The sequence below is a fragment of the Gobio gobio genome (genome assembly GCF_949357685.1).
Source record: "Gobio gobio genome assembly, chromosome: 18".
NCBI classification, from domain to species: domain Eukaryota; kingdom Metazoa; phylum Chordata; class Actinopteri; order Cypriniformes; family Gobionidae; genus Gobio; species Gobio gobio.
In genome coordinates, this window is record NC_137111.1 from 32,272,308 (window position 1) to 32,410,809 (window position 138,502).

The window sequence follows — 138,502 nt, forward strand, 5'->3', positions numbered from 1 at the left end:
AAGCCACAACACGCACAACCTTGAGGCGGATGGGCTACAACAGCAGAAGACCCTACCGGGTACCACTCATCTCCACTACAAATAGGAAAAAGAGGCTACAATTTGCACAAGCTCACCAAAATTGGACAGCTGAAGACTGGAAAAATTTTGCCTGGTCTGATGAGTCTCGATTTCTGTTGAGACATTCAGATGGTAGAGTCAGAATTTGGCGTAAACAGAATGAGAACATGGATCCATCATCCCTTGTTACCACTGTGCAGGCTGGTGGTGGTGGTGTAATGGTGTGGGGGATGTTTTCTTGGCACACTTTAGGCCCCTTAGTGCCAATTGGGTATCGTTTAAATGCCACGGCCTACCTGAGCATTGTTTCTGACCATGTCCATCCCTTTATGACCACCATGTACCCATCCTCTGATGGCTACTTCCAGCAGGATAATGCACCATGTCACAAAGCTCGAATAATTTCAAATTGGTTTCTTGAACATGACAATTTCACTGTACTAAAATGGCCCCCACACACACCAGATCTCAACCCAATAGAGCATCTTTGGGATGTGGTGGAACGGGAGCTTTGTGCCCTGGATGTGCATCCCACAAATCTCCATCAACTGCAAGATGCTATCCTATCAATATGGGCCAATATTTCTAAAGAATGCTTTCAGCACCTTGTTGAATCAATGCCATGTAGAATTAAGGCAGTTCTGAAGGCGAAAGGGGGTCAAACACAGTATTAGTATGGTGTTCCTAATAATCCTTTAGGTGAGTGAATGTTAGGCCTATATCGAGCAGAACATGTACGAGTGGTGGGCACACAGTTGTTCGGTGGTGTTCATTTAAAGATTATGATTCATGAAGTCCAGCATTCAGGCAAAATGTGTTAAGGCAATGTTAGGACAGCGTATCTAAATTAGGGTTATGATGATGAAGGCCAGAGCAGATAATAGCTGGCACTGCCCCTAGCAATAAGAGTCCACGTGGCCAGCAGGGTTAAATAGTGAGTCTGCAGTATCCTGACAAGCCCAAACCCTTTGTCATCCACAATAATTTCCACTGTGAGCTCCCTTGTAAAGGAAAGTTTAATAAGAGCCTCTGGGCAAAAAAAAGAAGGGAAAAAAAGGATATAAAAGACCATACATTACTAATTGAAATAGCTTTTTTGACCCACAGGGCATCCTAATATCAGCAGTTATTACAGTTTGCCTATTCTACTGAGGGCGCTCTCCATGATCAATTAAGATTAAGTCATTTTATTGCTCCTCAGGCTACTTGCAAACAATGCTGGACGTGTCTTGTCTTATGAGGACCACTACTAAGAAAAACAGTACTCCAATAGCTGAGAGTTTTCTGTGTATGAAACAATGTCTATTTTTTTTTTTTACAGTTTGCAACCTAAATTAATCATCTGTCATGGGAAAAAAAAGATATACACTACCAATCAAATATTTGGTGCTGGTTAGATTTTTCACTGTTTATGATAGAAGTCTCTTATGCTCTCCAAGGCTAAATTTATTTGATCAAAGACACAGTAAAAACAGTAGTACATAAAATATTGTTACAATTTAAAATAAGTTTTCTATGTTAATATATTTTAAAATGTAATTTATTCCTGTGATGGCAAAGCTGAAATATCAGCATCATTACTCCAGTCTTCAGCCACATGATCTTTCAGAAATCATTCTATGATGATGAGTTGGTGCTCAAGAAACATAATTTTATCATTAATGTTAAAAACAGCTGCTTTTTTATATTATATATATATATATATATCATTTTTTATTTATTTTTTATCAGGATTCTTTGATGAATATAAGGCTTTTATTTGAAATAGAAATCTTTTTTAAGATTATAAATGCCTTTACTGTCACTCTTGATCAATTTAATCCATCTTGATGTATTTGTTAAAAAAAATCTTACTGACCCCAAGTTTCAAAATGCAAACTTACTATATTAAAAATATTAAAAGATAAAAAGACTGATTTAGCGTCATGAGTACATTTTTAAAATTATATAGAAAAGTGCTGCCTAATAATATTAGATGTTGTAATAATTGTAAGAAATGTAAAAATGTTGTAGAAAACGGATAAGCACATGTGTTTAGTGTGAACACCTGGTAAGATCAATACTAGAATTAATGATAAAAGTGATTATAAAATGTAGCTGAACTCCATTAGACCCTTTATCCTCCAGCTCAGGCTTCAGGCTTCATCATCACACTAGTCATATGTACAGTTTGTGACATATTTTGGGTGCTACACACGGAATACTGCCCAGGGAAAATGACGAATGGACTATACTGTAAAATCACAGTGAAATTTACTGCACGAAGAGGTCGAAAAAATGATGAATGGACATAATCAATGCAACGACATTACAAGAATCACAGCAGCTTAAACCAATGGAGTCAAGCAGTGGTACAGTCAGCCATTTTTCTCATTCACTTGTGGTGGGGGAATCTAATACATTTAATTGCCACAAATGCACAACATACAGAATGTTTGTAGAAATATGTGGCATTGATTTTAAGAAACAAATGGTTCTACGGTGCAAATGAATGTGTAAGTGGAGGAGAGCAATGCATCACACAGTATATACCTCCCCATACATCATAGTGCAAGTCATTGGGAGTGTTTGGCATTAGTTTTGCAGCGTGGCAGGAAAGGAAATGAGCTTGCTAGCATTCTCAGGGACAAACAACAGCTAGTATTTCCCTACTCATTAGTCGCAAACCACATCTAAATAAAGAATCCATAACTTAAGTGTTTGATCTCCCAGTTGTCTTCTTAAATGCATGAGCAATGCTCAGATCAATATGCAAGGCCCACCAGGAGAAATATGATGCGTTAATTCATCATTAACCCAATGAGATTGGGTTAATACGTGCCCTTTGGCTCTAAAATGCACTTTCTTTCATTTCTCTCATTTTTTTCTTCACTCGAGAAACCTGTCAAGCTCAATCTGAAAGACGTGAATTGCCTGATGATTCACTTCTAGACATGAAACATAGATCACAATAATCTTTTAGTTTTCCTCATGCCACCGCTTGTAATGAACACATCTGTTCAACTCAGTCACCATTTGTTATCATACAGAATAATCTCTTGAAGAATTTTCAGTCGGCTAAGTTATGAGTTATGGTGTATATTGTATTGGTTGAGAGATTAAAACATTGTATTGAGTTATATTTAGTAAAATACTAAGACCTGGTGTCAAAGATGAAGTCTTAGATTAAGCCAGGATTAGGCCTTAGTTAAATTAGGACATTTAAGTAGCTTTTAAAAATGTGCCTTAGAAAGAAAAAAAAAAACATTCTCACAGAATCACAGAAAAGATCACAGTCTTTAATCCACAAAACTCACAGGAAAACTCAGGGAAACAGCGATAACGCACCTTAACATTGACAGGTCAAAGACGGCAGGAACACAAGGGCTGAATCCGAAATCGCCTCCTAAAACCTCAATCCCTATTCCCTATGTTAGTCCACTAATACAGTTCACTTGAAGGAGTGAACGACAACTAGTCAGTGAATTCGGACAGCCATTGAGTGTACATCGGCTGTACACTCATTAATGCGGTGAAATGTGGGATAGAATGAGTGTACACTACGGTGTGGGACACCACTACAAATGGCTGTCCCCTCAAATAGTATATGTAAGGGTATAGGGGGGCCAAGGAGTATAAGTACTAAACCAAATGAGGAACTAATGAGTTAATTAATGAACACAGGTGGAACCAAATGAACTAATCCACAACCGGGAAATAGGGCCCCGTCCACACGGAGACAGGTTTAGCTGTATACATAAAAATGTTGTATGGTATCAGCGTTTCATCCACACGGATCAGATGTTTTGGGAGCCTGAAACCGATATTTTTGGAAACCGGGTCCCCGAGTGGATAAATCTGAAACCCGACACCCTTGCGTTTTCATGTGTACAGCCAATCCGTATATTTTGTGAAACGGTGATGTCATCACACCACGTCCCGCATGCTAAAGTACGGGCACTGGGCTTGCGCACATCAATATTGCGTCATTTAATTACTGTATTTGCATTATTGTAAGGGTCGGTTTAGGGTTGGGGTAGGTGTAGGCATTAATAAAACACAATCTGGTAAGTAGCAAATTCATTTTAATGTTATTTTATCGTGAGATTTTGCCTCACTTCCTACCATTGCTGTACCCCTTCTAGCTACAACTCTTCTTCTCCGTTTTTAGTGTATTTCTGTGGCAGAATTACAGCGTCATGCTGGCCTGGCATGTATACTACATAGTTTTGAGTCGGTTTCAGTGGTTTCGAGTGTACGCAGATATTTCTTGAGACGAGGGGAAAAAAAGATTGGATAGGGAAAGCTCTGGCTTCGCGTGACTCGCCTAGGGGTGCGTCTCAATCAGCTCCCTAGTTCCGTAGTCAGGGCACTGATCAGGGAATCTGCCATTTTAAGGGCTGTCTCAATCGCAGAATCCTGACACCTTCGCTCCCTAAAAAGTCTCACAATGCACCGCAAAACCCAGGGTGCATCGATGCTCACTATGTACCCTTAATTGAAGTTCTGAAGCGCAAAACTTAAATCACGTGAGCCAACTCACTACACATAACGACCGATAACGACACGCGATATGTGTTTTTAAAAATAAAATCAATTATTTGATTATATTTCAGCAAAAACATACTGTACATCGTTAGACAGGTAATGAACACAATCTAGCTAACATTTATAATTTTATATAATTTACGTCTGAAATGTTGCATGTATAAGTAACAAACAAAGTATTTCATAATGTACTTTAAGTAACATTACAAGTTGCTTTGTATATTTTTTCATAAATACCAGTAATGATGTTGTACAAGAGGACGCTGCCACGTCTCCGGAAATAGAGTCATCAGTGTCCCACTCTGTAGTGAGCCAGCGTCCTTTCAGCGTGTTACCCCAGACTTCCTTCCACACTGTTCTTGCACAAACAGTTTTCATTGTTTTAATCACTGTTTTGTTTTTTATCTGATCTCTGGGTTGTTTCCTGCCTCCTTGCAATATGTTAACAACTTTAAAATGTGTCCCAAAGTTCCAACTTTCCAAACTGATGTGCTTGTCTGCAACAATTATGGTATGCGGAATGGAAACTCATGAATTAACAGTATTAAGTAGATAATTAATTTACATCAGCCCTTCAATGAATGTCCCAGACAAGACTTGGCTTTTGTCCATATTATATAACACAACAGCACAATAAAAGGCAAGCAAATCTGCTTGGTCATTCTAAGAACAGATAATACAAAAGACTTGCAGCAAACGAAGACCCAAATAGTGAGTAGCCTATATGTTTACTTTAATTTTTAATTTTGTGTTTGTAGTGCTGCACAATTAAATAAGATTAGCCATGTAGCCTATTTGAATTGAAACTGCCCAGAACCAGTCTATTGTTATATAACGATTAAACGGTAGCCTGCATTTATTTCGTCTATATTTTAAAGACAACGATTGTTGAACTTTAAAGTTATGGCAATAATAAACAATTATAAATCAGTTTTGTTAGTTTGGTCTAGTTGAAAGAGCTAGATTTGATTGATTTACAGTCACATTAAATGAATTGAATGGATCCTTTGTTTGTGTAAAAGCTTTTATTAAAATACAGCACAGTATAATACAAAGATATAAGTAGCCTACATTTATACTGCCGAAGGCAAAAACACAGTGCCTACTGTTAAAATGAAAAAGTTTTATGAAAATTTTAATTCTTTAGGTTAAATGTGTCATGGTTGAGAAAAACCAGTGTGTCACAACTGCGAAAGAAACCTCATTTTAAAGGATTAGTTCAACTGGGAGATCAAAAACTTAAGCTATGGATTCTTTATGTAGTGAACTAAATGAAAATTACCCCATGATTTACTCACCCTCAAGCCACCCTAGGTGTAGTATATGACTTTCTTCTTTCTGATGAACACAATCGGAGTTATATTAATAAATATCCTGACGCTTCCAAGCTTCCCTGGAGAGAAAAAAAATATTATATTGTATTTCAAATATATTCCCTTTACATTGCAAATGTACTAACAAAAAATTGTAGCTTCATACCTTTACCTATTTTCACAATACAACTTTTAACACATTTTAAAATTATTTATTTTTTGAAAAATATACTTGAAATGAAAGTGTCATTTTTTAAAGTGAACATAACATTGCTCAAAATTGTCATTGTAACAATGCACTGAAAGTAAATTTTAAAATTCATTATTTATTATCCTGAAGTAGTAGTATTTTTAAAGTTTAAAGTTTATTTATAAGTTACAAGGCCTTTATTATCCCCGGAGACACGTGGAGTATGTTTATGATGGATAGATACACTTTTTGGAGCTTCAAACTCAATGGAAGCATCAGGATATTTATTAATTTAACTCTGATTGTGTTCATCAGAAATAAGAAATTGATATGTGAGATAGTGTTCAAGTTCAAGTGTTCAAGTGGGTTAAACCATGGAACTGATACACAGAAGGTTGCTGGTTTGATCCCAGGTCACCACCAGTGTGTCCTTGAGCAATTACTCCATGTTGCTCCAGGGAGATTGTCCCTGTACGAAGTAAGTCCCTGTAAGTCGCTTTAGATAAAAGCGTCTGCCATGCGTAAATGTAAATATCCACCTATGATGGCTTGAGGGTAAATCATGGGGTAATTTTCATTTTCAAATAAAATAGGCTAATCCTTTTACAAACTCTTTTGAACATATTGTGTACAGTAAGCAGGTGCACAGTTATTGACAATAAGCTGATATTCCACATAAACGGAGCACATTACAGATAGTACCAATGTCCACTGGTATTTTCTTTCATTATTCTTTTCTCTCTTTTTTATAATCGAGAGACGCTGAGTAGCACTCAGATCAGGCACGCAGTAAATGAAGATAGAAACAAACACTCAGATTTAAGATTCCTGTGCTCTTCACTTAACCCTGGTTTAATATTTTATTAAAGAGATGGCCAATCGAGTCAAAGAAGGCGGGTCTTGTTCACACAGAAAGACACGTGCGAAAGAGTGCGGTGGTAAGATAAACCATTTTAATCATATTTGACAGCTGTTTTATGATAGAAATGTTCAGCGACCTATTACAGATATGCAGTGATGCAAACTACTCAACTTTTATGAAATTTTGCCGTTTTAAATTGAACATTTCATAACTGAATTTTGCGTTTTTGACGTAGACACAAATAAGAGTGAATGTGAGCAATATTTATATTATTTGCAAATAGTTTAAATTGATTAACTTACTTGACTACAATTAGACCTATAAGGTCTCATCCTCTATCCCCGTCTGACGGTAGGGTTAGTTTAAAAAATAGTGTTAAATAAATTCTTTAATACATGAGGCGCTAGATAAGTTATTCCTTCATTGGACAATCTTCATAGAAACTCATTCGACCTCCTACATGGAGAGAAAGGTTGCAGAACGACTAAAAACTAGCGTTGGTAGTAGTAGCTCACGTTATCTAACTATTCTTAACTATTTATTATCTAACGATAAACGTTAACTATAACACATAAAATACCGCTCCTGGCAAGATTCATGAGAAGTTAACTGTGTTAAAATATCATCAGCTTACCAGCGAGTGTGTTTGAGAAACACATGAATGGCATTTGCCCCACGAGGACCATGACAGTGACAACACGCGTTACTTCCGCATTCCTCAATTTCTATGGACGTATGGGACTGGGGTCTGGGGGTGCATTCCATTCGACAGGGTCCCTACGCACTGTTCACTGCTCCCTACTCCCTGAGCACGGTATATCAGTTGAAGTGGGCTTCGCTGACAATAATCGCTCATTTGGAACGCCCTGCAACGTCATCAAAGAAAGGCAACGACGGGTGCAGATTATGACATACATTAATATTGTAATTTACTTTACTTTCAAATGTAAAACCATATAATAAGCATATACATTTACAAAACACACAGTAGGCTATAGGCTAATAGTAGGCTAATAGGCTAAAACATATAATCAAAACATTGTCCATTAGTTTTATTAGTTTACTTATAACCTGTATTGACTATGAACAGATTTGAAGCTGCACCTGTCATTCAATATGAAAATACTTTGATTTGGTTAACTATGTTTGTAGGCTATTCTTAATGGGCTTTGTAGCGTCTCATCTCATGCACTTTCTTTCCCAAGTGCAGCTGCACAGTAAACATTTGTTTTATATTTTACTTTATTTACCTCAGGAATGTTTACTGTGCAGCTGCACTTGGGAAAGACAGCCCTCAGGTGCTTCTCAACACTTTTAATTGGTTTACATATTCATAAAATATAATATACAAATGTAACAGTTATTGCCATAACCATTCATAAATACTCTAGTTTGTATAATAACTATGAATATTCAAATGTATATGTAAACTCCTTAATCGCAGAGCTGTTTAAAAACTATTCCAACCAACGGCTCTGCTCCATCATTAGTTCAGACAGGTGATGCATGCGACGCGCAAAGACATTTGGGTGATTTTCACTCTCTACTGCCTGTGAAATGATGAATCGATGTTCCCTTCTTCCCTGCGCCGTTCGCAGTACCCTTCGGACTGAACATGTTCGCTCCCTTTGGATTGGAATCTCACTTAAGATGGCGGAATACCCTCTGAAGTCCACTTCGCAGTCCACTTACGAGTGTCGAACGGAACGCACCCTCGGAATGTTGTTTTTCAGCAGCTCTTGGCTAGGCTAGCATAGTTTCCATAACAACAAAAAACAAACTTATGAATATTTTATTTTGTAAGTTGTTTCATTTTCGTTATTGTACCAGCATTTATCGCCAAAATTGCAAACAACACAAAACATTTTTTTGACAATTTTTAATGGGTTATAAATACAGTGTACTAGAATTTTTTCTGTTATAATAAGTGAAAAATAGATTAGAAAAGTATTAGCATTCAGAATCTTCATGCATTTTCCCATTCTTTTTTGATGACAGTGATTGTTGCCACAGCTTTATTGTATAAAGGCAGTGGCATTTTGGCAAAGACACTGGTTACCATGGTACATTTTTGTAGTAGTGTTCATTTAGACATGGCGTGGTTTTGGTTAGTAAAACATATGAAAGTTGTATCAGGTAAACCAAATGGAATTGCTCCTTTCATCTCTCAGAGCCCTCACTTTAATAGAGCTTGAGTAAACATGACAGGATCCTGAGAACCTGCTTCCTGTAAACAACCCCAGACACCCTTCTCATGGAGATGAGCTGTGAAAGTTGCATTTACCCACTCTGTCAGTGTTCATCGGAATAAATTACACAGCTCAGTAAAGTCCAAGGGCAATATATTAAAATGTGCTAGCTCTCAGTAATATCCTCTCTCCTGAAAGCACACACATGTTTTTTTCCTTGTTTCCTCTGGGTTAGAGGAAGGCTGAGGATGAAGACTGTGATTGTGGTGCATGGTGGCGCATGGGCCATCCCGGATGCATTTGCCGAAGCATCTGTGGCTGGAGTCAAGAATGCTGTGCGGGCAGGGGATACTGTTCTGAAGAATGGGGGGAGTGCAATTGATGCTGTGGAAAAAGCTGTGAGGTTGTTGGAAGATAACCCAACATTTGATGCAGGTATAATATATATGCACTGTTTCGATTTAAATAGGCAAATGCTTAAAGGGTTAGTTCACCCAAAAATGAAAATTCTGTCATTAATTACTTACCCTCATGTCGTTCGACACCCGTCAGACCTCCGTTCATCTTCGGAACAGAAATTAAGATATTTTAGTTGAAATCTGATGCCTCTGAAAGTCCTCCATTGGCTCAATGGTACTCTACACTCTCAAGACCCTTAAAGGTCCCATGGCATGGCATTTTTCTATTATTTTATAGTGTTTCCTGAGGTGTACTTATATTGTTAGTATGATTTTTACATCATAAAATGTCATAATTTAGAAATAAAAGGCATTTTGTCTATACTGCTGTTTGCCCTGTGGCTGAATGCCCTGTTTCAAGAGGCGTGTCTGCTGTGAGACTTCAGTAAAAACGCCCACTGTTGTGATTGGCTGACATCTTTGCATTTGAAATGAGCGGAGGGGGCGTGGTTTAACGAGGTCTACGACGCACGAGCTGCTGCCAGAGAGACGGATGGACCTGAGTTCACTTCTCATCAGTTCTCTCAGCATGTCTCAGTTCAGGGTGAACTGTTGTAGTTACTAGAATATACTTCAGGTTATTAGTTTATTTCTAGTCGGAGGGGCTGTCACTCATGTCAGAAAGTTAGTAACTTTAGTAAATTATGGATCAGCGCTGACTCGAGACGCGAACCGTTTAGAACGATTCAGTCCGATTTGGTGAACTGGTTCGGTTCACTAAAAAGAACCGATTCAAAATAATGATTCGTTCGCAAACCGGACATCACGGAGACGGAGCGATTGCTAACAAAGTTATTTATAGTAACTACTGAGTTATGAGAGCGCTGTCTGTCAGCGCGAGTTTATTGTGTTTGTATCTGAGAGTTCTGAATAAACACGAGTCCCAGTCACGCCGAGTCCATCTTCATCATTATTCTACCAACTTTGTAACACATGCAATGTACCATTACAGCGAGATGAACGAGTTAGTAAGTTTGATTAAAGCATTATTTCTAGATATGTTCCAATCATATGAAAAGCGTCAGTGACGCGCATTGAGTAACTTACACAGCGCAAACAAAGACACAACAGCAGTAATCGAATGTAATCCAGTTTATTGTGGGGAAAGCTGGCTAGCCTAGCCGGATACCCTCACGCTTACCCCCCTTCTGCTTAATCTCTCGCTGCGTTTGGTGCCTCCGCTGTGGGCCAGATGCAGTACTGGGGGTCGGGGATGTTGAAGGCAGAGCTTCGGCGTGCGTGAGGTTTATCTCTAAAGATGTGGCTCTGCCGATGTTAAGCAGAAACTCCCGACTGTATGCACATTTAAGAACAGATAGACGCGACGAGGACGTACAAAAACACTGACTCACAAGATAGAAAACACGAAAACACCGTTCTGTCGGGAGAGAGAGAAGCCGCAGTGTGTGCACGAATAATAAATAATTAGCTACACATAAGAAATCACTGATCACAGATCAGAAGGAACTGAAAAAAGACTTCTGTTTTCATTTGTTCATTCATTCTGTTTCACACTGAGAAACTGCCAGCATTCACTCGTTCACAAGCCATGATCTCTCGAGCGTTTGCATGGGCGTGCCAGATTCTCTGGGTGGAGGAAAGGGAGGTAACCGTTCCTGCTTGGACGTCAAACCAGGAGACTTCAGGATTGGCTCGTCTGGCCTGTCATTTTCTCAAAGGCAGAGAAAGACAGCCAGAACTCGGTTTTACACCGATCAACATTTCTATCCACTTGGGGACAATATTCAGGATAGGGGAACTCATATTAATGTTGAAATACCTCATAAAATGAAAATTTCTTGCCATGGGACCTTTAAAAGGTACTAAAGACGTCGTTAAAAAGTCCATCTCACTACAGTGGTTCTAAAATAACTTTATGAATCGGCGACAATAGTTTTTGTGCGCAAAAAAACCCTAAATAACGACTTGCATAGTGATGACGATTTCAAAACAAAGCATCATGAAGCTTCGAAGCGTTATGAATCACTGAGTCGATTCAGTGGTTTGAATCGCCAAATTTCAGCAGTTTGGCGTCATAGACTGTAAAAAAATATGGACGTAGTGTCCGTGACGTCACCCATAGGATTCTAATGAGCCGTTCTGAAGCGCAAAGTAGGGACGAGCCATCTTGGCAGCGCGTCATCGCGCGTCACTCCCGGATAACAGAAAATGGGCAAAAAGGCGGGACGTGGGCGGAGCTTAAGTGACGCGTGGCTAACAGACAGCAGATAAATGGCTATCCACCTGTCACTCGAAATGGCCACGCCCTTAATTATGCAGAATTTTAAGGCTTTATATAATGTAAACGAATGAGTTATAAAAAAATTCACCCCCCTCACAGTTGTCATGAAGGGCAAAATGAGCCGTATAGACCAAAAGCACAATTTGTACCAGGCTGTAAACATGTTTTATTCTGCTCTAAAGTTGGCCATTTTAACATGGGGCTCAATGAGATTCTGCTCCCTTCTGGATCCTGTCCCTAGCGGCCAGTCGATGAATTGCAGTTTGAGGCACTTCCGTATTGGCTTCAAGAGAAACTGCGGGAGGTTGCCGCTTGGGTTTGACACGCGATCCGAATCATCATTCGGCTCAGTGATTCATAACGCTTCAAAGCTTCATGATGCTTTGTTTTGAAATCGTCATCACTATGGAAGTCGTTATTTAGGGTTTTTTTGCGCACAAAAACTATTGTCGCCGATTCATAAAGTTATTTTAGAACCGCTGTAGTGAGATGGACTTTGTAACGACGTCTTTTGTACCTTTTAAGGGTCTTGAGAGTGTAGAGTACCATTTTGAGCCAATGGAGGACTTTCAGAGGCATCAGATTTCAACTAAAATATCTTAATTTCTGTTCCGAAGATGAACGGAGGTCTGACGGGTGTTGAACGACATGAGGGTAAGTAATTAATGACAGAATTTTCATTTTTGGGTGAACTAACCCTTTAAGAGTCAAGAGTTGGATCATTATTGCCCTGACTATTATGTTTTTAACATGTTATATGTTTGGCAACAGTTCTTCTAACAGTTCACTAAACAAGAGGTAAATACATTTTTGGTCACACACACACACACACACACACACACACACACACACACACACACACACACACACACACACATATTTGTTTATTAAGATTTTTTTTATGTTGAAAGAATTCTCTTCTACTCACCAAGGCTGCATTTATTTGATTAAAAAAAATACAGTACAAAAGTAATATTGTGAAATATGATTACAATTTAAAATATGTGTATTCTATTTTATGAAAATGCATTAATTCCTGTGATGGCAAAGCTGAATTTTAATCAGCCATTCTCAGTGTCACATGATCCTTCAGAAATAATTCTAATATGCTGATTTGGTTATTTACTACCATTAAAATGTGTGGGCTAAGTAAGATTTTAAAAAAGAGATTTAATATAAATAAATACATTTAAAAAAAAATATTCAGCAAGGATGCATTAAATTGATCAAAAATGTTAATTTTACACAAGATTTCTATTTCATATAAAAGCTGTTTCAATTTTCAATTCATCAAAAAATATATCACGATGAATTGAAATGTATTAAGTAGCAACAACAACAACAACAACAGTGTTTTCAACATTGATAATAATAAGAAATGTTTCTTGGGCATCAAATCAACATATTAGATTTCTGAATGATCATGTGACACTGAAGACTGGAGTAATGGTGCTGAAAATAAAGTAATAGAGTAAATTACTTTAAAATATATTCAAATAGAACACATTTTAAATTGTAAAATATTTCACAATATTATTTATTGTTTTTGTAATTAAATAAATGCAGCATTTATGAACATAAGAGACTTCTTTCAAAAACATTTAAAACACTCTTCATTATTCCAAACTTTTGACCAGTGGTGTTTTTTTTTACTTCAAGCAGAAGAAGTGCAGATTCAGTAGTTTGTGAGAGACTTCATCTAGGCTCTGAATGGGACAGTATTTCAGCACATACCCTTGACACTTTGTTAATGATCATCTTGAGAGTAAGGTGAGAGGTTCTCCGATAATTATCAGATTACAAGGAGGAAAGTAGGGTAAAACAAGACACTTCATTAACACACCCGGCCTGTCGGTGCCAATCTCACTCGTGATGGCTAACTGCCACAGTGAAATGGCTAATCCTCCTCATATCAGAGCTGCACATTCAGCGGCTCGTCAGGATCATTTTATACACTGGGGTAGCCAGAGGCACAGACTGATCAATAGATGACTAATGCAATCCTGTTTAGAGTAGACATAAGAGTGGATAACAGTCTAGAGTATGTCAGGGAGCCATGACAGAGATAAGAATGTGAGAATGATATCATGTTGTATTACTCTAGAACAGGGGTATCCAATCTTGCTCAATGTCCTGCATTTCAGCTCCAACCAGCTCCTTCTTATAAGAAGTTTCACAGCAATCTACAGTGCCACATACTGACGAAAATCTATCTATCTATCTATCTATCTATCTATCTATCTATCTATCTATCTATCTATCTATCTATCTATCTATCTATCTATCTATCTATCTATCTATCTATCTATCTATCTATCTGTCTGTCTGTCTGTCTGTCTGTCTGTCTGTCTGTCTGTCTGTCTGTCTGTCTGTCTGTCTGTCTGTCTGTCTGTCTGTCTGTCTGTCTGTCTGTCTGTCTGTCTGTCTGTCTGTCTGTCTGTCTGTCTGTCTGTCTGTCTGTCTGTCTGTCTGTCTGTCTGTCTGTGTCTGTCTGTCTGTACAGGAAATGTGGTCTTAAGTAGTCATGGTCATAACTGGACTGTAAAATCTTTCATGTGCAGGTCATGGTGCAGTGCTGAATATTGATGGAGAGGTGGAGCTGGACAGTATCATCATGGATGGGGAAACACTTGCAGCTGGAGCTGTGGCCTCTGTTAGAAACATTGCTAACCCTGTTAGTCTGGCTCGTGCTGTGATGGAAAAGGTATATTTTGTTCCCAAATTGCTTCAAATCGCAAATTCAAATAAATTAGTTGACTTCATTTTTTGGATCACTTAATTTGGGTACAATGTCTTCTCTGGTAAACCTCCAACCCATTTAATTCAAGCCATTTTTCTGTATACAAAAGTGAATTATTTATTTATGTGCACTAAAAGTATAGGGGATGTGATGCAAAAACTGAATTTATGACATACGATTTACATACATTATACGATGCTGCAATACATAAATTCAAATTCAACAACCATTTATCAATCATAAAGGCTTATTTCATTTAATTTTCCATTATAAACTCACTAATTTTTCAGTGTAAGAGAATATCACATGGTTGCTGTAAAATATGTCCGGTATATGTCTAAAATTTGCATTCACACAGGGTTAAGGAAGATAATCTGAGAGCTATTCCTAATGCCTGCCCTTATCAAGGAGGTCTATATGTGGATCACTTTGAAGATTATTATAAAATCCTGGATTGGGTGATATACCCACATTTTTATATTCTTGTACCAGATTAAATGACCAAAAATAAAGCCATGGTGTTGACTTCAAAGGTGAAATTATAGGACACTGTAGATTCAGGATTTTCAATGACTGCAAAGCTTTAACTTGTCATTTCATCAGCAGCTTTGTAATGACAGGCTCAAAGGGAAATAAATGCGAGCTGATTTTCTGATTGATTTCAATCAGTGCTCTTTGTAATGACATAGATAGCAGTCTTATACAATTATTTATTTCCACATGTCTAAAAGACAAAAGCCTTGCCAGAATTTTCTACTTATTTCTCAGGGTAGGTTCATTTCCATGTAGGCACAAACCTTAAAATCTTAGCTACAAAAAAATATATATCCTATGAATTGAACATTTCAAAGCAAGGTATAGGTTATTGAACATGTTAACCTACAATATACAGGGTTAGTTATCACAGTGAAATGTACCATTCTTATTTGTTTTTTGGAATATTGCAGTTTATTTTGAATTATTTATCCACGCACATTTTTTTTAAAATTTGCGTGCCCTCATAATCTTTAATCAAAATAACTTTCCCTCCGACCTGCAATGACATCTCGTACCTTCTCTGATGACATGTTCACTGGTAGCAGGGTGGAAAGAGGGGCCCATGTAGGCCCCCATGTAATGCCGGGCCTACTCACATAAGATCACAGCACTAGCAAACGACAATGATCCAACAATCCAATCAATTTCTGATGGACAAAATCAAGTCCCGGCATAATTTTTTTCTTGAAATACCCCACTAAGTGGAGCAGTAAAATCTACAGTAAAAACTGGCTGTGAACATCCAAATATTTTACAAAAATCACACAAAATTACTCTGATTGACTAAACAATAACCAAAACATTTTTAAATGTTTTTAATTTAACAGAGTATGAGGCAGTCACTGAGATCGGCCGGATATTTTAGGATAGTTATTACAGAGAAGTTGGATTGATTTCTGCGTACCATAAAGAAATCTCTTACAGCACCTTTAAATAACAGCATCAGGTTTAAATAATGATCCACACACATAAAAAATATTAATAAACACATATCTTTGGTCATAATCTCTCAGATTATAGACAGCTGCTGATATACAAATGATAGGCGATAGGCATTAAATAATTATCATGTCAATGAGATTACAATTTTCCCTTTCACTGAGTTCACCTTGCAAGGCGTTGGACATGGAGGAAACAAAACCCAAAGAATACATGGTAATTGATTAGCTGAAGCACCTGTCTTGACTGCCCCAAAAGACCTTGGTCATACAGTGGATTGGCAGATCTCCTTAATAGCCATTATTAAAAATTCATCAGGTCTTGATCAATGCTGCGATCAAGCTTCACTGACCTCATGCTCTTGCTTTGCAATCTAAAATGCACAGTATTTGACAAAGAAAAATGACATTAATAACTGCGTTAATATTTAAAAGTTTCCTAAGTCAGAGTTATGGTTTAATCCATTGTGATGTTGTACAGAAAGTTTCACAGAGAAATAAAATTGTATTATTAGAGACAGCAGGGTATTGTCTCAATAAATAATAGCAGTTCCACATGGAGATGTGCACGGTAAATATGGAAATAATGTGAAAGTGTACATAAGTTGCAGTGTAGTTGTGTTATTCTATCCTATAAACGTGTCATCATATTTATCATTTTTGTTGTGTTTATGCAGGAGATTTTTTAAATATAACACAGCACACCCAAGAAAATCAGAATGCAACAGAAAAACTAGTACTGATTTAGTCAGCACAAAGAACTTACCATGGCAAACAAGGCTAAACGCAATTTGTATCATCTGCATTAAAGGATTAGTTCACTTTAAAATTTAAATTATCCCATGATTTACTCACCCTCAAGCCATCCTAGGTGTAAATGACTTTCTTCTTTCTGATGAAATATCCTGATGTCTCCAAGCTTCATAATGGCAGTGAATGGGGTCATGAGTTTGAAAAAGTGCATCCATCCATCATAAATGTACTCCACACGGCTCCGGGGGTTAATGAAGGACTTCTGAAGTGAAACTATGCGTTTGTGTAAGAAAAATATCCATATTTAACATGTTATAAAGTAGAATACCTAGCTTCCGCCAGACCGACTTCCATATTTAACTTACGAAAAAAGTGTAACTGATGCGACGGATGACATAGTGTAAGCGTTTTGAACTGCGAGAGGCGTTACATTTTTCACTTTCAACTTTAAGTTGAATACAGAAGGCAGTATGGCGGAAGCTAGATATTTAACTTTATTATGTTTTAAAAATGGATATTTTTCTTACAAAACCCCATTGTTTCGCTTCAGAAGGCCTTTATTAAAGGGGTCATCGGATGCAAAATGCACTTTTATAAGGTGTTTGCATATAAATGTGTCAAGTCAAGTCAACTTTATTTATATAGCGCTTTTAACAATGCATATTGTTTCAAAGCAGCTTTACAGTGTTAAACAGGAAAATAATGCAGCATAATTTTATTCAGCCGTCCAGCCATTCTGGAGAAAACGGTTATGTCATCAGTTAATTTCAATTATCATACAGTGACAGTGTGGACTTAAGATCAGTAATTAGATCAGTAATTTAGTTTATATGGTTAATTTAGTTTAATAATTAGATTTATTTGGATATTTAGTTGAAAAATTTAGTGTCTTTGTCCACACAACCAACCTACAATAATAAAAATCCATTCACTCCTTTTTTTAATCCTCAAACACTCTCAATAATCAAGCCGTTTTAATTTTCTGAGCAATACGACATAATATTGCTCATGCTCCGCCCACGACCGATAACGGACTGTCCCATATTAGCATATTTCCACCCTCAGCCAGTTGTACACCGTCCGCCAAGGCAGCACTTTACAGTTGTGTTCGACATTGGCTGGGGCTGGATGTAACCGACCTGCGAGAGTTGCCACGTGCAACATTGCGACTACATGAAAAGAGGTTTTACTGTTAAGAAAAAAACAGATTTGCGAGCATTAGTGGAACTGAAGGAGTCTGAATAAACATAAAACACACCTGCTTTTTGTGGCCAATCGTGGAACAGCCGTGTCGTCATCAGCGCTCGTGCAGTAGCTCTGGAGAAGCTGCGCAGAATGCACCAGTCGGCTGCTCTCAAATCGCTCTTGTGGCACTTTGATAGCATACGTCACACTCACGTGGCGTCGGCGCTGTCTCAAGTCGGATAAAATTTCTAACCGGAATGCACTGCTTCAAGTCAGCCGCCGATCGGTCTGCACATCGCTGCATGAAGTTGAACAAGCCTATCGTGTCTTGTGTCTACACGCCCCACAGAAGAGAAGGGTGGGGAGAGCAGTAGCTCATTATCATTTAAAGAGACTTCTCTTCCTCCGCATCGTCCGGTTTTCCAAGCACTCGTCAATGATGTGTTGAGAGACATGGTGGACCAGTTCATATATGTTTACCTGGATGACATATTGATTTTTTGTCTCTCCAGGAACATATTCAACACGTAAGACGAGTGCTTCAGAGGTTGCAAGAGAATGGGCTTTTTGTCAAGGCGGAGAAATGCGCGTTTCATGCACAGTCTGTTCCTTTCCTAGGGTACATCGTTTCATCTGAGGGAGTGCATATGGATCCTGACAGGGTTAAGGCTGTGGTAGAGTGGCCAAGTCCAGATTCCCGTAAGGCCCTACAGAGGTTTCTGGGATTCGCCAACTTCTATCTGCGTTTTATTCGCAACTTCAGCCAACTAGCCGTGCCTCTGACTGCCTTGACCTCTCCCACAATGACGTTCAGGTGGTCCGATACAGCTGAGGCTGTATTCGCCAACCTCAAAAGCCGCTTTGTTTCAGCTCCCATCTTAGTCGCCCCTGATCCAGCACGTCAGTTCGTGGTAGAGGTCGATGCGTCAGAGGTGGGGTTAGGTGCGGTTCTTTCCCAAAGCTCTGCTTCAGATGATAAGTTGCATCCTTACGCGTTTTTGTCCCACCGCTTGACACCTGCCGAACGTAACTATGACATTGGTAACAGAGAATTGTTGGCAGTCAAGTTGGCTTTGGAAGAGTGGCGTCATTGGTTAGAAGGGTCGGGGGTACCTTTTATAGTATGAAAGGACCATAAGAACCTTGAATATATTAGATCTGCTAAAAGACTCAACTCCATACAGGCTCGGTGGGCACTTTTTTTCGGACGTTTTGACTTTTCTCTCTCGTACCGCCCCGGGTCCAAAAACATCAAACCCGATTCTTTATCTCGCATTTTTGATCCTTCCGAACGCCCGGTTACTCCAGAGTGCATTTTGCCAGAGAAGATAGTTATCTCTACACTCACATGGGAGGTCGAATCGAAGGTCACGTTGGCCTTAGAAGAGGTAATGCCTCCGCCCGGCTGCCCACCGAGTCGATTATTTGTACCGGAGAAGTTAAGGTCCGAAGTCATTCAATGGGGTCACTGTTCCAATATCGCTTGCCATCCAGGAGTAAACCGCACTTGCAGTTTAATAAAGCATCGATTCTGGTGGCCATGTATGGCTCGCGACATTCGCAGTTTTGTCTTGGCTTGCTCAATTTGTGCTGTTGGTAAGACGTCTAACCGACCTCCTGATGGGTTACTTCAGCCGCTGGTGGTTCCTTCGAGACCCTGGTCCCACATAGCGCTAGATTTTGTCACCGCCCTCCCGCCCTCTAATGGCATGACGGTTGTTTTAACTGTAGTGGACCGGTTCTCGAAGGCAGCGCATTTTATTCCCTTGCCCAAATTACCCTCAGCCAAGGAGACAGCGGTGTCTGTTATAGACCACGTCTTTGGTCTCCGACAGAGGTTCCCAATTTGTGTCCAAATTTTGGAGAGAGTTTTGTAAGTTACTAGGGGCGACAGTCAGTCTGTCTTCGGGTTACCACCCCCAGAGCAATGGTCAAACTGAGCGAGCCAATCAGGATCTGGAGAGAGTGTTGCGATGTTTGGTGTCCAAGAATCCTTCATCCTGGAGCCAACAACTCTCTATGGTGGAGTACGCTCATAACACGTTACCAGTGTCATCCACGGGCCTTTCCCCTTTTGAGTGTAGTCTAGGTTACCAGCCACCAATTTTTCCGAGTCTGGATTCCGAAGTCGCGGTCCCCTCCGCTTACGCCTTTGTCCAGAGGTGCCATCGCAAATGGACCAGAGCCCGTGAGACTTTGCTCCAGGTGGGGGCGCGCACTAAGGCTAAAGCCGATCGCCACCGGTCGAAGCCTCCCGTATACGTCGTTGGTCAAAAAGTGTGGCTTTCTACCAAGAACATTCCACTCCGCTCCGTGTCTAATAAACTTGCTCCCAAATTTATCGGCCCGTTCACTGTCACCAAGATTATTAGTCCAGTGACAGTCCGCCTCAAACTTCCTCCGGCGTACAGGAAGATTCATCCCGCCTTTCATGTATCCAAATTAAAGCCCGTTTTTCGTTCCCACCTTAATCCGCCAGTTCCGGTTCCCCCACCGCTGCGACTCATAGATGGGGAACCAACGTATTCGGTTAATCGTATTCTGGACTCGAGACGGAGGGGGCACGGATTCCAGTATCTGGTGGACTGGGAAGGTTACGGTCCGAAGGAGAGAAGTTGGGTTCCTGCTAGAGACATTCTGGACCACTCCCTTATTGATGATTACAATCAACAGGTAGGTTCTCCTGGGAGCGTCAGGAGGCGCTCCTAGGGGGTGGGGTACTGTCACGGTTCATGAATTCACCGTCTCATTCTTGTGCGTGTGTGTATGTGTGTTTTTATGGGGCGGAGCCGCTGGATTGCTGATGATCGGTACACTTGTTGCAGCCTGCGATCTTCTGCCACCTCATCGCGCTGGGTCCAGCTGCCTTCTGGTTTCTGCCTGCGATCTTCTGTCTAATAAAATACCTTTTTACTTGCTATTGTATCCTGCCTCGTTTATCCGTTACAGAGACATGCACTGAAATGGGTCGCTGTGAACAGAGCGTTTTTCAGGAGGTAAAAGGGTTGTTTTACACAAACATTGAGGAATTGTAACCAAAGTATGTTACAGATTTTACATGAAGACCCTAAAAAATCATACCAACTTGTAGAAAATGGCCATCTGATGACCCCTTTAGCCCCCTGGAGCTGTGTAGAGTACAATTATGATGGATGGATGCACTTTTTTTTAGCTTCAAACTCATGGCCCCTGTTCACTGCCATTATTAAGCTAGAAGCGTCAGGATATTTATTTATATAACTCTGATTCATAAGAAAGAAGAAAGTCGTATACACCTAGGATGGCTTGAGGGTGAATAAATCATGGGTAATTTTCATTTTAAAGTGAACTAATCCTTTAAGGCACTGCTGTACACTTGCTATAGAGATGTTTTGTAGGCCAACCCTAAGGGTAATTTGCCTTGGGTTTCCTCTGGAATGCTGAATTGACTCAATAAGGCCTTCTAAGCACAAAATGTTTGTTTTATGAGTAAAATAAGGTGTGTGGTTACATTATACCACAGGACTTTAACAATAAAGTTGCATTATATGACAATGTTACTTCTTATATGACAAGAAGTCCTGATCTGTCATTACAACTTTCGCAGAGATTGGCATGGTAATGGACATGGCAATGTTATTGTACCGGTATTTGGTATTGGCGGAATAGATCTGCTTTGCTGCTACTTGCAGAGCAAGTACCGAGACTTGCCACTGCCAATACATTCACATACATGACATGTAACATATATTAAGTAACCCCCTGTAGCAGATCTACAGGTGGAGCTGGGGAAGGTGCAGGGTTTCTGGAAGCGTGCTGCAAACTGCTTACAGCAACACTACCTGTATTGGAATGTTGAGCTGCTTCTTATTGGCCGCTGATGCCACAGCAACCAATCAGCTGTGCTACATAGATAATGATATGATCGCTGCCAAATTAATAAAGGACCTATCAGCCTGTGCCATCTAGAGTTTCATGCCAGATCTAGGTAATTCTATGACAGTCATACGTCAAACATAAATTTTTAAAGAGAACCCATAAATAAATTAAAAAGCTAGTATGTAAGCTGCTTTCTAAGTTATGACTTTTCGATTTATCAAATACTCTTTCAAGGTCCAAGCCTCTATTCCAGGGGTTCTCAACTCTGGCCCTCGAGGTCCACTTTCCTGCTGAGTTTACCTTTAACCCTACTCAAACACACATGCTTATCAAAGTCTTCAGGATTACTAGATAGCTACATGTAGATGAGTTCAATCAAGGTTGGATCTAAACTCTGCAGGAAAGTGGATCTCGAGAACCTCTGCTCTACTCTATTCACCAGATCTTTTGAGATCTGACGCAACATTTGGACCTGGAAACAGTGACAAGTGATGTCAGACTTGACTGGATTGGTTAAAGTAAACATAATACTAATGACCTTTTTTGTGCTTACTCAGACAGATCATGTAATTTTAACAGACAGAGGGGCGAACATGTTTGCAGAGCGCATTGGTACTGCAGTAGCTCATGATTTGGTGACTGAGCCAGAGCGTAAAGAGTGGGAACACAGCAAAAGCTATCGTGCCGGAGTCGAAAAGTTCTTCAACACACAATGGTGGGTAATTTCATGTTTGTTGTCAAATTGACTGTAGTTTTCTCCGTAAATTCTCAAAGATGTCTTTAATTTCCTGATTTCTTTACATACTTGATTTCAGAGACTGATTTTGATTACCACACAGTCACGGAGCAGTCATGTTAGTGAAATTTCAGTGAGATTGCACAGACAAAAAAGGTCTGTTGTTCATTGTCAGTAATGTAGCAATGAATGAAGCACAGCTCACACAGCAGTCACTTTCAAAGCAAGGCAGCTTTCTGTTGGTGAATGAGGCAAATTCGTGACACCAACTAGAACACGAGCAAAATCTGCGCAGGGAACTTGTGTGACCACATTTTTAGAGTTGCAGTTACAGTTATACCACTGCAGCTGCACGCACATTGTAGTGGCAGAAAAACACAACTGGTACTCACCGCAGAACCAAATGCCGTCCAGCTCCCTTTCTCTGGATGTAATGGGTGGAGCTTTACCTAGTCCAGGTCCACCTCTGTGGACTTAATGGGTGGAGTTTTGTTTAACGATAGAGGGGGGTGGTTAGGGTGTGTTTGGACTGTCTAGCTCCCCCCATTATGTCCAGTGAGGGGGAGCTGGACGTCAAGGTCCACCCAATTGCTCTGCAGTGCGCAGCCTCTCAAAAACAGTGGTAACAAGTGAAGGAAAACACGGAAACCCATGGAATAAGGGGAAAATTCAGAATTGCGGGATATAGGCTCCACCAACAAAACACGTCATCGCTGTTTGCAAACACCAAAATGGTCTATTGTCAACCGCATCTTTAGAAAGAAGTGTTTTGCGTGCTCATTACTCATCTACCCTCTTCATTCTTTTACCTTTTTTTGATTATACTGATTCTAATGATGTCTTTATCTAACGTTCTTAATCGTTTAGTTTTAAAAGGGACAGTGGTTCTCCTTGGCACTGAGGTCATGAGCTGAGAATGGCAGCATTCGCATGCTGGCCTGCGCAGAGCTCCGGTCATTCCCTGAGGCCTTCAGGCAGTGCAGATAGAGCTGTGTGGGCTCCAGCAAAGCAGCCTTACCTGCCACCTCCACTTCCCCAGGCTGAGTGTTGAGTAGTAGTGGAGTCAGGGCCATGGCGGGGTGTAACCTCAGCCCCCGAGGGAGTCTGTAAAAATAGTACTGTGGAGGTGCTAAGTGACAGTTGGCTGAGCTACTTCCCGCTGTGGCTTCATTATTGATAGCCTCCCTCTGCTCGCCCTGTACCACCATCACTGGGCTTTTTAACACACAGGCCCTAGAACTCAATTACCCTCCACCTTTATTTAGGTGATTACATGGCATACCTCTGCCCCGCTGGTTTGACCAGGCTTTTATAAAACCACAGATGCGCCACTATTTCCTATTCACACCATGGTGATCGCATCAGATTAAAGCACTGGATAAGTGATGTAAAAAATAAGGGTTCTACTATTCTGGCCCAGAACTGATCAAATACATTATTCTAACACAAAAATACAGTTTGGAATTATGTATGAAAAAATGTGTAACTTCTACACAAACAGAATTGCAAAGATTCTGATTCAAACGCCCCAAACTCACAATATTGGCTGAGCCAGTGTTGCTGTGGGTGGTTAGTATTCTATTATTATAATATTATAGTATTAAACAGCATATCATAGTGCCACAGTGTTTACATTTTTTTGGTCAGAATCAACCTATGACTGGTTTAATGTTGTCTCTGAATATTAGGATGGGATAGGTGAAAGAATTTGAATACTTAAAAACTGACACAAATTTATGAACATTTCGACTTGCGAATTTGTTCCTCATCGTTTTAAGTTTATAATTTGCAATGTGATTTTATGTTTTGCAAAAGGAATTCTCGGTTCTTGAAATGGTAATTTTATAACTCACAATATGACTTTTTATATCACATTGTGACTATTTTTCAACAGTGTGACTTTGTCATCTCACAGTTACCTTTATTTTTTACACTCATGCAGAAACAAGCTTCAATATACATCCCCTTTAAATGTACACCGTCATTTAGTTTTAGTGTTTGGCGTGTAGAAAATACATTTGCTACAAAAAGTTAAGACAACCACTTGTTCTTCATAATGAGAACCCTACCAACTTCTGTTGCAATAACTGCACACTTCATTAGGCTGTTTATGGATGTGTGAAGATTTACCGCAGAACTCTGTGATCACTTTGAAGTGTGAAATACAGTCCACCGTCAAGCTGCTTTTAAAAGCCGTTTTCACCTGAACCGATGAGCAAGATCCAGCCATCGCCGGTGATTTAAAAGAGCAATCAAGCGCCTGCCAAAAATGATTGATGCCCCGAATCTGGAGCCTGACAAGTGATTCTTCGCCAGCTGCTTCAGACAAATATTCTCCACGAGGACCATGTTTGCTCTCCCATTTCTGGGGAGAACGACATGGAGGCTGTTTTCTTTAATTTCACCTTGAAGCCTTGTCCTCCATATGACTTCAAACTCATAACACACGCTTGTTTTCCACAGCACTGCTGCCTTAATCAGAGTTTCATGGGATATGAAGCCTGTGAAATACAAGGCTCTCTGTTCATCCCACTTTCTGCTCTCTATTCTATTTCTTTTAGAGTGAACTCGCAGGGAAGACTGATGTGCACATCATAAGAATTGTGTTTCGTTTTTTCGTTTTTTTTTTAAGAAGAAGAATGCATACTTCCTCATGTGTGTCTACAGGAATATCACAACTGATATAACACTTTCCCAGCAATCTCTCTGAGTGTACTTTGCTAGACTAGCGGCTGTGATTCAGAGTGGCGAAGGGCACTTATTCTCGCTCTCTTCCTTTGTTGACAGGCAGATGATGATGAGTCATTTTCAGGTATACTGGCACTCTTAAAAGCATGTGTGAGGTTGTCACGCTCCCTTTCAGACATCCCTCACATCACCAGAACAGAGCTACATGCATTTTTTTGGACTGAAGTTCACATAGGAAACAATAGTAATTGCGCAGAGGCAAAATTTAAAAGGGAGGGAGGCTTATGAATGTAGCTTATTAAGTTGAATTCCGGGACAAAAGTCTGTCTGATGAAGAGGAACTAAGCTAGAGGCACATCTCTGAGTGTTATGAATAATAATACTTTCTCTTCAAAGCACCTTTTGAAAATACCATGTCTGAGACCATAAAATTAAAGATCCGAGGGAAAAAAATCTCATAGCTAATCTTTATTATCCAAGGCAAGTTTATTTACATAGCACACTTCATACACAGTGGCTTTACACAGAAATTAAATTTAAATATTTCCTAAGAAAATAAATTTAAAAAATATTCAAGGTTATAGAACTTTTTTTTATAATTGTAGGGGCCATGATACTGTTGGAGCGGTCGCTCTGGACTCTTTCGGTAATGTGGCGTGCGCCACATCCACTGGAGGAATCAGAAACAAAATGGTGGGAAGAGTTGGTGATTCTCCTATTATAGGTGAGTCCCATCAGAGATAGAGGACAGAGATAATCTCAGTGTCACACCGACATTAATTTTGAAGCAGTTCCTCGATTGAATGAGCCATTTCGGTTTGAAGGTGTCAGCTCTGATCAATACTCAATTGTCAGAGTGTTTTCTCCTGAGGTAACACATATTAACGTCCGACTCTCTCTGTGCTGCTGTCTTTTCCTGTGCGATAAGGATCTGGTGGATATGCAGACAATAGAAGCGGCGCGGTCTCCTGTACTGGTCATGGAGAGTCTATTCTCAAAGTCACCTTAGCCAGATTAATCCTCTTTCATATGGAGCAAGGTATGAGACTTTTACACTAATCCTGATGATTGTGTGAGTGTGCACGAATGCTCGTTTACCTTTAAGGGGTACAAAGTGTCCGTATTTGCTTCATTAATTAATTTAGCACCTAATCCATTTGGCAAACGAGCAAATTCAATATGCACTACTACCTTACAGAAGCTTGAGGTCAGTATGATTTTTTTCGTAGCAAAATTAAAACTTTTATTCAGTGAGGATGAATTACAATGCAAAGGGACAGTACGAATTTAGAATGTTGCAGAAAAGAGCACTAAATCAGCATATTTTGATCATTTAGGAAGGATCATGTGACTGATGCTGAAAATTCAGCTTTGCCATCACTGGAATACATTACATTTTAGAAAGTGTTCAAATAGACAGTTATTTGAAATTGTAATATTACTGTTTTACTGTATTTTTCAAATAAAGGTAGTCTTGGTGTGCATAAGAGACTTCTTTCAAAACATGAACAAATCTTACAGGCCTCAAACTTTTTCTCAACAGTACTGTATAATTTAATTATTTTACATGGGTGCTAGCATGTCTGTTTTCTACCAATTTAAATGTATAAGGGATCGTGTATATTAAGGTCTTGTAACTAGTCACTGTTATTTTACAAGTACAGTATGTCAGCATTCGTAATCTTCACCTTTTTTCTATTTCTGACTATTTATACTTTAATTTATCGTATTTACAATATAATTATACATCTTATCAAGACAGAGATCATAGAATCTGTGTGCAAAACAATTGTAAAATAATTATAGCTATTAACATTAAAATAGGCGTAGATGGAATGTATCGTCACACTGATGTCAATTATAATACTTATTTGTCAATTGTCTTATTTGGTTCAGTCAGATGCCAGGTTAATCAATATCAATTATTATTACATAAAATTACATTCTTATTACACACAAATATCATTATACAACGATGGCTAAATAAGTATTAATTTACAATATTTTTTACTCATAAATTCTCGTTTTACCTCTGCTATATGCCATTCCCTTTTTTTTCTGTAATGCAATTTGTTCATATTGTTTTGTCTTGCAAGGTCTCGATCATCTCTACCTCTTTACCCTCACCCACATGTTGCTATTATTATCATCAGATTTTGTATAACCAAGCAGAATGAATGTCAAACCAAAACAAAAACTGGATGCTGCTGTTGCCAGTCATTTTAATTGGTTGGTGTGTGTGTGTGTGTGTGTGTGTGTGTGTGTGTGTGTGTGTGTGTGTGTGTGTGTGTGTGTGTGTGTGTGTGTGTGTGTGTGTGTGTGTGTGTGTGTGTGTGTGTGTGTGTGTGTGTGTGAGAGAGAGAGAGAGAGAGAGAGAGAGAGAGAGAGAGAGAGAGAGAGAGAGAGAGAGAGAGAGAGAGAGAGAGAGAGAGAGAGAGAGAGAGAGAGAGAGAGAGAGAGAGAGAGGAAGGATCGGATGCGCTGCCACAGTAGGCAGATGATAATGAGGTGTGTGTTTGTCTGTGGAAAGAGTGTGAAGGGGTCAACAGGCTATAGTTCGCTTCGGCATTCTACGGTAATGATACTGCAAGTATAGCCACTCTGTTTATATATACCATTTTTATATTCATTATTTTATCAATTATTAGGGTCTTGACTTGTTGTCCAACATTTCTGTAGTTGATTGAGGTCGATTAATTTATTCAGATTTTTTTTTTCCATATAACTTTTTTTTTTGTTAATATAAATGCAAGTTAGAATAAATGATTGGTACACTGGCACTCATTACCACTTCAATGTTAATAAATATAGTGAGTATAAATGCTTTAATAGGTGGCTAGAAGCCCATGCATCCCCATATACTGATGCTTTTTATGTTAGACATTTTTACCGCATAGTTGCAACACTAAGACTGATGGAATGAGCAAACCATGAGAGCTACATATTTTGTTCACAGTGTGACCTGGACAGGGTCACCAAGAACACATCCACTGTGGGTGCAGTGTTTCATCATACGGCACACAGAGATCAAATGCTCTTGATTTTGTTTTTTCCTGTTCTGCTGGAAAATACCAGGAAAATAAGAGCAATATGTACACTACCTTTTAAAAGATTGGGGGTTTTATGTTTTTGAAAGAAGTCCCTTTTGCTAACCAATGCTACATTTATATGATCAATACAGTAAAAACAGTAATATTGTGAAATATTATTACAATAAAAAAATTCTGTTGGAATATATTAATAAAAAATGTATTCGTGTGATTGTAAAGCTGAATTTTCAGCAGCCATTACTCAAAAATCATTCTATGATGTGATGCTCAAAAACATTTCTTATTATTATAAATATTGAAAGCAGTTATTATTTTGGTGGAAATCCTGATATATTTTATTTTAGGATTCCTTTGATGAATAGAAAGCTCAAACACTACAAAAAAACATTAGTATTTTTGTTTCCAGTCTAAATATAAAAAAATCGTAAATCAAGATGCATTTACTAGATAAGTAAAAGATATTTTTTCTTGCTTTCCGGAAAATAACATAATTAAGTGAGTTTTTGCTTAAAACAAGCACAATTATCTGCCAATTCAGATAGATCTGGCCCACATCTGGCACATGTGGAATGATGGCACTTGGGTGGACCGCTCCTGTTTGCCAGATCTGGGCCACAAGCAGGCCATAGCAATGCCACATGTCAGCCAAGAGCAAAGAAATAAACCAGAACTGGACCTTATCTGAGCCACAAAATCAGTGTATATTAAATACAGAGTCATCTGTATATGTGTATATCATATGTGTTCATGCTTCGTTTAAAAAAAAAATCATTATTTTTCATATATTTGACCTTTATTCTTCACTGATCTGTCCCTCCTTGTAAAAACGGTCTGATGGTTTCCGGGTTGTATGAAGCCAGTCCCTCAAAAATACGCGATGGGCTCTGATTGGTTAGCTGGCCCAGTGTGTTGTGATTCGCTAACCGCCTAGTGCACGTTTGTCAAAAATGTCACCTTACCTTTACCGGTAGACTGTGCTTTGGCAGTATTAGAAACAAAGGTGTCAATAAAACCATACCAATCTGAGCCCGAATCAGACCCAGAACATTTTAGTGAAGATGATCAAGCAGAACCTGTTCATTCCTCAAGAGTAAAGACTGCGGAACTATAGTGATCGCTACTGAATGGCACTTTTACTTTTGTATTTTTGGAACGATTATAGCCAAATATCTGTCGCAAGAACTAACCCAAAACGAACACTAAACACTGACTTTACTAGTAAGTTAGCCAAATCACACACAGAACCATGTTTAGCATGCCTGTAGATAAACAATACATAAAAGCTCTAATCAAAGAATCATTTACACTAATGCCAAGTTCGCTGTTGAGATTTTAACGTTAGTGTTTGTAACGTTATGTTCGTCGGATAACGTTAAGTATGAATGAGCATTTAACAGACTGGTTTGCAGAACAGCGTTGTCATCTGTTTACTTCCTTGCTACAACCTATTACAGGAAAACACATCGATGAAAAATAAATCAGACTTACAGGTTGTGGCCCATAAACAGCTTCTGTTTGTAAATCCAGCTTTCAGGACAAACCGTTGTGCATATCCTGCATTGAACTCGCAAAGTTTGTGGAAGTTTTCCTCCGTGAAATGTGCAGCGCGCGCGTCGTGCATTCACACACTGGCAGTGTTTGTCTCACGCAGCTGACGTTGTTCAAATCCGGCATTGAACTTGCGAAGTTTGTGGAAGTTTTCCTCCGTGAGATGTGCTGCGGGAGCCCTGCGCGCGCCTGTTTCCCTCTGTCTCATACACACGTGCATATAACATGTTGTATGTTAAACGCTCTGCAACGCACCCCCGTCCCACAAGGAAGGCTGAACAAAGCAAGTACCCCAGACCTGCAATCCGGATGAAAATAACAGCGTTTCGTCGGCATTGCAGCAACACCACTCCAGCCTAACTATACCACAACAGCGCCGCGATACAAAATGGCCTCACCCCCCCTTATTTAATATTCTCGGAGGAGGGGTTTATGTAAATATTGAGCCTGTTGATGTCACCAACCCTGGAGGAATGTGTGTAGTCACCTACTGGCCGTTTGCTGTAGTCCTTAGAAACTGATTTCTTCAAAAGCAAATATCTCCCTTTGCTTTAAACTTTGAACGTTGTAACTTTGCAGATGTTGTTTATGCTCAAGCAGCAACATTACACGCTAGCTAGAGTTAGAATAGTGAAATCGTGGTTTACCACCCCTTTAAGCAAAAACTCACTTCATTTAGACACCCCCGTTACCCGCCCCCCAAGTCAAAAATACTAAGAAAAGCATTTTTTGCAGTGAATGAACAAATAGAATGTTTTATAACCATGTGAAAGTCTTGTCTTTTTTTGAGCAATTTAATGTGTTCTTGCTGAATAAAAGTATTGATCCTTTTTTCCCCAAAAAAATATTACTTACCCCAAACTTTAGAACGGAAGTGTAAGTGTCAGAGAATATAGTCAAACTTTACAAGGATGGACAATAATACATTGTGTATGATAGTATCAGGTGTTACCGGAATTCTATTATTAATGCAGTTCACATTGTACAACAACATTGACAGAAAATGCTTCAGAGGAAATAAAGCGAAAAAAATAAATGGTCAGCTAATGCCAGCTATATAAACTTGTGCTGCTTACTTGGCTGATACTGTCACATACTTGAGTGTTGTCTTTGTGTAACGCAGGGAAATCAGCCACAGCAGCCGCCGCCGCCTCACTCCAGTACATGGGTGAGAGAGTGAAGGGATGTGGAGGCGCCATTGTTCTGTCCTCAACGGGGGACTGGGCCGCCAGCTTCACCACACCACGCATGGCTTGGGCCTCCATTAAAGAGGACGTCCTGCACTACGGGTTGAATCCGAAAGAAGAGTTTACAGAGATGCTGAAATGATAACGTTTTATTAATAATATTTTTAATTTACCTTATTTTGAATTTCTTGAGACGTTCAGCTAGTTTGTATTGTTAGCTTCTATCAGTTTGTCCTGTTTAATTTCATTTAGCCTTTATTTAAACCTAAAAGTTACTTTACATCGGTAGTATTGAGCTCTTTTCACATCAAGAAGGAAACAAATACTCCTAAAAAAGTGTACTAAAAAAAAAAGTTATCTTTGACTATTGACATATAGTTAGATGTTTAACAGATTACAAAACATTTGACGTTTTAGTTAAAAAAAATTTTTTTTAAAAACCTCATATTTTGTTGTAAATGTAAAAGTAATGTGTTACTACTCATTACTTGAAAAACCTAATCTGATTACATAACTCGCGTTACTTTATGTAATAATGCAATACCCCTAACATAGCTGTATTTGGTTAACCCGGGACGTCATTCACTATACTCATCCTCACTCAATTTTTAAAGTTAGACATCAACCTTATTAGTATTCCTCAATCAATCATTATAAACAATATAACTAGAAAAAAATACCAAAAAAATTAATTAAAAAAAAGCCTGTATTCCCATTCATTTTTTGTAAAAATTGTATACGTTTACTAACAACCCGAGAGGTGTAACAGTGTAAGTATATTTTTTCGGCACAACTGTAATTTAATCTTTGATGACTGAATAAGTGCAATTCACATTTATTCCACAAGGAGACAATGTCTGAAGTGACGTTTCACTCATAGTTACTGCAGGCAGAAAACAAAAGTATAGGAAGAATCATCAGCAAAACTCAAAATGGCTCAGTGATTTACTGCAGAGCAAGTACTGAACTTGAAAGTTCAAGAAAGTCACTTCATGGTGGATCTGGGGAAGAATCTGTCAGCGATTGATAGTGTTGAGAATATGTTTGAGATAGTGAATATGAGCCAGATGCTGAATGTAATGGGAAATGAGTTCTGACGAGGACAGTGATGATGGTATCAAACATCTGCTCAAACTGAACCCTTCCAAGCTCTAGAAGGTAACAAAATATGCTTTTTTTTGTAATTGTTACTCTAATATCAGGAGAGTTTTATATTATCACGACAGGTTGAGATCCATCCATGTTAGATATATAGATCCAGGTCGCTAAAGACCCGAATATGTAATGATTAGGGAAACATTCATGCATTTAAGGGTTAATTGGGCTGTTCTTCTTAATTAAAGATGAATATTACCCCTTCATGTCTTCAGTCGCTTCATTTCAGATTTTTATAAGCAGGGTAATTGGTGGGTCTTGAAAATAAAAAAAAAATTATATTTACGTTTATTTTTTTATTATTATTTTTTAAAGATCACCATGTTCCCATTACATTTGTGAAAAATATCCTTGGATTTTTGTTTGCTTCTCTTTTGTTTCTGAATAGAGTAGCAATGATATTATGAAATGGAAATGAGGGAAAGCTGTTAAATTATTCCAGCCATGGGAATTGATGCATGAGTAATAAAATTAGAAAAGTTTTTGGCAACTGCTCCTAGTTAGTGTCTCCTCAGTTGCCCTGCTCTTATTTATTTATTTATTTATTTTCCCATTTTGTTTCGAATTAAGGTCTGGCTGTCTACTGTATATAAAGACATAATGATGCTATACAGAGTAGAAATTTGCACACTTTTAAACATCAAAATCTTCCAAGATTTATGTAGGCTAGTTCTTCTGCATGATTAAACAGTAGAAACCCATAGTAACAGAGCAAAGGCATAGAGGAATCTCAGAGACCGAGTTTTCTGCCTCTCCAAAAAGACAAAAGTTTCTCTCCTCTTTTTATCGTAGAGGGAACTGATTAGGCTACTCCATAGTGATTCCCGAACCCCCGCTGAGCGCAGCACCTCTACACCAATTAACATTTTGACATGTTTGATCAATCATTCAGACTACAAAAGAAAAAATAAATAATTAAGTAAAAATTATTAGCCTGGATGCATTCACTGTATTTGATCAGTGCAGTGCTGTAGATCAAAGCATCGCGCAAAGTATGGAAAGTCGACATTACAACATCTACCCAGCACCATGAAACAAAAGTGCACTTCCTCAACTGAAAAAGATAAACATTATGCAGAGAACAAACCCTCTGGGGTTTAAATGAACAATTCTGACTCCAGCGGAGCTGAAGTAGGTCAGTATTTGGGATTCCTTAATTGTTCAAATAAGTCAACATTTTTCCATGACGCCGAGACTCCGTTAACTAACTTGAGATAAGCTTTAGATGTAGCCTATTTATTACATTATTTATTTAGCTATTTTATTAGTATGTTTTTAATAAATAGTTTGAATATGCAATTATGTATACGGAGTAAAACACCAGTCAAAAAAAAGTATTTTTCAACAACACCTCTGTCTTTCTGTGGTAGGCTAAGTATGTTGAAAAAAGAGAAGTCGCCATGTTGTTAGTTAGGCTACTTTTAAACATTTAGCTAGCCTACATTTAGTAACAATTCGCTAGTTTATACATAATACAGATTTATACAGGTTGCCAGGCACGTGCAGAGGGGGGGGCGGAGGGTGCTTGAGCACCTGCCTCTTTGCCCCTTGATGCCCAAAGTGCCCTTTTTGTCAAGGCAAAAAAATTTTTTTTTAATATATATATATATATATATATATGTAATTAAAGGCCCTTTTGTGAAGGCCTGCCCAATCTAACTATTAGTAAAATTAATGAATAATAATTTATCCGTGAATAAAATGAATCACATGATGATGACCTTTCACCCGACGACCTCATCTCTCACGCGCCGCTCACGCGCGCGCCAGTGCCTAGTGGACTGACAGGAGAGGATTCTTCAATACCGCGGCTGCTGGTAAGTGTTGTTCTCAGCGAACGAAGTGTTTGTTTACTTATTATTTTGTATTATTTCACAAGAACGACGTGGAGAGAGCATGGAGCTGTTGTTTATATTGCTGTTTCCTGTATGTGTAGCCTGTAGAAGTAACGTTAACATTAGTTTGCTGTGAGGGAGAAAAGTTTCACGGGCGTAGAGTTACACAGTTTTGTCTTTTTATGTTATTTTACTAAAAACTGTTTATACTTTAAACTATTAGTTTTATTCCAGTATTTATTTTAAAAACGTATTCCAACACTGGTAATATACTGATTTTTCGTCCTCTGAATTAGCCTATATCTGTTTTTATTATCATTAAAAAATATATATAAATTCAGAACAGGATTCAATTATGTTCATGTCAATAATGTTCATCACAGAGAAAAGTGTAGCTTTAATGATAATTCATCTGTATTTAGTTTATTATTTGTGCAGTTCAGAAAGGTGTTATGTTAACGTTTACGTTTTCTGTATATGTCTAACAGGGAAGGCCACAGGCAAATATAACATTTATTATAATGGGATTATATAAAGATTGTTTTAAGTTCACTTAAATTAAGTGTTTTTTTTAAAGCCTAATAAATGTTGAAATTGGTAGCTTTCATTTATACTGTAATGCAATGTCATAATGTTTCATAGAGACATTCATTCATAAAAAGATGCCAATACAACACATATTTACAATATGCTGTCTTTAAATTGTTTCTACATTAATTTGGAGAGTAACTGAAATTATTACAATATCAAAATATTAAAAGCGTCCATGTTTTTTAATAGTGATTAATTACAGAAAAAATTTGATTAATTATAGAATTTGTTTAAATCGATTCCCAGCACTAATTTTAATATGACAAACCTATGTTTTTCTGTAACAGTAGTGTTTACAACAGCAAAATCACTATAGCCTGTAAACTCAATAATATATCTCTGGAAATAATACATTTAAAAATATCAATGTCAATATAAAATGAACCTGACCTAACATCAAAGTGCAGAGTAAATGAGATATGGCCCTAGTAGATTTCAGGAAAAGGTGTGCAATGTCCCTTTGTTTGTGTGTTCTGCAGTGCAAAGATGCCTCGCAAAGAGAGGAGAATAAAACAAAAAAAAAAGGAGCTCCTTGAGGCAGCAAAAGGCAGTGGATCCCTATCTAGCTGGTTTACGAACAGCACAACAGGTAAGCATAACGCATGTAGCCTACCATTTGTTTACACTGCAAAGGTATTTTAGACATCAAGTACATCAGAAATAATAATTACTTTATTGCAGTGTATCAGTTCTTTAATGTTTTGTATCAATACTGAAGGTATTATTGATTAGGTGCAAGGGTAGTAGTGATGGTTGAGAATATATTAATGCTGAAATTATGCCTTGTTCCTAGATGGGCAGAGAGTGGAAAGTAATAGATCAGATGATGAGATGGAGTTAGAGACTGGAGAGAAAGAGGGAAATGTAGAGACACAAGCGACAGAAACAGTGCAGGGAACAGCAAACAAGGAGACAGAGGCTGAAGAGAACGAGGGAAATGTAGAGACACAAGCGACAGAAACAGTGCAGGGAACAGCAAACCAGGAGACAGAGGCTGAAGAGAACGAGGGAAATGTAGAGACACAAGCGACAGAAACAGTGCAGGGAACAGCAAACCAGGAGACAGAGGCTGAAGAGAACGAGGGAAATGTAGAGACACAAGCGACAGAAACAGTGCAGGGAACAGCAAACAAGGAGACCGAGGCTGAAGCCAGAGACCCCTCTATATTCTCAAACCTACATGGACTACAACACCCAACTGACCCTGCCCACGTCCTACAATTCAACTTAAAGTATGATGAGGCCTTTATCCAAATGTGTGACAATATTGGACCCTGCCAACCAACACTGTCATTTCCAAAGAATGTAGAGGGACGGTCATTTCAGAAGAAGTGGTATGAGAATAACCCATGGCTAGAATATTCTCCTAGCACTGATGCCATGTTTTGTTTCAGCTGCCGTCTTTTTTTAAATGATGAAAGATACAAGAGTCACACTAACTGGAAAACTGTAGGGTTCAATCGCTGGAGGAAGGCTTTGGAAAAAATTAGAGAGCACAGTGCCTCAGAGGCTCACATGTGTGGTATGGTGAGGTGGAACTCCTTCAAGAAAAAATTACTGGAGGCAGCTTTTGAAGTGGGTGACCTTGAGTCACAAGCTGCAAAAGACAAAGAGAGGGAGAGCAACAGAGAAGTGTTGTCTCGTTTGATTGCCATTGTTCTTTTCCTGGCTAGACAGGGCATGTCTTTCAGGGGAGATGATGAGACTTCATCAAGCCAAAATCAAGGGAATTTCTTAGAGTTAGTGGAGTTGTTCAGCAAATATGACAGTGTAATTAAATTACACCTTGATGGAGTAAAAGAGAAGCAGGCAACCCAAAAAAGACCTCTTGTCTCGCTCCTCTCGAACAGAACCCAGAATGACTTGATCAAAGCTTTGGCTATATCGGTAAAACGTGTCATCAGAGAAGAAATTCAAGAGAGCGAAATCTTTTCCATACTTCTGGATGAAACGACAGATGTGTCCCACACTGAACAGGTTTCCTTTGTTGTGAGATATGTACACAACATGAAAATAAAGGAGCGATTCATTCAGGTGTGCAATGTGCAGTCAACAAGCGGAGATGCTCTTGAAAATCTTGTCATGGCTCTATTGGAAGAAAATCACCTGAAAATAGAAAACATCCGGGGTCAAGGTTATGATGGGGCTGCAAACATGAGTGGACACTATAAGGGACTGCAGTCCAGAATCCTAAGGCAAAATCCAAAGGCCTTGTATGTGCACTGTCAGGCACACTGCCTTAATCTGGTATTGGTAGAAAGCGCAAAGTCAAATATCTGTTTTGTCAACTTTTTCAATCTAGTTGAAAAGCTTTACACTTTTATGGCCAACTCATCAAAACGACACTCTGCATTTATTGAAATGCAGAAGAGGGAGCACCCCGATCAGCGTCCTCTTGAGCTGAAGAAACTGTCAGATACTCGGTGGGCCTGTAGAGAGAGTGCACTTAAAACTCTGGTGAAGGTCCTCCCATCTGTCATGCAGTTCCTTGAGGAAATGACACAGCAAGATCCCCCAGATTCTTCAGCTGGTGATGCAATGATCCTTCTAAAAAGCATTAATTTTGAGTTCTTCTTGTGTCTGGAGATCACCTGTCCAATCTTCCAGGTGACTGCAGTTGCATCTGATGCATTGCAGCAGAAAGACATGGACCTGGCTGCAGCATACAGCATTGTTGATGGAGTTTTAAAGAGGCTGGCCTACAGCAGAACAGAAGAAGAGTTTGAGAACATTTATAAACAGGCTACAGAGAAGGCTGCATCAGTGGGCCTGGATCCTCCATCTGAGGTCCCTGGACAAGCAAGGAGGAGGAAAGTGCCAGAGAAGTTCAAGTTTTCTGCCACATCAGCTACGACTGACCATGCTTTCCCAACTTTGCAGGAGTACTACCGTGTTAAAGTGTATTACGTTTTTGTGGACACAATGATACAAGAGCTTCAGAGACGCTTTAAAGGAGGAGATAATTTCATATGGGAAATCTTGCATGCCTTCCATTGCCTAGCAGTCCCAGAAAACTGGAAAACCGCAAGCATTCCAACTGCAGCACTCCAAGCTGTAAAGAAACTGTGCCAGTTCTATAACATTGAAGAGGAAGACAAATTGCAGACAGAACTGAAGGTCTTCCATACTTCATACTCATGCCCACCACCAGTCAATGTGTCATCTATTCTTTCAGTGGTCAAGGAAAACAATGCACATCTAGTTTTCCCGAACATGACTGAGCTGCTGAAGACATATGGCACACTTCCGGTATCGACAGCAACTGTGGAACGTTCCTTCTCAAAACTGAAGCTGGTGAAAACCAAACTTCGCAGCCTTTGCAAAGAGGATAGATTGTCCGACCTTCTGCTTTTGGCAATTGAGAAGGACATTCCAATAAATCACAATGATGTCATTGACATTTTTAGGGACATGGCCAACAGGAAATTGCTGTTATAAATGCCTACAACTCATCCTCCACTTATTGGTAAGATTATTGCTACTAGTACTCTAGTATACTAGTGATTTTTAGTAGGTGCCGACAGAATGAACACACACATTTTAGTTTCTTTATTTATATTTTTGATTAGACATAATCAAAATCCAACTACATCTCAGAGTCACAATGCAATATATGAAATCATGATCACTGTCTATATAGATTTTTCTGTTTCACTCTTACCCCTGCCATGGCCCTCATCCGTTCCCCCTATTGTTTCTTTCTCAGATGCTTTTCTGAATCTGATATCTTATTTTCTCTCCACAGCTCTTGGTGTGCAGCAGCCTATATGAACATCTCCCTCTTCTTGTAGCAGTCAGCCTTGGCAGCAGTTGCAGCACAGTGAGCGAGTTACAAACACTTTCAGCAATCTTTACATCTTGTCATGGTCACATAACAATTGTTTAATCAGCTAATATATCTCATATGCTTGTTTTAATTTCTATAGTCTCAGATATACTCCAGCAGCATCAGCAGCAACAACAACAGCAAAGGCAGCAAACCCACTAAAGGATTTATTTAGGAATTTAAGATTTTAAGATTTTACCAGAAATTTTTTAGACGTTAATGTTAAAAATCTTGTATAAGATTGCTGTGATTTTTTTGTTTGTTTGCTTGGTTTTTATTTTTATTGGATAAATGTAACTCTTGTATATTTGTAATTCAGTTTTTGCCATGAAAATAGCCACAGATACTGACATGGCATTAAATAAAACTATTCTGTACTGTACGAAACGGGCCACGTTGATTTTGAATAATGACCATGTCCTACACAGTTTACTATAACAGCTGTTCTTTACTATTCTGTATAACTGAATCATAAGTATAACAGTTTCTAATCCCAGAGTTATTAATAGGTGCCAATAATTTTTTTTTTTTTACTTTTAACCTTTAAATGGTCTTTTTTATTCTCTTTCTTTTTCAAAACTGCATCAAAGCATTTGCTACCATATCAATACAGAAACATCCGTATCGGAACGCGTATCAGAAAGGAATGCGTCACAATATATTGCTGTATTGATATTTTGAGCACAGCCCGATTAAAAGCCTTGTTCCATGTGCCCCTTTTATACTTTGAGCACCTGCCCCTCCAACGGTCTCTGCACGGCCCTGCAGGTTGCCTCCTACTGTTTCAACAGAATCATTCGTTAACAAACAATAGAAACTCTATTGGAGTTAAATGACTAAATTAGACAAACAGAATTTACCGCCCGTGGTTTGAAAAAATTAGTTGCTAGTGTTTCAGTGTCACATAATCAGCGTCCTACTGAGTGTTTTTTCCCTCGTTTCAATTTACTTTTTCAAGTAGACCTATAATTGCAAACATCTCAGACTGAAGGTGCTTTTACTGTAGCACTTCCCTCGTGTTTATGGTTTATTTGGATGGAATTGCACCTTATTGTGTAATTGGTAGCCTAATGCATTATTGGTTTTTGATGGTGTTGTTGTGTTTCTCATTAGAATGTTTTCACTATATGACAGGTTGTCAGATGAGGTTGTTTTTGCACTGCTGTGCATTTAACTCTGGAAAAAGTCTATTCCCGTATATGTGCTGCCCCTTAGTGCTAATACGTGGTATTGCAATATATGTATAATTAGGTGGCGTGGAGCAGGCTGGACTTTGCATAGCCTATATTTCTACAGCGGAGTTTAGAAATCGATATTGAAGACCTGGCGTTCAAAACAATTGATTTTTTTTGTATTATTATTTTGGAAAAACGTTCACATAGGCTATATTATAAGAAACTTTGTGATACCTTGTTAAGTAAAATATTAGAATTTCTTGATAGATAGGCTGTTGCAACACTTTCAGGTTCCAAATGTTAACGTTAGTTACATTAATTAACATAACTACCGATAAAAAACTTATATATTTCTATTTAAGCATTTATGAATCTTAGAATTTCAACTTTTACTACATTATTAAAGTGCCCATTTGGTTTTTCAAATATTCCCTTTCATGCAGTGTGTAATATAGCTGTGAATGTAAATGTTCTGCAAAGTCGAAAGTGCACAGTGAATAAAGTTATTGTCTCCTAAAAGAAAGAATCAACTCTGAACCGTCTATATGAGTCGTTTGTATTTCGAATCCCACCGCATGACGTTTCCACGTCACTAGAAAATACATTTGTATAATGCCCGCCTATGTCGTACATAAGCACAACCGGCGCTACGTCATAGAATGTCTCTGAACAGATTCACGCCCACTTTTAGGGGAAAATAAACTAGACTTCCCATAGACTTCAATACGAAATAGCGGCACAAAACAACGTCCGTACACAGCCGGCGGGCTTGAATAACTTAAGAAATCACCAAGATTAAACATGTCAAGTAATTATATGTCCAGCCTGCCTGCCATAGAGTGTGAAAGATACATACACAAACTTAATTTGGTCAATTTAAAAAACATGTCCCTTCATTCTCCCACCGTCAAATTGGTGTAACAACCCCACCCAGTGGCCAGAGGACATTTACTCATACCTGATCGAGTCACCAGGTAAGCCAGTGAATGATTTAACCATAGACAGTAAAAGAAATGGACACAGCGACCCCATAGACTTCCACGGAGAAAAGTGAAGTCAATTAGAAGCACTCACTTCCTGATGGCTGAGTGTACTGCGCAGCCTCAGACAGAGCTTGACCACGTAGATGTGACGTGTGAGCAACCTGTCTGACAGTGGCAAGTCTTCTAGTAGTTGTGCAAAGTGAAATCTGAATCACCGAATCTTGCAGAAACAGAGAGTGTGAGCAGGAGCAACTTTTGGTAAGTATTCCTATTAATTGTTTTGTCATTTTGCATAGTATTTATTTATTTTAATAAATTGCCTCATAGACAGCAAAAGATTGCCTGCGAGCTTCTCCTCCTGTCTATACGGTAATTTCTCTACTGTGCGACGGTTGTCACGTGGTTATGACGCAATCGTTAGCCTATTTTTACAAAGACGGCTTCTACGGGGCGATAGTGTAAGAAGAAATAAACAATGGATGAATGGAGTCTTTAAACGCCTCAGATGTAAAGTTATTCGCTGTCAAAGTGACGCCAAAATGAATGGGAGTCAATGGGATGCTAACAGCAGGTGATGGCTTGGTTAGCAATGGCTGCCCCTATGGAAGGTACGGTTTCCGGGTGCTGGATTACCCCCTTGGATTTAACTTTTTTTTTTGAATCATGAAGTACGGATGATGCTATCGGAAGCTAAATCAGGCTAGTTGTATGGCTGGACAGAAAAGTGCAGTCAGTACTCTAAATATAAAGACATAATATATACATTTAAAAAAATTTTACTTGCAAAAAGAAGTAAAATCTTTCACTTGTTACCAATTTGACGCTGAGAGAATGAAGGGACATGTTTTTAAATTGACCAAATTAAGTGTGTGGATGTATCTTTTCATGGCAGGCAGGCTGGACATATAATTACTTGACATGTTTAATCTTAGTGATTTCTTAAGTTATTCAAGCCTGCCGGCTGTGTACGGACGTTGTTTTGTGCTGCTATTTTGTACTGAAGTCTATGGGAACTGGGAAGTCTAGTTTATTTTCCCCTAATAAGGGGAGTAAATGAAATTGACAGTTATGTTGTCCACCGCAAACAACATGACCAGCCCTCAAACGTCATTTTACTGACGACTGCTTCTCAAATCTCAGAGTTCATAATGCGGGATTCGCAAAACGCTTGCTCTTCAAAGATGGGTCAGTACCAGTGTATTTGGACCAGCTTGCTCCTCAGAATCACAACTTGTAAGTTTGACTAATTATTGATGTATATATTTTCTACCTCGTGTTTAAAATACGTAGTTTTGTGTTTTATATTGTGTACGTTTCCGGGTACGTTAACTTGCGTTATTACTGTCTTTCTGAAATACTACTGCAAATCAGCTGTGTGCCACTACTACCTAAAACTGTGTCTATTAATGCAGAGTGTCTGTTGTTCTTACTACTTTGAGTAAAGATAAAGGATGGAGCAAGATTTGTTTTACAAACGTTTTTGTTACATCAGTCATTTTACCTCTTATCAGACGAACGTGATCATCTCTGAGCTCAGCCATTACTTCCGCTAAGTGAGGTCAAAATACGACAAATTCCGCTAAGCCTGGTCATAGAAAAATTGATCGTAGATGCCTCATTCTAATGAGGCATCTACGTATACATCTATGACCAGGCTCGTATTTTGACCTCACTTAGCAGAAGTTATGGCGGAGCTCAGAGATGATCGCGTTCGTCTGATAAGAGGTAAAATAATAGCATAAATACTGCTCGGTTTCTCGCAGAAACGGATCGTTTCTCTAGATAAGACCCTAATTCATTGTTTGGTATCGCTTAAAGTCCTTTGAAGCTGTACTGAAACTGTCATTTAGACCTTGAACCGTTTGGAGCCCATTGAAGTCCATTATATGGAGAACAATCCTGGAATGTTTTCATAAAAAAACTTAATTTCTTTTCAACTTTAGAAAGAAAGACATGGACATCTTGGATGACATGGGGGTGAGTAAATTATCAGCAAAAGTTTATTTAAAAGTGAACTAATCCTTTAATTAACGGGAAACGTATGCACCATTATTGACACAGTTCCCGCATGCGCATCGCAATAGATTAGAAATATACACATCGGTTTGTTGATGGACATACTCTTGTTAATGCTGATGGTGAGGAATTACAGTTGCAACATCTCATAATGTATCTCAAAATGAATAGCGTGTCACTGAGAAACGTCCTGCTCAAGTCGTCCTTGCGATGGAGGTTCGGGTTGAATAACCCGGACGGAGCTGAAGCACAGTTATGGTAATGGGCGTTTAGCTTCCGAGACACGTGGTAGACCAATCACTGGGCTATCTGGCCAATCAGAGCAGAGCAGGCTTGCGGAAAGGAGGGATTTAGGCCCTGTCCACATGAACACGGGTATTTTCAAAACCGCTTTCTTTGTGGTTTGGCCTTTCGTCCACACGCAAATGCAGTATCCGGACACTAAAACAGAACTTTTTTTGAAAACTCCTGCCAGGGTGAAGATTTTTAGAAACTCCGGTTACAGTGTTGTCGTGTGGACAGTGAAACCAGATATTTTACAGACAATAAAATCGTCAATAACCTTTTTTCCTGGCTTCTGATTGGCCAACATGGCTAAATGGTTAGGGTTATATTGCCACCTGTTGGTTTGGCATACTCTTGACAGTGCTTAGCGTGTTTTTGCGTTTTCATGTGGACGCGACGCAATTTATACATTTTTTTCATCCGTTGAGTTGTTTGAGACTGTCATTGACAAATGTGGTGATGTGCAATGTATATTATGAGAAAATTAAACCTCTTTGATGCATGTAAACCTGTTGTAGGAGAAATAACACTAAATTAGGAGCCTGTAAAATATCATAATAGGGGCACTTTCAAATCAAAAGTTGTATCAGTTAGTATTATTTAGTGGACTTGAGCTATCATTGAACGTATTAACTAACATTAACAAAGATTAATAAATACTGTAACAAATGTATTGCTAATTTTTAGTTACACCATTTAAGTTAAACCATTGTAAAGTGTTACCTATATTGTTTTGAACTAATGAGAAGATGTAGGGTTAGGTATAACTGAAATGTATCACTATTATTTCATTAATAAATAACAGTGTATATACATTAAATGATCATCAACAGGCAGTGCGCATCATGACAATAAACAAACAGGGTCGGTAAAAAGCTGTAATATTGTTTATTAAATATTGCATAATGAGGCAATCACAGCAGTAAATAGTGTTTTAAATTCATTGTAATTGTAACAGCACTGCAAATAAACAAAAACAAACCCCAAAAAAATGCAAAATTCGCCTCTGCATACAGACCACAAAGTAATAATTAAACATTAAACATTTCAGGTGTCATCTCACACTCTTCAATAACTCATGTGATTGCGGTAAAGAACTCAGTAATTGTCTCGTGTGACACACTTGGGCCAAAATGGTACTCTTTAAACATCCTTAAAAAGTAACATGTTTACCTCAAGGCAAAATAATAATTATAATAATAATAATAATAATAATAATAATAATAAAATGAGGCACAGTTCAATGAAGCCATGAGACAGAAAGGCATTTCAATCCCAACACAGTGTCAGAATCACTCGTTCATTCATATGAGACGGCCTGTGTTACGCAAATCTCTGTGCTTTCCTAATATTCTTCATTTAATATAAACTGTAATATTTATAGAGGTCGCTGTAACTTCAATCGCTTTCATTCATTTATACTTTACATATTTACAACTCTGACAGAATAGGAAAACCGTGAATTTCAACTGTTCACATCCAAGTTAAAAGTTTCTCAGAGCACTACATTCAGATATGCTACGCTATCTTATAACGGTTCAAAAGGCCAAAACACATATTTTCAAGTTCATATTCCACATAGAGATCGGATCTGTTTTAATTCTTCTTCGATCTTATATGCGATTACTTCTTGACAAAAGTTTTAGCACTGGTTTAAAAAATGAAAAATACGTCATCTAGATACTTATAATAATTCTTTTCTGTCTCATTTTCTTGTTTTGAACAGAACGGAAGGCTGGTAAAGCGAGTCGCAGACGAGACGACCCTCATGCTCTCTAGCAGCACGTTCTCTGGCATTACATGGAATGGACCGTATAAAACTAAAGGGGACGCAATTTCATCAAAAGAAGAAATTCAACTATATATCTTCAAATTTTCAGTTCTACTTCTCAAACGGAAGCAAAAGCTAGTCTACAACCTGGAGTGGATGTGAACTACATTCAGTTAAGGAAGACCACAAGCTAATCAAAGGAAACTACCGAATGAAATGACCACAACGGCCCACATGTAGCATCCTCTACTGTGAATGGCACTTTGAAAATGAGGTACGGCAATCTTATACATGGATCGTCGATTCCCAACACTCGACTATATTAGCAGTCATAACACTACGTAAATGTCACTGTCAAATGGTACCTGGGTTAAGATGTTATCGAGGCTCATGTTAACGGAGGTAAATACTGCGCCCCAGACTCACAATACACTCTTCAGAACAACCAATTCAAAAATGGATGACTGAAAGAGAAAAATATGCATCACTCAAGCAAATAAATAGTACATTTTGAGTCAAAGCGTCAAAATATGTTCGGATCTGTTTAGTGGTGTTTAGCTGTAGCCCTTCGCCTCACTAAGGTAGCGTTCAAACAAAGCTTGTTTCTTTTTCGCTACCAGTTAAAAAGCTTTGTTAGATCTGGAGATTCTTGAGTTGGTCACTCAATCGTAATCGTATCACTTTACAATAAGGTTTCATTTGTTAACACTAGTTAACAAATGATACGATAAACAATACTTCATTTCTGCATTTACTAATGCATCATTAAAACCAAAAGTTGTATCTGTTAACATTAGTTAATGCAATACGAATTAACATGAACAAAGAACATTAATAAATACTGAAAAAATACATTGCTCATGTTAACTAGTGCATTAACTAATGTTAACAAATGAGAGCTTATTGTAAAATGTAAAAAATCTGAGAGTACAGTAAGTGCTGTGAAGTTATCCTCCCTAACATGACTAACACTAACCTCAACATTTACATCATTTTGATGTCTACAAATGGCTTTGCAAATACTAATGTTGCTGACTCGTCCTTTAAGCCCTCATTGGAATAGACACTGAAATCATACTCTTTATAAGAGTGCTCCATAAATCAGCGTTTCTTTTTAAACATAATGGGAGTGTAAATAGTAATATAAACACTTGACCTGTACCCTGTCCTTTAACCCTTAATACAGACACCTTCTGGTGCTTTCAATAAACTGTCGTCTCTTACGCCACACTGAAAGTCCATCAAACATTTATAGCAAAAATAAATTGTAGAATTTCATTTAGTTTTTCAGTAATGTCAGGTATGTGATGAAGTTAAAGTATTTTGGCCTGTACTTCAGTACAAGTCGCAGCTGTAAACTTAAACACCTTTTCCCAGTCTGATATTTTATATTAATGGCTTTTAGCATTTTCAAAAAGTGGAAGTGAAAAGTGAAAAGAAAAAAAAACTGGTAAAGACCATCATTCTTCCTTTAAATCCTTCAGTGATTCAACAAATGCTGCCACTGTAGTACAGTTGAACTGCATGTTCTTCTTCACTAACATGCCGCACACCTTACTGATCACATACCTGGACATTCATCTGGGAAAGACCTAATTTTGGAGGGGAGGAAAAGTCTTCATTTGACGTCGACAGGTAGAGTGTCCCAAACAGATCAGGCTGCTTAAGCATAGTGCTAGTATCTCTTCATACAAACCATCACTTCATTAAATAGTATCATGTCACAAATTAACAGCTTTCACATAATTTCCTGGGAACGTGCCGAACTGTTTCGTCCTCTTAGATGTACCTGCACAGAGAAACCAACACATGCATAAGAGTCTGGATGCAAATAAAAGAAAAACTCTAGTTGAGAATCGACTGATTTAGTAGCCGCTGTAGTTTTGTATATATGGATTTAGAATGAGAGAGATGACTTTATGGAGAATCAATAACACATACCCACAAACCAGCCATCATCGCATTTCTCCATGACGTTGACCAGGTCTCCTTCCAGTAGCTCCAGCTCATCCTCATTCTGAGGCATATAATTGTACAGAGCCTGAAATCTACAGCAGAACACAAAACATCATTACACGTGGAAGAGGAAGCGACAGCACAAATCACATTGTATTGACTAAATGTACAAATGTTTTTCAGTTCAGTTTAAATAGAAATAAAGTTAATGGTTGTAAAGTAAAAGCACTGCACGAAGTTTTGTCTGTCTGACACAATGATACATATCTCAATTTACATATCTCAAATACACATCTTAATTTAACTAAAGGGGAATCTGTATACACTGCACATCTGGCAGAGCACCCTGGTTAGAAGGGTTCAGTGTGCCAGCAGTCAGTGTGTGTGTGTGTGAGAGAGAGAACTTTCTATTCATTAAAGAATCCTGAAAAAAGTTGTACAACTGTTTTCAACATTAATAATAATAAGACATTTTTCTTGAGCAGAAAGTCATCATATTATAATGATTTCTGAAGGATCATGTGACTGAAGACTGGAGTAATGATGCTGAAAATTCTGCTTCCCATCACAGGAATAAATATTCCACAATATTACTGTTTTTGCTTTATTCGGGATCAAATAATTGCAGCCTTAGTGAGCAGAAGAGACTTACCGATCTAAAACAACTTTAAAGTAAAAATGTACTTTAACGGTAGTTTATATAAATGTACTAATATATATATATATATATATATATATATATATATATATATATATATATAGGTCCCACTTTATATTAGGTGGCCTTAACTACTATGTACTTACATCAAAAAGTAAGTACGATGTACTTATTGTGTTCAAGGTGTGGTGGCATGGGTAAGTTAAGGGTAGGCTTATGTGTGTAATTACAGTGTAATTGTATGTAACTACAGAAATTAATTACAGATGTAATTACATGCAGGGATTTTTAAAATACAAGTACAATGTAAAAAACATGTATGTACACAATAAGTGCATTGTATCAAATGATTAATTTAAATGTTAATACATTATAGTGTTGTCAAAAATATCGATATTTCGATATGTATCGATAGTCTGAAACGATAGCAATACTCCTTTCTACAGTATCAATACACCGATACCAGCTGCGCTTTCTTGCACTCCTCTCCTCTCTGAGTTGACACCAAGCGGCAACCTCCCCCAGTTTCTCTTGAAGCCAGTACGGAAGTGACTTAAACTGCAATTCATCGACTGGCTGACAGGCTCCAAAAGGGAGCAGAATCTCATTGAGCTCCATGTTAAAATGCCCAACTTTACAGCAGAAAAAAAAACATGTTTACAGCCTGGTACAAATTGTGGTTTTGGTCTATATATTAAAGGTCCCCTTCTTCGCGGTTCCATTGTTCAAACTTTAGTTAGTGTGTAATGTTGCTGTTAGAGCATAAATAATACCTGTAAAATTATAAAGCTCAAAGTTCAATGCCAAGCGAGATATTTTATTTAACAGAAGTTCCCGTTCAAAGCCTACAGCGAACGGCTGGCTTGGACTACATCCTGGTACTTCCTTCTTTAATTACGTCAGTAGAGCAGTAGAACAGACTAACCTCCGCCCACAAAGAAACGCGAAAAAGGGGGCGCGGTCTTGTTGCTGTCCCACGTGGAGAAGCGGACGGTCGCGTGGAGAAAAGGAACTGTTGCGTTGAGTGTGTTTATCGCCATGTCATCGAGACGCTGTTATTTTCATCCAGGAGTCAAATCACCTTTGTTTGGCTTTCCCAGGGACGCTGTAGAGATTATTGAACGCATACATCTCTCCGTTAAGAGGCGTGACCTTTCCAACGTGCGCTAAGCTGCTGTCAAATTACAACACAGGAACCGCTTTCACATGCGCTAAGCTGTGGTCGAATCACAGCACAGGAACCGCTTGCACAATCAGAACTCGTTACGTGTTTCTGAAGGAGGGACTTCATAGCACAAGGAAATCACCAGCCGTTTTTAGGACAGTGAAAACAGCGGTATACAGATAAGTAAATAGTGTGAAAAATACTGTGTTTTTTTACACGCGAAACATGAACACATGTTATATTGCACACTGTAAACACAATCAAAGCTTCAAAAAAACACGAAGAACGGGACCTTTAAAGTTTTCCCTTCATGACAACTGTGAGGGGGGTGAATTTTTTTTATAACTCATTCATTTACATTATATAAAGCCTTAAAGTTCTGCATAATTAAGTGGGCGTGGCCACTTTGAGTGACAGGTGGATAGCCGTTTGTCTGCTGTCTGTTAGTCATTTCAGTTAGACACGTGGTGACGCGCTACCAAGATGGCAACGGCCGACTTTACACTTCAAAACTGCTCTTCATAATCCTATGGTTGACGTCACGGACACTACGTCCATATTTTTTTTACAGTCTATGGTTGACACACAGCCGCCTCCTCTCATTCACTCCGGTTAAATAGTGTTGGTGTGACGAGCCTGAATTTTGCGTGGGATTGGACCTAATAACATACTCATTCCCGCAGATTTTGGCTCACATCTGATGCGCACAAACATACAGTAATAAAGCCGCCTCTGACATACAAGTGCAAAAATTAGCTCCTTTTCCCAGCTTATTAATGGTCAAATACACTCAAAAATAATGTCACAATACCCATCTTGGTGAGTATTAACGTAAACACAGTCGTAAGCAGTTCAGGAAGAATGTGTAACAGGACCAGTGTTTGGGATCCATGTGTGCGTCAGGTCTTAAAGGGACAGCAGCCGAATAAACGTACCACTCTCTATGTTAATGTTATTCAAACTACAAAAAGACAAACGATCACTTACTGCTCTTGACTTATTAACTTTAATGGATTAATCTGTATGAAATTTTTTACAATGAAGATTATCCAATGTTATTTTAAATTTGATTACTTTTTATTCAGTTTCTTACCTGAATACTACTGTTAGACCTACCGGAAAAAATAAAGCAGTCTATTTCATTTGTATCTTTATTCTATTGCATTTATTTGTGCTATTGTTAGTCATTTGTTTATTTCTTATCATTTTATTGCAGTTTACTTGTTTTTTTTTAATTAAATTTACCATTTGAAATCCTTTTGCTATACAATTATCTCACAAATATTTGATATTTGATATACATTGATAACTCAATGTATTTTTTACAATGGGGTGATTTTGACTATTAATTGTAATGGTAATTGATCAACGTGTATAAGCTTTATCATATAATTTATCATATTTTTGATTGCCTAGACTTTCAATAGATAGACAAAAAAAGAAATAATATAAAAAAATTGCTATTTGACAGTATATGCAGCGTATTTTCCCTGTGGTATCGGAAATGGTATCGAATATCGATACTTTTCCAGGTATCGTATCGAAGTTAGACAACAAAAGTGCATAGTAGTTAAGGCCATCTAATATAAAGTGGGTCCAAAAAGTTAAAATAGATGAACTCTCCATTCATCAAATAATCCAGGAAAAATATCCTGAAGACATGAGTAATAACTGCTGAAAATTTAGCTTTGCCATCACAGGAATAAATTACATGTTAAATATATTAAAATAGAAAACTCAGCTTTATGTATATGGTTTCATAGTGCTGTGATGTATGGGATGTCCTCCCCTTTTTTAAGGTGCAGGTCAGTGAAAAGCACAGGTGCATCCACACAGAAATACACTGAGGTAGTAATCATACTTACATCCCACAGCTCATGCGTCCAGGCTCAGGACTGCTGCTCTGGGACAGGGGTTGCTGGGAAATGATGAGAGAGTGTTTACTGGGAGGAGGCAGGAGTCGGTGGGCGGAGTCTATAGGGCGTGACAAAGTGCTGCAGTACCTCACTGAGGTCTCTGCAATATTCATAATCTCATTACACACTGCCTCCTATTGGTGGAAGAGGGTCGGCACACGAGGTGGCCACAAACCAGGAAGTAGGGTCAGTCATTCAGATGGAAAATTGAGTTTGAGGAAGGGGCAGTGTGGTTAGACAAGATAGTAACAGGGCAGAAAGGAGGGAATGTCCATTAATACCAGGAAAGCCGGAAGGGATGGTAGTGTCCAGAGGATAAGCATGGAAGAGTGAGACAACAGAGTGAGTGCATGGAAGGAGTGAAACATACGCCACAATCATATAGGACAGATTTACTTGCAGGGAACAGAGATGTCATGCATTATGTGGGTGAGTTTCAGGATTAGATATCACATAAAATAAAACATTGAGGTGAGTCTAATGATTGACCGGGATGTGCCTCATACAGGTCTCATAATCAGTACAGAATATGAAACTGCTCATATTCACCATTCATAATCAATATAAATGACATCAAGAAAGATTTATGAAGCAGTATGTGCATTTAAGAGTAATTATAATGTCATGAAAATTAATTTACCGTAAATGAATTGGCATTCATGTTGTTGTCTTGGATGTCAAACAGCATAACAGGGCTTCTTGAAGATCGCCCGTAATATTCTACATCATTTCTTAATGGCTGTGAAAAAAAAGAACATGGATGAAATCATCTGCCTCTGTCCATGCACAACGGTTCATGTTCATCCTTGAGGTCTGGGTTCAAGTTTGAAATAAGTATGCACAAACAACAGTACGCTTGGCATTTGATCAGTCCATTTCTATGTTCCTCTGTGCAGAGGACGCTAGTACAACCTTACAGTACATCAAACACATAATGAACTGGAATAAGACTGAGTTAGTAGCAGTCTCCACATTTCCTAAAAAAATTCAAACAATCATTAAAATCAGTCACATCATGCTGGGATGCTCCTTCTAGTGGAAACACTACAGTCTTTAGCATAGCTATTCATCATTACTCCGGTCTTCAGTGTCAAATGATCCTTCAGAAATCATTCTATTATGGTGATATAGTGCTCAGAAGTATGAATTATTCTTTTTATTATTAATGTTAAAAACAGCTGTGCTGATGGTGACATTTTTTTCATAGAAAATAAAATGAAATCTTTCGTAACCATGTAAAAGTATTTTTTTGGTCAATTTAATGTGCCCTTGCTCAATAAAAGTGTTTATTTAAAAAAAGAAAAAATTCTTACTGACCCCAAACTTTTGAATGGTACTTTAAACATAACTAAAGTTGACAGATAAAATACTGGAATTCTTCAGTTACAAAGAATTAACCAACTACTATTCATATAAACAATATATATTTTTGTCTGATTAATTACATACATCAACATATATCAATATTTGCTAAGAAAAGCCTCCTCCTTAAAAGTCAAATTATCTTTTTTATTATCATTGAATATAACCCTTTCACTGTCCTATAGTCCAAAATAATGCATCCATCTAAGAGTACTTTGGCAAGGTCTGACACCGGTTGTTGCAGCATTTATTACCGAATTTATGTTTGGTTCAGGAGGCACGATTCAATTAAAATTTAACTTCTTTTTATTTAATTAATTTGACTAAATTAACATGTTGTATTGACTGTCTTAATAAATCTGTTATTATTAGATTTCTCTCTTAAATTTTAATTCATTTCAACGTGCCATTTGAGTTTGACACAGTAGTCAAGTCAGTATAAGCACTCACTGTTATCTTTAGATTGGTATCAGACATGCATCATTTCACAATAAACAACAGAAAAAAAATCAACATCCAAGCTTCATGCTAATCATGTTAGAGGTTCATGCAGCAGTTTCTTTTTTCACTGTGTTTCTCTCAACAGTGTGAAAGCCATAAAAGTGTGATTGAATTGAATAACTCAATAGCATAACCAGATGGGTCAGATATTGTTCCCTATTGCAGCCTGTTAGATCTACAACTTGTGCCTCGGTGATCTCCCTTGAGCTTAGTCACCTTATGATGGGCACCTTGAAAAAACACACCACACCATGCAGAAGATACCTCTGCTGGGCTATTGTTCCTGCTGTAAGGAGCCTTGCGGCGGCTGCCAGCCCTGTCTATTTCAGCCCCATCCCCTTCCTGAAACTCCTGATCCAGCCTGTTGCCCCGAGTAAGCCAACCCTCAAGCCCAGCACCCCCACAGGGACTCAGGCTGCGGGAGAGGCGGGGAGATGGTGGAGAAAGAAGGAAGTCCTCGCCTTGAGGTGGAGTGAAGGTGAGGAACGGGGTGGCCGAGCAGGGACGGGGTGGATAGGGCGGGGGTAAAGGAGATGTGGAGGGAGAAGCCATGGGGGAGATACAGTAGGGGCTGCCGCTGATGGGAGGCACAGGACTGGCTGACATGGAAGGGGGCAGATATTCGCCCAAACGGTATGAAGTGCTTGGCAGAGGGGGGAGGGGTGGAGTGGGTGCAGCTGGGGGGCTGCTTCTGACTCCGCCCACAGTGAGCGAAATCCACTCGTTGGAGATGGCATGGACCTCGGGGGAGATGGAGCGGCGGGGAGACCGGGGGAGAGGGAGAGGGGAGGTGGTGAGCCGATTACGAATGGGCTTTTCGGAGGGCAAGGCCGGAGTCAGGAGGTATAATTGAAAACAATAAAAAGGAAGGGGGAAAGGGAGAGGTGAAATGGTGAAAACAACTGTACGAGATAATCAATAAATCAAAAATAATGGGAAAATGAAAGCAATTCACATAAGTTGAATAAAAATGATCCATGGGCCATGGATTTTGTCAGGTCTTTACCTGTGGAGAGGCATTAGTGCTTCGATGAGGTGACTGGCTGATAGGGGGATCAGGGTAGTCAACTCCATTTTTCACTCGGGGTCTCTTGTGCACCTCTATGTAGGTAACCGGAAAGATGCCCTGCCGGTTAGTCCCAGAAACCTTGCCTTCATACCAGTTCTCATCTACTCTGCGAATTAGTGTTATTCGCTCCCCCTACAGGCAGACAAAAGATTTTGAATTAGCTCCTGCAGTTATAACATAGACAAACACATATTTAAGTCCCCCAGAAGTCAATCATTTTATCCATTGAAACTCACCAAAATGAGATTTAAAAGTTTTTCCTGTGAAATGTTTTTTTTTTATTCATTCCTTAAAATAGCTTGAATGTAAATCTACACCCTTGCTTCATTTAGCATACGTGGATTCATGAATATGCAAATTAGCCGCCTCCACTCACTCACACCAGCTCAGAGATCCACTCGCTCAACTTCACTGTAGTAAACGCTGCACAATGTTATATTGCTCTTTATAACGTCGGACACATAATGGTAATTAATATGATTAGCCTTTCGCTTTAGGTTACCAAACAGCTAATAATGTGTTGCTAATGTTAATAATGTGTAGTAATGTTCTGCCTTCTAAAAATCAGTATCTTTAGAAACGCTTTGAACAACTCAGAATGTCAGTGAAGAAAGACATATAGTTCATCATAACATCGTAATATACATCATATACAAAATTAAAAACTTGATTTTCACCACAGGGGGTCTTTAAATATATATATATATATATATATATATATATATATATATATATATATATATATATATATATATATATATATATATATATATATATATATATATATATTTTTTTTTTTTTTTTTTTTTTTTTTTTTTTTCTGACATTCACATAATCTCATTTATTAATTTACATGTAACAAAATCTGCAAAGCAAAGTCTGCTGCTATAATCATTTTGTTGATTAATTATATTCAGTGCAGTCTTTAGCATATTTTATTCAACTGGCTGATAAAAAAAAAAAATGTATATGCAGTTAAAAAAACCTTTTCGGCAAACTATATATTTTAATTTTTTTCTGAAAGCTTTCTACTTGGCTTGTTTCATCACACTTTTAAGATTGATGAAGAAATACTCCATATTTCTGTTTCATATTTCTAAAATATAAAACATACAGTAATACGAATTTCTCTATCTCTTGTTGTTTGCATATCAACAGTGGTACGTGTTGACCGCTGGACTAAAGCATACGCTTCATTAAATTGCTGGAACAGTGTGAATTACCTTTCTGAAAGACATTTCAACAGCAGTGTCACCAGTGAAATTAAATCGTGCAATAGCCTCTCCATATTCCAACACCTGGACCGGTGCACTTTTTTGGGGCTGAGCCTTTTCTGTTGGCGGCAAGAGCTGGAAAAACAGAATAACAGAAATAAGACAGGTTACTGCACATCTGAAAACTATTTTAGATTTAAAAAAAAAGTAATACTAAAGAATAAACAGAATGTACCTCAACGTAGCTGCGTGGAAAAATCCCAACTCTCCCATGATGCTCTCCCTCAAACCAGTTCTGATCAACTTGCCGGTAGATGTATACAATATCTCCCTTTTGAAATGGTAGCTCCCTGATAAAGGGGAAACAAAATGATTTGTATAATGTAGAACTCTTTAATTTAATAAATGTCGACATGCTGATATTTACATCCTTAGAACTGAATTGTGAGGCACTTACTTTAAACTTTCTGCTCTGAAGTCAAATCGCGCCAGAGCAGGAGTTCTCTGCTGACAATAAGAGGCCATTAGCATCCTTTTTACAGTACTCAATCCATTATATCACAGCAACTCTCTTTGTCATATAAAAAGTCAGTCAGCATCAAACAAGATCGTCTGAAGCATAACAAGGGAGAAAATATTTCACCTCTATGGTTTTTCTCTTCTCTTTCTCATTAACAACCAGCAGGTCGCCGAAGCGGTCATTAGTAATGAACTGCTGATGAGTCACAACCAGCCCAGCGTGTCTCCGAGCGGCTGTATCTGCCTCTTCCTGCTCTCGCTTTAACCGTCTCTGCTCTTCCAGAATTTTCTTTAAAAAGAAACAGGCTTTTAATTCACTCATTATGCCTATATCCAATTTACCACATTGTACAGCAGCAAAATAAGTCTCCATAAAACATGCTTTAAAATCCACCATATGTGTCTGTTAAATGACCCGTGACCTGACCAGAGGATCCATAGATCAGCACTTGTATGTATATTCAGAATATATTATATACAAATGAATATATATATATATATTATATATATATATATATATATATATATATATATATATATATATATATATATATATATATATACAGTCATGGCCAAAAGTGTTGGCGCCCCTGGTAAATATGATCAAAGATGGCTGTAAAAATAAATCTGCATTGTTTATCCTTTTGATCTATCAATCAAAAAATTAGCAAAAACCTAACCTTTCATTGAAGTAAAAGAATTGGAAGGGGGGGGGGGGGTAAATCACATAGTAAAATAAATGCTTTTCTCCAAAACACGTCGGCCATAATTATTGGCACCCATTTATGAAATACTTTTTGCAACCTCCTTTTCCCAACTGAGTCTTCTTCTATAATCCCTGATGAGTTTGGAAAACACCTGACAAGATATCAGAGACCATTCCTTCATACAGAATCTCTCCAGATCCTTCAGATTCCCAGCTCTTCTCTTCAGTTCAGCCCACTCATTTGCTATAGGGTTCAGGTCAGGGGACTGGGACGACTATGGCAGAAGCTTAATTTTGTGCTTAGTGACACATTTGTGTGTTGATTTTGATGTTTGTTTTGGATCATTGTCCTGATAGAATATCCAACCACGGCCCATTATACGATTTCTAGCAAAGCCCGTCAGGTTTAGATTTTTTATTTGTTGGTATTTGCTAGAATCCACAAAACCATGTATCTGAAAAAGATGTCCAGGACCTCCAGCAAAAAATAGGCCCACAACATTAAAGATCCAGCTGTATTTTTAACCGTGGGCATGGGGTACTTTTTATCCCTGTTTGCACCAAACCCCTCTGGTGTGTTTGCTGCTAAAAAGCTCTTTTTATAGTTTCATCTGACCACAGAACCAGGTCCCGTTTTAATTTCCAGTCGTGTCTGACAACTGAAAATTCTGAAATTTGTTTTTGGATGAGCGAGGAGGATTTTTCTTGAATCTCTCCCAAACAACATGTGGTGATGTAGGGGTTGTTTGATTTTTTTAAGGCTTTCTGACCCCAAGACTCAACTAAACTCTGCGATTCTCCATCTGTGATCCTTGGAGAGTCTTTGGCCACTGAAACTCTCCTCCTCACCATGCATTAGGACAATATAGATACACGTCCTATTCCAGGCAGATTTAGTTGATTGGAACTCCTTAATTATTGCCCTGATGGTAGAAATGGGGATTTTCAATGCTTTAGCTATTTTCTTACAGCCACTTTCTATTTTGTAAAGCTCAACAATCTTTTGCTGCACATCAGAACTATATTCTTTGGTTTTACTCATTCTGATGGATGATTAAAGGGGTGGTAAACCACGATTTCACTATTCTAACTTTAGCTAGCGTGTAATGTTGCTGCTTGAGCATAAACACCATCTGCAAAGTTACAACGTTCAAAGTTTAAAGCAAAGGGAGATATTTGCTTTTAAAGAAATCCATTTCTAAGGACTACAGCAAACGGCCAGCAGGCGACAACACACATTCCTCCAGGGTTGGTGACATCAACAGGCTCAATATTTACATAAACCCCTCTTCCGAGAATATTAAATATGGGGGGTGAGGCCATTTTGTATCGCGCCGCTGTTGTGGTATAGTTAGGCTGGAGTGTTGTTGCCGCAATGCCGACGAAACGCTGTTATTTTCATCCGGATTGCAGGTCTGGGGTACTTGCTTTGTTCAGCCTTCATAGGGATGGGGGTGCGTTGCAGAGCGTTTAACATACAACATGTTATATGCACATTTGTGTTTGAGACTGAGGGGAACAGGCGCGTGCGGGGCTCCCGCAGCAGATTTCACGGAGGAAAACTTCCACAAACTTCGCGAGTTCAATACAGGATATGCACAACGTCAGCTGCGTGAGAGAAACACGGCCAGTGTGAATCATGCACGACGCGTGCGGGGCTCCCGCAGCAGATTTCACGGAGGAAAACTTCCACAAACTTCGCGAGTTCAATACAGGATATGCACAACGGCTTGTCCTGAAAGCTGGATTTACAAACAGAAGCTGTTTACGGGCCACAACCTGTAAGTCTGATTTATTTTTCATCGATGTGTTTTCCTGTAATACATTGTACGTTGTAGCAAGGAAGATGACAACGCTGTTCTGCAAACCAGTCTGTTAAATGCTCATTCATACTTAACGTTATCCGACGAACACCTAACGTTACAAACACTAACGTTAAAATCTCAACAGCGAACTTGGCATTAGTGTAAATTATTCTTTGATTAGAGCTTTTATGTATTGTTTATCTACAGGCATGCTAAACATGGTTCTGTGTGTGATTTGGCTACTAGCAAAGCCAATGTGTTGAGTTAATAGTTCTTGCGACATATATTTGGCTATAATCGTTCTAAAAATACAAAAGTAAAAGTGCCATTCAGTAGCGATCACTATAGACCCGCAGTCTTTACTCTTGAGGAATGAACAGGTTCTGCTCGATCATCTTCACTAAAATGTTCTGGGTCTGATTCGGCTCAGATTGGTATGGTTTTGACACCATTGTTTCTAATACTGACCAAAGCACAGTCTACCGGTAAGGTAAGGGGCGTGACGTTTCCGATAAACGTGCACTAGGCGGTTAGCGAATCAGAACACACTGGGCCAGCTAACCAATCTGAGCCCATCGCGTATTTTTGAGGGACTGGCTTCATACAACCCGGAAAGCATCAGACCGTTTTACAAGGAGGGACAGAGCAGTGTAGAATAAAGGTCAAATATATGAAAAATAATGCAATTTTTTTTTAAACGAAGCATGAACTCATGTTACAGTGCACCCCACAAACACAATCAAGCCTTCAAAAGAATGTGTTTTACCACCCCTTTAAGGGAATTTGGCCTTTGTGTGTCCTCATATTGATACTCCTGTGAAACAAGACGTCATAGCTAGACAATTTCATGTTCCTGGTTACCCTAGTGTGCTAAAAAATGTAAATGTTAATGGGAATATACTTCAGAGTATACATATTTTACTCAAACAATTCTAGGGGTGCCAATAATTGTGGCCAATGTGTTTTGGAGAAAAACATTTATTTCGTAATGTGAGTTTCCCCCCACTTTCAATTCAATGAAAGGTTAGGTTTTTGCAAATTTTTTGAATGATAGATCGAAAGGATAAACAATGCCGATTTATTTTTACAGCCATCTTTGATCATATTTACCAGGGGTGCCAACACTTTTGGCCATGACTGTATACACACACACACACACACATTTATTTTTCTCTTATTCTCCAGTAAAAATATCTAATCAAAAATTGCGTAAAATAATAAGACTTGTTTTCATAGAAGATATTATGAATTAAATATATAGAATATTTTGAATTGTTTAATGAACAAACCTCAATAATTTTGTGTAAGATGTACGCCCAGTCAGTGGGGCAGAAAATTAAACATAATTCAAGATATACTTTCAGCAAAACAAGTCATATTGTAAATTTTTCCTTCTCAAGTAAGTTTTATCTTGTTTTAAGGATGTTTATATGTTATTCCTGGAAAACAACATAAACATAGCAATTAAGAAAATGATTTGTTTGCAGTGTGAAGAAAATGTCAAAACAAATATGGCACCTCTTTATCTCCATAGCGTTTCCGGACAGCCTCCTCTGGGTTCTCTCCATGGTCTCCCTGGCTTAATGGATGTGAGGAATCGGAGTCTGTTTGAAGAAACACAGGATTCACTTTCTGTTGCCAAAATTACATAAAGTAAAAGTAAGTGCAAAGATTCAAATCAGTCTTGGCTCAAGCATTGCACAACACTTCATATCTGAAATTTCCATTTATAGAGCATGTCAATGGGAATGACATTTTGGAGAGAACACAGATACAACAAAATATGTTAAATCAAATTTAACATAAAATAAAATTGCATGAACATACAATGGCTTACACATCTTACAGTTTAACATTACAATAGCTTATGCATAAAGCAAGTATTTTGAAATCTGCAGGATAAGCATAAGCCATGGTCAGTCACAATAAAAAGTTGCATGCATCAAAACTTAACATCATGAAAAGGTATGGTAAAAATACACAACATTCTGACATTCCTTTCAAAAATGTCTAGATTAACATGTATAATGTAGATTTGAAAATAGAAAATTAAGTGACAAACACATAATAATAATAATAATAATAAACAAACAAAAAAAAAAACATAATAGCCATTTGAATGCACTGGCCTTGAACCTTAAACAGAGTGAAAACCAACTCATATTAGGTTTACACTATTCTATGGAATTTGTCTTTTAATTTCAGATCAAATCTGTGAACGGCTTTGCAGTTTGATGCAAGTTGTATGTGCATGAAACAATGTTAAATGTTTAATGTACAAAATGCATCCGTTGACCTGAAATATTTTCTCAAGCTGACAAGAAGCTAATGATAAGTGGGTGAAGTCTGAGCCAAAGTTCCTCTCAGTTTCCAACTCTTATCATTATTCTATGGTAGGATGAAAACAGAATTTCTGGTATGCAGTAATACTTGATAATGGATTAATGGAATCTGGCTGGGATCCTAGATTGCAACAGTCATATTACAAAAGTAACATTATAGGGAACATTTAAGCATTCCTCACCCTCATGTCATTCCAAACCTATATGACTTTCTTTCTTCTGTGGAACACAAAATATTTTAAAAAGTGTTGGTAACCAAACAGTTGTCCATTGTATGGACAAAAAAACAACAGCATATTTCTCCAAATCATCTTCTTTTATACTCCACAGAGGAAAGTAAGTCATATAAGTTAAGGAACGACATGAGGGTTAATAATTGAATACATTTGTTTATATACAGTATATAAACTTGTCTTATATATAATTTATTATATATGTATATAATCTATTACTGTAAGTCAATAGTTTTATAGTATATCACTGTTTATGATTCAATTACATAATTCTCAATGTTTCATGGAATGTATAGATCATTCCCTCACAAAACAACTTAAGGTACCTTTGTTGTTTTGTCTTGAATTTCAAACACATTTTTGCTTAAAATTAAAGATAAAAAAATAAAAAGTGCTTATAGTTGACTGAAGAATGCTTTGAAATCCCTTTGGAACAACAATTCCAGAATCAAGGCAGCTGAAAGGGTCAGCCACTGTTGCACTCTATGGGTGGTACTTTTTAACAAGACTTTGATCTGCTTTATGTCTGGTCATAGTTTCTGACTAATTCTGGACAATGTATTACAAAGGCAATGAAAAATATTATAATTGAAATAATAATAAATGGCTGAAGTGGAAGTCTGAGAATAACAAAAAGTGAAATAACACATTTGAAATGGTTACAAACCACACAAAGTCGGCCACACAGTGCACACGACAGAAATGGAAAAAGTAAAGTCACTCGGTGATGACAGAAGAGCAAACAGGAGAGAAAGGCTGGAGGAAGATGAGTGATCACAGACATAGTCATGCCCGAACATGAGTGTGGACAATCTGACACTCATGACACTCTCAATATAGCCACCTTCAGAGTGATCTTTACTGGCTTCTGAGCCCTCCACATCCATGAGGTCATCCGTGTTGCACCCCTCACAGGGAGCGCTCTCTCCATTACTGAGCCTCTCCAGCACCTCCAAAGAGGACAGGCGTTGGGGAATCACAGGCTTCGGTCTGGCCGAGAAGAGGTCTCCGCCCATGGGCTTCATGGCGGAGAGAGCACAAGTCTTTTTGGCCTGTTGACTGTGTAGGGACCTCCGTAAGGAGAAAGGGGCTGGTCCCATCAGAAGCAAGTTTCTTGGGGCAGCGCATCTCTTCTCCTGCAGGGTGTTGGCCTGTTGCCGCTCGTGCCTGAGGATTGTGGTGAAACGTGTGTAGGAAGCCGGGCAGGTCCCTTTACACTTGCTTTGTTTGGTGTGGAAGGGGAAGTGATCGTGGTGATGGTGACCTGTGGGTTCTGAGGTACCGCTGGAGGGCGTCTCTTTGGCAGCATCCTGAATGCAACTATTTTTCTCCTCTGATTTGCCCTCATTTTCCAAAGGAAAGTCAATTCTTGAGGTGTTCAGGCACTCGTCTGACACAAAAGCTTCCTCTTTGGGTGTTTGGGCCTCTGTATTCATGGTTGGACAGTCCTCAGTATGTGCAGGCTCTGGCATGACTAGAGTCTCAGCTGATAGAGCGGACTGGAGAAAGCAGGCCGGCGCAGGGCTGTGGCAAGGGCTTGGGTTACTAGGGAGAATGGGCATCGAGGCGGAGCGAGTGGGCACACAGTTTGAACGCTGAATAATACGCTCAAACTCCATCACCCGATAAGTGACAGAATCCCGGGGGATGATCTCAGTCCTCTCCAGGGTAATGTCGTCCCCCGGCTTCTCGAAAAAGGAAGCCAGGCAGCGGACACTACCGTTTGGGCTAGAGCCCAAGGAGCTCGGCCTCTGAATGTTGTGCATGTTTCGATACAGGGCAGAGAACTCAGCTGTGCTCCTCACAGATCCCACAACAGGTCCATTTTTATGAAGGTTCCTGCCCTCAGGTGAACCATTGCCCTTGCAAGCTGAATTTAACCTGTGATCGGCATCCTGCGTATCTCCATTCTGTGAGCCACAGGACTCCGGATGCAGATCCTCACAGCTGTGCGCTTTGGGCCGGTGTTGTGTCGGCTCGGTCCGTCTTTCCAGGCTCTCATCAGTAGAGGGCGATAGCTTGGGCTTAAACTTGGAGGGAAGGATTTGAGGGATGCAGGCTTTGGCGGCTGACAAGGACTTTTTAGTCTTATATTGAGAAGCTAGTGCATTAGTGGCAAGAACTGAGTGAGTATTTACAGAAGAGCAGGGTGAAATCATACAGCCATTCCCACCTTTATAATCCACTGGCAGGCATGCAGGGTAACAGAACAAACAGGGCATTAGATTACACTCGCAACAAGCACGAACACAACAGTATCACACAACTGGCAAATAAAGCAAGAAATGTTACATTAATTGCTACATAAATATTCCAACTTAAGTCAATTTTATCTAGAGCATTCAAGCAGGTTCAACTGTTTAACTGTGTAAATCTTGAGAGCAATACATTGCATACATTTTTCCCAAACTAGTTAAGTGCAAACCTCATCCCGCAGCCGCTGCTAAAGATTTCATTGGTCATGTCAATCACAGTGCTGATTACCTTCACAACTTTGTAACAAATACTAACACCTTAACACTCCACCCTAATCTTAAAGGAACACGCCGACTTTTTGGGACTTTAGCTTATTCACCGTATCCCCCAGAGTTAGATAAGTCCATACATACCATTCTCATCTCCATGCATAACTCTGACGCACCCACCGCTAGCCTATCTTAGCACAAAGACTGGAGGTAAACGGCTCCATCTAGCCTACTGCTCAATAAGTGACAAAATAACGCCAACATTTTCCTAATTACATTTTGTAATGTGTATAGTTACATTGTGTACTAAGACCGACGTAAAATGAAAAGTTGCGAATTTCTAGAACGATATGGCTAGGAACTATACTCTCATTCCTGCGTAATGATCAAGGAACTTTGCTGCCGTGCCAAGGGTGCAGCGGCGCAGTGATATTACGCAGCGCCTGACAACAAGTAAATAGGAAAATGTTGGCGTTATTTTGTCACTTATTGAGCAGTAGGCTAGCTGGAGCCATTTACCTCCAATCTTTGTGCTAAGCTAGGCTAGTGGTGGGTGCGTCAGACAGAGTTATGGCACGCACGGAGATGAGAATAGTATGTATGGACTTATCTAACTCTGGGGGATACAGTGAATAAGCTAAAGTCCCAAAAAGTCGGCGTTCTTTTAACCTTAGTATAGCATTGATAGCACATTCTGATAGACAGCAGAATTACTCATCGTCATGATGGCATCCATCCATGATTTTTCTGAATACTGAACTGAATGCATGAAGTCTGAACTTGACAGGAGACTACATGATGGAGTTGGCCAACGGAATTGGCTGCTGGCCGGGGTTTGCACTTTGGAGCAAGAAAGGTTGGGGGGGAATCACGGCAGTACATCAAGTAAATTAAGTAAATGATCAAGTAAAAAAAAAAAAAATAACGTAAACATTACTTATACTAAAAAGAATAGCATATAAAAGAAGAGCATGTTTGGAATTATTTTACTGTGCTGATTCAAATCCATCCATTTTAATGGTGCATTTTTTAAAATAATATAATTCTGGGAAATTGTTAAAGTCATTAATAAATCATATAACGACAAGAGATTTTACTTCTGGCAAAACAAAACCAAAATATTCAATGAATCCTGTGTAAGCAGAGTTTCAAATTCATAAATAAGTGCTAGTATAGTTAAAAAAAACTTTAACTTACAACTGACAATTAATCAAAATACCACTAAACTGCCAATTGGAACATCTCTTCCAACATGCATGTGACTCCCATGGTAATTCATGTCACCTGCTCAGTTACTCTTTTATGTTTATGTTTTAAAGAGACATATGCACAAAAAATGTACTTTGCATTTACTATACTTGACTTGGTTCAACTAAATTCACCTATTGTGAAGGTTTGTCCAAATGTGCCGATATGCTTTTTTCTTTGACCTATCACAGACTCCCCCAAACCACTCCAAGACAGGCACTTACTCCCATTGTGGTCATAAACTTATGAAAGCACTACTTGAGTGCTCCACAAGTCTTGGGATTTCTCACCAAAGAAACCTCTAGTGTGCTGTGATGTTACCAGCTGCTATCCACAGGAATTACAGGCAGAATGTTAATAGATATTTAAATTATATTGCCAAAAAAAATGAGCAGGAACATTATATAGATAGTAATGATTACTTAAAAGCAGGGAGGAATAGGGAAACTTACATCATTTGAATTAACACCTCAGCTCAAAATTTTGTAATGTGCTTTAATTCATATTTTTGTCTTTAATGATTTCTTTATACTCAATTATGCATTTAGAAGCACAACTTTATGAAGTCATAACAAGATACACTGCATTGTATGTTCTGCATGCAAAACATGTTATCTTGGACATTCAAAGCAGACAGAAACAAGAGTTAAAAAAAGATCTTCACACAGTGGTCAACAAAGCCTCTGTCTAAACATGGGTCATGTTAACTATTAACGGATACAGTCATCATCCCTTGTTCGTTCCGCTTTACGCCCCCCTGCTGACCCAAGCCATCCTCTGGGTCAAATATACTAGCATTCCATTCATGACCTCACACTGACAGCTGACCCCTCATACCTGACCACCCCTGAACATGCTGCATGTTTATCTTCTCTGCAGAGTGAGTGTCTACCATCAGATCCCCCTATTAATCTCTACGTCCACCCCCTTTCCTCACCGTCCACACTGTGGCCCACTTCTAAAGCAGTCGGACACCCAACTGAGCCAAACCTCATGTGCCTATTCTGTCTAACAGGCCGGCGTCGAGTGAATGACTAAAGGTCAAACCGGACATCTGTTATGTGTCAACTGTGAAAAATGGCCAGCTTTAACGAAACACAGAAAGACAAATGAGCTGTGTTATTTGTGTGGTATTGTGAAGCAAGGAATGTGGAAAATGCTGATGAAGAGGGCTCAACGGGCAACAAATGGATCGCCTTTACAATAATGTGGCATGATTTTAATCATATTTCGATTATAAATCATTAAATCAAAATCATTTCAAACCTGAATTGCACTTACTGAATTAAACTGGACTGGAAGCCTACCTTTAGAAGAAGTGCTGGGGTGGCGCTTGTTAAGCGCTCTCAGGCCCTGCAGTGGGATGTCGCCGCCCTCCAGGACACTCTTGTAAATGTGCCGTTCACATTCTGGAGCTGCCTGCCCGCTGGCAGACAAGCTGTCCTTCTCTGCCTCACTGTCGCCTGCTTTACAGGTTGAGCTGGGCACAAATAGAGATATGAGGCTGTGACTTACATAAATCATCATATTCACGCGACATGTCTGAACACAATGCTAGTGTCATGTTTAAATGAAAATACATGTATTTTTATTAAAAGCAGATATTGAAAACAGAAAATACTATACTACTGAAATAAAAATACTATAGAAAATATTTTTGAACACTGCAAATTGAAGATTTATTTGAGCACACAAACTAAGCCTGCCTATACTTTTGAAATATTTGGGAAACATTTTTTTTTTAATTATTGTTATTATTATATGCTTTAAAGTGATTCATATTTACATGATTTTACTCATTTTAAAAAAGAATGATGACATGATTGGAAAAATATGAATTTTTAATTGACTTGTAATGTTGCCAAACCATTTAAAACTTTTTTAGTCAGCCTGTGTTTGCTCTTTGATATAGATGAGACAGCACCAGCTGCTCTGGCCCTTATCAGAACATTCCTCAGAGGCCTGTGCTGTGTGGCATCCTTTCAAAAAAAAAAAAACATGTGTGAAGTTTTCCACATGTAGAAGTTAGTCATATAAACCTATAGTATGTGCTTACAGGAAAGTAAGAAGTTATTTAGCGATGCACACCTTTAATAAGTTGTCTTGTGTCAGGTCTTCCTATATAATGAGATGTGGTCTATGTTGGTTTAGGGGAATTGAAAGTATATCATGCTTACTTATCAATCTTAGTCTCTTTGCTGTATGCAATAAATCAACAATATGGAGTCTAGTAAGGCCATGCTATGTTTTTAGCAGACTATTCTCTGCTGAAAAACAAAAACGCATGATGGTCTTAGTCATTTTAGATTGGTCTAGCTAGTCTCACAGCCTGACCAACTTACAAGTGCCCAAACCCCCAAACCAGACTTCCTGAAGAGAATGAGACTCCAAATGTTTTTCCATCAGGGTTAACATAACAGACTCACATGGGCTATGTGCTAAGTGATTTGGGAGGGAATTTATCCATGACAAGGATTTTAAATGCACGGACAATGGTCCTATACATCGGCAGCTCTTTTCAGAGGGAATCATATTAACAGTTACTAGCCAACATGCCAATAAAATCCTAAGGGCCCTAGCATACTTTCCTACTTTTTCATAGTTGGAAACAATAAAATACCCGTTATTCAACAGAATTGATGTGTGCGTACAATACACCGTTCTTGTGACTCCAGCTTTATGAATTATTCCATTATACTGTACACCTAATAAAGTCCCCATGAAGAATGACATGACCCTTGGGATGCCTGGGATGCTTTCCGCTGGAGAAGTGAGAAGAGGTGAGCACGTCATTCCAGACGCCACTGGCTCCAAACTCAGGAACCTGAGCAGCTGCCTGACAACTGCTGGAGCGGAGATGGTCTTACCAGATTTATCTGACCCTTAGTAAAGCTGAAGTATTTTCATGCTGTTCAGCTCCTTTTCAAGGATCTGTTAGCCATAAGGCAAAACTATGTTTCTCTCAGGGTTACACTTACACAGGGTTTGTCTCTCAGACATTCCTCAAGTCATGAGAGCATATTTTTGGTTTAGTGTTTTGGCTGAACACTAGTTGGCCTCCTGGTTTATAACTAAACCATGTGGCTTTTGATAACACAATAAACACCACATCCAAACATCACAAAGATCCTCACACCAAAGTGAAAACCGCTAGGCTAAAAGATGCCACAGATTCTTAAGAGAGATGTGAATACCACAAAAGATTCATTCATTTGTATGTTTTACAGTTACATTTTTGGCAAAGGAAGCACGGAAAAAATGTTAAACTGATGTTTATTTACCGTTTAAACACACGGGTATGTTAAAGAATGCTTTTAAAGAGAGCTTACATGACATTAAATTGATTGTATTTTTGTTGGAGATGCTTTCAATAATACTTCAGATGTTTTTCTGCAAATATTAACATTAAGAATGAAATGTTCTACCCACAGGCACAGTAAAAATATTTAGAGGACTCTGTAACTTCAAGCTTCAAAATAATGCAAAAATCAATACAATTAATTCTTCTTCTATGCTTCCAGTATATCTTATATTTCTCCCTGTTTTAGCTTGTATTATTCTGGACAATGTTTGAAACTTTGTATTGCATTGCCTCCTTAAGATTAATCGCTTGTTGTATTCTTCATTTGGATAAAAGTATCTGCTAAGCCAATGAATGTTTTCTTTGTAAATTATATAATAAAAAAAAGTACGATTTTAATCAATTGAATAAATGAGCATATTTTGTTCAAATGTAAATGTCTTCAAATATAAAGACATAATATCAGTGTTATGTTGTGAAGGCATTATCACGCACAGTAGATGCCACAGGGAAAGCTGTCAATAAAAAAAAATGACACTTCACTGCATCCTTCACAAACAGCGCATTAAGATTTGGGGGATTTCTGCTAACAGAATGGGCGGAGGTAAGAGGTCCCTTATCTCTCTTAAAAAGACATCCAGGCTTTATTTTCAGACACTAGTTTCAGCACGAAAACAAATCATCACACTATTCGTGGCCGCTCCTCCACAAACGCACGCACACATGCTTACAAACATACATCACACGACCGCCTACACTGGACAGCCTGTATTGCAAATGGTCGTTCAGGAAACAGAAAAAGGAAACGAGGGATATCTCCAGAGCCCCGTGACAGCTCTGCCTGAGAATAGATGGCTGGAGAGCAAGACAGACACACATACACACCCACATACAACTAGACCTCAGAAAAAATGGTGGAAAGGAACATTTGTGAGGGGAGAAAAGAAGCATGGACTTACTATTGCTGTAGGTCGGAAGATGTTTCCAATGGGCTGAAAGAGGGGGCACTCTGCAACAAACCAAACAAAGAAGTCATTGATAGCTCCAAAGGCTTGACTCTCTGGCAGCTGGAAAGAGAAGGCGCATTAGTCAGTCAGGCTTGCGAACGTCTGCTGTGTCCAAAGCTCTGAAACTCTTAGGTCTTCTGGACGAAGCGTAGCGTGGAGAAGTAAGCAAGTATTTTGGCCTGCATGCAAGTTAGGGGGGAAAACAAGCGACTGGGAGCGAGGGGTGGGATTAGCAGGGGCTGTGAGGGGCGCCCATTTTGGGAGGGGACTGTCAGCGCTTCCACCAATCAGCTGCTGTCTCTCACCGAGGCTCTCTTTTGTCTTCTATTGAGTCACTCTCATTACTGGCCGGCCAGACAGGGAGACAATTAACCAGCTGGTGCGGGAAGTGGGCCAAATTACATGGGCAGACACAGACACGCACACACAAACAGATTTACACACATATATTAAGAATATCATGAGAGTTGGATCGGACATGCTGTACAAAATGACAGGGCTGATATTATTAGTACGTCAAAGGAAGTTCACATAATGTGCGTCCAGTGCTGGGTAGTAATCAGCATTATGTAATCAGATTCCAAAAATTAAGTCATTGTAATTAGATTACATTTTAAAATGCTTATGATCACATTACAGTTAGCTTTTAAAGGATTATATGGTTTAATATTATTGACGCATTGCTTAAAACTAAAATATTGACTTGCCTAAGTCCCCCTGAGACTTATATTTCATTTTAACAACACATTCACATGTTCACACTACGCAGGAAAACAAAAAAAGTATTTCTAGTGTTCTGGTATAGTTTTTATTTTTAACTTTTCACTCAATTCGGAAATCCACTGCATTTCCTTCACAACCCCAGTTTGGGAAACCCTGACATTTAATGCACTTAAAGTTGTTGATAATAAAGAATGAAATATATATTTTCTTTCTCTTTGTATTTTTATATCGATGTGGTGGTACACAATAATCTTACTAAAATCAATGTGATAAACGGTGAACCTAAAAGTAACAAAAAAAGTAGTCAGATTAGATTACAGTAATCCAATAGATTTCGTTACTTATTACCAATTTTCATCATGCAATTTATAATCAGTAACGGACTAAAATGTGTAGGTAAATACCCAGCACTGCATGCATTGAATCAACAAGGAGAGTAGCAGTTATTGCTGGGCAGCAACTCCCGACGGCAGATCAGAAAGAGCCATTCACTGGGACGGCGTGTACCCCCTTGCATTTTGAATGGTTTAGAACTGTTTAATTTTAGGCTGCTGTTTCTGTTGCTTTTCCCAAAGTGCACGTCACAGATGGTAAAAATAGCATGACAGCACACCTCCAAAGAAAAAAAAAAAAGCACAAGTGGTGTTTGCAAATACGATTGCACAATCCCAGCCTGCCGCTGTCCCTTTAGAGGTATGCCACATGCGTGCCAGCACCCCACGGCCCCCTCTTCTGACCGACAGAAGAAAAGTTCAACTCCTGACCGCAACATGCTCATCCCATTGGTTGCTGGGTAAAGAGGATCACGAATAACCTTCGCGAATGAATACAGGCTTTGTGTGAGAATATCGCTCTATTTATACAGCGTCATGTTCTAGAAGTTTGTTTCCTGAGGAACACCCAGTGACATAAGCTGCTATTACGTCTGCAAAGCGACCTCTAGTATTTTTGTCCGTTTTTTTCCTTTCCTTTCAGAAAACAGCCTGCATAGCATCCCAAGAGGCTTTCGCACGAGACTTGGCACAGAATAAGCAAACAGGAAGCATGCATGAAAGCTTTATCTGAAGTGCCACGCATCTTAATCTAAATACTTGAGACAGCCAGTACAATACCTTAGTGTGATGCAGCTGTTAAGATAAGAAAGTGAAATAATGCAATGAAGTTAGAACTCATTATGAAGTACAGGACGTTTCATATACTGTATCTGACAGCAGGGGAAAAAGTGTTTTTAAAGTATACGGTGTACAAAAACAGTGTAAACAGACTAAAAAGATAATTTTGTATCTGTCTGCGAGAAGGACTATAAGGGCCCTTGAGTTTAGAGGAAATACACTCACAAACAGCCACCAAAGTGAAGTCAGGGTTGTTGTAAGTGAGATTTAAGCTGGGTACTTGACATTCTTGACATGACCCAAGGAGACGGTGGGTGAAAGTGACGTGCACAGTATGTCACAGGGGATACTGTTTCAAAGCCTTACGTTATTTGAAATGCCAACCAAAATAGCATTTCTCATATAAGGTGTTTAACTTTAAAGGAAATGACATCTCAGTCGTAAAAGTAATAATGCTGAGGCAGTATTCCTTGAAAATTTCCCGTCGTCTCGTCTGGTACATGTCCATTTGTCACATCAGGGTATACAGGGTCTAATTTAAGCATGTAGGCCTTAACACTAAATTTGGAGAATTTACACTGAATCTATCTTTTTTTCCCCTTAGATGAAAATTCTGTCATCAAACCTACAGTATGTGACTTTCTTTCATTTCTGGAACAAAAATTAAGATATTCTGAAGTTGTTGAGGTCCACAAAAAAATCATCCAGGTTTTGAATGAAATAAGGGTGAGTAAATTATATATTTTTTGGGTGAACTGTCCCTTTAAGATAAGTCACAATGTGTTCAATTCTCCTCCTAAGGAGGCCACAATAAAGATCAAGAGATGTTCACCGCAGTATTTCCTAGGATGTAAATGCCTTTCCCCTGATTGTTAAGGCTAGTCAGTGGAATAGTGTGTTAATAATGTTTGCTCATTTTCATGTGCTAGTTTCCTAACAGGTGCAGGAGTTGACTCAAGAAAATTTACAACTTTTCTATTATATAAATAGCATACAATGTGAGTGAGGGCTGCTGTGCAACATAACCGCATGAACAAATGGGGCTTACTGTATGTGTTCGTTTATGAAAGTACCTTATATGCGACATTTTTCTTTCGTTCTTTGATAAACTGCTATAATCAAAGCACAGCTTCTACTGTACACAGGAACATTGTTGTGCCTAATTGAAACAAACACATAATGGATATGGACTGCTGGTACAGTACATATGTCTCATTCCATACACAGGGTATAGGAGACGGGCTGACTGTGTTTGTCACTATCATAGAGTTTAACGTGTCAATCACAGAAGAAGCCAGGTCACATGCGGTCCCCAATAACCTTCGACCCACTTAGACACAGACACACACGCAGCTTCATACTTAAAGTTGCTCCCAGCTAGGAATCAACAAGCTCAACAAGTCTATTACTGGAACTTTTTGTGACCTCAGCCTCAGAACTTAAGTTGGTATACAGTATTTGATGGATACTGTTCTTCATATTTCTAATACTAACAAAACTAATCTCAACCCTTTTTGCAAGAGTGTTTACATAGCTTTAGAAATGTGTTTAAACATTTTTATGGGAATCTTACTAAGCTAATTAGAATTTCGCACAGGCTTCTGAAACTAGGACTGGTGTCATGAGTATTTTATCATTGCCTCATCAACACAGCGAGACTGGGCCGCATCAGCAGACTCTGAGACACCCGCTTTCAAGGGAGGTGACACCTCACTTTCATCTCTAAACAAGGAAATCTGGAAAGAGACAGGAACCTTCTAGCAACTTGTGCCATGACGTTGATGGTCAGATTTATGAGTCTACCCATCAGGAATGCAGCCTGTGACTCAGTGGCTCAAGGGTTTGGTTTCACTGTCAGAAGAACCGATTCTAAAGACTCGTTATACACAAGAGGCATGCATGGGCAGTAAGAGTAGGCTGGGTCATATATTGAATATTCACCATAGATTTGTGACAATTTTGCTGGCGATGCTTTTTTTCCCCATAAAGAGCATGTCATTAGACTAGTTTTGAGATCCCTTCTTGTGTTGCGAGAAACTGCAATATAGTGTCATAACCTCTGATAGTATACTATATTATATATTAAACAACATCTGATGTTATACTATATATACACTACCAGATTCTTCTATTCCTGTAATGGCAAAGCTGAATGTTCAGCATCATTACTGAAGTCTTCAAAGCACATGATCCTTCAGAAATCATTCTAATATGCTGATTTGCTACTTAAATGTGCACTGTGTAAATTTTTGTGGCGGCTCACCCCTCCATTTTAAAGCACATAGAGAAGCTACGGTGGCCGACACAGGACAAAGATGTCGTCTGAGACATTTAGGGCTACTGTAGAAACATGGCGGTGCAAAATGTTGACTTCACTGTAAAGGGGATCCGCAGTGTGTATATATATATATATATATATATATATATAGAAATGGCTCAATCTAAGGTAATAAAAACATAACGGTTCATTATGCAAGGTCTTTATACACCACTGAAAACATAGTTATGTATATTATATTGCATTTCTGTCAATAGATCCTCAAAAATACTACACACTGCACCTTTAAGATATATTTTATTATATCATTATTGAAAATCAGTTTAATATTTATGTGGAAATCATTACACATTTTTTTAGGATCGAAGTTCAAAAGTAGCATTTATTTAAAATTGAGTTCTTTGTAACAATGTCTTTACTTTCACTTTTGATTAATTTAATGTGTCCTTGCTGAATAAAAGTTTCAATTACTTAATAAGTGTTTGTTCAGTCACATTGTAACATTGCTGAGTGAAATCTATAGTTCCCAGCATGCTTTGCAAGGGACTGCATTAGGAGAGTAAATTTAGGGATTCCTGTGTTTTTCAGTAAAGGGAAAGATGTTGTTAGTTTATGTTAGTGTTTAATGTTCAGTTGTGTTGGACATTTAGAGGAGTTTCTGTCATTTTTACCATCATGCAGAAGAGTGGTGCCTGTGTTTAGGCTATGGGCACTCATATACACACACTTATTGGATGGAATTCTTGCCCTCAATTAAATTGAGTTTGTCCAATTAGTTATTTTTGCATTTTGTTTCTTAAAATATGCTTGTTGTTATTTAATAGTTTTCCACTTACACTTGTAGAGCAAATAATTAATTCAATAAGGTAATTAAATCGATAAATGTGTTCTGTTCACCTTACATAATAAACTTTTATACATTTAACATAACATTATTATATGTGCTTTCCTGTAGCTCAAACAGTAGAGCGTGTCGCCAGCAACATAAGGTCATGGGTTCGATTCCCAGGGAAAGCAAGAACTGACTAAATGTAAAATGTGTACCTTGAATACAATGTAAGTCGCTTTGGATAAAAGCATCTGCTAAATGCATAAATATAAATATTAATAACTGCACATATAAATATTATGTAACAGTGACAAATTCAAATGGTTTGTATTTACTCAAGGAAATTTTGTCAGCTTTACTTGAATTTCTTTTGTTCCGATAACTAAATTGTTATTTGTAAAAATTACTCAATATAGTTGCGTGGAACCACTTGAAGCTGCTTTTTTAAGTAAATTCAACAAGTCATTTTTTTTAGTGTACTGTCACCCAGCCTTAGAAACAAACACAGTGAGTTTCGAAAAAGAAAGGTAAAACAAAACAATCACCTTGGGATGTATCATGGTACGTGTCTCTAAGCAGATAAGTGTGAACGAATGTGCTATTTACTCCCAGGTGTTGAGTTGATGACAACGCTACACAGGCTCTGTGCCACTGATAGCATAGCGACGGCCTATCCTATCCCTCACTGAACCCGAGTGACGGGACATAAGCTGTACTTTTCAGTGCTTTACTTACTTACTGCGTCAAGGTCAGACAAAAAAGTTTACACTGAAAAATGTAATCGCCATGACTGAATAGATTCCAGAAGGATGTTATGCTCTTTTGCATTACTTAAAGTGGAAAAAGTACAGCAAATCTGACAACAAATCAGCAGATGATGCAGAGGCCAACTTTTCAGCCAATGTTGCCAGGCAATGCTGTTGAAAACAGGCAACAGGGGAAAACACAGGGGAAACAGTTTGGCCAATGTTGAGTGTTATCTTTATAAACTAGCTCCATCATCACAGCTTGTTGTCCATTTCCAGTCTGGACACTACATAAAACCTTTTCAAAGTCATCTGTGCCAACACCTAAAATCACTGCCTGTTCAATAGCAGATTCTCAAAAATGACTCAAAATAGATGAGCGCTTTCTCGAGGTAGAGACTGAATCCTCAAAGTAGTTTTTTGTCAGACAAACCCCAACTACAAATCAGATGACAATTTATGTTTTAACCCTTTAAGCCCTAAAAGCATTTTTAGAGTTGTTTTTTTCTGAGTGACATGCACAAAAGTAAACACTCATAACTCCAAAACTATAGCAAGAAGAGTCAAAAAGTAGGTATCGTTTGATAGAAAACTTTTTTAAATTACATTTGGACATTCTCGTGCTGAGAAATTTTAGAAAAATATTTTTCTTTAATATAATTGTACATATCTTTCTTATTTGACATGCAATAACTTAATAAGGTAGGTGAAGGGTTTTTGGTGAAGTTCCCCTTCATGTGAGCTGGATCAAATTTTGTGGTGATAGCATAAAGTAATCAAAGGTTACAGCATTTGGAACCAAAGTAGTCTTATTGTGGCCTTATTATTGCCATTGACACCCCCCTAATGGGCATTTCTAAAATTGTTCCTCCATGAGGAATATTTTTAGCCTGGCGTGGCCATACTCAATTCTAGTCAGAATATGAGTCTGGTACCGCTCCATTGAGCTTTGATTATGGGGCGTGTTTCAACCCAGCCAGGAAAGACCTCAATTGGATAGACCCACAACCAATCAGAGCAACGGAGCGACACGTAACGTTAGTTGTCAAATGTCAACAGAACTCAACTCCACTGTGTTACCAAGCCCGTGTTTTTCTCCATGTCCGCGGGTTGAAGCGACCCCAATTATGTCCCCATAATGTCCCCTTAAACCCAGGAATGCGAATTTTAGCAGGCAACCTTGCCAAAATAACATATTTTGCCAACCAAACGCCATTTTTTTCCGGAGAACCCCCCGGAAAGTTATTGTTTTGGGCTATAGTTTTGAGTAGCAATTGTGCGCGACATTGCAAAAACACTTGGAAACCCTGTCTGCACGCACGCTGGATTAAGTAACGTTACAAGAAAAAGATGAGTGTAAACGATCTTTGCCAGTAATAAAATAATTTAAGGATACACAGAGTACTTACCAACACAATCATCGTTTCTGAGAGAAATAGTGAAGGTGAACGCATATACGAACAAGTTCTCCGTTTAGGATTAGAACAAACTCAACCCAAGAGCCTTCGATGACGTGGATGATTACGTTACTGTTGATCATCTGTCAATCATCATCTAAAGCCCGCCCTGACAATTTCATTGGTCCGAACAGTTTCTGTTCGGGCATAATTACTTCTCTATGGAGCGAGTCCAGACCGAATTGCCCGAGCAAAAAATGTTGTGGGCGGGGCTAAATTCGGCTGGCATCCAGGCTAGAATATTTTGTGATCGACGCAATGGATTATGTTGATTTTGGACTCATTTTAATCATGAGAATCTTCCCCAGAATTTTCCACAATCAGAGCAAGTTTCATGAAAACGTGAATTATGCTTGTTGTATTCTACTCCATGAGACCTTTCCAAGGACATGACATGACTATCTGATGATGTTTTTGACACATTGCAGTACATAGTAGAAAAAAAGTATTTCATAAATTATGAAAAGCTTTTATTTATTTATCAGCAAATAACTCAGCACTTCTTAGAAGTTAATAAAATTGGGTACATGCATTGTGAAGTTCAGACTCGAAGCTTTCAAAGCTATTTTGTGTTGATCAAGGCAATAATTTAGAAAAATATGATTATTAATTTTTTCGTAGCTAGGTGGCCCGTGGGCGATACATTAGAGGGACTACTCAGCACTCGTTAAGAGTTTATCAAATTAAAAATTAAAAAGCTGAGTTTCTAAGCTTTAAAATGATACCTATGTTCTGTTAATGCATTCAGTGGTTGCTTAGCAATTTGATTATGAATCTTTTTCGTGGGGGTGTTGTACTGCCAGCGATACACTTCGGGCTTAAAGGGTTAATCCCAGTGCAAAAAATAACAGAGATTCGGATTAGTCAGAAAAAAACAAATATGAGATAAAAAGATGGTGAAAAAAGGTTCAGGCGGATCAAGACTTCAGAAGATGATCAGGAAGCATCTGGAAAATTGAGAGGTGGTGCTTACAATGTTTGACAGCACCTTCTTTTCACCTACCGCTCTCTGATCTGGCTTCTGAAGCACATTTAGAAGAACTCTTCCACTCACTATAATGTATGTTATTATTTTCTGTATTGCTTTTGTATTGCTATGCATTGAGCTTCAATGAGCTGGATGAGGAACATACATATGAAAGGTCAGTTCAGAAAGGAAGTAACGTAACAATGGTTCTAATAGACAGACACAAATATAAATATATATAAATATAATAATATAATATAATATATATATATATATATATATATATAGGGTCCTGAACAAAAAAAGGGATGGCATGCATTTTTTTTATATACTGCCAACTTACCGCTTTGCCAAAATCCATCTCAGAAAAGAACCTATACCAAGGCTCATTCTCTAAATCTACATCTTCTGGACTTAAGTCCTGAGTCTACAGAAATATGGCAACAAGGAAAGGAGGACAAAGAGAGAGAGAAAGAGAAAGAGGAAGTTTCAGAATACAAAGACAATGAGACTGAATGATGATGTTACATGAACTCTCTCTTAATGTCATGATCTCAGACAGTAAAAAGGCTCCAGGCTCAGACAGCAGAGAAAAAATAAATTAGATTTGTTTCCAGCTTGATGACTTATAGAAAGAACGTATGGTTGATTGCACCAATCAAATGAACAGGAATTAGTTAATAAAGATCTGATAAAGACAATGTAATAATGACGGAAAGGGATCTATAGATCTAAGGTCAAATCTTTTACATTGTATAACAAGCGAACAAGGAAAATAAACATACTCAAAATCCATAATTTCACACTTCTGATATGAATATCAATCTTTTTGCAGTGTTGTTTGTTTATAAAATACTAAAAAATATTTTCTACATAGTTTGTAATATCAATAACACATTAATGATGCTATATTTAACATATTACACTCCTATTCAAAAGTTTAGGTCAGTAAGTTTTTTCTTAAGAAATTAATAATATTATTCAGCAAGAAAGTTTTACATTTATCAAAAGTGACAATAAAGACATGATGTTACAAAATATTTCTACTGAAATCTTTATTCCTTTTGAACTTTATATTCATCCTGAATTTTTTTTTTTATATTCAATGCATCATATCAAAATATTAAGCAGCTCAACTCTTTTCAACATTGATATCAAAAATGTTTCTTGAACACCAGATCAGCTTATTATAATGATTTCTGAGTGATCATGTGACACTGAAGATTGAAAATTCAGCTTTGCCATCACAGGAATTAAATTATATTGGTAACACTTTACAATAAGGTTGTATTAGTTAACATTAGTTAACATGAACTAACCATGAACAACACCTCTGTTCAGCATTAGTTCATCTTTGTTAACATTAGTTCATAAAAATCCAGCTGTTATTGGTTGGTTCATGTTAGTTCACAGTGCATTATCTAATGTTAGCAAGATTTTAATAATGCATTAGCAAATGTTGAAATTAACATTAACAAAGATAAATAAATGCTTTATAAGTGCAGTTCATTATTAGTTCATGTTAACTAATGCAGTTAACTAATTTGAACTAATGAACCTTATTGTAAAGTGTTACCATTATATTAAATTAGAAAACGATATCAATTGTAATAATATTTTACAACATTACTGTTTTTACTGTATTTTTGATCAAATAAACGCAGCCTTCATCAGCATAAGAAACTTCTTTCAAAAAAAAATCTTTCCAACCCCAAACTTTTGAACATTAGTGTACATATTTAAAAATCTAAATATTCCACCACACAAAATATTATACAAAAATAAAGGACTGTTTCTGCAGAGCTAAACCACAGGCAGCACATTATCTCCTGCCCTAGATAGGACCTGACCTAGAGCCATTTTAATTACTTTCCCTAACAATTAGGAGAAAATGAAAGACCTAACGCAGCTTGCACTTTCTCTGCTTCAGTTGTTTCACTGACGAGGATCCAACGTGCTTTGCTTGGCTTCTACAATAAACCTATTTCAGCGGTATGTCATCAGAAAGACATTATGTAATACCAGCAGCTCCCAGAATGAGTCATGCTAAAAAGATTGAATCACTGAATGTCATAGTAACAAACCTTCCGTGAAGATATCCAGACTGCAGACACATACAATTCCCTGCAGGAGTCTCTATTCTTAACTGGGTCTGGACACTGCAAGTGTCACTTATTGATGATCTTCTTATAGCTGGGTAAAAGGTCCTCCTACTTTCTATATTATATTCTATACTTAACGTTACTGTAGTGTGTGCACTGCTATGAACACAAGCTATGATCTATACACAATATATCACAACATTAAAGACGTCAACAGCACAAGTCACCTACCGAGGTCACTTAATAAGAGTACCAAGAGACACAGCTGTGCGTGTGCTGTCCTTGTGAAAGTGAAACAGGCAGAAACCAGCTCTTGCAGCATCAAACGGCATGCACAGATCCCCACCTCCACCAAGCAACAGCACTCAGAAAACATGCATGTATAAAGAGCATCATACCGGTCTCTCCAGCTTCAGCACTGAAGACTTTCCTGGCTCGTACTCAAATATGCTCTTCGGCTCGGCACGGTACTTCCTGGTGTCTACTTTCTTGTCAGGGGGCTCCCACTCATTCCTGCAGGGATGCATGGGGGGAGAGATGGAGTGATACAGCAAGGGAGGTGGGGAGTCACCATGGCAACCAACAAGGGCAAGTTTTAGTTAAGCGTTCCCACATGCAGGTAGCCTATACGTCTCATATAAAAGCACTTCAATCATCTAATAGACAATGATGTATTAGAGAAATATTCTAGTGTTTACCCATACATATTCAGTAACCTATTTTGCATCATTCTAATTTAATAAAAATAAAAAAAAAATTATTACAAATTATTTGTACCAACAATTTTTGCAGCATTTATTAAATCAACACTATAATCTACCTTAAATGTTTACAACTATTCAATAATATTCAATAGTTCATTATATATAATACATATAAATATATGTAAATAAAATATTGTTTATACTATTAATTCATTCTTATTCATGATAAACTAATTAACTGCATTAGAAGAAATAAAAATTCACCTGGATAAATAAATGTTCCAAGTACAGATCCTTGTTAGTTCACGTTATCACGATAATTCATTGACTAATATTAATTAATTTACATTATTGTAATTGGAAAAATTTATATTCATTTCAGTATTTATTTATTTGTGTAGATCATAGACTGTAAAAAATATGGAAGTAGTGTCCGTGACGTCCCCCATATTCCAAAGAGCAGTTTTGAAGTGTAAAGTAGGGTCGACCTGGCCATTGCCATCTTGGCAGTGCGTCACTCCCGGATAACAGAAAATGGGCAAAGAGGTGGGACGTGGGCGGAGCTGAGGTGACGTGATGACTAACAGACAGCAGACAAACGGTCTGTCACTCAAAGTGGCCACGCCCTTAAATATGCAGAACTTTGAGACTTTATTAAATGTAAACGAATGAGTTCTAAAAAAAAATTCACCCCCCTCACAGTTGTCATGAAGGGCATAATTAGCCGTATAGACCAAAACTACAATTTGTACCAGGCTGTAAACATGTTTTATTTTGCTGTAAATTTGGGCATTTTAACATGGGGCTCAATGAGATTCTGCTCCCTTCTGGAGCCTATCCCTAGCAGCCAGTCGATGAATTACAGTTTAAGTCACTTCCGTATTGGCTTCAAGAGAAACTGGGGGAGGTTGCCGCTTGGTGAAGATCCTAATGTTACCCACAAATAAAGCAGAATCTTAAATATTTCTTATTCATTTAAGCTCAAGCTGCAGTCTGTAAGTGTTGCCTCTTTGTTGCCATCTCTGTTTGAAACCTGCAATTGCAGTTCTTTGAGGAATCCCATAGGACTTGAATAGTCCTTGAATCCCATATTTTCAAATCTCAGACTTTTGGGCACTACTGTATATTTAAAACCTAAAATGGTCTACAAAGATACCAGGTAAAGGCACATAATGCATGTTCTGCTGATAAACAATAAGGGTATCCATTATGATTTCTAGCAGCAAACAGCAACATTTCTAAGCCAACACAAGTTAGGCAGCATGACAAATGGAAATGCTTAAGTACAGTGTTTCACATATTGAGGTCCTGTGAAGAAATGTCATCATCTCTATGTTGAGCAACACTAGCATGGTGCTAGAATTCACACTTTAATATGAAAGTTTCAGAACATTAGTCAATAAATGTGCTAGAATCTCCTCCATAAATCATAATATTTGTTTCATAGTGTCATGGCTCACCTCTGAGGTTTTAGTGAAGATGTGCGTGTTGGCACAGGCAGCTGTCCTTTTGAGCTCCCCATGTCTACTGCACTCTTGGAGCGAGGGACTGGCCGCACTTCAGAATAAATACATATAAAAGACACTAATAGAACTGAAACACGGCTTTCCTTTAAATAAGAATAGATAATGTCATTTTTATCTTTTAGCTATATTAATGGGATAGTTTACCCAAAAATGAAATTTCTGTCGTCAAGTTGTTCCAAACCTGTATGCATTTCTTTCTTCCGCTTAACACAAAAGAAGATATTGGGGAACTAAACAGTTGATTGGCCCCACTGACTTTCATAGTATTTTTTTCCCCATACTGTCACCCATAAAGAGTTTGGTTACCCTTATTCTTCAAAATATCTTCAGCAATATGTTCATCTGAAGAATTCATACAGGTTTGGAACAACTTGAGGGGGAGTAAATTATGAATTTTCATTTTTGAGTGAACTATCCCTATAACACACAAACACTTACCATCCTCACCACCATGTGCCGGTCTGTCATCTGAAAGATTCAGAAAAAATATGTATTAGTTTTAAATAATTAATAATAATCAGTGATGAAGCAATACAGCTGACATATTTTTGTGAAACTTGTAGAAAACAGTGGAACTTACAACATTGCATTTATGTCACATATCAAATGTATTCCTATGGTAGCCAATTCCTTGTTACCAGTTTTCTTATTGTGCTCTACTTAGTGTAGCCTGTGCTCTAATGCAACATCTACGGAGGGGTATTCTAAACATCTAATAATATATAGCAGGTGAAAATTACAGGGATTAGTGTGACATAGCAGCCATTATCAACTAAACAGCAGCTCCAAGACAAGGCCACTTTATTTCCTCAGATTAATCTAACCAGTAGATGGCACTATAACCACAGCAGTGTGTTCTTCTGAATCTGGAATATTCTATAAGCTGGAACATGTCAGTACAAATTAGATATTTTCACAACCACAATCTACAGAAATGAGGCATTTCAGTGATGATTATGCTACAAATAAAAGCTGAATACTTCAGAGTCAAGACCAGCCAATGGCATTGCTAACATCTTTCTCAAGAATCCAATGGATACACAAAGCCCATTAGGTGTGTTGTGACTGCTTTAATAATTCAGCAGAATGGTTCTCTAAAAGCACAGCCATGAAACACATCGCAGAGGTATGAAAGCTTTTAAAATGGAGGTAATCAATTTATGAGTTTTAAATACATGGGGGTGTGGTCTTCTCGGTGTGTTGGAAATAGCTCCATTACCACAGCTCACCTTGAGTGTTACGATTGCCTCTTTAGGACAATCAATTTGTTGGCACTGTGAACATATAAAGCAGCATCTATTGCACATTGGGATTTGTGAAAGAATTGACAGAAGATGGAGCGAACTACCCTGCATATTTAACACCTTATTGAAAAGTTTGGGGTCAGTAAGATTTTTTTAAAGAAATTAAAGGGATAGTTCACCCAAAAATGAAAATTAGCCCATCATTTACTCACCCTCAAGTCATCCTAGGTGTATATGACATTCATTCTTCTTTCAGACCAATACAATCGGAGTTATATTACAAAAGTCCAGGCTAATCCAAGCATTAGAATTGGATTCATAGTTGCTCTGTTTTTGAAGTCCATAAATAGTGCATCTGTCCGTCAAATAACGTGCTCCACGCTGCTCTGGGGTGTTAATAAAGGCCTTCTGAAGCGAATCGATGCGTTTGTGTAAGAAAAATATCCATATTTAAAACTTTATCAAGTAAACTTTCGGCCGACTGCCTTCCCTGTTTAATTTGTGGAAAAAAATTTGAAAGTTTCCCCGCCGATCGAAAGACTAACGCGACCAGGTAAGCTCGTCATGACGTCACATACGCATCTTGAGTTTCACTTATTGGTCGGCCGAAAGTTTACTTGATAAAGTTTTAAATATGAATTTTTTTCTTACACAAATGCATCGATTCGCTTCAGAAGGCCTTTATTAACACCCCGGAGCCGCGTGGGGCTCGTTTTTTGACGGACAGCATCCTAACCCCACCCCTAATCCTAACCCCTCCCCCACACCTACTCCTAAACCTTCCAATACTAGGGGGTAATAATCTGGCAGGGGGTCAGAATTCGGCACAACAACGGAACATGCAGCAAACATCTTCCCAAATTCGTAATGAGAATAATTTATAAATGAATAAAAGGTCTTCCTGCGTGTTTCTGCCAAAATAAAAGCTGTTTAAAGTTTTTAACAAATCCATCAACATTTCTTGTTTTTAAAAGAAGTATCTTCTGCTCACCAAGGCTGCATTTATTTGACCAAAAATACAGTAAATACGGACAGTAATATTGTGAAATATTATTGCAATTTAAAATAGCTGTTTTCTATGTGAATATATAGTAAAGTGTAATTTATTCCTTTGATCAAAGCTGAATTTATCATCATTACTCCAGTCTTCAGTGTCACATGATCCTTCACAAATCATTCTGATATGAGGATGATCAAGAAACATTTATGAATATTATCAGTTTTGAAAACAGTTGTGTAATTTTTGTTTTGTTTTTAGGATTCTTTGAAAGCTTTCTATGTCAGATAAATGCTGTTCTTTTGCACTTTCTATTCATCAAATAATTCTGGGGCAAAATTGTGAGCATATTCAGCATAAGAGGCTTCTTTAAAAAATATATATATATATATATATTTTAAGTGTACATAACCCAGTCTGAACTGTAGTACTGTAAGACTTTGAATATTAAAGTGCAATTTAACATCTGAGCACTCTTGTGGGTTTGATACTGTTACAATTAAAAACCGTATTGGGCAAAAACATGACAGGCAGACATGATGTAAGCAACACAGCTACATCTAATAACATTGATAATGGGTGTGCAAATTATCAAGAACTGACAATAGTCAGTCGTATTGGTGGCACCAAGGGGCCCCCAAATAAAATTCTGCTTAGGGCCCCATAAAGGCTTGGGCCGGCCCTGACGGACAGATACACTTTTTATGGACTTCAAAAACAGAGCAACTATGAATCAAATTCTAATGCTTGGATTAGCCTGGACTATTGTAATATAACTCCGATTTTATTCATCTGAAAGAAGAATGTCATATACACCTAGGATGACTTGAGGGTGAGTAAATGATGGGCTAATTTAAATTTTTGGGTGAACTATCCCTTTAATACTTTCAGCGAGGATGCATTAAAGTGATCAAAAGTGACAGTAAAGACATTTATATTGTTACAAAATATATATATATTTTTTTTATCCTTTTCCATTGAACATTCATCAAAGAATCCTGAAAAAAGCCAAGATTGATAATAATAAGAACCGTTTATTGAGCAGCAAATCATCAGCATATTAGAATAATTTCTGTAGGATCATGTGACACTGAAGACTGGAGTAATGATGCTGAACATTCAGCTTTGCCATCACAGGAATAAAATGCATTTAAAATAAAATAGAAGTTCTTTTGATCAAATAAATGCAGCCTTTGTAACATTAGAGACTTGCCCCAAACTTTTCACTGGTAGTGAATATCTATTTAATTTGGTTTTCATGAATTGGATATAAAATAACCTAACACAGACAAAGCGTTAAAAGGTTTTGCTAAATGACAGAAAAGACAGAAAAGAGTGGCATGGAGGAATGTTTAATTAAAGATCTGATTATAACTATAACCAAGGTACCTCTGGCTCTCAGTGGCCTGTCATTGGTCTCTGGAAATATGTAGGTGGGACGATATGGATTTTCTTCGATAGGCTCTGAGTATAAGGTGGGTGAAAGACAAAACACACTGACAAAGATGAATACACACACGACTGAGATGTGACCTGGAAATATTCAGATTTGGAATCGATACGCACAAAAAGAGGGCATAGTGTTGAATGCATGTAATTGTCAAGGAGCATCTTTACCTGGGACTTTGTGAATCTGTTTGAACATGTTTTTGTACCAGTCCTTTGATAGCTCTGTGTTCTAGAAGACAAAAAAATATGCAGAGGGTCTTTTATTTATATAAGTTTGTGTACCTGATGTACCTTGATGTACCTATTTTAGTCAAAGTAAACACAGGTGAATCTTGAGCAATACCCATTTCTTACCCGTACTGGGACTCTGGGTGCCGGGAGAGCTGAATATTCAGACAGTCTCATTGTCTTTCCTTCCATATCTGCTGGACTCTCAGAGGAAGATCTATTCTGGCTGATGGCAGGGCTCCGATTAGGGCCACTGCCCTGCTCTGCAACAGCTTCTGAAACACATGACCACAAAGTCAGATCATAGAAGACCAGAACACAAGACGAACATCACACTTTCAGCCGACACTTATCTAGGACAATACCTTCAAAGGTCACTGAATGATTTAATGTTTAAATGAATAAGTCATGGCTTTAGATATTTTAGAACAGAACGTTTTTACGAATCTATTTGCATTTCTTGCAACACTTCTCCTCATTTATTTTGACCCCAGTTGAATACCGTAAACAAAAGCATTTGCATTTCTCGTGGCACTGACGGATGCACCTTTATTACGGATTTAGACCGTTGTACCAATTTTCTTGGTAAAATGACAGTTGATGCTTCAAGCACTGCTGGCATCCTATCTGACAGAAAAAGAAAAAGTAATCAATATGAGGAGTCCAATGTCAAAACACTGCTATTTGTAGGAGAAGTTGTGCTGGTTAAATATTTTTGTGGAAACCGTGAAAATGTTTTTTTTTTTGATTATTTGATGAATAGAATATACAGTCACTTTTGATCAATTTAATGTCTTGCTGAATAAAATTATTAATTTCTTTTAAAAAAATCATACTGAGCCCAAATTTTGTAACGGAAGTGTCCTTTTTATATAATTAATATCCACAATGCCCATAACCATACAACAGACACTCCCACCGTAAAGTGTCACTATGCAGCCAAGAGCAAAAAAAAGCAAAACACACTTTAATTTTCTCATAATATACACTAGCTTGACGACGTCATACTCAGATTCTAGTCAGAATATGAGTCTGATACTGCTCCATTGGGCTTTGATTATGGGGCGTGTTTCAATCGAACCAGGAAAGAAAATGTCTCTGCACTCTATTGGATAGACCTACAACCAATCAGAGCAACGGAGTAAGTGACATGTGTTGAGCAACACATAGTTGTCAACAGAATTCAACTGCACCCACGCTGGAAGAAGTAAAAGAATATATTTGCCATTGTTTTAAAAAGAATTTAAGGATACACAGAGTACTTACCAACATGATCATCATTTTTGAGAGAAATAGTAAAAGTGAATATATATACGAACAAGTTCTCCGTTTAGTAAACTAATTCAACCCAAGCGCTCTTTGGTGACGTGGATGATTTGTTACTGTTGATCATCTTTCCATCATCGTATAAAGCCCGCCCTGACAATTTGATTGGTCCGAACAGCTCTGGTTTGAGCATAGTTGCTCCACAACGGATCAAGTCCAGACCGAACTTCCCGACCTCAAATGTTGTGGACGGGGCTAAGTTCGGCTGGCATCCAGGCTAAATATACACTGCTGCGTCACCTCTTTTCTCACAGGGTCTGAAACGGCTCGATAAAGGATTCGGTCTCTCTAAACCCCACCTTTCCGAGAGCCTATTCTGATTGGTCAAATGGCTCAGTCTGTTGTCTTTGGTCTACAGCGCGTGTCAGAAAACAAAACACCCATATCTGAATTTCAGCTCCGGAGGCTTCCTCAGTGCTTGTATACACAGTGATACAAACTGTAACGATGGCGTCAGTTTTACCGAATCAAATCAAGCCTCATCCTTTGGAAGTGCATGTATGTGGATTTGCTATCGCAGTGCAGAAAATTCCTTCTTCCTGACATCACACAAACCATAAGGTGTGTTTGACATTGGCTACTGCTGGATGTAACTAATCGGTGAGAGTTGCCGTGTGCAGGTGGGGAGGAGCTAAAAACAGAGACGTGAAGTCGGACACTTTCTGCTTCCCGTAGTGGTGCTGCTCGCGCTGTGTTTGAATACTTTACCACAGCTCAAGTGAAATAAATGCAATCTTTTGTCAAATACGCAGATGTTTCATAGCCATTTTCATTCAATACTTTATGTACTGCTTAATACAGCGTCTGTACAAGAATAAAGTTCAACACAAGCCTATACTGTCAATGAAGTGGAGTTTACGTTTTTTATCAGTTTTATTTTGATAAACATGACACAATTTAGCATTGCGATTACATGAAAAGAGGTTTTACTGTTGTAAAAAAAAAAGATTTGTGGGCATTAGAGGAAATGAAGGTTTTAGAATAAACACGAAACACACATGATCGTTGTTATGTGGTGAATCCGACCAATCGTGGAACAGCTGTGCTATCATCATATGGTCATGCAGTCGCTCTGGAGAAGCCGGCTGGAGAATGCACCAGCCGGCTGCTCTCGAATCGCTTTATCTGTACTTTGATGGCATACGTCACAGTACAGTGACGTGACGTCTGCGCTGTCTCAAGTCGGACAAAATTTCTAACCGGCATGCACTGCTTCAAGTCAGCCGTCGATCAGTCTGCGCAGCGCTGCATGAAGTCATGCAAGCCCAAACTCTTCTAGATTTAGCTATACAACTACGGTGTTTGAGGGTGGGCCAAGCAGACGTTATTCACAGGCAGCAAATTTGATACAAACCTAAGTAGGTTTGTGCATGAATTAATGACGACTCGATTCTGGCAGTTCTTTTGGGAAACAATAACTCAATGTAGCGTGCACTTTGATCTTTGAAACTTTGCAGACCGTTTACATTCACAAACAGCTATATTACACACTACCTGAAAAAGCTTAACAGTGGCACTCTAAAAATAACTACTGAGATTCTTTCCAAATCAGTACATGCAATCATAAACGTCTGATATGAATTTGAACTCAAATATAACTTTGGAAATGTGGAAGTAAGCGAATATTCTATACAGTTTTTCTTTCTATATCATGAAAGCATTTTGCTTTTTAATTCGCGTGATACTACTTTTGATGCTACCTGAAATATTGAGAGGCTGGTATTTACCTCTGCTGTGCTGCAGCAAGACGATTGTTGGGTTCACACTGCTGGTGGGGGGATATGAAGAGGACACTTTGGCTGATGAGGTAATAGCACTCGGTTGATCAAGACAGGACGTGAGCTGAGACTGACTCTCACTTACAGGTGAGTCTACCTGAGGAGGACACAAAAAAGCACTGACTCTGGTGTCACATATTGGTCGGGAAATACAGACAACTTTGAATTTCTCAGAAATTTGCATGGAATTTGCATTCACAAAACATCTCTCTCAAGCAATGGATTGTTGCAAAGATTCCTCTGCAATGTTGCTGAAGACAATGACAATAACATAGAACAGCACTTTTTTGGGTACTTCTAATTATTGTAAGTGTCACCTGTCTTGATGAGTTCATCTAAACCAGGAGTATTCAACCTATACTTTATAACAACTTGTATTAAGAATATTTATACAATGCTTGCAGTGTTTTAGCATTTAGGTTCAAGTGTTAAAATAATAATACTGGTTGCACTTTATTTTACAGTACATGCACTTACATGTACTTACAGTGTACTTACCTAAGAAAGTACTGGGTTATATAATATAACTACATGGGTTAATGTTAGGTTTAGGAGTAGGTTCAGGGCTAGTACCTAGATATTGCAATTACTATAATAAGTACATAGTATGCTATGCACAAATGGAACAGGACTGTAAAATAAAGTGCTACCAAAATACGTTGTGCATTTGTCAGCTTAAACTTATTTTTAAGTTTAAGTTTTTCATCTAATATTTCAATTTCAGCTTAACAAAAACATTTGTAATAGTTTTAGTTAACAATACAAAACTGGCTCAACAAATAATTTGTTAAAAAGTAGTGGTAACACTTTAGAATAATGGTCATTAGTTAACATTAGTTAACTACATTAGTTAACATTAACAAAGATTAATAAACGCTTTATAAGTGCAGTTCATTATTAGTTCATGTTAATTTCAACATTTACTAATGCCTTATTAAAATCTTGTTAACATTAGTTAATGCACTGTGAACTAACATGAACAAACCATGAACAGCTATATTTATATTAACTCACGTTAACAAAGATGAACAAATACAGTAACAAATGTACTGCTCATGGTTAGTTCATATTAGTTAATACATAAACTAATGTTAACTAATGACCATTATTCTAAAGTAGTTAATAATTAGAAATGCCATTCATTTTTACAGTATCTTCTCCACTGACGCCCTAGAGTACCTTCATGGAATCCTAGTTGAAAACCTTGGATCTATACTATTACCGAAGATAGTGTAAATGTAAAACAGATCTACAAATCTCATCTTGTTAGTGAAATACTGATAACATTTCAGTCGTTGCACTCATTTAAGAGTGAAGTGTAGGAAACTTTCCTCACTGTTGTCTCCAGAGATCTTGAGATTGAGCTGTTTAATTAGCACTGATATAAATATCTAAATGGTATTTTTGCACACACAAAAAAAAACAGAGCATTGCTAAAAAGTAATGAGCTTCAGACATGGTGACTCACCTTTGTTGGTGTCTCATTGACTTGAGTTGAATTTAAATTAGCTCCGGTGTTGTTTACACTTCTCTCAGCCAGACTTGTTTCTGTGGCATCTCCATTGACCGCACCAAGCCATCCACCTGCAACAAATCCAAACAGTTTGAATTCTCAAAGGATCAGGGAATCTCTAAGGCACTAAAAAGGCATAAACATAAAAACAGAACTGCCTCCATTTGGCAGCGAACCTGTTTGTTTCCAGCGCTAACCACAATTTATGCCACAACAGATTCCTTAATCCTCCATTAACCGAATCACCAGCCAGAATCTGTCAGAACTGAACCCCACAGAAAGACTTCATCCACAGAGATGCTAATTTATGACTGGAAAAAAACCATTCTCTGAACTTTGTCATGAGAACAAGGAGACCATTGAACCCACTGTAAGAAGTGTTTGTTCCAATGGCCTTTTTATTCAGGCACAACAATAAATAAGGCATTGCTCCCAAACGCTGGCAGTTAGCCAGGATAGTTCCAACATGGAGATGGTGAAAACGTCCACGCTGAAGGTCTCCGTTTCCAGAGCTCAAAGTGGGTGTGAACAAAAGACGCCTTTGATTATCCCCTGTAAGTATGAGCATTCACTGAAAGTTATTTGAGCAATGAGGTTGACTGTCAGACAATGATGTATATATTCCTCACCAAAACTATTTTTTTTTTGCTTATGATTTACTAGCAACTAACCACATCATGCACATTGACTGTCAAAATAATATGTGAAGAGGAAACTCAAGAAAGCTCCATTCCTGTAATCAGAGATCTTACCCCTTAATGATCGCTCAGAGAGAGAAAAAAAAACACTTTTAGTGTACATTAGCTACACATATCATAAGTAACATTATTTCAGCACACAACAATTAGTCTGGCACTGTACTGCTTGGTGCAATATATTCAGAGCACTCTCCACTTGACACATCCTGCATTTCCAACTCACTTTTGGCAGAGTTCATGGATAGCTCTTGGCCCGTGCCGTCCTCATCATCGATGTGCACTAGCGTGGCCCTCAAAGTAACAGCACCCTTGCCCTTGCAGACACGGGTAGGGTCCAATTCTGCAAAAACAGAGCCGTAAAATTTATTTTATCTTTTCAAATCACTAAATAAAGTGTACATGATGCCAGCAACCATATTCGTTTTATACTATTCATAACGTTAGACCCCCAAATCCTAAAATGTCGGTCTTACCAGTAGGCATGAGATCAGGTGAACTCTTCATGATCCTCAATGGTGTTACTCGCACAGCAGATACAGTGCGCCGACAGGGTGGATGTGCTTCAAGACACATATAACCATAAGTTGTAAAGCAGTAAAGGAAACTAAATAGAACTATTATTGCATTATTTGCATATATCATTGTTTTTCAATCGTCTGTGACATTTTGGGTCATGCCGTACCTGATAAGAACAACTGCATTCATTTTAGGAGTTATTGTTAGACACTGGGAACAACAGCACTAATAATGGTCACATAGTGACCCGAGGGCTTTTTAAGTTCTAGGAAGATTTGAATCACAGTGTTCTCTGCTGGCTGGCACAAATATCAAGAAAAGATGGATGAACGGAAGGAAATAAGAGGGCCTGGCAGTAATACTGATTCAACAATGACTCAAGCCAGAGAGGAAGACAGAGGGAGTCTGTTTGTGATTGCTTACTCATGAGCCTCAAGACATTAGACTGCTATTATTCCTTGCTACTGACTTTTATGTAGTACTTACTAGTGTTTTGATAAGACTATGTCTTTTGATAGGCTTAAACAATATCATATAGTGCATTCTAGGAGACAGTGTGCACAGATTTCAAACTGGCATGCTGAGAAAACAGGTGTTTAAAGTGTCTTTTGCGGTTTCATTATAATTTCCGTTGTTGTCTATATCTGTGTTGCAACCGTAAGTTTCATTCATACCCATAACTGTAAATAAAGGCTAGCCAGGCCGGTGTAACCTCAAGAAACTTGTAAGATTGGAGATACTGAAAGTGTGGCATGCTTACCAGGGCCTGCATCAAATTTCCCTGTGCCCTCTGCTGGAGAGCCCTGCAAATGAAAAATGGGTGGAAGGAGAGATGAAGGGAGATGCTCACACAGGGAACAATGTTGCTTAGCATGTCATTAGGAAAGAGAACAAAGAATATTGCGTGATTGGCAATTAAGATTTCAACAACTCAACGACAAGAACACATGCTGGTCTCTATGATATGTTCCTTAGCATGTTTACAACTGTTCTTTAAATTACAAAAAAGCTGGCGCAAAATGTAGGGGATAGTTGCAGCTAAAGTCTATAGCAAATCAGTACCAGATAATTCAACTTAAATAGTTTAATAATAAAGCCTATATCTGAATAAATCATACCACCCAACCCTAGTCATCAACATTAAAAGAAAAAGAACACTGGCCTATTAGTTTATTTGCTTGCTTGGCTTGGCTTTGGTATAAGTATATTTAGGCCTGATCTCATATTTAGGATCTGACAAAGATCTGTGGAATTTCGACTGGAACAATGTTACAAACAATCCTTCTAATATGGTAAGTGTGAGGGTGCTGATGCATGAGGAGACTGATTATCCCTCTAACTAATGTGTCACACCTTGGCTGTGGTTCACACTGAAACAAGATACAAAGTGACCTGTTGCAGAACATTGGCTGAGTAAGAAAATATGGGTCAATGAAAATGTATATGTTTCAGTAGCTGCCAATGGATATCTCCCTTGAACAGATGTTTCTGCCCAGTACTAAGTAAGTCTGCCAAATAACTAATTTGACACTGATTAGTATTTTAGATGCTAATTGCTGTTTGCCAAATGAGGGAATATAAAACAGAGCTTTATTTAGAGATACAAAATAGCATCAAATTCCTGGATGATTGCAGATATTTCTGTTGCATTTCTAATGGATCTCAATGTAAACATTAACCATCTGTCTCTATGCGATGGCTCCTATCTCGTTGACTTATTATAGCCTACAGTTACGGTCTATAGAAATCAAAAGCAGCTAATTAGCTAGCTAATTAAACTTCGAAAATGTAACAGAGCCGATATCTGAATTATGTCTGAAACATACAGAAATGTATAAACAATAAAAGCATTGGATTTATCCCCTTGAAAATGGATACCCTCTTAAATTTAGAAGACTTGTGCAGTTGTGTAACAGCAATTTTGTAATTCAATAATACACAAATATGCTGTTTATAGTAAATATTTATATCGCATACTGAATCAGATAAGTGGGAAAAATTTTCCATTGTAAAATTAAAACAGGTCCAGGAATAACAGCTGCATCAATCCATCAGTCAAGAGTCACACGGTTTAAGGATCGCTCCACATGTAGTCTGTGTTGAAGAAATGCTACTAATCCTGATTTAGCTTGAGCTTTGAGGCGTTTTAGTAACTAAATGCAAAGCCAAATTAGTGAATAAACATGTAAACATTTATTTCTGCATATAAATCGTATTAATATCATACCGACTCACATTTTGCAGCTTACCTGTGAAGACCTTCAGCTGAGTTTAACTTGGTTTAAAGGAGGGTGTCCTTTTAAATGTCTTTTGTTGTGGCCTATCATACAAATCCAGACTATCATCTCCTGTTCTCTTCAAAGAACTGAACCTTAACCATGCTTTACCTCTTTCAACTACCAAGATGGACTTGTCAGCACCTGCCACCTGGGAATGTGGCACCCACTTAGCATTGTGATGAACGAATTACAGCATCCTGCTTTCCATCCACCTCTCCATCCCTGTCTGGCATGACAAGCACCTCATGAGGCTATAAACTATATAAAGATAACAGACCAAATATGCTATAAATCTGGATGTTGTCATACAAATATGACAGACTATTGACTGTGGTTTATTTTAAGAAGTATCAGAATAGGGCATGAGCTGCCGTATGGGTTGGACCAGACACAACTTTCTCACAGTAAACAGTGTGATCATGGTCAAGGGCATGAACACTGACAGTTCAGACCAGGGTATAATTAGAGACACGTATGATGATTGCAGTCTCCATTATGTTAAAAAATAAAATAGTTATAACAGCAATTCAAAAATATTTAAATGGCATGCTAGAAATGTCCAAAGAAATAACCACAAACTTTTAAATTTAATCAAAATTCAGCCTCAAATTCAAGAACAAGAATTCATCATAATCTTTAATCAGCTGTAATTGTATAATTTTGTACAGCAGTTTTGTGTTCGAACAGGCAAATCGTGTGAACAGACAAATTGCTGGAAACTTGTTGCATTGTGCCTGGTAACTGCTGCACTCTCACCGGGCAAAGCTGTCAGACATGGGTCCAAATCTTTGCTTCAGAATCAAAACACTGGCTCAAACCTCATCAAGGCTATAACTCTCAGGTCCACAACTTTGGCTCATGGCCACTGGTGAGAAAAGGGGCCTCCAGCAGGGGCACTTGGTAGCTCAATAAATCAATTCCTCCACGGAGTCTCTTGCATTTCTCAACAATATAGCTCACTGAAAGCCCAATACAAAACATTTGTTTCATTTAAAAATAAAAATAAAACTTTTTTGACAAAAATAAAATTCCTTCTTTACGGTGTGCACTGTAAAAAAAAACATTCATAATCTTAACAGTAAAAGATGCTAAGGTATAAACCTCTTAATTGGTTAATGGTCACTTCCCTTACTGCTGCTTACAATGAAAAACTGTAATAGATCTAATGGGACCTTTCATTGAATTTTACAGTACAATTAAATACTGTTAAAAATATAGCTGTAAAAGTGTAAATTACCTTATAATTTACAGTGAAAAGCCATAAATTGACATCCACAGAATTCCCTGTGTGACACTTAACATTTGATGGATTTTCATTTAAGCAATGTTTCTTCATTTTCTTTGTTATCAGGGTTTTATGCTACATCTTATCATCTGGCAACCACAGCTTCTGTTTATAGTATAAAATGATTAACTAAAGTCCCTCATGCTGTCAACACACATTTTGTGAGTTTTATATGATCTTTAACACACTGTAATTTAATATATATTATATTTTTTTTATATATTATATATATTATCTTTTTTTTTTCTTTTTTTTTTCTAACTGACCAAACCCTTGCATTTTGTTTTGTAATGCATGTAGGTTGATTCAGCAATTTTAAATGATATATTATTAAATATAACATTACATTTACATGTTACATATATATTGTATATTTTAATATATAATAATATGACAAAACACAATGATACAAATATGTATATATGTAAATATGTATAATATGTATCAATAATACAAATATAACTCTAAAACTTCTATTCAGTGTAGAAAACATGAAAGAATTGTTCCCTTTGGTACACTGTAAAAAAAATTCAGGTCTCCAATTGAAAATTTTCTAGTGACCAATCACATCTACATTTTTCAGTTGGCCAAATTGAATTTCTGTGAATTGATGCAATTGAATTCAATTAAAATTCAAGAAATTAAATTTGGCCAACTAAAGAATTTAGAAGTGATCGGTCACTACACAATTTTCAATTGGAGACCTGATTTTTTTTTACAGTGTAGGCATTGTTCCACTGTTTTCTCCAAAATTTTCTGCATGTCAGTAATGCTGCTAGAGGCATTTTATTTAAGAACTTGGAAAAAACTGATCTTGGCTACTCTGGATTTTGATGGCAGAACTATTGGCACAAAAAAGACATTTCAAATAAAATCTGAGAACTCTCCAACCATCAGAATATCCAGAAAAGTTTAATAAGTCACAGCGTTAGATTCTAAAGCGCAGCTGAAGGTCATCATGCACATCCTTTCCAGCTTTCCATTCCATTATGCCAGCCCCATTAAAATAATAAAGGGAGTGACACAAGAAAAAGTACCACGATATTCCACCCAAGAATCTCTGGGGATTGCCTCATTCTATTTCCATGACAGCTTTTAAAGAGTGCAGCTTTAATACACAAAGGAGATCTACAAGGGGCCTGCTGTAGCCGGAGCGAGGGGGCCGGAGGGGACGGGGGCCGTTACATAACACAGTTTGACTTCTGCTTTGTCAACAAATGGCAGAGGGGGGCAGAGAGAGAGAGTGAAGCTCACCAGGACCACAGCAAACAGCTCCAAACATGGCTCGAGAGTAGCGATGTAGAAGAACAACCGTGGGTGTTTAATAGAAAATACCCCATCAGTGGTATCGTAAACATCTTCAGCAGACACACTGGACGGAGGCCTAGACTGTCTTACTCTCAACACATTTAAACAACGACATCATAAAAGGAAATGTATGCAACTATGGTATTTGCCTAAGCCACCATTTATCTATATGTCTTTTTTTTTCAGAGCATGACATCACTAGCTATTTCCATCCAAAGTTGGGAATTTAACTTTTGCACAAAATTGGAATATTGCATAAAACATTTGCAAATAAAGCAGTTTCCATCCCATGCATGTGGATTCCTGGGAAATTGGCGCAGAATATCTGTAATAAAAATGGAAGTTGCTGCAATCGGGGAAGCTCTTTTATCCTACATCATAAATTACTTTAGTCTCAGACCGCACAGACAAAATACAATAAGCACTGTCATATTATTTTGTGTTCAGAGGCCTGCATTTTTACAATTTATGCGCATCTTGGCGTTTCCATCCAGCGTTTTCTTTTTTGTGATATCCCAAAAATAGCTGGATGGAAACAGCAACTGTCAGACAAACCTCTCAGTTATATTCTTGAACAATGTGAAAGATGCCAAACAACTGAAAAGAGAATACAAACAGGGAAATAATAACTCCCAAACAAAACAAATACGGTGTAGAAAAGGGGGGTTTGTGCATGATTCACTGTAAAATAATGCTAAAAATAGCCAAAGCTCACTCACATCTTTTAGGAACACAAGTAATGCACCTCAAATCATCTTTTCAATTGTGAAATACTTTTAATTTCGAAGGTGGACCAGACATAGCTAACGCATTTCAAATAAGCTACATATACAAACAAGTTTTGTGGTCTACTCCCATTTGCCATTTTCCCAGCGTGCACAGGAGTATGAATAATTATAGTTGCCTTGTTTGACCATTTGCCAGTTTTATTTATGTCAATTCTGTTCCTATATTATTAGTAACTTGAAGCATCAGAAGTTTGTTCCTCTTTTAAATGATCAGTTAGTCGATTATTTGTGTGTAATGAGTAAATAGTTTTTTCCCTCTCAAAAGTGTTTATACATTTTCGTGAGATTTTGTTACAAAGTTTAAGACAACAAGCACTCTGCTCTCCATGACGTGCATTAATTGGTCAATAAAAGAGACACAAATAATTTTAAAAAAGGCAAATAAGGAAAAACTTTACTTATTTATAATTGATTTTTAATCTTGCATGCTCTATAGTTGAATTTTCTTATATATGTAATTTATATTATACGGTTATATCAAGTGATAAACACTACCATTTAAAAGTTTGGGATCAGTAAATATTTAAAAGAAATACTTAAATTTAACAAGGATGCATTAAATTGATGAAAAGCGACAATTAAGTCTTACATTGTTAAAAAAATTAATTATTTAAAATAAATTATGTTCTTTTTAAATTTCCATTTACCAAAAATTGTATCACAGATTTCAAAAAAATATTAAGCAGCACAACTGGCTTCAACATTGATAATAATAATAATAATAATAATAATAATAATAATAATAATAATAATAATAATAATAATAATAATAATAATAATAATAATAATAATAATAATAATAATAATTAGTTAATTATTAGAAATAAATAATTATAAGTAAATTAATTTAACTAAATTAAAACTCACTAAAAAGCAAACTGCAGCATTCATTTAAGCACCTCAACTGAAATCTAAAAATATAATATATATGAACAAATCATTTAATACATATTCTATGACATCATTTTGGTAACACTTTACAATAAGGTTCATTAGTTAACATTAGTTAACTGCAGTAGTTAACATGAACAAATAATGAACTGCACTTATAAAGCATTTATTAATCTTTGTTAATGTTCATTTCAACATTTACTAATACATTATTAAAATCTTGTTAACATTAGTTAATGCACTGTGAACTAACATGAACAAACCATGAACAGCTGTATTTTTATTAACTAACGTTAACAAATATTAACAAATACAGTAACAGAAGTTTTGCTCATGGTTAGTTCATGTTAGTTAATTCATTAACTGATGTTAACAAATGAAACCTTATTGTAAAGTGTTAACACTATTGTATTGCTAATAAGATTAATAATATATCAGTATAATTTTTATAATACTAAATAGTTTGTATTCTCCTTGATTAACACTGATTAACTGTTCCTCAGTAGACTACCAATTACTAATATTACAACCACAACTGCCTAGCTTTATTACTAATTCAACATTTCCATATCACTTCCGAGCACTTATAACACACTATTAGCATGGCAACTGAGAGCTATCTACAAACATACCATTAAAAACAGAGATCACGCCGTCTAAAATAGACTGACACTTAAAAAAACCATCTGATATTACGTCACGGAATACAGAAGCCTATTATGCTGGAAGATGTTCTAGTGCACAGCTGTGTATAGATGAGTCAAAGTCTCCTGGCCTGGCCCTCACAGGCCCCGGCATTTGCTGACCAGGACAACAGGCGGCCACAGAGGGAGGGGCACACGGTGCATACACAGCATCAACCGCAGCTCAAGCCAGAAAAAAAGGCTTTGTGCGCAGCATGGATGTTCTAGAAGGACAGATGGGGCAACGATAATGAGTTTCACACTTGGGATTCAAAGCAGTGCGTAATGGGGTGGCTTTTGATATCAAATGACCAACAAAGCTCATAAGGCATGAGGGATTTATTTTGTAGGTAATAAAAATAAAAATGGACCAGACTGAGATTTGGGATACTGAATTTTGGCGCCTAAGTGAACAGCTCAGGATGTGACATTTAGGGGGGCAATGACATATAAGTGCATTCTTATATCTAATAAGCTAAGCTTTTACAGTTGTATCACCCTGACATTTTTTACTTTATGCACACAAGAAAAAAAATGATATCGCGAAATTAAAAACGTGGGCTGTGTCTGAAATCACATACTCTTGCTAAAAAAGTATGTTGAACGTAATAATGGATATAATCTGGACGTACTACATTCGCCATGTTGTCATTATCATGTGACCTACCAGCTTCAATTGCATCACTTCACTGCCATTCGCAAATCTTCTCCCATGGCCTCATGGGATAGTAAAGTGTCCATCATATGCACACTTCAGAATCTAGCTGATAGTAATAGTTCATCCGGGTATATTTTGCCAACTCTTTTATGAGTATTGTCAATTTGGACATGCTTCTTTTTTCACATACTGTTTTTTCCCCATGCGATTTCGGATGCATCAAAGAAGAGGATCACTTGTATTTTTATGGGTTTTTCAATTAATCAACATGACAAAAAAGCAAAAAGTGTCATTGTCGCTTAAATGTATGTACAGTAGCAGTAACCATTAGTTGCTTTATTTTATGCACAGAGTGAACAATGCAAAATGCTTATACAGTGTTAACATTAAGGAACTTTCTGCACTATTTACAACAGAAACTGCGTAGGAGACTGACACAGGCTAGAACTAAATTGTTGAATAAAGTTGTTATTTTTCCTTGTTTTTGCGCACAATAAGTATTCTCGTCGCTTCATAAAATGCTGTCTATGGAGGGGCCTGAGAGCTCTTGGATTTCATCAAAAATATCTTACTTTGTGTTCCAGGGCATTATCCATTTTTCTACATTGTTTTTCTACCGTGAAGATATTTAGCACTATGGAAATCTCACTGGCCAACAACTCGTCAATATTATTCCAACCAAGAGAGATTTTAGGCATCCCACTTGCAATGCAGACAGAGACAACTGTTTCAGACCTCTCAGTTATGTGGCTGGTGCCTGATAATTTTGTCAGGGGATGTAGACTATTCAACCACACCTAAAAACAGCTCTATGATAATCCAGACATTTCAAGTGCTTCCCTAATGATGGAGCACCCCAAATCTCAGTGTTGAGCAACACCACCAGACACAGCCTTTATAAAGCAAGCCAAGCCATGCACATTCACACACACGCTTGGATTTCACACTCTCTTGAGAGGTGAACAGTTCGCAGCGATCTGAAAAAAACTATATAATTACATTATCTGAAGGTCCACCATGTTCCAGGTATGTGTTACATGGCAAATAAATTAAACGCATTACGTTTAAGCTCTGACATATCATTGTCACATTCTCTCTAAATATGATATGCATTCAAACTCTCATCGTACAAACATCATCCCAACACTGACCTTAAGCCAGCTGGTCTACAATCTGTCAAAGCAGCAAGAGGTGAAAAGAAAAATCTGTCAGCACAACACAATCTGAAGCAGAGACGGTCTGTTCAACTTCTTGTTTGCAATAGCGTGCTGCTTTGTGCACAGACCTTGAAATTTGTAGCGCTAACAAAACATACAGACTGGCACACACTTTAAGTGCCACTCAAAGCCACTCTGCAGTCAATGGGGTAGAAGGAAAGTATGGGGTAAGATGAAGGTTGCTAAGCAACATGGCGAAACATTGAAACAGTTTGGATGGGAATGGATGCTATGTGTCATCTGTTGAAGACGCCTCAATCATTGTCAATCATAACCACAAACATGCAGATATTCACACCAACGGCACAATTGCAAGTGTAATATTGCTTTTATACAACAGTTAAATTAAAAATATGTTAATATTTACCTACGTTTTAGATAACGTCCACATCAAGCAAAAAACTAGTGTTTCGTTCTAGGATGAATACGTTTTTTTAACAAATCGGCTGAGTGAATGATTCAATGACTCAGCGTTTTCGAACAATTCGAAGTCACTTGTCGTCACCTACTGACAGAACAATATAACTTGCAGAAAGAATTACTTGACTTACCAAATAAACATTTAATTTTCACAATTTTAAATAATTTTCTTGTAAAACTTAAAAGGAGGTAACATAACTTTCATTAATAAATCATTATGTAATGCTTAATGGATCATTGGTTAATATATATTCAAATAGAAATATAAAAATGCGCTTGTTAATGTTTACTAAAACATAGTAAGGTACTAAATGTACTAAAAAGTACTAAATGTAATAGTAAACATTTATTAACATTTACAAATGATGAATAGTTTTAACTTTAGATACTTTGGGTACTGCAAAAACATGAACAAATAGTTAATAAATGAATTCTAAAGATGTGTAAATATTAGAAGTCTGCATACACACCTCAACTAACGAAGAGTAAATGAAGACCTTTACAGACTGGTTTTGAGTTAATGAATAATATGTTAACATGAATAGAGAGTGAAGAGCTTAAAATTACTAATTATTAAACAATTTTAGGTAATATTAGGGCTGGGCAATAAAACGATAACGATATGTATAGCGATAGACACTTAATCGATATCAGTAAAAAATGAGTTCGATGAAAAAAAAAATTCTTCATCGGAAGAAACCAGAGGTTGCGAAGCAAGTTTGGTTGCATGAACAAAGGCACTCACTCTGTGGTAACCTAGCAACGTAAGGAGTGACCATAGACTGTAAAAAAATATGGACGTAGTGTCCGTGACGTCACCCATAGGATTCTAAAAGAGCTGTTTTGAAGCGCAAAGTAGGGACGAGCTGGCCGCTGCCATCTTGTCAGCGCGTCACTTGCGGATAATAGAAAATGGGCAAAGAGGCGGGACGTGGATGGAGCTGAGGTGACGCGATGAACAGACAGCAGATAAATCGCTATCCACCTGTCACTCAAAGTGGCCACGCCCTTAATTATGCAGGACTTTAAAGTTTTATATAATGTAAATTAATGATTTATAAAAAAATTCACCCCCCTCACAATTGTCATGAAGGGCAAAATTAGCCGTATAGACCAAAAACACAATTTGTACCAGGCTGTAAACGTGTTTTTCTGCTGTAAAGTTGGGCATTTTAACATGGGGCTCAATGAGATTCTGCTCCCTTCTGGAGCCTGTCCCTAGCGGCCAGTCAAGGAATTGCAGTTTAAGTCACTTCTGTATTGGATTCAAGAGAAACTGTGGGAGGTTGCCGCTAACAGCCAATAATGTAACAGTATCATGTTTTGTTGCGCCATATCGTTGTCTCATGTTGGATTCTTCAGTAACAGAACCGGTGTGGAGTGATAAGTGGAAAATGAGTGCCACAGCGAGCGAGGAAATTGTTGATAAATCAAGAAAACAAGTCAGCTCGTTATTTTATTTACATTAAACAATGATCTGTTAACCATTATATCATGTTTAATACGTTTATTTAAACGTTATCAAGCATTTTATCTCATAGCTATTTGAATATATTAACTAGTGATCTGAGCATTATATAATGTTTGTTGATTTATTAATTATTCTTTTAAAGCTGCAGTCCGTAACTTTTTGCGCTCTAGCGGTTAATAAACAGAACTGCATGCGTCTTGCAAAAGAATATTGCAGCCGGAGCTACTTCTCTCTGTTTATGTCTATGGCGAGTCATGCAGGGACTGTGCTCCTCCACGGCGGTTCCTACCAGTCTGGCCTGAAATAGTCCCAATATAAACACTTATCATAAGTGTACCATAATGATTCAGGGTAAGACAAAAACACGGTTTGGAAAATGGATTCATGTTGTACATTCTCATTATATAATTTTTGTAAATCTTGAACACAAAAAAAAAGTTACGGACAGCAGCTTAAATCATTGTTAATCATCTGTCAAATTCACTTGTATTTTTGCATGATCACTCTAAAAAAGGCTGGGTTAAAAACAACCCAAGTTGGGTTGAAAATGGATAAACCCAGCAATTGGGTTGTTTTAACCCAGTAAATGGGTAGTTTTAACCCAGCGGTGGGGTTAAATGTTTGCTTGAAACAACCCAATCGCTGGGTTAAAACAACCCAAATGCTGGGTTAAAACAACTCACTTGCTGGGTTTGTCCATTTCCAACCCAACTTGGGCTGTTTTTAACCCAGCACTTTTTAGAGTGTATAAATTTAAAGTTTAATTACATTTGTAAGCATTACATTAAATTATGATATATTAATCATTATGTAATGATTAGTTCATTAGAAAACAATAACAGGCTCATATTTCTAGCTTTGTGAATATAATGATCTGTTAAGCATAATTTTTGTCAATGATTTATTACTTAAAGTTATTATAAAATTTTAACATGCAATTAAGGCTGTATCTACATGCGAAATGCGAACAGTGAAAAGTCCCAGCACTGTTGGACTATATCAATGCTTCTGAAATGCTGCTCAACCAATCAAGTTTAAGGGCTGGATGAATTATTGTATAATGCAGAATAGATGCTCTGTTTTTAATGGTAACTCAATAAAAAAGCTTTATCTATTACTGGACACTGAATATGAATATGTGTTGAAGTAGTTGTAAATGTATACCAGTTGTAAAATAGAACCAAATATCACAGAGCTCAAATCTACATACACTTGCTAAGAATTTTTACAGCCAATTAACTTCATCTGTCTCTGACAAAGACAACATAACACATGACTTCATAATGGCCAACGTACTTATAACCACTTGTTTAAAAAAATAGGGGATACTATTAATATGATAATCCCATCAATCCTATGGATGTGACTCGGGGGCTCAGTGAATGAATGGGAAGCCTGCGATTTTAATCCCACTCAGAGCACTTCCTCTCTCCCCTACCAGAGCACAATGCTTCATTCCATCGGCTGTCATACGCCTCTCTCTGAGCTGTTTGTATCCAATTTGAGTGATTTGCAAAATTAAAAACGTGCCTAAAAGCATAATGAGAAAAATAAAGCCTTAATTTTGGGTTACCAAGTGTTTGAAACAGCAGTGAAATGTGAAGTGGTAGCAAATGACACTGAGAAATGGAATAATGGCATGTTATTAGCAGTCAAAGCATGTCTGGGCGTAATTGCAGCGCTACAAAAAGGCATTGACTAACGTGCAAAAAAAACTAACTTTTATGCCATTATCAGTGCTTACAGAGCTGTTTAAAAAAAATCCTGAGGTATCATGGCTTATAAATCTATTCTGAAATATGTATAACGTAACAACCTGATGATCCTATATAAGATCAGCCATGTCAAAAGTATTATAGTTTGTCTATTCATTTGTCAATTCAAATGAGAACTAATTTAAACAGTGTTTCACGACCAATCTTTTTGGTGCCTGTTCACCACACTACACAGTAACATGATTCTACAAAGCTTATCAAATATTAAGCACCCAACACAAATTATTCATTATCTTTGTAAGGAGACGGCTTCCAAAGACGCTGGCAGGAACTTCACCCAAATGTTACAGTCTCTCACCTGCTTAAGATTTTAATGTTGTTCACTTCCTCTTTGCTGAAATACTATATACCTCCAGTGCCAGAATACAATGATAACATCATGTATGTCTGGCACAAGTGTTGAGCTAAAACATCTATATACACAGATACAATTTTTTCACAGGCTGTGAGTTTTAAGGAGTGAGATATCAGTATGCTTCAATCGAATTACAACTATGATATAACAATAAGGAACAGAAATTACTTCAAATTATAACATTTTGGTGTTAACAATTGCAGTAAAACCTGCTGGTGATATATTTAACATTTATCAATACTAGAAGGTAAATATGTTGACATTATAGCGGCCTATAATGCCAATAGTTTTAAAGCATGTTATTAAGTTTAAAAGTTAAAGTTCAAAACAGCTCATAAATGTTTGCACTAGCACTAAAATTAATTTATATAGAATATAATATTGTAATACAGTGTTTTCAACTAAAAATACAGTATTTGCACAAAGATCCATCTGGCTTTTAACCAAATCTCTAAAAACAAATCCTATCTGGTAATTGCACCGGGTTAACTAATAAAGGAATAACACTCGATTTCTTAAAGAATTCTTCAGTTACGAATTTCTTAAGTTAAGAGTTAAATCTTCAATTTAAATAATTATCATTTATTAAGAATTCTTCCAGGGAGTTTAAATAGTTGTGCCTGTACGGTGAACAGTTTACTATGGCAAGTTAGGGTTAGAGTTACATAAATAAATATGGAACAAACGAATGTCACAATTGAACATCAACTGAGAATGCTCTTCTTAAACATAAGCCTAAAGAATCAAAAGCACCTTCATTATACTTTTACTGGGATTTTTAAAATGCTATTCAGCTAACAAAATATATTACTGAAAAACAGCCTGTTTTCAAGCTGGACGATGCTGGGCTGCACTTCTCAAAAGTATTGTGACCGAAGTTGATTGTACACCATTGGTGCCAATGGTTCTACGATCTTAAGCTTATGATGCTTTTGAGAAACACAGCCTTTGTCATTTATGGTCAGAGATGATGGACTACCAGCTGGTGAGACCGAGGTTGACCAGGGTAGACCTTGATAAAGCTAGTTAGAGTTACCATCTTAAGCTTTTTGCCACTTTTCATAAAGGAAAACTTTTCTAAATGCATTATTGTATTATTTAAACTGCAGCCAAACACATTAGATGCTGGTGATCTGTCCTAATTTACCTAAGAAACTAGGCTAAGTTAAAGCAGTAGTCTACATAACTGTGTTCTAAAGTCTTTAGCAATTGCATACAATATTATTTTGATATACTTAAAGACTTAAATATAAAAAGGTTGTGCTTCATCACTAATCTGCTAAACTGTCCCACTTCTGCCTTGTTCATCTGTATATACGCCTGCCGCATAAACCGCATTGCATTAAAACAACATCCTAACATTCATCTTCGTAAATACAGGCTGTTATATCATTGCACTCTAGCACTAAAATCTGGATTAACTGTCTTCTGTGTCCCGTTTAATTTTTCAAACCATCTACAGTGCAGTGGATTGAACTCGTGAAGTCTCGTTTCACTGTCCTGCTCACTCCGCATATCCCGTCAATCCTATTCCTTATTTGGATGTCAAGTGCAGCCGAAGTCAGAGCTCTTTTCCTGCAGAATACAAATAATGTCCATCCCGTCTCCTTCATCTGACATTTAATAAACGCCTGAGCTTTTCCGTAAGAATGCAATTTAAAGTATCACCCTTTACAATATAGCCATAAATCTAACACTAGGCTATATCATATCTCTAGTGCTGAAGTAACTGAAACACTAATCCACGTTGCCGCACATTTGTCTGCAATGGATGGCCGCTGCGGTTTACTGTAATAAACCCTGGGTAAATAGGCTAATAGTATCCAAACGAAGTAAACACGTAAACTTTCCGTTTTAGTTTGATGTGAAATATCGCTGAGGTATTCAAATACTGTGAATGTGTGAATATGCGTTGTGTAATACTCACCTTTCTAAAGAAGCAGTCCAGGTTTCCGTATTGATAACGCTGCTGCACGCTGCACAATTCAGTGACGGTCACCGCACGCCGCTCGCCCGTGCGTGGAGCCTCTCACGCTCTCATCACAATATCACTGGAGTGGGTGGAAAGGGGCGTTCCGTTGAGCCACATACGTTTCATCAAACTCATACTCATGCTCATAATTTAATAAAAGCGCATTTACGTTGCACATTTGAATTAATAATACATTTAGCCTAAATGAATTAAATGACATATTTCCTATTTACAACAACAAATAGTATACTAGTATAGATATCTTCATCTTACTTCAGTTTTTGAGCTTTAGTTAAGTTTTAATAAAACTTATTTTAAATAATTGTAAGCCATCTTGCTACACCCTAGTTTGATGAGGCCCCCTAGTGGTCCAAAACCCCCTAGTTGAGAACCACATCAGAGGAGCTAAAAATCAAAAACGAAAGTATAGGCCCAAATTAAAAAAAACAAAAACAAAAACACTTTTGTCCATTTTTAGAGTTAGTTCATGTTCTTAATGATGCTACATAACTTTATTTGAATAGATTTTAGAAATGTAATAAGCCAAAAGCATTGTAAGTTCATGTTAACTATTGTGCAGGACCTTATTACAGTGTTCCATGTAGGGGTGTAACAATACATCGTGTCACAATGTAATCGCAATAAAAAAATGCTATATGTATCGTGGATAGTTACAATATATATTGTGTATAGTTCACCAAAAATTGTAATTACTGTTAGAGGAAAAAAAGCGTCAGAACTACATAACTATATTGTTGAATATAATGTATAATAATGCAATGGGGGAGTATTTGTGGGTCCTGATAATGCGCCAAATGTCTTATTTTCCAGTAAAAAGTGGCCTACATTATTTTAAATACATTAAAACCAAAATGTATTCAGACACCTTCAACATTTTCTCATATTATCACAGTTTATTCGCTATAGTTTAGAAAATGGTAACAAAATATGACAAGAACTCGATAGAAAGGTATGGAATGGATTACAATCAACCAATCAGCTGTTCAATTTAAGTACACAATTAGATAATACCATTTTAGGTCAATCAATACTTAACTTTGTTCAGTCTGTGGTGTAAAAGGTCACATTAGCAATGAAAGAAAAAACACTTTGGTCAGGTCAAAACATGGTCAGTGTCTGAATAATTTTAGTCCCACATTTTTATCAATTTTTACTGGTAGTCATCCACTGTATGAAGAATTTGTGTGTATAATATGTGGCAGTTTACTTTATTTTGCTATCCTCACTTCCATAAATTAACTATAGTGTCCTGCACCCACTAGTAAAAAATTATATCTGGTGTCTGACTAATTTTTGGTTTGACTGTATATCTAGTCTGTGACAGTGCAAGCATATTAGTCTAAAATAATTCTGTATTTTGAATATTTTTATTGTGGTGTCACCTTTGTCATGTGCATTGGGTTACCAGCACCAAGTCCAAGCCTATTCATTTCCACCCCAACATAATACCTAATTTTTAAGCAAGAGTACATTTTTTGTTAACCTTTTACCACGTCTTTGAGTATTGAATTGAGTATTGAGTATATGGTATCGTAAGTTCAGTATTGTGATATGTATCGTGACATGAGGGTATCATTACACCCCTAATGGATAGACGAGAATATCATGCACTTTCCCAACTAATCCTATAGTACGAAAAGCCCTCTTTTTTCTCTGAACATTTTATAGCACATCTCTACGTGGCATGAGGTTCTTCATCTTTTTTTTAAATAAACCACTACAGTACCGTATTGTTCCGAATATAAGATGACCCTGATTATAAGACGATCACTTTTTGGCATACCATTAAAATAAACATGTATCCTACCAAAATGTCATTAACAGTAGAAGTTCTCCAATCATTTAATCCCCTTCAACACCACCTATATGAGCATTCACGGCATATTGTAATTACCATAATTATGAGTTTACAAATCGTAAAAGGCATTCACATCCTAGTAGAACTCGTAATTACAACTTGTAAACTGAGACGTGTAAACTTTCTGAGAGCTCTGACTTGTACCACATGACGCTGCAGATTCATATTGCTGTTGATGTTGCTATAGAATAGCAGAATTCTGCATAACAGTTCAGAGTAGAAAGTCACATGTTGCCATCTTGTAATTTCGATAATTAGGACATGGCGTGAATGTAGCATATGCAAGCGCACACTCATCTGCCTCCACTTTTCAATGCAACACCCACATCTCAAAACATTTTTTTCAAACGCCCTACATTTTTTTCTTTTTTGAGGGCGTTTACATGACACGGATGTACTAAAAATAGGTGACACCATTGTAAAAACGATCCCCATTCACACGGATCTGCAAAATTGACTCGACTTTGTCAAGAAACACGCCGCGAACACGTAATACACATGCGCATGACATCACCGTTTTCACAAAGTTTTTGTTGTTTACTTGAGGACGTAAAAGGCATAGTTCTCAAAACGTTGCACTTTGAAACCCTTTCAGGGCCCCCAAAATGCCATTGTCGTGTCAACGAATGGCCAAAGTGCATAAAAAATGTTCAGTTGAAAATGGTGTCCCGGAAGAAAAGATCTCTTGCAACTTCTGTTTCATTGCGACTTTAATCAATATTGTTGCCGTGGTTTAACAAACATGAACACACACACACATACACATACAAAACACATATATGCCCTCTTCACACTGTGCATTCACACTTAAATACTCTGCTTCTCTTTGGCTGAATATCATAGCCAGCAGTGAAAATGAATAAATAATTTTTTTAAAATATGGTACTTTAAATCTCACATGCACTGATCACAGCCAAAACAAACACTAACATGCAGTTTTAAATAGAAAAACGATCTAATAACAAAAGTATTAAAAGTATTTGCTGTAAGTAATGGGACTCGGAGTGTACAAAACCAGCTAAATTGCAAACAAGACAAGATTGCATATCTTCAGGTGAAGATTTATCATTTAAAACCTATACATTAAGGTGATTGTTTGCATTGCAAGTAGATCTAGATCGATTCAAATGCAAAGAGCGCAGGACGCTGATCCATTGGCTATGACAGAAACCTGGCAGTATATGAAAGATAAGATAGCTTCAAGACTTCTGAATCTGATGTTTGCATATTATCCTGAGTGCTACCTGGATAGTTTTTGAGCATACTGTATATATATATATTTTTGTTGCTGCATACACTGCACAATTATGTGCAGATTCGGCAGTTGGTAAAAATAATATAAATAGAAAACCAGCTTCCTTAAGAGACGCCTTCATACAATCCTCTGTAAGATCACTGACTGACAGGACAGCCTAGCAGCTGTCTTCCGTTTCAGACACAGCCAGTATCCGTTCCTCCATCTTGAAGAGACTTACAGAGGCTCAACAAGAAAAGTGAACAGTCAGAACAGAACAAAATCCAGCCACGTTGAAGCAGACCATCACCATGTCCGTCTCGGTATAGGTGGAGGTGGCATAGACCTTTGTGCAGGCGTCTGAGGAGCAGGACGGGATGGACTCGATACATATCGCTCGTTTAGCACCTCTGGAATCCTAAGAGATAGTGGGTTAAATGTAACATTTATTCATGGGATGGCAAAGCTGAATTGTATGGAAGCTTGTTTCCGCCACAGAATAAAAAAAATTAAAAGATAAAAAGTCGCAATTTTCTTTTAAAATGTTTTATTCTGTGGTGGAAACAAGCTTCCATAGATTTATAATAAACAATTACAGAATTATCTTTTTTGTTTTTCACTTTTTTTAAAATTACCTTAGAATGAGGCATTTCTATCTACATACACTGCGGGTCCCCTTACAGTAAAGTCACCATTTTGAGTCGCCATGTTGCTACAGTAGCCCTAAACGGACAAACTGCTCTATAGAGCGCTAGCTACTCTCTGCTGTCTCAGACGACGATAACTTTGTCCAGTGTCGGCCAACATAGTTATATGATATAGATATGTGGAGATATGTACCATAGATATGTGGAGCCCACATCAGAGTGCAGATGTTCTTCCCCCCTCTCAGGCGCGCTGGTGTTTGTGTCTATTAGATGGCGAAGAAGTAGTGCATTCTAAACCCACACTCCATCTTTACAAGATTTAAAGGCTGATACACACTTGTACATATTATAAAGGTACTGATGGAAAGTTAAGCTTCACAAACTCCGGCAATGTGGTTAAGAGTGTTTTGCGATTGATGCTGTGGTTTGTCACATGGGGAGGTGTAGAGTTTCATACATGAACCATCTTTGCTTCACCTACAAACTTTTATCCAGTCATCTGGCACATGCTTTACAGTGAAACTTTTCAAAAATAAAACTAGCTGAAGCCACAAACCTAATGTTTACATGTTCTCTCTCTACATCCTCCAGTCTCGCTGTGTAAAATAACACCGTCTCGCTGTGTTAAGTTTATTTTTAATTTTGAGAAATGTATTTCACATTAGAGACAGAAAACATGCCTGTCTTTACTGATTCCAACGCAGTTGGTTTTACATGGTATTGTCTAAGGCATTTTAAACACGTACCTCTCTGTTACACGTGGTGGGACCCGGGGTGGAGGGAGTTCTGGTGCAGAGTTTACTACAGGCCGGAGAGGCCGTGGAGGAAGTGGAATGTCCGGAGGCTCCTTAACCATGAGAGTAAAGACATATGAACATTAAAAAAAAATAATAAAGGTGTAATAATTTCTTACATTTATTATTTGCCTTTAAATAAAATATTCTTATGCAAAATCTCTACTATGACACAATCTAAACACCTTTTTTCAATTTTAAACAATATATTCATTCAAAAGTCATTTTTTTAATGTTTTTGAAAGAAGTCTCCTATGCTCACCAAGGCTGCATTTATTTGATCAAAAATACAGTAAAATAGTTAGTAATATCAATGCAGTTTTAAATAATTTTCTATTTTAATATATATTCCAGCAGCAATTACTACAGTCTTCAGTGTCACATGATCCTTCAGAAATCATTCTAATAATCTGATTTTACTGCTCAAGAAACATTTCTTATTATTATCAGTTGAAAACAGTTGTGCTACTTTTTTTCAGGATCTTTAGTAACATTACAAATGTGGTTCCTGCCACTTTTGATCAATTTAATTCATTCTTGCTGATGTAAGTATTAATTTCTTTAAAACAAAAATCATACTGATCCCAAATTTGTATACATTATAGGTCTCTGATTCAGAAATAATGATCATTATAATCTAAATTTTAAAAAAATGATTAAAGGAAAAAACTGACCTCACATTCACCATCCATCCCACTGCTGTTGCTAACATTGCTCTTAACGCTTAATCTGTGACTGCTGCTACTACCTGCACAAGTCAAACATTTACAATTACATTGATGAAACGCACCATACGTGTAAACATAGTTCAGTGACATTTGACAGTTTTCTTAAGTTTTAAGAAGACTTTATGTGCTAACATTCCCCAAAATGTACCATAGTACAATAAACGTTTGAGATGGTAATGCAATAGCATTTTCATATATACTCTGGGACTGAAATTAATGTCAAAAATACCACAAAAAAAGAGGTGCGCACATTCCTCAAACCCAAACAGGGCTCAGGTGCAGGGCAAAGGAGACAAACTGAAGCAAAAAACAAATGTAATGTCCGACCGCACACTGATATGACTACCCCAAAAAAGTATTTATTGCAACTTTTCGACCATCAGGTCTTCATCAGGCACAAACCTAAGGTACAACTCTTTATAGACGACAGGTGATCACCTTAATTAAGTGCACAAAAAACATTGTCTGAATCCGAAATCGCCCCCTATACCCTCAAATAGGGCATTATTTGAGACGACAGCCATTTGTAGTGGTGTCCAAAACCATTGTGGACGTTATTGAGTGCACTCATTCTATCCCACATTGCACCGCAATAAAGAGTGTACAGACGATGTACACTAAACGGCTGTCTGACTTTACGCACTGGATTTCATTCACTATATTAGTGGACTAATGTAGGAAATAATGAATGAGTGTTTAGGGGGCGATTTCGGAGTTTCTCCTCTTGTGGGAAACTTGTACACATGATTGAGTGTGCACTTAATTACCTGTTGTCTATAAAGAGTTTTACCTTAGTTTTGTTGTGCCTGACGAAGACCTGAGGGTCAAAGCATTGAAATAAATACTTTTCTGGAGCAGTCATATCAGTGTGCGAACATTACGTAGATTTTTTACTGAAATTACTTAAGTGCACCATGGTATCACACTCCAAGGCACTTTTAAAAAATACCATTGCACTGATGCTACATGTCCAAAAAACATGAACATTTGGACAACTCTTTTAGCGTAGGGGAGCGCGGGGCACAACCTAACACGGGGTTAGTTGTAACACGCATGGTTTAAAACTTTCCACACATGCCAGGATGACGAAACTTAGTGTATTTACTAGTTGCCATATCAACATTACTTAGAGAAAAAAATTGCGCCAAAATTAAAAAAATCTTTGGTAGATATTGCTGAACATTTATTTAACCATAGCAAAAGTAAATTTCTTACTTAAGTTTTTTTTTCATCTCTGTTTTTTGTGTTTATATTTGGGTATAATTTTTTTGGGTATATATATTTTTTGATTATATCAGATAACATTTTAAGCTGTCATATGGTCATGTTACAATGTACCCCACCTAAGGGGCATGTTGTCACATGTCACTTCCATTCTTTCGGGGTAAATCAAGAAAAAAGTATACACTGTATTAATGAAACAAAACCACCTAATTGTACCAAACATGTGTGAAATTAATGTGAGAAAAAATAAATACTCTGAACCACAAGTGGATTTACACAAACTGAGACAGTCAAAAAGCGTTAAGTTGTGCCATGCTCTCCCCTACAACAAGAATCAAGCATCCTACCAAAATAAATGTTTTGAAAGGGCTGTGGAGAAGGGTTAATCTAATTTATAAACTTATCGTATAATCTATTACAGTCAGGATTATTTCAGAAGATGTTATTGCACGAGATTAAAAAAGTTATTTTTATTTTTTTACATACTAGAAGTGCTGGAGGTGCTTCCTGTCTGCCAGCTTCCTCTCTGCAGCGGTCTACTAACAGGAGGGGGTTGGGCAGTCGAGCGAGGTGTGGGCTCGTACACGGAGCAATTCACGTTTATTTGAGAACCCCAATGAGTGTTTGTTTGCATCGGTGCTGTAATCATAAGCTCTAATGGGGGGAAAAGAAATGTGGAAAAAAGTTTAGTTTCATACTAAATTCTTGCTAAATGTCATAAAATTTGACAATATTTGTAAATGTCCACATCATAAATGTTTTTTTTTTTATGTTCCAGAAACAAAAATATATTTATTTTTTATATAGATTTAGTTTATACATTTAATATAGATTTACTTTGTTTGTAATATTAAGTTGAAAACAATAAAAATAACTCTGTTGCATTATTATTATAATAGGATGAAATCATTCAGTGAAGTAACTTCATGACAGTTAAAAATCCTACATTTTTATACAACAATGGACTGATGGGGCTCTGGTTTCACTTTATTTTCACTTTAACACATTCTCTAAGTAACATTGCACCTACACCTACTATCATTAGAGTGTTAGTAGAGTATTAGTAGACTGGTAGGGTTTGGGTTATAATAACTTCACATGTAGTTGCAAAGTTACTTCAAGTCAGTAGAATGTTCAAAAGGGACCATCAAAATAAAGTGTTACCAAAACTCTTTTACAATGTGCACAGGTCATTGGTTTATACTTTTTGTTGAGTCCTAAGAGTAATACTGAAACTTTTCTTGTACACTCTAATAGCACGCCATATTAACCACTATATTTAATATACAGTAGTATATTGTAGAAAGAAAGGTATACTGAGTTTCCTTACCAGTTGTCCCTTTGTCTCTACAGCGTCGGGTGATGCTCTCTCTTAATTTTTGTAAGTTATCCTGGAAGTAAATGGAGAGACGGTTACAAAAACCTCAGAGACACTAATTTAATTTGTTAACGTTCTGTTATCATGGAGTGAATTACCTGCTGAAAGCGGAGAGAGCGGCATCTTTTGTCTTGATCAAACTGCCAAGCCTTGAACTCCTGCACTGCCTCTTCCACAGTCAGCTCTCCCACCTTCACCCTCTCCTGCAGAGAAATGAGCTGCCTCTGTCCAGGGGTCTTCATGCCTGCAAACGGGTCATAGTTACTGCTCATGTCTCTGTCTCTCACCAGCCGTACAGGTGCTGTAAGAATAGATAAATTGAGCAAGACTTTCAATTGAATGCATCCATAATCTGTACATATAAAACAAAGGGTGGCAATTAGGATCAAGAAAGACACTGTCACTCTGTACCTAAAGAGGTATCCATTTCAGGCCTTTGGCTGAGTGAGTACACAGGTTCCTTGAGACAAAACACTGTAAAACAGGTCAAATGACTGTGAAGGTATGCATTAAAGGCATGACAATTGAAAATGGAAAAAAATTACAATTGTGTAATTTACTACCCATGCATTCCAAACCTGTATGCATTGTTTCTTCTGCTGAACACAAAAGAAAATATTTTGAAGAATGTCCAGAACCGTTATGAACTTTTGGTTTCTCACCTTTGGAAATGTAGGTTGTGTTCTCTTCAGGCTCTGGCAGGTTGGCTGGCCGTGGAATCGGTGCAGGTGGGCGATTGATCACTTCAGGGCTGGAATGTTCCTCCACTGTGTCATAAATTTGCTCAGGGCAGCACGGGTTATACGGGTCCTCCTCTTCTACATCACCATAGATTTCCACATTAAGGCCCATGTCATGATAATCATCATCATCCATGTCAGGGATTCCACCATTGGTTGAATTATGTTGCAAGGATTGCAAATGCTTGTCAGGTTGTGCTAAATGAAAACGAGTTCAAGAATTCATATTATTTGACTGCAAGATATCTGCAAAATATAATATACTACTAGCTTACATTTGAATAAATGCCATATATTAGCAAGCTGCACTGTTTTCACAGTATGCACCCATGCTACATCCTGTGGCAGAGATCGCAGGTTCACATGTACATACTAGCAGAATAAGATAAGCTTTCTTAGCTAATTGATCTATTTCCCTATGTGTTGCATTACAAATATGTGGACAATACTGTAAGCTTTTATAAAAATGTTGAACTTAATGGGTAAAGACAGATAGCTGAAGAGTGTTGTTATCAGACTGGGGAAAAAAGGGACAAAAGTCACAGTCACAACAATCATTTATTTCATGTCTGTTGTTTCACATTGATGTACCTTCAAAAAACTTTCTCAGCATTGTCTCCGTGCTGGTGTCCTCCAAAACACTTTCCAAGTCATCATCTGTAGAAACAGATAGGCCTATAAAACATGTCTTTTTGTACAATTGTAACTTCATTATCATATATTTATAGGTTAACCTATAAAACTAAAATATACCTCAAAAAAAATAATAGAAATGCTTCAACTTCATTCAGTAATGACCATTTGGTGTAAGAAAAAGATATACTTGAGTTTTGAAAGAATGTACAAACCAATCTCAGGATTCAGTTTAATCATAGACTCGTAAATATCCTCATTGTCGAAATTTGAGATGAAATTTTGGGAAGCTGTCAACATATCCTCATAGACATCCTCCTCGCCAGGGTTGTTCTGAGATTCCTCCATGTGGGTCTTCACCAAATCTACTGTCTCCTGTTTGGTTTTATGAAACAAAGAAAGTTTACATAAATAATTAGCATGATCACTGCTATATTGAAATTAAGGAAATAAGAAATACTACTGTACAAATGTATGCTGATCATTAACAGAGCCTAAATAACATTATTACATTATTGCACTTCCATTACCAATATTCTGTGCAATTAAATTGCTCATATAACTTTTCAAAGCAATGATATTTAGTTATACAGGCATTAATAAATATGCGTGTCATAGCATTTCAGGAAATGATGGCTGACTGAGTTTACTACAATTTGTTGTCAGTTACAAAATCATTGAGAGTATTTACGCAACAAACTCACAACATATGCATCCATGAACTTTCTTAAATCAGAGAAGCCTCTTTTCTCTGCCAGTTTGTTAGGGTAATCCCCATCTTTGTTCATCACACTGTAGGCCTGCAAGGCTCCGGGACTCCGCATTAACAAAGACGTTAATTTTTTTAAGCCATATTTGGCAGAGAAGTGAAGCAGTGTTGGGAGTTCCACATCACGGTGATCTGAAAATAAAGAGATCTCTTCTTATTATTATTGTTCAATAGAATGTCAATGTTTCCTGTCTTTAAAAAAAATAACCATCCACACCACTTTTTTATCTACCACCATTAACGATATTAATCATAAGCTAGACTTTTATAAATATATCACAAGCATGTACTTTTGAATGAAACCACCTACTTGCTTCTGTGTTATCTGCAATTTGACTAATTCCAAACACTTGTAATCCATTTAGAGGCATGCGTTCTTCCAGAGAGTCCGTGAGCAAATCATCCAATGACTCAGGCACCTTTGATGTGATATCAAATGCCTGAAAAATGATTTTTTTTTAAAATCAGCTCAATATTAGTCTATAAATGAAAGGTCCTTTTCTGTAACTATATTTTTTAAAAAGGTGAACATTACAGTCTGCATGTTTACAATAAGTGGATGATGATGCAATGTTTATGTTGATTTGAAATGTTTACTTCTGCTCCTGTTGCCTCACACAAACTAATATATATATATATATATATATATATATATATATATATATATATATATATATATATATATATATATATATATGTGTGTGTGTGTGTGTGTGTGTGTGTGTGTGTGTGTGTGCATGTATGTATGTATATGTGGTTATGTGGCAATTAAAAAATATATTTTTTATACTATATTAGTTTCATGATTAAAGGGTGATTAATCACATCTAACAAGTTTTTGTTTATATAATATGTGTGTGTGTGTGTGTGTGTGTGTGTGTGTGTGTGTGTGTGTGTGTGTGTGTGTGTGTGTGTGTGTGTGTGTGTGTGTGTGTGTGTGTGTGTGTGTGTGTGTGTGTGTGTGTGTGTGTGTGTGTGTGTGTGTGTGTGTGTGTGTGTGTGTGTGTGTGTGGGCATGTTTTCGTGAAATATCAGGACACAAATGTGTATAATGACATGGGTATGACATAGGTATTACAAAAAGAGGGTGAAATATGAGGACGTTCCCCATGTCCTCACTTTTCAAAATGCTTATAAATCATACAGAACAAGTATTTTTTCACAGAAAGTGAACTGCACAGTCTCCTGTGAGGGCTAGGTTTAGGTTTAGGGGCAGTGTAAGGGGATAGAAAATACGGTTTGTACGGTATAAAAACCATTACGCCTATGGAATGTCTTCACATTTCACAAAAACAAACGTGTGTGTGTGTGTGTGTGGGGACTGGTAATCCCTACATACAAAGATGGCAATATCCAAAATCCTCGTCCTTATGGGGACATTTTTAGGTCCCCATGAGGAAAACATCATATAAATCAGACTAAGTGATGTTTTTTGAAAATGTAAAAATATAGGTTTAGGGGCAGGGGTAGTGTAGGGGGATAGAATATACGGTATGTACGGTATAAAAACCATTACGCCTATGGAAAGTCCCCATAAAACATGAAAACCCAACATGTGTGTGTGTGTGTGTGTGTGTGTGTGTGTGTGTGTGTGTGTGTGTGATATAATAAGGAATTCTATATCATGTGAAGTCATGTTTATTTGTATAGCACTTTTAACAATATGTATTCTTTTATAATTATATAATTACATTTCTATGAAGCAACTTTGAAATGACACGTTGTGAAAAGTGCTATAGAACCAAACATGACATGAGTTAACTCCATTATTACACTCTTTTATTGGTATAAAGCCTTTTTCTGTTTTAACAGCTTTTCAGTTTCTTCATTACCTGACACATGAACTGCATTGGATCCGTTGCTTTCTCTAGATACCTGCAAATTTCCTCCATTTCTGTGAAATATGTTACTGTTGTTGAACAGACCACAGACTCATTATTATAAAGAGTCAGTGAGACTTTCCCAGCTGGCATTTCTAAGAGAAAGAAGAAAAAATTGTGCAGAAAACAACTTTTGACAAAGCCTCAAAGACAAAGCTTCTCTTATAATAAATGAGCACATTAACAGGAAACAATATGTAAATTCAGTTGAAAGTGAAAAAGCATGGAGGAACTGATATGAAAAGTTCCTCTTTCTGTGTTTTTGTCTTACCAGGTGACGGTACAGTAACAATACACTCATTTACAAGAGTCCCAGGCATCCTCTGCGGTGTTGAGTGCTGAGAGTGAAACTCCACCTCCAGGCCACCCTCATCCACAAATTTCTTTACCATGATTATATAAATATTCACACGATTCTTTATGGGAACAAACAAATGGTGAGAAAGTCATGAGACCACATGTTAAATACAGTAAATGACACAGAGTAACACAAGCTGATGATTGTTGGTGCTTTTGCAAATGTCAGCAAATGCTTTTGACTGAAATGCTGAAGCTGTAGCTTTCACAGATGTCAAAAATACAGTAGTATAGTTTACAATGTTTAAATGTCCACACCATGAGGCATAATGTATAAAAATGTCTTTTTAGCCATTAAATTAAATTAGGCATAATTTGATTCATTATGTTCCCACATAATCAAATAGATTTATTTAAAAGTACAAAGAGTATTTAAATGATTAGTTAAATACACCCTACGGACAGGAACAAACTGTGTAGGCTGTGAAGAGGACGACTTCATTCACTGGAAAATAATACGCAATTTAAAAAGAACAGCAAGGGCAGCCGTTGTCTTAGACATATTATCACTCATGGCGGATGCATAATCCTTATTTCATCATGTCACTGAACTAGATTGTGGCTCAAATCATCAAAATCAAGCTTCTTAGATAGGGGCCCATATAAAACTGACTTCCTGTCTAATTTGAAAGCACAAAAAGTGTGATCTCAAACCATGTGAGCTTCTTGCTGACATTAACAACTAAATATTATTAGAATAGGTTTATATTTAGGCTCTGCGTGCATTCATGTGTCATGTACTTACCCCACACAGTATTCTGTCTGGTTGGACGGTGAGGCAAATTTGGTCATCTTGTGGCTCAGCGACATTTGAAGTCTGTTCAGTGGGACAAACATCATCCCCATTCATCTGATGCTGTTCCGCATCAGGAAAAGTTACAGTCTCAGGAATTTCAGATATTGTGAACTCATCCATGCGTTCTTCAAGCTCAATTTCATATGTATTCTGGCAAAGATCTAGAACGGGTTCTAGAATGAAATATGATATATCAAATTTTACGTCAGATCAACCTCTTCATGTTTAGTAAGATTAATTATGAACCACCATGCAAATTTTTTTGATAAATAAATAATAAAATAAAATAAAATAAAATAAACCACAGACCTATGGACGCTTATTTCTGCAACGGAATAAAAAGAAGTTCATTGCGATTTATCTAACAATTCTTACTCTTACATTTACGAGCTTATATCTCACAATTGCGATTTAGTCCGGTTGGTGAAATAAAAAGTCGCAAATAAATTTTGTATATTTTATTCTGTGGCAGAAACAAGCCAACTTCTCTATGTCAAGTAAGATTTTGCATCATATTAAAATATAGATTTATTAGAAAAGAATTATATAAACATATAATATTAAAATATACATAAATCCTACGTACATACACAAATATAAATCTAATATTTAAAAATTACAGTTATACAGAATACAAACACATGATCTTTTTAGGCCATCTTTGTATTGTTTTTGGTGTTGCTGTTAGAGGTGAACAAAAGTGCAAGTATTAATATGTTCTTATGCCGAATGAGAGAAGAATACATACCATCATAAATGCACTCAAGGACAGTAGACACATATACTGATGGTTCGTCGTCTGAACTGAGCTTTTTCCAATGTTCCCAGTGTTCAAAATAGTCTTCTGACACTTCTGATACACCACACAAAAAGGCAACAATTTTGTGAGGAGGCCGAAGAAGATTCCGGAAAGTGTCCTGCACGTCTGGGTCATGCTGCATGTCCAAGAACGCAGTAGACAGCAAAAGCATGATGCACTTGCTGGAGCCAAACAGCTGATAATCTTTCATCCCAATCTGTTCATTAACATCATACAGAATGACAGATCCCTCCAGAAAGTTACATGATGTGGCCAAGATTTGCTGTAGATACTCGGCCCATTCGCTGGCCTCACTGGTATAAACGATTAACACCTCACACATGGTGGAGTATCCAGGTTTTTCTGTAAAACAATGGATAAAAAAATGCACATAAATGAGTTTAAATAAGGGGAATTCAGAAGAATTTTAAACAATTAATGGTTAATCAACTACAAATAAAAGCTATGTGAAAGAAACGGTTTCATTTAAATTTACCATGTTTGCTTTCAAATCTAAACCAGTGGTATGCCACCAGAACTGATATTTTTTCATTGTTTCAATCCTAAAATATAATAATATAGCAGTGAAACAAAGCACACTTCAAACAACTGGTTTATTTGCTGATTAATTAATTAGTGAAGAACTGAACTCTTGGCAAGTTGGAGGCTACACGTTGAGCTAGACACTTTTTTGTCATATGGTGATTGAGAAAGAAGTTGGTTTTGTCAACCAAAAATACATCAGCAATGGAGTTAGTCATCTTTTGTCTCCTAAAAATGCTCTATAAATAGCACTCTGACATAGTGTGTACAGATTAATGTGAAATTTAAAAGACATGACATGAATGCCGAATTTCCCAGAGGAATTCTATGAATCTGGCAATTAAATAAGAGCAAAGTCAGCAGGATCCTCCACTACGACATCGGCATTACCTTAGGCAATCAAATGATCAACAAATAACATACAAATATGTGAAACTATCTACATATCTGTGTGTCTGTCTTGCTTGTAATGTAATCAGAGATCCATTCATTTTCATAGACTTTCTCAGGAAACTTCTTTAGGTTTTCCACACCATTAGTTACTGTAGACTCTGAATTTGCATTGAGTTTGAGCACACACTTCAGATAGATATATACAGAAAAGGAAATGCGATTAAGCAACTTTATATTATATGTATAATTATTATAACAATATTTTCCCCCCCACAAAGCTGATTCCTAAAATTTAATGTTAAAACACAACTACAGGAAGATTTCTTATTCAACTTCCTTGTTGCTTTCACCAAAACTATTATTTTGCATCAACACTGCTTACATTGCATATTTAACAAATTAAAACAAGATATTAAGAAAATCTTCAGGCAAATCTATTCAAATAATCAATTCAAATTCAGAAATTAATTAAAAACTACAATTCTTATATCTACTTAGTTTGGTCTTCAGGTTATTTGTTCAGGTGTAACATTTTAATGTCAATAAATGAGATCTTTATTTAAAAATGACTTACGTTGCTTCTTGTGATAAGACTCCGGGGTTGTAATAAACACTGCCTTGTTTCGGGGACTATACAGTGTCTGCACCTTCCCACAGCGGCTTTCCACTGCGTTCTCTGTCTATGCCTTCGGATCAAAATACGTTTTGTATTTGACTGCGGTACATGACCGATATGCATTCAGCCCATGACTTACATCTACTAAAAGAAACAGTCCATTTCCTGATGGTGGGCGGTGGCGTCACTTCCTAAAATACTCTGCAACTGCCTCAGCTCACACAGACAGAGATGCTGTAGGCTGTTGTGACTATAAAACAGTAAGAAAATTTCCCAGTCAAGTTAAATGCAGAAGTTAAGTAAAACTTCACTGTTTAGCCAATATTTAAAAGCCAGACCATTCATAAAACTTGTGCACAGCATATAGTTTCAACATATTTAAGTTGACATCCACACAAAATACCATGATTACATCTCAATAATTTGTCTTTTTATATTCTTTTTCTTCTGTCTGAAATTTACTCCAGTTTAAACCATCTGTTTTATTTGACTATTTCGGTAAACTCCAGTTTAAACCACCTGTTTTATTTGACTATTTCGGTAACACTTCAACCAATGTGAACAAATGAGACCTTATTGTAATGTAGGCTATTAGCTAAAATGAACTAATTAGCAAATAGTTTTATAGCATTTATTAATCTTTTTAAATGTTAATGAATACAAATACAAATTTTCATTTTTATTTCATGTTAGTTCACAGTGCATTAACGTATGTTAACGGGTACAACTTTTGATTTTTAAAAATGTTTTAGTTTATGTTGAAATGTACATGGCCAAAGATGAATAAATGCTTTAGAAGTACTGTTGATTCTTAGTTCATGTTAACTAATGTAGTTAACTAATGTTAACAAATAAAACCTTGTTGTAAAGTGTTTCCTTATTTCATGATTGGAGCCCAAGCTGTTGATGATAGTGGGAGTACACTATAATTCTATACTGTAACCGGCATTTAACTGTTTAACTATGTATGGGCAAATACAGAAACTACTGTAAAGTTCCTATTAAAAGCTTGCTAATGCTATTATTCGGCCTATTATTGACTAAAAGGAGGAAATAAAACACTGCAGTTTCTGCAATGTTCCAGGTACATTTGAGTCAGGTTACAACCAAATGTTGAAGTGAAACATACATTCTGAGACTGAAGTGGAGATAAATTAAGACACAAGCAGTAACCAGTCATTCAAAATCAAAGTTCATAGAATGAATATTCCCAAGTAATCAATATAGGCAACATATCTATAATTGAAATATCTACTGGCAACATTTATATGTGTGTTCTGAAAGGTCAGTGACCAGAAACCCTTGCAAGTGTCACTGTTTCACCAGGACGTCTTCTCTGTTCTGTTGTATTCTCGTAATTGTGAACTTCTTTGAATTAGTGATGTAAAACAATAGGTGTTAGAAGAAAGTGCCACCTTGTAGGGACTGCATGGGAAGGATGTTCTTAAATGGCCATATGGTACATTTGAATGAACATATCTAAACTTCAGCAACTTGAGAGACTTGAAATCTGCCATTAACTGACAAATATTAGAGGCTTGTTAACATTATAAAGAATATCTATGTATGAAACATGTTAGTATAATAGACACAAATGCTACAGACACTGTCCAGCTCATCTTGTTGTTCAAACTTTATAAAATGGGCTGTTGGATTTATAATTTTGGGAAACATACGTGTCATTTTCATGTTAATTGCTGTTAACACCAACAAGGTAAACACAGCAATTAAACAAAACCAACAGCTGCTGTACTTTGGTGTTTGTTGATAGCCTGGATGCCAGCCGAACCTAGCCCCGCCCACAACATTTGAGCTCGGGCAGTTCGAGTATGACGACGTCAGGCTAGTTTGTTGACTGACCAGCCAAATATTCAAAAAGTGTCAGGCATAATTGTTGACATGCTAATTTCAATTAGCGCAAAGTTGTAATATACTGTAATCTCTATCAATTTGTAATTTAACTATTGTAGTTACTAAAATAACACTTAAAGACACTTAAACTGTCAAAACATGTACCTCCAGCCTTTTATTTTGACATTTTGTGGAGGTTATATACTTTGTTATATACCCTTTGTTGGCAATGACAGAGGTCAAATGTTTTCTGTAAGTCTCCACAAGGTTTTTACACACTGTTGCTGGTAGTTTGGCCCATTCCTCCATGCAGATCTCCTCTAGAGCAGTGATGTTTTGGGACTGTCGCTGGGCAACACGGATTTTCAACTCCCTCCAAAGATTTTCTATGGGGTTGAGATCTGGAGACTGGCTAGGCCACTCCAGGACCTTGAAATGCTTCTTACAAAGCCACACCTTCGTTGTCCTCCAAACACGACAAGTTGAGTTTTTTTACCAAAAAGTTCTATTTTGGTTTCATCTGACCATATGACATTCTCCCAATCCTCTTCTGGATCATCCAAATGCTCTCTAGCAAACTTCAGACGGGCCCGGACATGTACTGGTTTAAGCAGGGGGACACGTCTGGCACTGCAGGATTTGAGTCCCTGGCGGCGTAGTGTGTTACTGATGGTAGCCTTTGTTACTTTGGTCCCAGCTCTCTGCAGGTCATTCACTAGGTCCCCCCGTGTGGTTCTGGGATTTTTGCTCACCGTTCTTGTGATCATTTTGACCCCACGGGGTGAGATCTTGTGTGGAGCCCCAGATTGAGGGAGTTTATCAGTGGTCTTGTATTTTCTAATAATTGCTCCCACAGTTGATTTCTTCACACCAAGCTGCTTACCTATTGCAGATTCAGTCTTCCCAGCCTGGTGCAGGTCTACAATTTTGTTTCTGGTGTCCTTTGACAGCTCTTTGGTCTTGGCCATAGTGGTGTTTGGAGTCTGACTGTTTGAGGTTGTGGACAGGTGTCTTTTATACTGATAACGAGTTCAAACAGGTGCCATTAATACAGGTAACAAGTGGAGGACAGAGGAGCCTCTTAAAGAAGAAGTTACAGGTCTGTGAGAACCAGAAATCTTGCTTTTTTTTGTAGGTGACCAAATACTTATTTTCCACCATAATTTGCAAATAAATTATTTCAAAATCAGACAATGTGATTTTCTGGATTTTTTTCTCATTCTGTCTCTCATTGTTGAAGTGTACCTATGATGAAAATTAGGGCCTCTCTCATCTTTTTAAGTGGGAGAACTTGCACAATTGGTGGCTGACTAAATACTTTTTTGCCCCACTGTATATTCTGAAGGTTTTAAAGGGGTTTGTCTCCTGATTTATATAGTTTATTCCTAAAAACAAGGTGATTTTTTTATTTCTGGCTGTTTACAGTATTATTGACAGTATATTGATTTTTTGAGTGATAATAAGAGATATCCAAAAGAATCCCCTTTATAAGCAAAACTTTAACTCTGTCAAAAAAAGGAAACAAGAATTTTTAACCTTGCTTTTGTTCAGATTTTTGTTCTGGAAATGTATGCAATGAAGTGCATATGGAATTAGATAATGCCTCATTTGCATCTTGAAACATAACTTTTCGGAAAACTTGAACAATTGTCCTGATGTACTGTGATTTTTTACTTATTGTGATATCTATTAGTTTTTGTTTTTTACCCTAATCACCTGTATAGTGTCTTGCATTAACCCTGCCAGCAGGGATAGCTCACTGTGTTAATTAATTATTGTATATTGCAACAGCTCATACTTTCAATTTTTCCTATGTCGTAGTGATGCAAACTGATAAGGCCAGTCCCAATACCCACACAAGACTGTACCAGATAAGTGCCAAAGCTCAGTGCAGATGACGCACACTAAATGCACACCATCTCTAATACTGCTTCCAGAGATGAGTATGTGTATTTTGTAAAACATTTGCAACTGCTTTTTACCTCCGTCAGGGTAGCTGCTTGGTCTCTGACTTTTCCATCGAGTTCCGCACCCACGCCGCCGAGTGCCACTGGAACGAGGAGGCACAATGGAACATGTTCCTGCATGGGCTGGCTGACCGCATCCAGAAGGAGATTTTCACTTTAGATCTGCCTAAAGAACTCAACAGACTTATCGAACTGGCTCTGAGGGTGGACGCTCGCCTTAGTCGAATGGAGCAGCAGTCCAGGAGGGTTCTCCAGCCTGCGAATGTGGAATGCCCTCAGGCCAGCGGAGGGGGTGCGGTCAGCCCCCCATCCAGGTGGGTCGTGCTCGGCTTTCCCGGGAGGAGAGAGAGAGAGACGGAGATCCCGGGGTCTTTGCCTCTACTGCGGCGGAGCAGGTCACTTTCTCAACAGCTGTCCGGTAAAAGACCAAGCCCGGCGGTAAACCAGAGGCTACTGTCGGGCGGGATCTCCGTGGAGAAGACCTCATCCTCTACTCTCCTTCCGGTAAGACTGGTGTGGGCAGCCCGGTCGCACGTCTGCCAGGCACTTTTGGATTCAGGGGCAGAAGGTAATTTCATGGACTTGACATTGGCTCGCACACTGGATATACCCATCACATCACTTAAAGACACCATCTCCGTCAGTGCACTTAATGGTCAGGAATTTCCCGGTATCACGCTCACCACTAAACCTCTGACACTCATTACGTCTGGCAATCACACAGAACTTATTTAATTTCTGCTTCTGGACTCACCCCTGGCTCCCGTCGTCCTCGGTCACCCCTGGTTGGTCCAGCATAACCCTAGGGTTGACTGGGGACACCATTCCGTTTAATCCTGGAGTAATAAGCGTTATGAGTCTTGTCTTGTGTCTGCCTGTTCGTCTGTGTCTCATTCTGTTTTTCAGAGTGAGGTGATGAATTTATCTAACGTGCCCTCCGAGTACCTCGACCTGAAGGAAGTGTTCAGTAAGTCCCGTGCTGCTTCTCTTCCTCCGCATCGTCCCTATGACTGTGCTATAGATTTACTCCCAGGTAAGTCTCTGCCTAGAGGCAGGCTTTACTCACTTTCTGATATTTCTGATTCTCTAGCCTCCAAGTTTATTCGCCCTTCCTCTTCTCCAGCGGGGGTGGGGTTCTTTTTTGTGTGACCTTGCATTGATTACCGAGGGCTGAATAACATCACGGTAAAGAATACTTATCCTTTGCTGTTGATGTCTTCAGCTTTTGAGAGCTTGCAGGGAGCATCCGTCTTCACAAAATTGGATTTACGTAAATCTTATCATTTGGTTCGCATCAGGAAGGGGGATGAATGGAAAACCGCGTTTAATACCCCCAGGGGCCATTTTGAATACTTGGTGATGCCGTTCGGGCTATCCAACTCCCCAGCGGTTTTCCAGGCACTCGTCAATGATGTGTTGAGAGACATGGTCGATCAGTTCATATATGTTTACCTGGATGACATATTGATTTTTTCTTCGTCTCTCCAGGAACACATTCAACACGTCAGACGAGTGCTTCAGAGGTTGCTTTTTGTCAAGGCGGAGAAATGTGCTTTTCATGCACAGTCTGTTCCTTTTTTAGGGTACATCGTCTCTTCTGAGGGAGGGCGTATGGATCCTGACAAGGTTAAGGCTGTGGTAGATTGGCCAAGTCCAGATTCCGGTAAGGCCCTACAGAGGTTTCTGGGGTTTGCCAACTTCTATCGCCGATTAATTTGCAACTTCAGCCAACTAGCCGCGCCTCTGACTGCCTTGACCTCCCCCAGAATGACGTTCAGGTGGACCGATACAGCCGAGGCTGTATTCGCCAACCTCAAGAGTCGCTTTGTTTCGGCTCCCATCTTAGTCGCCCCTGATCCTTCACGTCAGTTCGTGGTGGAGGTCGATGCATCAGAGGTGGGGGTAGGTGCAGTTCTATCCCAACGCTCGCTCTCAGACGACAAGATACACCCTTGCGCGTTTTTGTCCCACTGTTTGTCTCCTGCCGAATGTAATTATGACATTGGTAACAGAGAATTGTTGGCCGTCAAGTTAGCGTTGGAGGAGTGGCGTCATTGGTTAGAAGGGTCGGGGGTACCTTTTATCGTTTGGACTGATCATAAGAACCTTGAATATATTAGAACTGCTAAAAAACTCAACTCCAGGCAGGCTCGGTAGGCACTTTTTTTCTGACGTTTTGACTTTTTGCTCTTGTACCGCCCCGGGTCCAAGAACATCAAACACGATTCTTTATCTCGCATTTTTGATCCAGCCGAACGCCCGATTACTCCCGAGTGCATTTTGCCCGAGAGATTAGTTGTCTCCTCACTCACATGGGAGGTCGAATAGAAGGTCAGATCGGCCTTAGAAGGGGTAATGCCTCCGCCCGGCAGCCCACCGAGGAGTTACGGTCCCAAGTTATTCGATGGGGTCACTGCTCCAACAACGCTTGTCATCCAGGAGTAAACCGGACTAGCTGCTTAATAAAGCAATGATTCTGGTGGCCATTAATGGCTCGCGACATTCGCAGATTTGTTTTGGCTTGCTCAGTTTGTGCCATTGGTAGGACGTCTAACAGACCCCTTGATGGGTTACTCCATCCGCTGTCGGTTCCTTAGAGACCCTGGACCCACATAGCGCTAGATTTTGTCACCGCCCTCCCGCCCTCTAATGGCATGATGGTTGTTTTAACCGTAGTGGACCGGTTCTCGAAGGCAGCACATTTCTTTCCCTTGCCCAAATTACCCTCAGCCAAGGAAACAGCGGTGTCTGACGTAGACCACGTCTTTCGTTTACAAGGCCTCTCGATGGATGTGGTCTCCAACAGGGGTTCCCAATTTGTGTCCAAATTCTGGCAAGAATTCTGTAAATTACTAGGGGCTACTGTCAGCTTGTCTTCAGGTTACCATCCCCAGAGCAATGGTCAGACCGAGCGAGCCAACCAGGATTTGGAGAGAGTGTTGCAATGTTTGGTGTCCAAGAATCCTTCATCCTGGAGCCAACAACTTTCTATGGTTGAGTACGCACATAACGCATTACCAGTGTCATCTGCGGGCCTTTCTCCGTTTCAGTGTAGTCTAGGTTACCAGCCACCTATTTTTCCGAGTCTGGATTCCGAAGTCGCGGTCCCCTCCGCTCACGCCTTCGTCCAGAGGTGCCACCGCACATGGACCAGAGCCTGTGAGACTTTGCTCCAGGTGGGTGGCAGCCGATTGCCACCGGTCTAAGCCTCCCGTATACGTCGTGGGTCAAAAAGTGTGGCTTTCTACCAAGAACATTCCGCTCCGCGTCTAACAAGCCTGCTCCCAAATTTATCGGCCCATTCATTGTCACCAAGATCATTAGTCCAGTGACAGTCCGCCTCAAACTTCCTCCGGCGTACAGGAGAATTCACCCCGCCTTTCATGTATCTAAATTAAAGCCTGTTTTCCGTTCTCATCTTAATCCGCCTGTTCCGGTTCCCCCACCACCGTGTCTCGTGGATGGGGAACCTACATATTCGGTGAATCGTATTCTGGACTCGAGACGGAGGGGACGCGGTTTCCAGTACCTGGTGGATTGGGAGGGTTACGGTCCGGAGGAGAGAAGTTGGGTTCCTGCTAGGGACATTCTGGATCACTTCCTTATTGATGATTACAATCAACAGGTAAGTTCTTCTGGGAGTGCCAGGAGGCGATTCTAGGGGGAGGGGTACTGTCACGGTTCATGAATTCACTGTCTATCTCTCGTGTGTGTGTGTGTGTGTGTGTGTGTGTGTGTGTGTGTGTGTGTGTGTGTGTGTGTGTGTGTGTGTGTGTGTTGCATGTGTAGGTGTGTGTGAGTGATTGGGCGTGGCAGCTGATCGGGCTAACCTGCCGCAGCTGATCAGCGCTCCAGCTGCTGCTGTTTAACACACCCTATTTAGTGTCTCTGTGTTTCCGTTTGCATTTGTCAGAGCATTGTTGGATGTCCCCTGTGTGTTCCCGCCTGCGTTCCTGTTTGTCTCCTGCTGTCGCCTGTTCCCGTGTGCTCACTGTTCACCAGTTCCTGTGGATCATCACCGTCACCACCATCATCACTCTTCACTGGAGGTCTGGGCTGTCCTCAGCGTCCCTCTGCTGCCAAGCGTCCTTCCGCTCTGGACTTCCCATTCTGTGCTGCTGTTCTCTGACATACTGTCTAATAAAGACTTTTACTTGCAATTGAATCCGACTCTGCCATTCGTGACAGGCTGGATAATAATTTACCATGACAATGATAAATTGGAATAGAAAAACTACCGAAAATACACAGACTCTACTGAATATCAACCTATTCTGCACTGAGCCAACGCAGAGTTTGGCGAACCACTCCCTCTCGTGATGTAATATGACGCGATGTTGAAAAAAAAAACGCTTTTTCCAAGCGGCCAACGAAATGGCCACTTTATCTACTAAATTTGTGCTCTTATGTCTTTTTAAAACATTCTAAATCCTGCACTACCTTTTCATATGGTATTTTCATACAAGGTTATATATTAATCTCGAAAAAAATTTAACCTGCAATATGCCCTTTAATGATAAAAATAAAATAAGAGTGGTGCAGACTGCAGGGAAGATATATTTTCTATCAAATACATATTAATACCCTTGTGATTTTTTTTGCTTGTCTTGTAAAAGGTGGTTGTGGTGTTTTTAACACTTTGTCACACACTTTGTCTTTAAAAACATACCATGTGCAAAAGTCAACACCATTGTTGACAGTGGCGGCTACTGGTCTGTCAGAGAGGGGAAGCTCATTTTCGGCCTACATCATAAAATTGTCTATTTATTTAAAAGTAAATTCTGCCCTACGTTCCTTTTCAAGAAAATGGTCTCTGACCCTGTCGTACCAACTAGGAGCCTTTCAAGTGACTTGACCAGTGTCCTCTCAATGGCCAGCAGAGCTAGGCTGCTTAAACGGCCTTGGCCCATTGTGTTTCGGGTGTAGGACTTGAGTCGCTTTAAACAGGAGAAGCTCCTTTCTACACCTGCAGATGTAGCTCCAATTGTTGCCACTAATGAGAACAGTTTGTAAAGCTGAGGCATTGCACTGTCCAACTCCATGTCTTTAAGGAACACCAAGTAATCACACAGCTTTCCCGTTACCCTGCAAGTCCTGATCTGAATACAGGACTTGAAGTTCTGACCTCAGTCTTCCTGAATCAAAGTGATGGCCATAACTTTTCAGGACACTTTGGAAGGCCTCCTCTGGAAATACCTGTCTCATGTCATCAAATTTCCCTGGATTGACTAATTCTAAGAAGAGCATGCTTTCCAAATTTGAAAAACGTTGAGGAATCTGTGCCAAGATGTTATCAAGGATGGCCATGTACAGATTTCTGTATCGCACTTGGGGATCCTGCAATTGGGTCAGACGGCGCTTTCTCATGGGCTCATCTCGTGGGTCTGATGTGAGATCTGCTGTTTTGGCATAAATGGCTTGGAAAGCCCCCTCTGACCTCTTCTCTTTGACAAATGCAAGAAGAGATTCAATTCTGTTCTTGCAGTAAAGAACATCCATCACCCTCTGCTGGACAATATCAAAGACCACATCAGTCTCAGAGAAGATTTGTTCATATGTGTACAACATGAACACAAACTCAAAATCCTCCAGTTTCCTCACAAAGCCTTTGGCACAATCCAGTGTATCATCATCCATTGTTGTATCTGCAATGATGTTCTCAAATGTCTGCAGGAGGCCATCATAATTGTTTGCCACAGTGCTCACTATCCGTGATGTGAAATTCCATCGAGTAGGAGCGTTTCTGGGCAACCTTGAACAGCCTGCAGACTCCAGAAAAGATGTCCTCTTTGTGGATTTTGAAAAAAATGTGGCAAATCCAGAGAGTGATGCAAAAAAAATTCTGCACTCAGGCAAGCATTTAGCCCCCTGTGACAGCACCAGATTCAGTCGGTGTGCATAGCAATGCACAAACATTGCACTGGGGGCTATTGCTTTCACTTTGGCCTGCAGACCATTGAGATCTGAAGCCATGACAGCAGCCCCATCATAGGTCTGTGCCACAAGCTTGTCCTTAAAATTGTAGCCCTGCATGTTCTCATTTAATATTTCAAAAACGGACTGGGCATCTTGCCCCCCCCCGAAACATCAAAAAATCCAATAAAGCGCTCCTGAATTTTACCTGCACTATCCACATAGCGAACAATGACAGAGAGTTGGGCACGGCAGGATATATCAGTTGTTTCATCCACCTGCCATCCAAAAAAGGGAGCATCCTGAATTTCATCTCTGATCTGATCAGAAACGGTGGCTGCAAGAGCAGAGATCAAATCATTTTGAATAGTATGGGACATACCAGAAAACACAGTTGAGGACTCGAATTGTGTGGACAGGACAGAGTCATATTTAGCTAATGTTTCTGTGAACTCCCTGTAATTCCCCTTGTTGGATGATTCACTACTTTCATCATGTCCCCTAAATGACAGCTCCTGCCGGCCAAGCAAGGATGTCACATCAATAAGGCGGTTTAGGAAGGCCCTGTTTTGTTTGACTATTTCATTATGTTTAGCCACTTGAATGCGAGCAGCTTAATTTATTGCATGCTCAACCCTGATCCTGCCCATGCAACTTAATCTTGCACATGCACTCACATGTTCATTGCTCTTTTCATGTCTTTTATATGCCCTGTCAAAGTTAGACAGATCTCCAAACCCCACCTTTGACCAAACAACACATCCGTGATATGGTTTCATCAAGAGGCATGGCCAGCAGTACATTTTATTTGTCACAGCACTTCCAGCCAGCCAGCTAACTTTGTCATACCAGGAGAGCTGAAAAGACCTGTTATTTTTCCCTATCTTTTGCACTAAATCAATCTTAGGTGTTGATCTGCCCTGCTGTTTAATTCTAAGTTTTTCCTCGTAAGGAACACTTTCAAATGGTTTCGCCAAAATCAGGTCGACAATATTAGCACCGTCTGCCATCGTGCGCAGTTTCACCCACGACGCTAGCCTAGCCTACTAACGTTATATGAATGAATGAATGAATGAATGAATGAATGAATGAATGAATGAAGGAATGAATGAACGAACGATCTAAAAAAAAAATATTAAACTCTGTAAAACTGAAACAAGGAATGTGGTGTATAATTGTGTGAAATGTATGATGAAAATCAAGCAATTTCGCCAAGCAAATATCAAAGAAATAGGTTGCAGCAGTTTTTATTTCGACTAAACTTGAGAAATCCGCGATGGGACTGAGCGCGAATAGCTTCAGTGATTCCTTATAGTACAGAATCGCTGTCAGTCAAAAGGAGATGCAGTCTTTCGACAGACCCTCCAATCATCACGCAGAAGCTCGGAGTCCGGGCCAGCCCACTCCCCATTCACCCCCAGAGACGCTGAGCGTCCGTGGGCGGGACATAATCGCAGCGTTTATCCAATGACCGTCTAGTTTCGAAGCGCTGAAAAAAAACGTTCAAAGCAGCCCCATTGAAGTCAATGGACGCTGGGCTTCAATAGGGAAATGCACTGTGACGCTGCGGGAATGTATGAGAAGGAAATCGAGTCAGCCGACCTGCTATATGTAACTATATGATTCTGAACGAACTCGTCTTTGCAGTCTTAAAGAAATCGCCACTGATTGTTGAGTATTTTACTCTTTAAAACTGCAGTGAACCAAAGACAATCTCAAAAATGTGGTTTGAAATCGCTGGTGTTTCTGACGTCACAAACTACCTTGTAACCAATCATGTCAACATGCCAGCGGGCTTTAGCATATCATTAACTATTGTCTGCAGCAGTGGAGGAGTCTCAAGAGAAGCCAGGTTATCCCAGTATACATTTTTTTTTTAATATGAAACATTGGGTAGATTTAGCAATATAGTGGGTGAATTATGTATATGATGTATAGTACAATGTTATGATGAACTATATGCTTTGCTTTCTCCACTGACGTGCTAAGTTGTTCAAAGCATTTCTAAGGATACTGACTGATACTGAAGGCAGACTGAGATGGCAAAAGGGGACATGGTTTGTGTGACATTAGCAACACATTATTAGCTTTTTAATAATGTAGTTAAGCAAAAGGCTAATCATATTAATTATTGTTATGTGTCCGACGTTGTAAAGAGCGCCATTGTGCAGTGTTTACCGCAGTAAGTTGTCCGACTGTATTTTTGAGCTTGTGCGAGTGAGTGGGGATGGGACTAATTTGCATAGGCTACTAAATGAAGCAAGGGTGTAGAGTTACATTCAAGATATTGAAGAAATTTTTTTCACAAGATTTTTTTTTTTAAACATGTCATTTTGGTGATCAAAGATGAGTTTTGAGGGATAAAATGATTGACTACAGGGGGACTTTAACATTAGTTAACTACTAACAATGAACAATACTTTTACAGCATTTATCAATCTTACTTAATGTCAATTTCAACATTTACTAATACATTATGGAAATCAAAAGCTGTATTTGTTAACATTAATGTACTTTGAACTAACATGAGCAAACAATGAACAGCTGAATACTTTTACAAATACTGTAATAAATGTATTGCTCATTGTTAGTTCATGTTAGTTAATACATTAACTAATGTTAACAAATGAGACCTTATTGTAAAGTTTTACCATAAATATGATATATAAAAAAGAAAAAAAAATTACTAACATGAACTAATAGCTAGTCACCATGAACACAAAATGAACAATTCTTATTTTTTTAATGGAATTGCATCATTATCCAACCCGCTACAATGTGAGTAAATCACTCACATATGCGTCTAAATCTTCACTCTGGGCGACCAAATCTTCACTCTGGACGACTTAATCTTCACTCTGGACGACTAAATCTTCACTCTTGGCGACTAAATAATGTCTATCATTAGCCATTGGCTAATAAATTCTTACATTTTACTTGTGTGTGTTAATATCAGATATATTTTCACTTTCCATTAAGTGATCTGTACTATTTCAATTCAGATTCAGCTCAATGGATGCGCATAGTATGTGTATTTGACATAACGGACACTCTAGTGAACGCGCACAACTCGCTGACGATTTGATGAGAGCACTGTTTCTCTCACACACACTTTAGTCTTTGTATATTGTTATTAGTAGTAGAATCAGTAGAAGCATTCATACATGGTTACCAAGTTTCTGTTCTAATTACTAAAGTACTATCACTAAATAATGCTTGATTATCATAAGGTTATATTAGGCAAGGTTACCCATCATTGGTTAAAAACATAAACAAGCCTCCACGAAGTGCTGGGTCCGTCATATCATAACGTTAACATGCCTAAACGTCAGACCTCATTTAATCCGGAATGGACAAAAGAGCACGAATTTATATCAAAAAGCACACTGTGTCGCTGTGTGAACATTAGTAGTCAAGGGAACGCCGCCAGTGACCGACATGCCAGCATGGAAAAACATAAAAGTTACCGACGAGCCCCAGGTAGGCTGTCTTCCCTTAGGTAATTTTTTCGAGAAGCAACACCTCAGGATGACAAAATCTCAGCTGCAGAGCTTTGTAAAGTAATCATAATCATGCAGTCAAGCATCACCAGTCATACTGTATAAAAGAAATACATAAATAACCAAATAATCTGGCACAGTGCCAGAAAACATAACATTTCTGGACTTCTGGAACTATTTTCCATAATTTTTTGCATTCATTATTTGTTTATTTGTGTATTTCTGTCATTTACAGAAGTCCCAAAATGTTATGTTTTCAGGCACTTTGCAAGACAGGTTCATCTCAGTGGTTCGTTTTTGAAACAGACATCACAATGTCTTGAATAAATACAAATACTGTGAACAAACACTTTTTTACCTCTTCTGTTACACATAGGTCAACATCAGTAGATCAAATTGTCTGGCAATGAATAGAGTAGGCTATTGCAGAATCACTGTATCATGATACCATATGATGGAAACAATTGTATTGTAGTTGCTAGTAGGCTACACCAGAGACCTATGCAATTATTCTTGCCTCACTAAATGCCGCAAAGTGTCCTCCTTTTTGGTGTTATAGAAATGGCCACCCTAAGTTTAGTTCAGGTCAAGTTTGTTCATGTTGGTATTTAAATAAACTGCACTTGGGTTCATCAACACTTGCCTATAGTAGAGCTGCCAACTCTCACGCATTGACACGCATTTTAATGGGTTCACACGCTCACACGCCACACCCCTGATTTCTCACGCTTAAGTGTCAACCAGGGGTGCGTTTCCCGTACAACGATGTAATTCACTGCTTAACTACCATAGTACGATGCATCGTTGAAGAAATCAACTAGCTAGTCACGACTGTTTTCCGAAACCATATTGTCGCAAATCTGTCGTTCAACCACGTTGGTTAATGATGTCACGCAGGTTGTGGAGTTTATTGTATTTAATTAGTTTGAGATCAAATTAATGCTAGACTTTTTGCTATAAATTACAGACATGGCATCTGAGGATTAATTCTTATTTTTCTCAGATATTTTGCTTTATTTTCAGATTGAATCACAAGCTCGATTTTACATACTAGCGCACGTCCGCACATGCACACTCTTAAAAAACGGTGCTTTAAATCTCTTGACAAACTAAAATACATAATTGACAATTGTATGTATTCTAAATAAAAGATATAGGTTGTACTGAGTGTCAGCTTGCTTATTTTGCTCAAGGTAAGGATTTAACAAGTCCACATGTCATGCAAACAAGAAACTATGCTTTTAACCACAGGTCGAGAACTGTCGTTCCAACCACGCAAGTTTGCGATGCTGTTTGCGAACGTTCGTTGGAACAATGGTTTCGGGAAACACTGACTGGTTGAACTATGTTGATAACGACGGAACTTGCGACCATAGTTGGCTAACGATGCTTTTGGGAAACGCAGTAACGCACCCCTGGTCGGTCAAATGCCTGAAAGATTAGTTTATAGATCTACCAGTTATCTACTCGTTATCGAATATGGTTGTTATGCTTTCAGTGAGGGGGTTCAAGATAAATGTGCAAATAAATACGGCGTAGTGCGAACAAAAGCTACATTCCGTTTTGGGTTCTGACGAGAACGAGCCTGTAATGAGCGAAGCGGTGCGGTGTGACACTCAGCTCAATCTCACGGCCCAAGCGAAAGAACTGCTCGCTCACCAGTAAAACAACGTTCGCTCAAATCCAGTTCTGAAATGAAATGTGCCTGTACTTGTTGTAGCTATTAAATGTAGCTATTTTGTTTAATATTATGTTTAAATATTAAAGTGCTGTTTTAAATTTCATCTAGGCTATTATGAAAAGTGCATAGACAAGTCAAAGACATAGGGTCAGAAATGATTTTTAATTTCTTTAAAGTTAATTTCGTTTTGTATAAATTGTAGCTATCTTAATTTTAATTAGTGTTCACTTTGCACATGAACTCGAGCATGTCTCAAATAAACCCAAACTCAGCAGCTAGCCTACTTGCCTCAGACATGCGAAGTAGCCTAGAAAGCTTGAAATGTTCATTTTTAAACTAAACAATTCGAAACGAAAAGAAATAGTCAAGCAAAGCCACGCGAGCCTTCTCGAGTAGATTGATACGAACGCATCTGAAAAATATCAGTGCAGAATGAGCTGATGCAGGGAAGGTGCATGATACAATTTGTCCTAAACATGACACATGTTTTATATTGAGGGCTTCAAAATAACCGGTAAGATATAGTTAGTTTAAAGCAGCTTGCCCTTTCAGATGCTCTGAGAGAGATAGGCTGACAGATGTATTTACAAATAGCCTACTCGCTGTGTTTGTGGTGAGATATGGTGCTTTTTCCTCAGTGCATATTAATAACTTACATTGCAATAATTCTGACTAAAATATACATATTTCTAAAATATTTGTTGTTGGACAGTAAATGTGCAATATATGGAATTTTAACCCCACAAGTAAATATATTTTTATGAAAGTGACCATTATGGGGTAATCAAGTATTCTAATAGCCTATGCTTTTTCAAAATTATTAATTTTGTTTTTGGCCACCATATAAACCCCCTTTTTGCACAATGTATTGCATAGCCTACATTACATTCACTGTATTTCAATATCAACATTGCTTTCAGGACATCAGTGGGCAGGATGTGAAATAAAATTATAAAAATAAGTATAGATTTATTTATTTCCAAATAGAACAACTTAGAAAATAACGGAATATATACCGTTTATCACCATTCAACCAAAAAAGTATTGGGTTTACAAAATCGAATGATTCCGACAGTTTTTGCCATTGAAATGACTGGGGAAAAAGTGTCCCAATAACCCTGAATTCACCCCATACTCTTTGAAATCATAACTACATTGCATTATGTTGCTTGAAACCGTCTCGGTTACGTATGGTAACCCTCGTTCCCTGAAGAATGGAACGGAGAATTGGGATCACTTTAGAGAGCCCCTATCAGCTTCGAGATTTAGAGAACGGGCCAATGGGCCATTGGCATGCAAGATTTGCATCTCGCGCTCCGCCCCGCGCCGCGGGTATAAACAGGAAGCAAGAGCAACGCATTGACGTTTTTCACTGAGGAGCCGAACTAGTGTACTCGGCCATGCAGTGATGGTAAGGAACTGTGGCGACGGGACGTATGTCTCCGTTCCCTCCTTCAGGGAACGAGGGTTACCATACGTAACCGAGACGTTCCCTTTCAGTCGGTCACGTTCGACATACGATGAAACGGGACTTAAGAACATCAAAGGACTCCTGAGCCTGATTACTCCATCTGAAAGGTACTTTGGTGGAGGTGAGAGCCGTTAAGGGTGCAGCTACTTGACTGAAGTTCCTGATGAAGCGCCTATAAAAATTGGCGAAGCCCAGGAACCGCTGCACAGCCTTACGGGTGTTGGGGACTGGCCACTCGGCTACGGCCCTTACCTTGGCGGGATCAGCCCTGATCCCATCAACTGAGATGACATACCCCAGGAATGTAACCGACTTGGAGTGGAACTCGCACTTCTCCGCCTTAACAAAGAGCTGATTCTCTAACAGCCGTTGAAGGACCTTGCGAACGTGCTGAGTGTGCACCTGTAGGGAAGGGGAAAAGATGAGAATATCATCCAGATACACAAAAAGACAAACTTGTTTACCATGTCCCTCAGCACATCATTGACCAAAGCCTGGAAGACAGCAGGAGCATTAGTCAGACCAAAAGGTAGGACCAAGTATTCAAAGTGTCCCGTAGGGGTATTAAACGCTGTCTTCCACTCATCCCCCTCACGAATCCACACCAGATGGCACGCGTTGCGGAGGTCTAACTTGGTGAAGACCCGAGCTCTCTGCAATAACTCAAAGCAGACGACATGAGAGGACGGGGGTACCTGTTCTTAACAGTAATGTCGTTTAACCCTCTGTAGTCAATGCAAGGGCGAAGGAGACGAAGAAGAACCCTGCCCCGGCAGGAGAGGAAGAGGGGCGGATGAGACCGGCATTGAGAGATTCTTGAATATACCTGTCCATGGCCTCTCGTTCAGGACCAGATCTGCTGCCTCCACCTGAAAAACAGGACACACAGAACCAGGAGAAGCAGCACCAAGACAAGACGCTAAACAAAACTGACACCAGTCTAAAACAGAACTCCCAGACCAATCCACGTGAGGGTTGTGCTGCACCAGCCACGGATGCCCCAAGATGACAGGGGCACCCGGGGAATTCAGTAGGTACAGCTCAATATCCTCCCGGTGATTGCCAGAGACAACTAAACTTACGCGAGGGGTGGTGTGGGTAATGGTGGAGATAAGCTGACCAGCTAACGACCACACCGGAATAGGCGAGGAGAGAGGGATAGCTGGAATGCCCCACTCCTTAGCGATAGTGCTGTCCAGAAAATTGCCCTCAGCCCCAGAATCCACGAGGGCCTGGCAGGAGTTGGAGG

At 38.2% G+C, this 138,502-nt stretch overlaps 4 protein-coding genes across 16 annotated transcripts; 2 read left to right on the forward strand and 2 right to left on the reverse strand.

Annotated features, from left to right (window-relative positions):
* The first annotated feature begins 5,217 nt into the window (after nucleotides 1-5,217).
* On the forward strand, nucleotides 5,218-32,419 carry LOC307141768 (isoaspartyl peptidase/L-asparaginase). Of its 3 annotated transcripts, none has more exons than XM_079842213.1 (7): nucleotides 5,218-5,298; nucleotides 9,377-9,576; nucleotides 14,403-14,545; nucleotides 22,410-22,567; nucleotides 25,882-26,000; nucleotides 26,205-26,315; nucleotides 30,998-32,419. In XM_079842213.1, exons 2-7 carry the CDS (start codon nucleotides 9,390-9,392, stop codon nucleotides 31,201-31,203), a joined length of 924 nt encoding a protein of 307 aa, XP_079698339.1. In that variant the 5' UTR covers nucleotides 5,218-5,298; nucleotides 9,377-9,389; the 3' UTR covers nucleotides 31,204-32,419. The 3 variants fall into 3 exon arrangements, with proteins under 3 accessions (XP_079698339.1, XP_079698340.1, XP_079698338.1); XM_079842214.1 differs by having other exon boundaries at nucleotides 5,253-5,302; XM_079842212.1 differs by lacking the exon at nucleotides 5,218-5,298 and adding an exon at nucleotides 6,977-7,028.
* Nucleotides 32,420-33,972: 1,553 nt separating this feature from the next.
* On the forward strand, nucleotides 33,973-40,177 carry LOC307142513 (zinc finger MYM-type protein 1-like). 2 transcript variants are annotated; one of them, XR_013818486.1, is made up of 4 exons: nucleotides 33,973-34,033; nucleotides 35,122-35,231; nucleotides 38,388-38,462; nucleotides 38,569-40,177. XR_013818486.1 is itself a non-coding variant. In XM_079843451.1 (3 exons), the coding sequence occupies exon 1, from the start codon at nucleotides 35,474-35,476 to the stop codon at nucleotides 38,078-38,080; it is 2,607 nt and encodes an 868-aa protein (XP_079699577.1). In that variant the 5' UTR covers nucleotides 35,358-35,473; the 3' UTR covers nucleotides 38,081-38,108; nucleotides 38,388-38,462; nucleotides 38,569-38,851. The 2 variants fall into 2 exon arrangements, 1 of the variants encoding a protein (XP_079699577.1); XM_079843451.1 differs by lacking the exons at nucleotides 33,973-34,033; nucleotides 35,122-35,231 and adding an exon at nucleotides 35,358-38,108 and having other exon boundaries at nucleotides 38,569-38,851.
* A 4,168-nt stretch (nucleotides 40,178-44,345) lies between these two features.
* Nucleotides 44,346-105,535, reverse strand: sorbs1 (sorbin and SH3 domain containing 1). Of its 7 annotated transcripts, XM_079843448.1 has the most exons (27): nucleotides 105,416-105,511; nucleotides 91,119-91,161; nucleotides 90,316-90,402; nucleotides 90,066-90,182; nucleotides 89,100-89,215; nucleotides 87,581-87,728; nucleotides 84,654-84,802; nucleotides 84,468-84,528; nucleotides 84,240-84,314; nucleotides 81,048-81,077; nucleotides 80,544-80,640; nucleotides 78,778-78,892; nucleotides 76,621-76,704; nucleotides 68,118-68,167; nucleotides 65,165-65,337; nucleotides 60,974-62,329; nucleotides 59,088-59,173; nucleotides 55,183-55,347; nucleotides 54,997-55,043; nucleotides 54,775-54,889; nucleotides 54,549-54,674; nucleotides 53,263-53,457; nucleotides 52,521-53,069; nucleotides 51,034-51,132; nucleotides 50,343-50,395; nucleotides 46,640-46,746; nucleotides 44,346-46,487 (listed from the first exon to the last, which is right to left on the reverse strand). In XM_079843448.1, the coding sequence occupies exons 3-27, from the start codon at nucleotides 90,344-90,346 to the stop codon at nucleotides 46,420-46,422; spliced, it is 4,212 nt and encodes a 1,403-aa protein (XP_079699574.1). In that variant the 5' UTR covers nucleotides 90,347-90,402; nucleotides 91,119-91,161; nucleotides 105,416-105,511; the 3' UTR covers nucleotides 44,346-46,419. The 7 variants fall into 7 exon arrangements, with proteins under 7 accessions (XP_079699574.1, XP_079699573.1, XP_079699570.1 ...); XM_079843447.1 differs by lacking the exon at nucleotides 60,974-62,329 and having other exon boundaries at nucleotides 105,416-105,535; XM_079843444.1 differs by lacking the exon at nucleotides 60,974-62,329 and having other exon boundaries at nucleotides 54,997-55,046; nucleotides 105,416-105,535.
* A 2,504-nt stretch (nucleotides 105,536-108,039) lies between these two features.
* On the reverse strand, nucleotides 108,040-121,054 carry pik3ap1 (phosphoinositide-3-kinase adaptor protein 1). 4 transcript variants are annotated; one of them, XM_079843684.1, is made up of 17 exons: nucleotides 121,010-121,054; nucleotides 119,268-119,681; nucleotides 118,469-118,692; nucleotides 117,638-117,782; nucleotides 117,319-117,461; nucleotides 115,797-115,926; nucleotides 115,422-115,618; nucleotides 114,933-115,092; nucleotides 114,676-114,741; nucleotides 114,007-114,282; nucleotides 113,756-113,818; nucleotides 113,443-113,645; nucleotides 113,297-113,357; nucleotides 112,453-112,620; nucleotides 110,689-110,762; nucleotides 109,967-110,067; nucleotides 108,040-108,991 (listed from the first exon to the last, which is right to left on the reverse strand). In XM_079843684.1, the coding sequence occupies exons 2-17, from the start codon at nucleotides 119,659-119,661 to the stop codon at nucleotides 108,880-108,882; spliced, it is 2,517 nt and encodes an 838-aa protein (XP_079699810.1). In that variant the 5' UTR covers nucleotides 119,662-119,681; nucleotides 121,010-121,054; the 3' UTR covers nucleotides 108,040-108,879. The 4 variants fall into 4 exon arrangements, with proteins under 4 accessions (XP_079699810.1, XP_079699811.1, XP_079699809.1 ...); XM_079843685.1 differs by having other exon boundaries at nucleotides 113,443-113,588; nucleotides 120,829-121,037; XM_079843683.1 differs by having other exon boundaries at nucleotides 120,829-121,037.
* Nucleotides 121,055-138,502: the final 17,448 nt, after the last annotated feature.

What these genes read in the sequence shown, in the direction of transcription:
- LOC307141768 (XM_079842213.1), top strand. Translation starts at nt 9,390, where the DNA reads ATGAAGACTGTGATTGTGGTGCATGGTGGCGCATGGGCCATCCCGGAT. An exon ending in CTCGTGCTGTGATGGAAAAG is followed by an intron (nt 14,546 to 22,409) that starts GTATATTTTGTT and finishes GTGCTTACTCAG; the next exon opens with ACAGATCATGTAATTTTAAC. An exon ending in TGGTGATTCTCCTATTATAG is followed by an intron (nt 26,001 to 26,204) that starts GTGAGTCCCATC and finishes CTGTGCGATAAG; the next exon opens with GATCTGGTGGATATGCAGAC.
- LOC307142513 (XM_079843451.1), top strand. Translation starts at nt 35,474, where the DNA reads ATGGAGTTAGAGACTGGAGAGAAAGAGGGAAATGTAGAGACACAAGCG.
- sorbs1 (XM_079843448.1), bottom strand. Translation starts at nt 90,346, where the DNA reads ATGAAGAGTTCACCTGATCTCATGCCTACTG. An exon ending in TTCAGAGCAGAAAGTTTAAA is followed by an intron (nt 54,890 to 54,996) that starts GTAAGTGCCTCA and finishes CCCCTTTATCAG; the next exon opens with GGAGCTACCATTTCAAAAGG. An exon ending in GGACGCATGAGCTGTGGGAT is followed by an intron (nt 46,747 to 50,342) that starts GTAAGTATGATT and finishes GTTCTGCTGTAG; the next exon opens with ATTTCAGGCTCTGTACAATT.
- pik3ap1 (XM_079843684.1), bottom strand. Translation starts at nt 119,661, where the DNA reads ATGTGTGAGGTGTTAATCGTTTATACCAGTGAGGCCAGCGAATGGGCC. An exon ending in CCTTGAGTGCATTTATGATG is followed by an intron (nt 118,693 to 119,267) that starts GTATGTATTCTT and finishes ATTTCATTCTAG; the next exon opens with AACCCGTTCTAGATCTTTGC. An exon ending in TGTTACTGTACCGTCACCTG is followed by an intron (nt 117,462 to 117,637) that starts GTAAGACAAAAA and finishes TCTTTCTCTTAG; the next exon opens with AAATGCCAGCTGGGAAAGTC.